Source organism: Homalodisca vitripennis, chromosome 4 (assembly GCF_021130785.1).
Source record: "Homalodisca vitripennis isolate AUS2020 chromosome 4, UT_GWSS_2.1, whole genome shotgun sequence".
Lineage (NCBI taxonomy): Eukaryota > Metazoa > Arthropoda > Insecta > Hemiptera > Cicadellidae > Homalodisca > Homalodisca vitripennis.
Window position 1 is genome coordinate 81,990,075 of NC_060210.1, and position 144,179 is coordinate 82,134,253.

General features: G+C 34.5%; 4 protein-coding genes across 5 annotated transcripts; 2 read left to right on the top strand and 2 right to left on the bottom strand.

Moving 5' to 3' along the window:
* The first annotated feature begins 57 nt into the window (after positions 1-57).
* Positions 58-3,126, top strand: LOC124359638 (protein ALP1-like). The gene is made up of 2 exons (XM_046812544.1): positions 58-480; positions 2,112-3,126. Exons 1-2 carry the CDS (start codon positions 191-193, stop codon positions 2,875-2,877), a joined length of 1,056 nt encoding a protein of 351 aa, XP_046668500.1. The 5' UTR covers positions 58-190; the 3' UTR covers positions 2,878-3,126.
* Positions 3,127-16,156: 13,030 nt separating this feature from the next.
* LOC124359639 (zinc finger protein 43-like) lies at positions 16,157-65,879 on the bottom strand. Its single transcript, XM_046812545.1, has 4 exons — positions 65,726-65,879; positions 50,429-50,496; positions 48,510-48,876; positions 16,157-19,207 (listed from the first exon to the last, which is right to left on the bottom strand). Exon 4 carries the CDS (start codon positions 19,050-19,052, stop codon positions 16,326-16,328), a length of 2,727 nt encoding a protein of 908 aa, XP_046668501.1. The 5' UTR covers positions 19,053-19,207; positions 48,510-48,876; positions 50,429-50,496; positions 65,726-65,879; the 3' UTR covers positions 16,157-16,325.
* Positions 65,880-75,237: 9,358 nt separating this feature from the next.
* On the top strand, positions 75,238-99,654 carry LOC124359640 (3-hydroxyacyl-CoA dehydrogenase type-2-like). The gene is made up of 5 exons (XM_046812546.1): positions 75,238-75,438; positions 86,793-86,957; positions 91,305-91,469; positions 94,300-94,537; positions 97,980-99,654. The coding sequence occupies exons 1-5, from the start codon at positions 75,430-75,432 to the stop codon at positions 98,168-98,170; spliced, it is 768 nt and encodes a 255-aa protein (XP_046668502.1). The 5' UTR covers positions 75,238-75,429; the 3' UTR covers positions 98,171-99,654.
* A 10,998-nt stretch (positions 99,655-110,652) lies between these two features.
* LOC124359641 (ras-related GTP-binding protein A) lies at positions 110,653-140,631 on the bottom strand. 2 transcript variants are annotated; one of them, XM_046812548.1, is made up of 7 exons: positions 140,404-140,631; positions 135,310-135,409; positions 130,369-130,435; positions 115,949-116,171; positions 115,590-115,685; positions 114,316-114,530; positions 110,653-112,472 (listed from the first exon to the last, which is right to left on the bottom strand). In XM_046812548.1, the coding sequence occupies exons 1-7, from the start codon at positions 140,413-140,415 to the stop codon at positions 112,223-112,225; spliced, it is 963 nt and encodes a 320-aa protein (XP_046668504.1). In that variant the 5' UTR covers positions 140,416-140,631; the 3' UTR covers positions 110,653-112,222. The 2 variants fall into 2 exon arrangements, with proteins under 2 accessions (XP_046668504.1, XP_046668503.1); XM_046812547.1 differs by lacking the exons at positions 135,310-135,409; positions 140,404-140,631 and adding an exon at positions 135,006-135,270.
* Between the last annotated feature and the right edge of the window lie 3,548 nt (positions 140,632-144,179).

Consider the following 144,179-nt stretch of genomic DNA (forward strand, 5'->3'; position numbering starts at 1 on the left):
ACCGTTTACTTGATTATTTTGATTGAAGTGCTTCATTTGTTGCTAGCAGTAAGTGTGAACACGCACTACAGCGGCCGCGGCCACGGCCACGACCGCGACCAGCGACCAGTGTCAGCGACCAACACGGCGGCTGGCCGCGCGGCCAGTAGTTCTCCTTGTCTGCTCTGGCCGCTGTGTCCCAGTTGCGTTAATGGACGTCGAAGAGATAGCCGTAACAGTGCATGTGTACAGGCACTACATTAAACGTAGAAGAAGGAGGTATTGGATACACCCTATGCTGCAATCAAGGCCTACAAGAGGACAGTTTTTTACATTCTTTTATGAGTTACGGCTATATGAAGAGAAAATTTTCAACTATACAAGAATGTCTGTTGCTAGTTTTGATCAGCTACTCAACAAGATTGCAGATAGTATAAGGGGAACAGACACATCAATGCGGCCATGCATAGGAGTTGAAGAAAAACTACTGGTTACATTAAGGTATGTTTATTTATATTAATTAATACAAATTAATGATTATGTAATAAAACAAATGACAAAACCAAGAGATAATCATTATACAAAAACTATGTAGTAAATCCAAACTGAAGTGTGATTGTTTATTCAGTTGCGTCGAAACATGTGAATATTGGAGACTCAGCACTGTTTATGTCACCTCCACTGTATTCACTAGGTGCTCCAGATGATAATGGGGTTGAAGTGTGTTGGCGGGAAGGATATCCATATGGGGTTGTGGAGTAGCCTGGAGCGAATTGAGCGTTACTGCCCGAGTGAGACGGGTACTGGTAATTTTGATTTTGTGCGTACCCTGTATATGAAGTTCTTCCTGCTGGAGTTACCTGATTTTGTTCCAGAACTGCCATAAGCTGACGTTTAACAGATAGTTTTAAGTGTTCAGGAACTCTTTTTAAATCTGAAACTAGAGACATGAGGAACAACCTGTCCTCATCAGATGTCAGTTCAATTTCACGGTTACGCCGTTCCTCAGCCGAATCTTTGAGTATTTTTACCAATTGTTGTCCCACTTCGTCTTTAGGTTTACGTTTTTTTGCTAAAACCCGCGTTTCATACGGCCCGGTTGGATCTGGGTTCGCGGCAGGGGCTTCAATGTCTAAATGTAAAAGATCTGTATTATCCGGATCCTGACGATCAACATTTTGAATGTGTGTTTGTGGGGGGATTGTTGGTGTTTAAAAATGTAAGTGTATTATAAAACACGTAAGGTGTTTTCCTCTCAGCAGCCGAACCACTTTTTACTCCACTCAGCCTCCGCTTCTCTCTGGCGTATGAATCTTTGATGTTCTTCCACTTCTTCTGAAGGGTCATACCTGTAATAAAACAATTTGGTTGTTTCTTTTCAATCTTATAAGGGTAATAAGTAAATAACACAAGTGCAGTAGATCCTCGATTAACCGGGGATTACAGGCTTGTAGTAATCTCGGATAATGAGAATCTCGGTTAATAGAAACATTATAGTTGAAACTAATAGACGGAGTAGTAAATGTAATAAACATTTAAATTTCTGGAATTAAGAATTTACTGGGTACTAGAATTGATAAAGTGGTTTGATGTTTTAAATTCACATACAATAAAATAAATCACATTAGTTGAAAGAATTTTCAAAATTGAAACAATAAAACTTTTAAACTATACGGTTCAAAATTGAAAGTAGCAGCCCAACGTTAAGGGAGCTCCCCTCCCCTCTATACTCTGTTGCTACTCAAGGCCAACTGTTGGCGGCTCTCGGTGCAACACAAGTCTCGGTCGAAAGAAGCTCGATTAATCGAAGTTCACTGAATAATGAAAAAAATGTGTTTAATACCTCTTTAAAAAACGCGTTTTACAAAATCAGCAAAAAATATTTTTCTTAGAAAATTGCTTAAAAATAAATTTTTAAATTATAAAAAAACACTTCGATTTTTCCAATTTTGTAAATTAACCATTTAGAAGTGGGGGCCAAAGCAGCTGGTGCTTTCAATTTAATCCATTGCGAAATTTGAAATTAAAAATTACCAAGCAGAGATCAACACGTAGGTGTTCAATATTTTTTATTGCCACATTTTGTAGCATTGATTTTTACATAAAATAACTGTATATGTGTTTTTTTCAAGGTATCTCGCCACTGGAAATTCATTTGTGGACTTGCACCATTCCTATCGACTTGGAGCTACTACCATAAAAGAGATTGTTGCAAGAGTTTGCTCAGCGTTATGGAATGTTCTCAAAAATGAATGCCTACCCGAACCTTCCAAAGATGACTGGTTGAGAATTGCTTCAGAATTTGAAAACCGAGCAAACTTTCCAAATTGTTTAGGCGCGGTTGATGGAAAGCATATAAGGATTGTGAAACCCCCAAATAGTGCATCATTGTATTTCAACTACAAACATTACTTTTCCATCGTCCTTATGGCAGTGACAGATGCTGACTATAAATTTGTTTTTATAGATGTTGGCTCTTATGGAAAGTGTGGAGACTCTACAATATTCCAACAATCTGCATTACACCAAAGAATACTTGCTGATACCATTGATCTCCCAGAGGACAGAGCGATTTCAAGTTCGTCGTCTACACCCATCCCTTTTGTGTTTCTTGCCGACGACGCCTTCTCATTGTCACACAGAGTGTTGTGCCCTTTCATTGGAAAACAGCTCAATGACACTAAAAGGACATTTAATTATCGCCACTGTCGAGCCAGACGATATGTTGAGTGTACGTTTGGCATACTAGCCAATAAATGGCGCATATTTCACAGGCCTTTGAATGTGGATGTTGATTTGGCTATAGACATTGTTAAAGCGTGTTGTATTTTGCACAATTATGTACGAAGTAGGGATGGTTTACAGTTTGTGGGACACATTGTACAAATTCCCAACTGACAACGATGACTCTGAAAGTACACATCGCAATCGTCAGTACAACTCAAACACAAGAAACATCCTAGCTGAATATTTTGTCAATGAAGGAGCAGTGCCGTGGCAAAAGAACTATCTGTGAGAAGGACAGTCTCATCGCAAAACTACTTCTATGTCACTCAAGAGCAGTGGAAATTAACTAATATTATTACATTTGAATAGGCACAATGTTAAGTTGTTTTAGTGATGTGTAATAAATTAAAAATTTACTTACATAGTTTATTTTTTCAGTTGTGTTGGAGCACCCACTGCCCCCAAACAAAAGAGTAACTTCCTCCCACATCTTCTTCTTTATGTTTTTGTCACTATACTCGTCTAATAACATATTCCACAAAGATGGCCTTTCTTTAATAGCTAAAATGAACCTTTCGGTATCAAATTCAACCTCAGCCATTCAAATCTAAAACTTAACCTCAAACAAGACTCACCTCGACTGTATCTGGCCGCGCACTGGTCGCTTGACAGTGCGCGTTGTCTCATCTAACTGCGTGTTTTCATTGGCCGCGTAAAAACATGTGGCCGCGGCGGCCAAGACAGAAAATTCTTGTCGCGGCGGCCAGGTGGCCGCGTCGTGGCCGCAACCGCTTGGTGCGTGTTGTTACATTGTTCTTAATGTTAAACTGGCCGCTGTCGTGGCCGTGGCCGCGGCCGCTGTAGTGCGTGTTAGCCCTAAGCTTGAGGTATTAGCACACCCCCAGATACTATAAATACTTTCCAATCTTGTTAAATTGGGCATAAAAAGACAGTTTTATTGGTTTGCTTTTTTAATTTAATTAGTTAAAGAAAAATAAAATCTAAAATTGGGAGATAGATAATGAAAATTAACGATGCGCTTACAATAACAAGGTAACGATATCAAAAATACTGGGCAATGAACACAATGTATTTCAGACTAAAATATTTGTGGCAAATATCTTGTGTATTTAGGTATGATGATACTTGAAATTAGTAACAGCTTTTCATACTAATTTGCACCCTTAACTGCAACATTCACATTTGGATATACAAAAATAAATTTTTAATGGTTAAAAATATCAAATGAATAAAACAGTACTTTTTATTGATTTCAATGTTATGTACAATTAAACTTTAATTATTAACGAACACAAAACAGTGAATGAATAAATTTGGATGTATAAAAATCATGTTTAATGGTTAGAAATCAAACTACTAAAACAGTATTTTTATTGATTTTAATGTTATTTACAATAAAAACCTAATTAATAACAAAAATAAGATAGAGTAAGAATAAAGGCACAAAATAAATATATACAAGAATTAATTAAAATACTGTATTTATTTAAATAAACTAAACATAAAAAATACTAACTATAATACAAAAAATACAATGTACATGTTATATATGTAAAACTCTTATTTATAAATTACCTCATTCCCTAATCTTGCACAAAATATTTACTATTATCAATGCCAAATGAGTTTCGAGAGTACAAGTCAAACCTCTAAAAGTGGAGTTTGATGATGTTTTAAATGGTAGGCAAAAATATCACATATTTATTGTGATGTGTAAGGCAGAACAACTTTTTTGCATATTGCTTTGAGAGTGTTGTTCTAAACATACTTTAAATTTCAGAATCAGTAGGTTAATTCATTACCTTTCACTCAAGACTTTTTAGTTTTAAACTGTATGTTTTACAGTGAAGTGGTCTTGCCTTTAACTTTCAATTTACTCACTGACCAGTTTCTCAACTCATAGGAAAGTTTGACACACAACTGTTAAGATATTAATGATACCAATGCCAGCCAATGAAATACACACTGAGAGTTGCCATTTTTTACTCACTAAGTCTCGTGCAAGCACTCAACACCTAGTGATGTGATCACCTTGATATTAGTGGTGACTGAAACACACGAGTGGCAACTGTCACTATACATCCACATGTTACCTTCCTCTTGCTGTGCACATTCTTGTTAGAAGCCGTTTGCAACAAATATTACATAATCTCAGCCTGTATTTCCTGTGCAGTGAACAATGATGGTAACACTATTTTCTAAACAGCATCATGCCATTTTATGCTAACATCATCCATTCTATGGTAGCTTTGGCATACAACTACATATACAACAGTCTCCAACATGACAACTGGTGTTGCAGTAAATATTTAAATAAATGCTTTTTTTTTGTCTAATACAATATTCTTGTTATGATGCATTTGGTTTGAACGTTGATAAACGAAACACATGTGTTAGATTCCTTTTAATCTAACCTGACAGAAGCAACCAGCCAAAGCATAGCTCCAAAACTGTGAAGCCCGAAACTTATTTCCCATTATTTTCTCTCTTCCTGATACTTGTTAAAAATGGACAACAAGCAGCCAGCCTATGCAGTGGGAGACCTGGTGTTTGCTAAAATTAAAAACTTCCAACATTGGCCCTCAACAATTACAAAAATCCTAAATGTTGAAAACAAACCACCAAAGTTTGAACTGCTATTTTTTGAAGACAACACTACCTCAAAGGTAAACAGTTCAAACTTATTTCCCTACCTAGACAACCTTCCCACTTTTGGTCAGCCTTTATCTGATAATTTCAGAAACAAATTATTTAATAAAGCTTTGCTAGAGGCTTATACAGCTCACAAAGCCTATCAAACTCCAAACACCACTCCTCCATCTACTGAGGAGAAAATAACACACCAACATGGACAACACCCGATGGAGGACATCTGTTCTAAAGTGGATCAACTACAAAACACGGATGACCTTGAAAGCTCTCTTACTCTAGCAGCTGAAGTTGGACATACGCTTCTTGCAGAAAACCAGAAGCTGAGACAAGATGTGCTTGACTTAACCTTCTAAAACTCTCAACTAGCTCAACTACTCGGAAATTTGAAACAGGCAGAAGAAATTAAATTTGAAATGAGAATAGAAGAGCTTGAAAAAGATAATGAGACTCTAACACAAAGAAACCTTACTTTAGTAGATACATTAAGAAAAGCAGAAGAGCACCTAGCCAAAGAGCGACGCCTAAGGGAAGATCTTGCAGAAACTTTTGAAGAGCAAGATTTAGAAAAGGAAACCTTAATAAACAACCAAGAAAAAGAAATTAATAGGCTACAGGCTGTCGTAAAGAAGCAGAAAATGATGCAAACAGAAGAAAACAAAAAAGATGTAGCCAAGACATTTAAAGATGTAGGAATGCAAACAAGCTCCACACGACAACCAGAGCCCAGTTACTCCACAGACGTCTTAGCTGAACTAGCACAGCTAAAAATCAGCCAAGAAGGAATAGAAAAACATGTGCTAAACTTCCAAACTCAGCTAGACAATAACAAAAAGGTACCTGAGGTTTTGACAAACCTACAAAGCTCTCCTGTCAGGCCTACATCCTACCCAGCTCAGCTCAACCAAAACAAGAAAGGCAAGACTTCAGGAGACGTAGCTAAAATAAGAAAACAGCTAGATCACAAATCTAACACTGAAGATGGTAATCCATTAATTTCAGACAGTTGTCGAAATAATGCACAAAATCAAGAACGAAGCAGTAAAAAAATATGAGGGGGCTAGAATCAAAACTCGTCATGTCCATTATGGGTAAATGTTCAGAAATCCAAAAAAACTGTTTGGGATATTTTCTCTTTTGCAACATAGTTTTTATGGAAATTAATGTGTTAAAGGATGAAAGTAATGTCTAATAAGATCCATTTCAAGTCTAAAAGGTTGAATAAAGGACTTTATAGCATAAAATAGTTTGGACATGGCAAGTTTTGTTACAAACTGTTGGACATAACTAGTTTTGTTTCTTACCTTCAAGGACATGGCTAATTTTGTTGCTGAGAAAGAGAGAAAAAATTGGTTTTATTGCTAGTAATAATAATGAAACGTTTACAGGTTTGAGAAAAAACACACTTTTATTGTTACAAAACTGTACAGTGTTACAAAATCTAAACTAGTTGTTTTGCTAAAAAAGTAATAAAATTTATTTAAAGGCTAAATAAAAGGCTTCATTAGGCTTGAAAATAAAGCTATACCGTAGCTTCCTCAATAAACTCTTGTGGTTCACACCAATCTTCATCATTGCCATTATTATTATTCACAACATGATCAGCTGATGTCAAATCTTGTTTATAGTATAATAGTGAAGGTTCATTTTGCCAATCTTTACCGAAATGTTTTTTCAATCAATTATCCACATCATTGAGTTTTTCGGGTTTTACTTTGACATTGGAAGAAACAAACACTTTAGACATAAAATTAATGGACTTCCCTTTCTTACAAACACGCTTGTATTTACCAAAATCGCTCCTATAATGCTCTTCGCCTCTAACAACGACACCACTATTTCTTGATCTTTTAATAAAAATCATTTTCGATTTATTAAATTGGAAATGCCAATTTGTTGTGCGCTTAAGCATGTCATTCTTGCTAAGCTTCCAATCAAAAATTTCACTGTCCTTACCATGTTCGATTGTGGTTCCATAACTAATATAATGCTCCTAGCAAGGTAATTAAAACAAGAATAACAGTGTATAGGTTAGATTTAGAACCTACTACAAATACATCTCATTCCAAAGAACAACAATAAAATGCTATTGCCAGCTGTTAGTATTTTTTTTTTTTCAATTTCCACCATGTAGTTTCCATAGTAATTAAAAACTAGGAAACTGTTCCAAATTAAAAGGTAAAGAGTTGTAATATTAAAATGGTCAGTTATGATTCTGTCAACTTAATCAGCCATCTGTTTCTAAGGGACATGGCGAGTTTTGTTACCAAGTGGACAAGGCCGGTTTTGATTCCAACAGCGTGTTGGACAAGACCAGTTATGTTTCTAACCCTGATATTTAACTATATATTTAAACAGGTTTTGGCAAGTTTTGATTCAAACTATCTACACATCTGAATAGAGACATGCATAGAGATTAAGATCACACTCCTAACTCAATTTCTCAAAAAATTGGACATGGCGAGTTTTGATTCTAGCCCCCTCATATGTAATGTGCCAACAACACAGAGACCTCATGTCAGCATCTCCCTACAGGTGGCTAAACATAGAGGAAATCTCAATGCAATAACACCAAGCAATAGAGCCAGCACCAATCCAAGTCCAGTAAAGATATCAAATCCGTCTATAAGCAAGGAACCCCCAATGAATGCAAAAAAGAGAATGGCAGGAGAGAGTTATGAAGATTTCTTCAACAAACACATTCAATTTTACAAAGAGTTACTAAGAATTGCCGAGACAAAAACCCACGATAACGATAAAAGACAGGCATCAAATCTAGAACTCGACAATCATCCCTTATTACCACATTGTGAAGAACAACAAAACACAGCACTTGAAGAAGTCACCTCAACCAATAATCAGACTATCTCCAAGACTAATCCAAATTCTCACAATTTTTTAGGAATACTTCAAATGAAAAACACCAAAGAATGACTAGGAAATACACTTACTGTTCTCCACCAAAACACTGACAAAATCTCTAATAAAATCGAGCGCCTTAATACTTTCCTTGCCAGCTTAGAACCGGATCTCGTAATCCTAACAGAACATGGACAACATAAGGAAATAATTGGAAACACAAGGCTAATAGGATATGTGTTAGCTGCAGAATTCAGCAGAGAGCGTTATCGCAAAGGAGGAGTAGCTATTTTCTGCAAAACCCACTTGAAAGATGATGCTGAAATACACAACACGCATGATCTCTGTGAGGAACTGGTCTGTGAAGTAGCGGCAGTTAGAGTGAAACTTGGAAAATGCTGCATTTTTCTTGTTGGAATTTACAGGAATCAGGGAAACATTGAAGCTAGTCTGGAGATAGTCTCAGATGTCTTAGAAAGTATTCCAACAAACAATCCAATAATCATCAATGGGGGATGTTAACATTGACAGTATAACAAAAAATCATTAATACACTCTGATGAGGAATATGTTGAGCGGACATGATATCCAGAGACTAGACCTGCCACCAACAAGAATAACGCCAACTTCAGCAACGTCAATTGATTGTATCTGTACCAATATTACGCTCGAGGACCTCAATGTAGAAATAGTCAACACTGGGATATCAGACCACACAGGTCAACTCTGCACAATCAACTGTAATAGAAAATCACCTTCACCGCCCACTATCGAACAAAGAAATATGTGTGAACGGAATCTACTTCACCTGAAATATTATCTTAGCCAGCAAGACTGGTCAACAGTCTACCACGCAAAGGACATAGAAGAAACATACAACAATTTTCAAAAAATACTCCTAAACTCGATAGACTCTACATGTCCATTAATCAGGTATAAAATTAAAAAACCCAAATACACATTAACTGACCAAATTGCAATACACATGAAAAGACAGTTTCTCGAAGCACAAGAAAGGTACAATATATCAGGAAGTGAAAATGACAAATTGATAATGTCAAGACTCAAAAAAGACTATGACTTGAGGCTGAAACTCCTTAGGAAACAAGACCATGCAGAAACAGTGTTAAGGTCAGGTAACAAATCAAAAACTCTTTGGCAAATTATAAATTCTGAAAGGAAATCAAAAGATGAGAAGTCCCTACCTTTAGCACTGGATATCCACGGAAAACATGTACAGGAACCAAAACTGATTGCTGATCACCTTAACATGTTCTTTACCAATATAGCCCACGAAACCATTCAACTGAATGGACACACTAATTTACAGAAAATAACACCAGCAGAAAATTTTAATGTCCCAACTTTGATACTTCAACCAACAAACAGAGAGGAAATGACTAAACTCATTCAATCATTGAAGGTAAAAACCTCTACCGGTTACGACAATGTCTCTACAAGACTCCTGAAAATCTGCAAAGAGGAGCTTGTCGATCCCTTAACAGAAATTATCAATAGTTCATTTAGCCGAGGAATATTCCGATCTGCATTAAAAATAGCTAAAGTCTACCCCAAATACAAACAAGGACCCACCACACAACCTGCAAACTACCGCCCTATATCATTGATACCAACCTTCTCTAAAGTAATTGAAAAGCTTGTTCTTAATAGGATTTTAGAACGTTTATCAATGACTCCACATCAACACGGTTTCTTACCAGGTAGATCAACTACAGCTGCTTTGATAAGTCTGGTAGAGTTTTTAGCTGATCAACTCGAAGATGGAAACACTTCCACAGCCATATTCCTTGACTAGAGCAAAGCCTTCGACTGCCTTAGCCACGACCACCTGCTATCAAAACTAGCTACGCTTGGAATACGAGGACAATCCCTGGAATGGTTCCGAAGCTTTCTCACAGGACGAAGCCAGATGACAGAAGTGAAATACACCGCCAAAGGAGTTACACGCCAAATATGCTCAGGACTACAAGCCATCACTCGAGGAGTGCCGCAAGGCTCTGTTCTTGGACCAGTCCTCTTTATCCTCTACACAAACGATTTTCCTCAGTACTTGGAGGATTTCAGCAGTACACTGATGTATGCTGATGATACTGTGCTTCTGCTCGGGAAAACGAATCAAGACGAGCTAGAGATAGCTGCTTACACGGCTGTTAATATGGCAGTGCAATATTGCCATGGCAATGACCTTGTTGTAAACGAGACAAAAACAAAACAGCTATTCTTTGGAAGACACAAAGATACTGTAGGAGGACTGCCTGAACTGGAGGAAATCAGCACTTCAAAGTATCTCGGAGTGACAATAGATGACTCTCTGACATGGACACACCACATTGACAACCTCTGTAAAAGGCTTAGCGCAGGACTGTACGTGATCCGCAGGATGAAACATATCAGTGACCTAGGAACAGCTAAAACTACATACTATACTCTCTACGAATCACATCTTCGATACGGTATAGCAGTCTGGGGAGGTACCACACTAGGCAACCTGCAACGGGTCCTAATACACCAAAAGAGAGCAATTCGGATCCTTGCAAGCCTACGCACAAGAGAATCATGCAGGCAAGCCTTTCAAGAATTGAAGATTCTCACTGTGGTTAACCTATACATCCTAGAAGCTGTGACCTATGTACACCTGAAATCATCCGATGAAGTGATGACTGGAGCACAGCAACATGACTACAACACTCGGCATGCTGCAAACTACCATCTTCCAGCTCACCGCCTAGCGTCCACAGAGAAGAAGCCAACGTATGTCGGAGCAAAGCTGTGGAACGCCCTCCCACTAGAACTGAAGAGGAGTGACCGACTGCAGTTTGGACACAAACTAAAACTCTGGTTTCAAGATCATCCATTTTACACAATAAATGAATTTTTAAACAGAACTTACTAACCTGCTGTAACAAAATAAAATCTGACGATTGTACTGTTCTCTAAGAATATGTTCAATAAAGAATAATATCTATTAATATCATGTTTTATGATTAGAAGGGAAGCAGAGACCACCAAGGCTCTTGGTGTTGTAATATTTGAAATCTATAATAGGCTAGAATTATGTGCTTTTAAAAATGTAAACATTTAGCCAAACCATTGGCAACAACACAACAAGCCAAAGTAAATCTAGTTTATGATAATATGAATCGGTTCTGTTAGGGCTCAGGAGTGTTTATAATATCATAGAAAAAGTTTAAGTGAATACAGTTTCCTGTTTTCCAACAGGAATTTGCATGCGGAACTGCAGGTAACTGCTAGTAACACAGTAAAACTCGCAGAAATATACCAATCTGTCCAAATCAATGTCAACTCATTGTTTAAAACTGTTCTGTTTGATTTATCAATTATAGATTGAAATTTAAAAATTTTTAACACTGTGTATTATTTTATTAAACATTATAACACCTCTTTGTTAAAATTTTTAAGAAATAAAATGCTAGGTATAAAAAGCCTACCTTAAAAAGCATAAACCTTATTAAAATTTATAAAAAAGTTAAATAAATAAAAGTGATGGATTACTAAAAGTATTCAAGTGACACTGAAAGAGCAGCATTAAAAAAAATTGGAAATTAGAAAACAAAATTTGAATGGATAAAAATGGTCACACAAATCTTGAAACAGATAATGTTACATCAACTAATAATTTTATACTATTTTTATTTTATAAAATTGAAGTAAGAAAACATAATAAATTGATACAAGAGATTAAAATTGTGGTCTACAGTTAAAGGAATATCTGATTAAAGATGATTCTTTGTTTCAAGTTTCTTATTGACGATGGAAGTTTTGAAAGGATTTCTGACATTTGCCATTGTTATATATTACAAAAGGTATAACACGATGTTTCAAGGATTGGAATCTATCCTCTTCATTAGGCAGGAAAAGTATTAATACATACAAAAATAAAGAACAGAAAGAAGAAAAGAAGGGAAAACAAGAAGGGTTAATCATACCCAAAAGCTGCTTAGAGTTCAGTACATGCATTGTGACTGCACAGGATCCAAGTCCCGAGCACATTACAAGTACGAGAATCACAATCACACATCACACCAGCACAGGCTACAGTATCCCTTCTATTCTTCTTTCTGTTCTTTATTTTTACATTCTTTCTTAAATGTTGTGTTATACCTTTTGTAACATATAAAAATGGCATATGTCCAAAATCCTGTTATTTGATATGCTGGTTCTCAAATTTCAAATGGAATTTAATCAACTAAAATATTGACAATTTGAAACAGTTGGAAACTAAGGAAACTCATTTTGGATTAGGATTTTTTTAATGTAATTTTTTTACCTATAAATGTGAATTTTACATTAGTTTTATAAGAACTGGAAACTAAGTGGCAATATTGACAATGTAAACCGGGAGTGATTTCCCTGTTGATGGAAAAATAATAATTAACAAATTTTTTATTGCAGTTCAAATGGTTGATTATAAAACCACAAGAAAACTGTAATTGATTAATGAAATTAGAACAAATCAAAATATCATGTTTAATTTTCTAGATTTTCAATATATTGAACAAAAAGGAATTTCTGGAACAACTTTTTCAATTGATATCACCAATATTTACAGAAATGTATTCAATTTTAAGTTTATTATGTTGGTTTTTACACCAATAGACAAAATAATCAAGAAAAATTTCTTCCAAATTCAATAGTTTGATTGTAAAAAATACTAGAGTAAAATTGAATGTTTCTTATCATCCAGATGAATAACAAAATTTAAACGCTTTTAGAGGTCTTTTCAAAATTATGAATCAGATGTCTCAAGATTTTACGAAATTTTACTGCAAAAATATGAAAATGTATTGCAATCCTAAAGAATTTATAGAAAATGGACTAATTTATATTATCTATACAACTAAAGGTTTGACAAATATTTCTGGTTCAAAGAATTATATAATTATAAATATTGATTTTCAAAAGGCTGTAAAAATTCAACCTGTTAATTTGTTTTCTCTGAAAAACTTCTTGAATATGATGTAATTAAAAATTATATTAGAGAAAATTGACCATTCATCAATACTTTCTACAGTCAATTCTGTTTTAAAGTAAAAACGATCGGTCACAAAACATCCCAGATAAAAAGTTTAATTTAGATGTTTGATTAGCTTTTTAAACATATACCTTCAAAATTAAAATATTTTTATGTTTTAACTTAAATTTAAAATATCAATTTTTATATTTTTTTCTATTAATTTTATGGATTGATTACAAATTTCCCAAAATAACTTGATTATATCATAAGTTTACAACTGATCTATGGTTGGTATATTTTTATCTTTAGTCTAGATATAATGTTTAGTTGAATTTGTACAAGATTTGTAATATGCTATACCAAATAGTTTTTGCATAGTTTATAAAAGACATTACATACAATTGTTAAAAAGATTGTCTAATTTGTTTTTTAATATGTAATTCAAAGGTTATGTTTACAGGTTACAGGTGTTTATAACACAGCTTAAGACTTAAAAGATTCTGTTTTTTTAATAGGTAATTAATTATTTGTTTTTGAAAAAATCTACGTATTTTGTTTTACTGTGAATTTAAAGTTAAATTGTATTGATGAGGTCAATTTGGAATATAGTCAAATGTCATTTGTTTTTATATAATGCATTTTACCTTTAACAATTAGGGCTATATGATTGGTTTGTAATACTGTCTTGTCATCTGATTGATTTTCAAGTTTTTATAAAGGTTTTAATTATTAAATCATAAAGATAACTGTAAGAAAAATTTGAATTATTACAAGAATAAATTATACATAAACTTATCTGTAATGTTCATTTTAATTCATATCTTGAAGTATATATTTAAAAAAATATTAAGTCTTCTTATTGAGAGATGAAATGGTAAATATTGATTTAAATTTAAACTAGCAGTTCTTCTAATAAAAATAGCAGTGTGGATATATTTGAATGTAGACTAGAAATTGTAGGTGTATTGTAGAAAAGAAGGATGAAAAGTTTGTTGAAAATTGAAGAGGAGTTGATCACTCATAATATAATGAGTTAAAAACTGTTCTATATTCTTGAAGAAATAAGAAAAGATTTTACACAAAATTTTACTTTAAAAAACTATTACTTAAAATAATGTACCAACTTGTTGTGAGTCAATTTTCTTAAAAAAAAGTATCAAACAAAGAGTTGAGATATTTGATATATTCTCTGATTTTAATAACATATCAAGAACAGATTGAATCACTTAACAACTATTTCAAATGTTGAAATGTTCTGTTTAAAAATTTTAGAAAAATTGAGCATTGTATTAAAATTTTCTTATTTATGGTATTTTAGACAGTAATTTGGTAAGTATTTAAAACTATGCTAGGAGCTCCATATTGTTATATACATAAAACATACACACACACGCAATTGAACAAGACTTTTTGAGAACTAGTATATACCCAATACATTAGATATACATTTTTGTGATGCACAGGTTTTCTGTTGACAAATATTACTTTGGCGTATCCATTGCAATGAATTTTTTATAGATTTCACAGAAATTATTTATGATGCACAGGTTTTCTGTTGACAAATATTACTTTGGCGTATCTATTGCAGTGAATTTTTTATAGATTTCACAGAAATTAGTCATATTTATTTCTATGAACATATAAAAGATGCTGCTGTCAAACATATTATAATTAAACTACAAGACTACATTGCATTTCATTTCTGCTAAAGTTTTGTAAACATGCAAAATTGATAACAGTCTTGGAACTAGTTATAACTTGTACTTCCAAAGATTTTACTTATGGAGCCGTTTTTATTTATAGATAAAGACGTTATTACTGGCCATAATTATTTAAGAACTGGACAATTAAGTCAACTGTTATCAGGGCTCTTGTTCTATGAAAAGCCCTGCAGGTAGGTATCAGAATTATTATATTAGTATTCCAGTAGTCAAAGGTCTACAGAACAATAGTAACAACAAAATAAAGTACCCTATTTTGTCTTTTCTGGATCAATGTTCTAATTAACTTGTTTTCACATTTATGAAGATTTTTGGAAAACTGTATACTAAAAATATTTAATAAGTTTCAAAGTCTTACATTTTACAGAAATTCAACCAGGCAAAAAATGTAGTACAATACAAACTCGTTATACTCATTTCTTTAACAAAATTAATAAAATAGTACCAGTATATATATGACTGTGAATGAACTGGAGCTAAACTTCACACTCACATTGAATCAACCCTCCGAACCATGGCTACGTTACAAGTAGTACCAGTATAACATGATTTTAATTGAATAATCTCAAGAAACCTGGAAGGCTTATTTTTTATGATATCAGTAAAATAACAAGTTTAAGAAGAACTATTGCATTTAATGTATATAAACTACTGGGATCTCTTTAACAGAGCGATTTTAAAATTATACACAGTTAAAATTACTTGGAATGTTTGGTATTGAAGTAGTGATAGTAAATATTTTTATGAAGTGACTGAATTAAAACTTAATATGGAACAAAAAACCTTATGTTTTAATAAGAGGGACTTTTATTTTACTTGGGAACAAGTCATATTTAATTCTTGATTTGATTTTTAACTTGAAAGAATCCTTTATATTTTGGTTCATTTTGTGTTTTGAGTTTGGAATTTTCAATGAGATACTCTGAGTCCATTTTGAATTTTACTTTTGTTATTTGAATTAAAATAAAGTGATTTTTGTTATAAGCCTTGTCATGACAATCTTTTAGAGAATGTATGATTTTGTAACCTTTGTTGGACTTACATAAAAACCTGAAATGAATATTTTAATTTTCCATTGTAAAATTGTACCTTATTTTTGAATGTATTATTTAAATTTTAACAAACTGATTGATTAAACACTTTTTTATAAACATTGTGTAACTAAATAAACTGGCATAGCACTTAAAGAAATAAACAAAGCCAATTAATAGTTATCCTTATCCAGAAATACTATATTCAGCTAAAGGCTTTAACACATTTTTACATGAATAATTATAATCCTTATATTATTCAAACTAAATCTAAAATCAGAATTTTATAATTAAAAGACAAAACAGAAATATACACACTAAAGGATCAAATGTAAACTATTATTAGTCATCTGAAATACCTGTGTGAATGAACATATGCGTAGAAAATTTAGTTATATCTGTTGTTTTAAAGTCACATTCACCACAAGTTAAAGGTTCTTCATCTGACATTTTGGCACCTCCACATCTTCTAGATTCTGTTCGTTTTCTACATACTTGAATGTGTTTCCTCCAATAGTCTCGTCTATGTGACTTGAAATTACATGACTTACAAAATAAGTACTCTTTATTCTCATTTTTCATGTGTCTTTTTAAGGCATTTGTAGAAGTAAACCGCATGCCACATTTATTACAAGAATAAGGTTTTGCCCAAAATGTCCTATGTCCATACTTTCTATGCTCTATTTGGGCAAGGCGTGATAGCTTACGTATATCACACATACTGCAATTGTCCATTAATTTTGTCTGTGCTGTATCTGGTTTACATCTTTTATCAATAGTCTGATCTCTGTCTCTAATTATGTTTGGTTTGTCTTCTTTGTTTTTGGACATGCTACCTCTATTTTTCACTATATGATTTTTACTTTCTAACATGCTTCCATTAACTTTCACAATCATATTGTTTCGTATACCTCCTCTAATATCGTGAATACGGAGTAAATGTGCAGAAACAGTTTTTCTATATTTGTTTTTGTAGCTACACTGGGAACAAGAATAATAATAATTGTAACTTTTAGCATCACCAGTAATACTTTTATGATTAGGCTTTATATTATTTCGTTGATGTGGGTCACATTTGACTATGGGTCGGGTCAGAATGTGATTTATTTGCTTTAATCTAGGTATTTTACCACTATTTGATTTGTTACTAAAGTGTCGCATGATATGCCTTTTTAAATCATAAGATCTGTAAGATCTGAAGGGGCAGAATGAACATGTATGATATTTCACAGTTTTTTTTGTTTTAGTCTGCAAGGATTGTGAGAGCAAGGGTAAATTCATTAAAGTATTTTCCTTTGGGTGAAATCTGAGAAAGTGTGAGTTCAATTTGTTTTTATAGCGGGTATTATATGGACATAGACTACACACAAAAGGTTCATTTCCAGGCTTGTGTTGTTTAGCTATATGTTCTTTCAACCTAGAAAACCCTTCAGATTTATAAACACACATGGGACAACATTTGAATCCATGACCAGCAACATGTTTTTTGAACAAAGTCACTTTCTTAGAGCTGAACTTACAAAAGCGACAGTTGTAAATTTTGTTCTCAGTGTGAGATTTTAGATGTTGGGTATAAAGTCTAAGTAAGGCAGATTTAAAACCACACACTGTACATGTAAAGGGCACCTCTTGATCAATATGATTAAGTTTATTATGCTCCTGTAAAGATTTGATTTTGTCGCATTGATAAATACACTTATTACACTTAAACATCCATTTCAAGATTCCTTCTTTAGATGTTTTTCTGTTTGTATTTGTGTGCACAATCTGATCTTTGTGAATCTTATTATGTTTCTTAAAGCTCATTTCATTGTTGAACACAATTTTGCGTTTTTTGTGTTCAAAACTGTGGCTTTTCATAACACTGGACTGTTCACTGCTTGAAAGCTCTAGTGAAGATGCATTATTTCTCAAATATGATATCTTCTCCTTCCTACGTACTATTCTTTCAACAACTTTACGTTTAGGCAAAGCTGACATATTTTTGTTATTACTGTGCTTTGACATATGCCTCTTGGAAATTGCAATACTTGATGTTGTAAAAGAACATTTGTTACAGGAATACCAATTTTCAGTACTCAACACATTGTGTACAGAGTTCATATGGGTCTTGTAGGAATCCGAATCTTCTAAATTGATGCGACAATGACGACAATACAACTGGTCATAAACATGATTTATGGCATGTCTCTTCATATGTTCCCAACTTGAGCATACTACTTCACAGAAATTACATGAAACTTTCTTTGTCTTCATAGTTGGCTTATTCGCGTGATTTCGGCAATGTTGTTTCATGTCTGTTAATGAAAATGATTTATGATTGCAGTAGGTACATACATATGGTTTTGATACATTAAGATGTTCCTTTTTGTGTTTATTTAAATTTTCAAACTTTGCAAATTTATAAGCACACCCATTACAACAATAAGAACCAGAATGTTGACTAGTTTCAGACATAAAATTTGATTTTAAAAGTATCATGTTTTCTGCATCAGCATTCTTCAAGATGTTAATGGGCTCTCCAGCTTTCTTTGTGCTAACAAACCTTTTTACCTTTGATTTCTTTTTTACTGCATTGCTATGAACTGCAATGACATGTTGATTATATATGTCTGAATCATCATAGTTACGCCTACATTTAGAACAATGCAGATGTTTGTCAACATTGTGTTGTATCATATGATCTTTGAGATGTTGGAACACCATGCTTGAATAACTACAAACATTACAAGACAACACTTTGGTGAGGCCCTTGTGCAAATTACTATAATGATCACGAAGTTCATCAACAGTTGGAAGGGTGTCTTTACAAATATGACAGTAAAATCCTCTTCCTGCATGTCTTTTTACATGAGTAATTAGATTGGTCAAATATTCAAACTTGTACGAACAAATTTTACAGAAAAAAAATCCATTTCTCTTAAAAAATTTTAATTCAGATGTTAGAACATCATCTTTAAAACACTTCTCATCGCAGGACGCAATGTGAGACTCGTGAAGAGCTAAATCGGTACAGTTATGATTACACTTAGAGCATCTATATATTTTTACAACTAAATGTTCTTTCATATGACTTCCAACTTCATCTGGCCCACACTCACTCTTACTAATGTTTATTTGATGCAATGATGTTCCTGATGATGTTGATTTAATTTCCTTCTTTATTTGAAAACATTGAGGTAGAGGTAACTTTGGTCCAATATTTATCACCAAATTCTTCAATGCTGCAATAAAAATGTATGATTAAAATTGGTGATATTAACATCTTTTTTACAAGTAATAATGTACATAAATTAAAATACATATATAATACTTTTAATCATATAAATTAAGCAAATCATTTCAGTTGTAAAACCCCTCATTATTGGCTGAGCTTAAGCAAAGCCTATCACTTGAGAGTCTGAAAAAAATTCATTTTTGTCTGTCCGCACAATTTCTAAAAACGGATTTGAAAGTTTTCATGAAGCTTGATTTTTATATGGGCAACACTGAGTTTGATGACAGTGCATGTCACTCCATGGAATTTGGCTGAGCGTTAGTGAATATTTTTACATTTGTTTTATGGGTAACCATGATGGCAACGAGAAAATAGAAGGGTAAAAAAATGTGTAAACAAACAAGTGCATTCACATAACATTTGATCATGTGACAGTTAATTTCAAAAGTAACAAACAAAGATAATGGAGTGGATATGAATACAAATTTGAGTGTATCATGTAGCAAGATATCCCAAGAAAAATTTAAGCCGTAAACTTTAAATTTTGGATGAAACTTAGTTTCTACATACACAAGATGTGCTCTATGATGGAATTTGGCTGAACATAATTTTTTGTCACTTTATTTTCTGTATTACTGCCTGTCTTTCTGTATTACTTTCTTTTCTGTATTGTATGCCTGTCTATCTGCACACAGGACATCTTGACAATGAATCAAGAATCAAGATGTTTTAACAATTCACAATTATACAACTATAAATAATGTTGTGTGAACAGGTTGGTCGCCAATGTATATAATGTCAATGACTGTCTTATGTATTGAGAATGTCTGGTGAAATTCAGAAATAATGCTTCTGACACGCACAAAAAACCAATTTAAAAAAGATTTACTTTGTTGTAATGATGCACGTGCGAAAGCGGCATACTGTAGTGCACGCAATAAACTCAATTACGCCATTAGAAAGGCAAAAAAAGATTATTTTGCGGCAAAGTTAAAGTGAAGTGACTCAAAATCTTTCTGGGCAACCTTGCGCGCAGGAGATCTAAAGGTAGGCACTGCTGGCGGTTCTGTATCAGTGAATATTTCCCCGGATGAAATTAACCGCTACTTTGCTGGCTTGGGCGGCAATAACAGTGTGAACCCGGAAAGGCTCGCTTTTTATAAGCACGCTACTTGCGAAAAGGTGCAAGATAAATTTCAGTTTCTGCAGGTGAGCGAGAGTGAGGTAAAAAACATTATCAACAGTATCTCCACAGCGGCCTTTGGCATTGACGGAATTTCAATCAACATGGTCAGAGCAGTTAGTCCTTTCTGTATCGGGGCTATCACCCATATCATTAATCTCACTCTCTCCTCTGGCCAACTCCCCTCTGGATGGAAAAAAAGCTTGGTCATCCCTCTTCCCAAAAATAGTAATCCTACAAGTGTGTCTGAGCTTAGCCCCATTTCCATTTTACCAGTTCAGTCTAAGGTATTGGAAAGAATTGTGACAAATCAGTTGGTTTCCTTCCTGGAGTACAGCGGTGTTTTGCCCGATAGTCAGTCTGGTTTCAGGAAGGGTTTCAGTACGACATCTGCTCTACTAAGTTTGACAAACCAACTGTTTTCCGCCAGGGATAAGAATTTCTGTAGTAGTTTAGCTGCTCTTGATTTCTCACATGCATTCGATTCAGTGAATTTTGATATGTTTTTGGCTAAGCTGCATTACTACGGTTTTGATCAGGTTTCAACAATGTGGTTTCGCTCTTATCTGATCGACAGAACCCAGGTAACCAGGGTGAATGATCGTTTTTTCAGGGATTGCTCTCAAGGAGTCAGGGGTTCCTCAGGGTAGCTGCTTAGGTCCTATTATGTTTCTATTGTATACTGCGGATCTTAATTTTGAGTTATCATTTGTTCCCTTTACTCCTACGCTGATGACACTCAGCTTGTGTAGTCATATCCTCCATTACATAAAGACATTTATTTATCCTTCGGCAAGTCACATAACAAGCAATAGACATCGTCAATATTAGAAACTATTAGTTGACTAATTTGTCACAATAGTGTTTTAAAAACTTAATCCTATTAAGCAATAGTACTCACTAGCCTATACACAATCTAGACTAAGTGTTAAAATTAAATTTAAAATATTCTTCTAGGTTGTACAGTGGATTATTTACAAGCCATTCATGTAATCTCTCTGAAAATTTACGATGGTTTAAATTTTTCCAAGAAACTGGTAACTTATTAAAAAGCCTTATTCCCATGTTTTTATGGTAATTCATTGATTTTGAAAGTCTTAATCTAGGCGGCTCAATTCTTTCTTGGTTTCGTGTATTATGAGAGTGTATGGCATTTCTTTGTGTATAAAGATGCAGATTTTTCTTTATTACCATTAATACATCAAAAATATACAAATTTATAACAGTTAAAATGTTTAATTGCCTAAAAAGAGGTCGACAGTGATCACGCGGATTAGAGCCAGTTATGATTTGTATAGCTTTTTTTTGTACAATAAGAACCTTTTGAATGCCTATTCCATTACCCCACACAATTAAACAATATCTTATAATACTTTCAAAAAATGAAAAATAGGCCATTCTTAAATATCTTGGAGACACTTTATTTTGAAGGTTTGCAAGTAAATAAATCACTCTAGACAACCTCTTACAAATATAGGCTATATGAGTTTTCCATGACAGATTAGAATCAATATTTACACCTAAAAGCTTCACTGTACTTAATGAATCTAAGAGATCTTCTGTTTTTAAGGTTACCGACAGATGCTGCGTTTTTTCTTTATTCAGGAATAGTCCATTAGTTTCAAACCAATAAGTTGCCTCTAACAATGTGTTTTCTGAAATTATTTTTAGCTGATCCACATCATTATGATAAGATAACAATGTTGTATCATCATTAATTAAAACTAGAAAGAGTATAGGCTCTAAAACAGACCCCTGAGGTACTCCTAACTTAAATTCTAAAACTTCAGACAAACTGCCATTGTGGTCGACCAATTGCTTACGCTCTGAAAGATATGACTTCAAAATTTCCAAATATTTGCCATCGAAACCATAATACTCCAACTTACTCAATAAAATTACATGGTTGACTGTGTCAAATGCTTTACTCAGGCCACATAAGGTGACCTGGGCAGCATTTTTACTCTCTAAGGTCAGTAAAAGTTGATTAATTAAGCCATCAATGGCATGTGTAGTTGATCTACCAGGACGATAACCATACTGACTATCATTAAACAAACCAGAAGACTCAAAATATTTACAAATTTGTATTTTAAGAATTTTTTCTAAGACTTTCCCTATGACTGGGATACAAGAGATCGGACGGTAACTACTGGGTATATCTGGATTACCCTTTTTAAAGATAGGTACCACTCTAGAAAACTTTAAACTATTTGGAAAAACACCATCATTTATACATCTATTAAAACAATAAGTTAATGGTTCAATAATTACTGAAGCAACCTTTTTTATTAAGTCACTGGACAGTCCGTAGACATCTCTGGATGAAGAATTTTTTAACGAGATTATTATGTTAAACACCTCATTCGAGCTAACTGGTGAAAAGACACAACACGAATTGGCTGACACTCAAATCTACACTTCTAAGACACTGCACTGCACTCTCCGGGGAAGCTTTGACTTTTGAACTTATATCTTCTACAGCAGTGATGAAATAGTTGTTGAAGTCATCAGGCTGGATGCTGCTACCAAGATTGTTGACCGGACTGTGTTTAGCTGTTTTATTTATGATATTCCAGGCCGCTTTGCATTTGTTGTAAGAATGTTCAATTATTTCTTCATTTTTCTGTATTTTAGCCGCTCGTAGTGCAAGTCTGTAGTGTCTTTTCAGGTTCTTAAATAATAGCAAGAGCTGATCGTTGCTATATTTATTACACATGTCTTTACAAAGTAGTATTTGGTTCTTCATTGCTGCTAGCTCCGGTGAATACCAACCAGTTGAAACAAAACATTTTTTAAAACTCATATTAGCTGTACTAGCTTTTAATTTTTTAGCCTTCTTGAGTGGAAAACTAGTCTCAAATAAGGTCTAAAATCTTTAAAAAAAATTTTCAAAGCAGTTACTAGCTGTTAAATCAGGTGAAAAAGACTGGCACCACTGTTCCTCTTCGAGGAGTTGCATAAAGTAACTTATGTTCTTGGGAGTAATCAATCTAACGGTTTTTAATTGACTAGGCATGTGTGTAAGAAATAGGCTTACTCACCGAAAACTCAAAATGTAAGGCATCATGATCAGATAAAGATGGTTGTATGACTTCTGTAATATATTCATGTGGTTTCAAATTGGTAATTATGTTATCCAAGCATGAATTTCCACGTGTAGGCTTGTTGTTTGTGCAATATATGTCAAATTGCCTTAATACATTCAGAAATTTTTCTACTGTAGCTTTATTAGTAGTAACGTCAAAATGAGCATTTACATCTCCACACAAGATTAACTTGCACTTTAATCGAAAGAGAAAGATTAAAAGTTTCTCCAATGACTGCAGAAATATTTCAGTATTACCATCTGGTGATCTATAAAGGGACACCACGATCAGATTGAATTCTGTGAGTTCTACACTAGTAACTTCAAAATGGAGTTCACTGCAGAAATTCTTCAGGTCAATTTCCTTAAAAATATGGTTATTAGCAACATATATGCTTACCCCTCCGCGAATATGAACACTGCGACAAAAACTGCTGCCCAGAGAAAAGTCTTCAGGTACCCATAATTCAATTTCATCTGTATTTAGCCAATGTTCTGCAAGGCATGCAACAAAGTATTTGTTTTGATATAACAGGAGTTCCAGTTCTTCGCATTTTTCCCTTAAACCTTGTATATTTATGAAGAAAATTTTAGCTAACTCTTGGTTTATGGTAGGCATAGGAACCAAGCAGTCATACTGATTTTTTTCAGGATAAGCTGTGGGCCTACACTGATATTTATATGGGTCAACTACTTTCCATTGACCTAATTTAAGGTTTGATCTAGGCCAACTTGTTAAGAAACTTTTTGGGCTAGCCCATTCTCCCGGTTTAAAGATTCGATAGATCTAGTCTTTCTTACTTTGTTTATAAATCTTGAGACAAATACATTCTCTGGCCAAAAATCAGGTGAGTATATGTCACTGTATTAATTGGATGGAATGCCAACTTTAAATGATGAATATAACTCAGGATGTTTTGAATTAAGCTTTTCTACCGTGTAATCACCCGCTTTACAGCTATCCAGAAATGTTTTCAGGTCTTCACACCCAGTTCGAGCACTCAGCCTAGAAACAAATAAGAACCTCATTTTATCAGATGTTGTAAGGTTATGTTTCTCTGTAGATTTTCCAGTGATGAATTGGTTCCTTTTCTTTGCACCCACTTCTCGTCCTAGATTAGGCCTAGCTTGAAATTTCAACCAGTTATCATTATGTGTAAGCCTAGGCCTATCACTTTCAATTTTATTTTCTTCTCTTAGCTTTCTTCGTGACTTGTACAGTTGAAATTCTTCATTACTTTCTTGATTAGAGTTTTTAATGTCCTTATTATCCAAGTACACTTACTCATCCCCTGAGACTGAGAGTATAGGCTTGGAGGGGCTGTTAGGCCTATCATTGGGTTTATTACTTCTATTACTATTAGTCAACGTTCTAGTATTAGTAAGTCTATTATCTATATTAGAAAATGTGTTTTTATCATGAACCATCAATCTACCTGCATATGACTGCCTCCTGTCACTGTTATAAGTCAAAATTTCACTGATGGCGTCAGCTTGATTATCTAATGATTGACGTAAATTATCATTGTCTTTCTTCAAGATACTATACTGTTCACTTATTCCTTTTTGATTTTCACTCAGATGGAAAATTTGAACAGTTAATATTTTTATAGTGTCATTACAATAAGTATTGTTCCTTTCAACTGAAATAGTTTCAATTGAAGTGTCTTTCACTTCAGGCACTTTGAGGTTATCATTGCGGCACATATCACACATCCATATAACTTTACGGCCCAGCGTTATTATGCAATCATATTCTTTTTCATCAATTCCAACACATTTACTATGATACCACAACTGACAATTTCCCTCACACAAAATCGCCATACTATTTTTAGGAACATTTTTCGCACAGGTTCCACACTTGATTTTGCTAGTCGGCGCCATCTTGATCTATATGTCTTACAGTCTTCCTTGGCAATGCAGCAGATTAATGCTGATTTGTTGAGGGTCAGGCTCTGGGCTGACAATCACGGGCTTCAGTTAAATCCAAGAAAGTGTTCACTTGTTAATTTTTACCCCTCTTCAAATGCAGTCTTTCTTAGTAATGGACCCTTGGGAGTTTACTTGGGAGGTGTTCCTTTGCATGTTTCGGACACAGTAAAAATCCTTGGCGTTACTTTTAACAAGCAGTTAACCTTCTTGAACCATGTTCAAAATATCAATCGTGGTGTAATGAATAGGTTAAGAATATTGTTTAGGTTTAAGGGGTTACTCCAGGAGGAAGTAAAACTTAAGATTGTCAAAGCTGTGGTTTTCCCAGTTATTGCTTATGCTCTTCCTGTATTTGGGGGAAGATTGACCCTTGAGGGTACGGTCCTGATTGATGGGTTACAGAACTCTGCTGTAAGATGTGTATACAGCCTGAGAAAATTTGATCACGTTAGCCAGTATCGCCGTACAGCAAGGATTCTTCCGATAAAGTGCATTTTCAAACTTCAGGTGGCTTGCCTTGTTCACATGGTGTTGCTGACGGGAAAACCCTCTTACCTCAGGGGGATGCTACAGACCCGGGCTGAGATTAGGGACTGTCACACTTGGCAGGACACCATGCTGGAGGTGCCCAGGGTCAGGCTGGAGATGGGGAGGAATGGATTTAGATACTTTGGCCCTCAGATATACAACAGCGTCTCTCACAATCTAAAGGCTTATGGATATTCCTTGTTTAAAAACAATCTCAGACTGGCTTTGGAGGAGGAGTGTTTCACCCCTAAATAGCTGTTTAATGTAATGTACGAGTATTATTGGTTTGATTAGTTTAATTTTGTATTTCTCAGATGATGATAGATAGATTTGTATGTGCCTTGATTGAAAATGTATGACTTGAGTTATTTTGAAAAACAACAATGTAATGTTGAAAATCACTTCAAATAAAGACGTTATTTATTTATTTATTTTTTATTTATTCTAGCACAATGCCAAGTCCAAATATCTGTCTATTTGCTGCTATATTTTAAAAGCAATAAGTATATGTTAAAATTCATCTACACATTGAATTATAATAAGTTTTACTTTAAAACAAACATGGGCAGTTATTTAAAACAAACAATTAAAATTGCATAACTTATTTAAAACATAATTTATCAAACATAACAAAATAACAATGCAATAGTTATTTATAAATGAAATAACATCAACAAAATAATATAATATAATAACAACCAAATTCAATAAACAACTTTAAAAACATAAGATGAAAGACAACAATTAATCTACAACAATGACAGGCTACTAAAATATCTTCAATGCTAAACCAAATTAATTTAGTCAAAACTGCATTATAAAGTAACACATATACTACAGATTGTCCTGTAAAAATTCAAACTCGCTGTAGTAAGTCTTACTTATCACTAAACTTTATACTGAATTTTAAAGCCCAGATATTGTAAGTTTCTTTAAATGATCAGGTAACTTATTCTAATATTTATTTCCTTTATAATTTGGTGAATTTCCAAATAATGTTAATTTGTAAACAGGAAAGAGCAGTCTGACTTTGAAATTTAAGTGTTATACCAATGTTCATGTTGAATAATAAGTTCTGAATTTGGATGACCATGAATAAGAATTACACAATAAAAAATGTACAATAATAGGTCTCCGTTTTCACACGAAGCCCCTCTGTTCAAAAACAACATAGTTCTTACAAATCTCTTTTGCATTTTAAAAATAGAAAAATAACTGAACTACTTTCCCATATCTGTATTCCATATTGTGCTAGTAAATAAAAGCAAGCATAATAAACTGCAATTTTAATTTTAATATCAACTAACTCCTTCAGAGTCATATTTGGTAGCTAGCATAGCTCAGTTTTTATTTACCACTTATATGTATGGTCTCCAAGATAAGGTTTTATCAATAATTAATCCTAAAAATTTTGTTGTGCCAACTGTATTCAGCAATAAGTTACTGAAATTTTTCTGAAAATTTGACAATGCCTTATTTTGTAATATCTGGAATTTTACAATTAGTTTGTTATTACTATTTAAAGCAAGCCAACACTAACAGCAGGGGTAAGTCACTTCTGGAATATATAATGTCCCGTGGTCTAGTGATTGCAAATGTGCCTTCGTTTCGCACGAGGACGCATAGGGAAGTGATAAATGTGACCATGAGGACACATAGGGAGGTGATAAATGTGACCATGATGACGGAGGGTATGGTTAATCGGATATGCGGCTGGCAAGTGTCTGACAAGAACTAGTGCTTGAAAAAGTTTGGTACAGGAATCCGAGAAACACAAAAACTAACTGGGTATCATACAAGGAAAACCTCAGGGTACAAATAGAATCTGACTGTACTAATGGGAAACGGATTCATAACACGATGCAGCTGGACAAATCTGCCGGCAGTTTGACCTCTGCAATTGTGGGCTCTTTTGATCTTAGCTGTCCTGTTATCAACAGGAGTAGATCCAAAGTAGCTATCGTTCTATGTAGGCACATTTCACCTAACTACTTGTTGTTTCTGAGTAGTCTTTTACCATAGGCTTGAAGAATATCTCTATGGAGGCTGTCAACCTATTGATCAAGACCGTCTATATCCCCCAACCACTTCTTGATGTTCCAAGACTGCCTCAAGAAGTTCACGATATAATCCAAAATCAGTCAATCTTGGAACTCCGTTCAGTATTACGAAAGTCCCTGGTTCATGACAAATAATGCTTGATATGACTTAAATCAATATCTTACATGCACACTGCATTGAGGAAAGGAAATTTATTATAACTTGGACATGCTCATCAATAAAAACTGTGTAGCTTATTAGTTGAAATAGAATATTTTATCCATATATTATGAATAAGCTATTAATTTACAGAGGAAAGTCCATTTTCATAACCTGTTAAAACATAACAATATTGTAATGCTCACCAATATTTGAGATGTTAGTGTTGGATTCTAATTTAATTTTCTTCAATACTTCATTACATTCAGAATTAAAATCCAATTTCCTTTTTCTTGTTACTTCCTCAAGCTAGAAAAAAATGAGCAAAATTACAATATAAAGTAAATAATATTCTAAGATGACAATTACGTATTTTTATTCGACTTATATTGTGTGCTTGATTGAATACATTTATATTATTGAATATATTTATACCATTATTCCTCATATATAACTATGACTATATAATATACATACTTAATACACTTATTTCTGAGAAACTAAAATCGGACTTTTCAGATCGCCCTCCTACCTTGTAACAGACTTGTAATTGTAACACTAACCCCCTCAAAAATAACGTAACCCTGCCACCAATACCCTCTCCTCATTTCACATTTTTCTAAAATTGTAACATAATGGAGACAATTTCAAACTCCAAAGTAAAACATGATTTATTAAAATAAAACTAGCATTTCACAAATGTACTTAATTATGTGTTTTAACAGTTTCTTCTTAAAATGTGTATTTTTGTAATTTAAGTCAGTTGTACCTTGTTAACTTGTTTGAATCTAAATGCAATCACAACATAACAAGACAAATCACTACACCATCGCGCTCACTGTTTTTTTTTTTTTTTTTTTTTTTTATAACTTTCATATTTGGTTTTAGGATAGAGGCAAGTTTGTGATCTTAGCTGTTTCAAGGCTTCCTATCCAATTCATCCAATTTTTCACATAAATGATGGATGAAAGCTTTTTGGTCAGATTATATATGTGATCATTCCAAGAAAGGTCAGAACCAATTATAAGAATTGTCATTAATAGTTTTTTTTGCACTTCCTCCACTGTAATTTCGGAGACTTCAGGAATTTGCTGAAATTTATCTGTGATGTTTTTGACGGATTAATGACCAAATCATTTTGAAAACAGTATTGGAGTGCTTTATTTGTTGTTGATAAAATATCTAAGTATAATTCTTGTGGCATATCATGTGTAAACAGAAGAGCTGTATCATATGCTTGCATTATGGTTTCGATACTGTATCCCTGTTGAAGCTGGAAAATCTTTAAAAATAGAATGAAAAAGAAGGGGTCCAGAATAGAGCACTGAGGCACTCCTCTGCTGACTAAGAATTGTGTGGACTTGTATATACGTGTTTTTCATTTGTGTTTTGTTGAATTTGTGTTGTGTCCTTTTACAAAGCTGGCTACCCAATCTTTAGCAAGCCCCTCTATTCCCAGAGTTGAAAGTTTTTCAAACTAAGGTTATGGCCCAAGCAGTCAAATGCCTTGCTATAATCTAGTAAGATTGCTGACACGGACCTGTGTACTTCCAGATGGTCAAGCTAGTAAGCAGTTGTGGTGGACCTTCCTTTGAGGAAACCGTGCTGTTTTTCTACAATGAGGTCATGTCTTTCCAGATGGTTTAGCATTCTTAACAGTGCAACCTTCTCAATTATTTTTGAAAAGGTCGATGTTAATGAGATATGACCATAATTTTCTTGTATTGTGCGAGAGCCTTTTTCGTGTTTTGGGTACATTTTTGCTATTTTTAAAGGTGAGGAAAACTGACCTAATCTGAATGATTTGTTTATTCTACTGACCAGTACAACAGTCAGTTCTTGCAGTGTTTTACAACAGATGGAATTTCATCCATTCCACATGATAACTTGGATTTTAGTGAGGTTATCACTAATAGAACTTCATTAATAGTCGTCTTGTGGGTGATAAACTTAAAGGCTGGTTATTGCTGGTTGGTGAGAGAATTGGATGGGTTATTGTTGTGCTCTTGAACTGAATTCTGTTTTCCTCCAAAGTGGAGTCTGCTATGTTCACAAAGTATTGGTTACGGTGCTCAACAATGTCAGCAGACTTATTTACTACGTTTCCAACTATTCTTAGCTGTAATTTTGGATCTTTCTTCTGTGACGGCCCATTAAGAAAGCCCCTTGACCATTTGACACTGTGAGGTCAATATTATTATTGACCAGTGAAGTACTACAGTATTTATATTGTAATATTACCAACCAACGATTCTTCATTATTCCTAACAGTAAAATGTAAGTACTATTACTTACAAAATATCTACCGTCACCTAAATTATTAAAAGGAAATAAGGAACAGTGATTATTATATATTTATTTAGTAAGATATAAGTCCAAGTAATAGTTGCTCGGAATATTCTAGTTGATCTCAACTGAGTTGTTAAGCGGAAGTAGCCCGATACCCGTGGCAGCTTTAGCTGCAGCTGGCTGAGGAATTTGCTGACTCCAGCCTGTGTCTGGCCAAGTTGTGTCGTTTCTAGACTCTGTTACGCCCAAGTAAATCGTTGGGAGCAGCACCGTACAGAGTCTAGTCCGCCATTTGAACAAAAATTTGTAGCGAAAAAGTATGTGCGTGGAGTGAGTTGATCGCCGGTACTCGAACGTAACGCTTCGCTCTGTGTTTGCCCTTCCCTCTAAAATTTTTAATTTTTAACCTACTGTTTCGCTGATGAATGATTAATATATTTTAAAACTACAGTTTAGGGAATGTGAATAGTATTGTAATAATTATTAATGTGAAAGATTAAATTAAAATCAGATTTTTGCGGCCAACTACTCTTCTGATTATTAGTTCCAAAGTCCCGTCCCGTCCGTTACAAGTGGTGTCAGATGTGGGGTGCGGTTCAAAAGTCCGTGATTAAATTGTTTCCACGTTTCTGCGAGTCCTATGGAGCTGAGAAACCCTGTGGAGATGGGACTACGGATCATCAGCGATTCCAGTAAGCATAATCTATTACGCTTAACCTAAGCTAGCAGATTAATTAATAGTTTTTCTCTTCAAAATTAATTTTGTATATTTTTAGAGGAAGGGCACAGATATTAATCAATTAGTTGAAATTTGAACATAATCTGGTAATATATTATCAATTTAAATTAAAGCATATTTGGAAAACGTATTTAAATTTGATAGTGATGCATTGATTTAGGCATCAGCTCAGACTATCATAAAGGCAGTGAAGCCTGACAGTCCACGTTAACTCCTACTTATTCTTAGTTAACAGTATTTTAACTATAACCCTAACTTGTTTAACATACAATAGAAGCTTTTAAACTAACCTAGTATTAGTATAAACTAATATTAGAATAACCATACCTAGTGTGTTAAAGTGCGTTGGAAGCCGTCTGGGCGTCATTGAAAATGGCTGATAATTAATTATAATTGATTGATTGAATTTAATGTCAAATTAAAATAAATAGAATAATAATAACTTGAGACATCGACTCTGAAAAATATAGAGTCGCATTGTGGCTAATTTTCCATGTCAGGTCAAAAGACGCCAGCGCATTTGACATACTATAGAAATTAATTAATTATTGATTGTTTATTATTTATTATTGATTGCGATAGTATGAACTTACAACATAAGTAGTAGAATCACAAGGAAAATTAGAATTGAACGGTTACCGATTCAATAAGTGATAACTAGCTATTCTATGATAATTTCGGAATTTAATTAGATATTTTGATCTAAGGACTTAGTCAAAATTTTTGGACTTTACTGATTACTGTAGGGTGCCTATGGCAGTGTGAGGAATAGCTTAGTGACTAATTCAATATTAAAACTTGTTATTGACTTAAAAGTTTATTCAAAAATCGGAAACTAAATTTATCGAATTTTAAATTAAAAATATTAAACGCTACGTGGACTTAGGCGTATAACTGTGATGATTAGTTAGACATTTGAAGAGATATTGCGTGAGGGTATGATTTAATGACGAGTAATTAAAAAAATTAATTGATTAATTGAACGTGACCATTTTTAAAATTATTTGAAGAGTTGAGTTAGTGTATGGAATTTTCATTTCCCCTTTGGAATTTAGTATTGGCATACACTATGAACGCGTATCTCTTGAAGAAGGAAGAGAATCAATATGAATTGAAAATCCGCGGACAGCCTACTTCCGGTACGGCTGAAGATTTAAGAAAACGGCTGACGAAGTGTGTTAAGGCAGGTACGCCTATTGATCAGGCTGTCTTAGCTTCCTTAAATGTAGATGAGGAACTGGAGGCCTGTGAAGATAAATTTAAGTCATTGGCTGCCTCCGCGAATGAATATGAGGGGGACTATACAGACACTGAAGGTCAGCGTCTTCAAGCCAGGATGTGGCATAACTATTAAAGGGCGGGACGTACACCAATAGGCGCATTAGGTGACAAAATTATCGCAAAACGTCATGAGGTATTAATGGATAAGACCAAAGAACTGTGTGACGCGGCCGAAGCCAAGAAAGACGCGGCAAACGCCGAAGCTGAAAATTCAACAGCCGAGCAGACCCCGCGGCCCAAAAATGCGGATGTGCACTCGCCTCCAGAGGCAACAAGCCACATCACTGTCGGTGCACTTGCTCGACAAATAGATTCAACCATCGCGATCACACCGCAACAAAATTTTAACTTAACGTCATCCGCACATAGTAGAGGAGTGCCTGTGTATAAATGGGGCTTACAATTTGACGGCCAATCACAGAGCGTAGGGGCGTTTCTGCAGAGAGCAGAAGAACTGCGCAGAGCTCGAGGGGTCACCACAACCGAACTGTTTGATTCGGCAGTAGATTTGTTCACGGGACCTGCCCTAACGTGGTATCGATCCACGATAGGCCGTCTCAGGAACTGGGAACAGCTGTGTAGGGATATGGAACTGGTTTTCCAACATCCTGACCATGACATATACCTACAGCAAGAGATATTCAATCGAGTTCAAGCCGAAACGGAACCCATTGACTTATTTATCGCTGCGATGGAGGGGTTGTACGTCTAACGTGGGTGTACTCAAACCAGACTTAGCATATCCTCCTCCTGCTCGCGGGCCGACTCGGGGCAATGCCCGTCCCACGCCTGAACGCAAGGTGTTCCAGGCAGCCGATACCTCAGATATTACATGTTTTAATTGCCATATGAAAGGCCCCATCTCTCGGGACTGCAGGAATAAAAGAGAGGAGCGCTCTAGTCGAATAACGTGCTGGCGTTGCAACAAGGCAGGCCACATACAGAAAGATTGTAGAGTTCGACTAGACCCTAAAAGACCTCATTCGGGAAACGGGAGCGGGGTAAGTGGATCCACCGACACGAAGCCCCGGAATTAAAGGAAGCTGTTTCGCAGCTACCTACTAAGGTGAACCTAAAGATGTGTACGACTCGTAAGAACTGCACTACTTAGAAGCAGGTCAGGACTGTCCCCGAGATTCGAGATGTGGTAGATGAACTTGTAGCCATCGGTAAGATAGAAGATGCAGAGGGAAAGGTCCTAATTGACACTGGAGCGCAGGTTTCCCTCGTAAAAAGAGGAGCCTCATCCGCTGAGCTCACCAAACCAGACGTAATTTTGAAAGGTATTTCTGGTAGGACATTGAAAACTTACGGGCGACAAGAGTTGACTTTAAAAATGAAACCGGGCGTTGAAGTGGTAGGAAATTTTGTGGTTGGGAACCTCCCTAAGGGATACCTAGCCATACTTGGTTGTGATATTTTGGGCAAAGGAAACAGAGAAATAAATGTTGAACATGGTCTACTTCGGTTGTATGATGGAGGACATTTGGTTAAATCAGATAAAGAAAGGGGAGGCCGTGCCGGATCCTAACCGTCCCTCAGCTAGCTGTGCACCTCAAAAACAGCAACGCTATGTGTACTGCTGTAGCGATGTGAAAATTCCGCCCCGGTGTGAAAAGATTATCCAAGTGAAGACTAACCGATGTGCCACCAGTTCCGACGACTTAGAGAGAAAGGACGTGGTGATTGAACCCCCTGACTTTATCATGCACAGTGTTTATCTTGCTCGAACCCTGACAAAGGTAAAAGGAAACCGCTGTTGGGTCAAGACAGTAAACGCAAGTGTTGAGGAGTTAATTCTACCCAAGAACTTGAAGTTAGGAACGCTCGACAGAGATTTCGACCCAGTGGAGGGAGGAAATCCTGTGTGACAAAAACTACTAGTTTTAGCAGACAGTCATGGTCGTGGACTCCAGGAAATACTATCCGAAAGACTACCTAGAAATTTTGATGTAGAAGTCTTTTTCATGCCCAACGGAAAACTAAAACAAGTAACCTCAAAATTTGGTAGTACTAGTGATACATTGACCGAGAACGACACAGTGATCTTGATAGGAGGAACAAACGATGTTGACAAGTGTGCGCCTTACCCGTTAACCCTGAAAAAAGCATTTGAAAATTTTCCGGTGAAGTGGAAAGCGAGAGTAACTGTTCTGTCGATATTTGACCGCTATGATCAAGACCTCAAATCCGAACTTGGAGATGCCAACGGAATTCTTAAATCCATCATTCAAAATTTAGCTAAAAATAGAGATAAAATTCAACAGGGTAGGATTGAATTTCTAGACCTTAAAGGAAAATTACGCCATAACATGTACACCAAGCACGGGTTGCATCTGAACCAACAGGGAAAAGTGAAATTGGCCACTGTTGTGCGCGACATAGCACTTCATAGCTACAAAAGGCCACAGGCAAGAGTAGGCATGGTGAGTCGTTCTGACGAGTCCGACTTAGAGGCATGCTTGGACGAGAAGCTTAGGCATCTGCCAAGTCACGAGCGAGACCTTGTGAAGTCCACTCTCATGGAATTCAAAAATGTTCTTGCTCACAGTGAAGACCAACCTCTGGGTTGTACTTCGGCAGTGACACATGTCATACGAACCGGGAATGCAGCCCCTATTTACAAAAAAGCGTATCGCGTACCATACTATCAGAAGGCCACACTTGACGAATTAGTTAAAGACCAACTAAACAAAGGTATCATTGTTCCTAGTCAGAGCGAGTGGGCATCGCCTGTATTACTAGTGCCTAAGAAATCTCCCGACGGTACCCCTAAATTAAGGTTTTGTGTCGACTACAGAGGACTTAATGCGGTGACCACCCCTGACGTATACCCCCTCCCGAACATCACAGAAATACTTGACTCACTTGGCGGGTGCCAGATGTTCACGACGTTAGATCTCCGGCCTGGGTATCACCAGATTCGAGTTGACGAAGATAGCCGACCAAAAACGGCATTCAATGTCCCCGGCGGACATTATGAGTATCAGCGTATGCCATTTGGACTAAACAGGGCTCCGGCTACTTTCCAAAGACTAATGGACTCAGTATTAATGGGCTTGAAAGGTGAGAAATGCCTTGTCTACTTGGATGACATAATTTTGTTTTCCAGGGACTTGCCTTCACACCTGGAAGCCCTTCGTGAAGTGCTTTCGAAATTACAAAATGTGAACCTGACAGTACAACTTAGTAAATGTAATTTTATGGTCAATGAAGTCAGCTATCTTGGTCATGTAATCACTAAGAAAGGTGTTGAACCAGATCCTGGAAAGGTATCGGCTGTAAGGGACTTCCCTGTGCCCACTACGGTGAAGGACGTGCGCTCTTTCCTAGGCTTGGCTGGCTATTATTGGTGTTTCATTGACGGTTTTGCCACCATTGGACGTCCACTATTCGAGTTGACTAAACAGGATAGCGAATTTGTGTGGACACCAGAATGTCAGGAGGCTTTTGAGCTCTTAAAGACAAAACTAACATCTGCCCCTGTGTTGATATACCCTGACTTTACCAAGCCGTTCATATTAGCGACAGACTCGAGTACTGTTGCCTTAGGAGCAGTCCTCTCACAGGAGATAGATGGCCGGGAACACCCCGGAGATAGATAGCGTACTGTTCTAGAACATTATTCCCAGCCGAGAAGAACTACTCGACAACCAAGCGCGAATTACTTAGTCTAGTCTGGAGTACAAAATATTTCAGATGCTACTTGTTGGGGCGTCCTTTCAAAGTAATCACCGATCACTCCGCTCTTAAGTGGATGATGTCGCTTAAGGACCCTAGCAGTAGGCTGATGAGATGGTCGTTGCGACTAGCTGAGTTTGATTTCACGGTAGAACATAAAGCCGGAAAAAAAACACACTAACGCGGATGGGCTGTCGCGCAGTGCGAGTGGTTAAACAGGAAGTGCTCCCAGTCGTTGACCTTGAGTTAATTAGAACACGTCAACGCGAAGATCCCGTAGTTCAGGGTTTGAGACAAGCCAAGAACTTCCGGATGAGCCCGGAGAAGGTCCTGTACCGTTTGAGCTCGGGTGAAAAGAAAATTGTAGTACTAACTTCCTTAGTCCAGGAGATAATTAGGATCAATCATGATTTGCCCACAGCCGGACACGCCGGAGTGGCAAAAACACTAGACCGGGTGAAACAGAAGTTCTGGTGGAGAGGTATGGAAAGAGACGTTATGAATTACGTCAGGATATGTCGTAGCTGTAGCCAACGAACGAATTACGGTAAAGCGAAAGCGCCCCTGGGTGACGTCTTCAACGAACCCCAGGAGCCCTTCGAAGTGATAGCGGCAGATATAGTTGGTCCTCTGCCCATTAGCGAATCCCGCAACGTTTATATTCTCAGTGTTATGGATCACTTCTCCAGATACTGTGAGTTTGTTCCACTGCCAGATCAGACCACCGAAAGTGTTGCTCGAGCACTAGTGCAGAGGGTGATAACCAAGTTTGGCGTGCCAAAGGCCTTAGTTACCGATCAAGGAGCTAACTTTACATCCGGCTTAATTAAAGACTTATGCAAATTTCTGCACGTTCGAAAAATCCAAACTACTGGTTTTCACCCTCAGAGTAATGGCAGACTGGAGCGGGTCCATTCCACTGTGATGAGAATGTTGAGTCATTTTGTTAACTGGAACCAGACCAATTGGGATGAATACTTGCCTTATGTCACCATGACCTATAACTCCCAATCTCATGAGAGTACTGGGTATTCTCCGTATGAGTTAATCTTTGGTCGGAAAATGGAGGTTCCTATGGAAGCGGATCTGAAGATTACGGATGAGACAGATATATATGACAATCATATTGAAGCCCTCCGGGAGAAACTACAGGAAGCCTACAAGGAAACTGCAGTGCTTAAAACCAGAGCCCGAGGCCGTAATGAAAGTCAGTATAATAAGAAAGCTAAATCAACCGAATTCCGTGAAGGGCAGTTTGTATTATTGCATGTACCCAGTATAGGACGTCGTCATGTAAAGAAATTATCAAAACTATGGAAAGGACCATATCCCATAGTTAGAGTGGTATCACCTCTAAATGTTGTTCTTCGAATACGAAAGCGAGAGGTCGTCGTGCACGTGAACCGTATCAAACCTTATAAGGAACGTCCGCATCCTTCAACCGCGCAGAAAGAAAAGCAAAACGAGAATAGTTCCAGTGACGAAGAGGTAGATGATAGTGGTCTGCAGAACTTAAACAGAGGTGTAAAGGGTGACGATGAAACCCAAGCCCCGGTAGCAATAGCTGGGCCTGCAAGTATCGGATGCCCAAAACGGAGTAAGAAAGAACCCGCGAGATGGGGAGACTTTGTTAGACTTTTGAAGAGCTTTGGAATAGTTGGGGAATAGTGCTCGCTACATAGCCTGGGAAAAGGTGGATATCAAATTTGATCGTGTCACATGAAATCATAGATGTTCTGTTGTAGGCCTTTTAGGCGTTTTGTTGATCCTGGAAGGTGTCCTCTGCTTCCACCAGGGTGTCATATTCGAGAAAGAAGGGGACGTTTTACTTACAGACAGCTACTGGACTGTGGTGCTCCAGTACAATCTGACAGGAGTGGAAGAGGAAAACAGAAATCTAAGTATAATCTTGGTAAAGGTAAGAGGTCAGTATGATGAGTTTTTCCAAAATCTTCTCTCGCAAAACAACAGCTTGCATACCATAGTGCATGACCTTGAAACCAGTTTCAGATACGAATATTATGGACTACAAAAGATGGTGACCGACTACATTGGCAAAACGAGTGACTTGGTCACTCTGCTGCCGCGTACCCAAAAGAAGCGCGGTCTGTTTGATGCCGGTGGTCATGTACTAAAATTCTTGTTTGGAACTGTAATCGATAGCGATTTGGAAGTTATGAATATTAAGATAGATGATGCCAATATAAGGAATGATGAAATATATCATGACACAAAAGATCAATTAACTGTCTTAGATAACATGCACTCAGAAATTTTAAACCATTCGAGGGTAATAAATAAAATGATTTACATCTTGAAAGCGTATCACCAAGTGAGGCATGATAACATGGCTCAAAACTCCAGAAGAGAATCCGTTTTCTCAAGTTTGTTTAATACTCTTTTCCAATACTTAAAATTAAGTTGTGCCTTGTCAGAAATTAAAGATGCCATTAACCTTGCTGTACAAAGAATGAATCAACTTCACCAAGCTGTAGAGGACTTGGCTGCTAATAGGATGACTAGCAACCTATTACCCCCTCATCAGTTCCTAGAGGTCCTGAAATCTGTAAAACAGGTTATACCACCACCTGCAAAATTATTCTTAGACGTTAAGTTAGAAAACCTCCATAGCTTCTATAAATTTGCAATAATCAAATCGTATGCTACGGAAACACAGCTTAGAGTACTCATTAAGCTCCCCTTGAAAAATGATAACCAAGTGTATGAAGTTTTCAATGTAATAACTCATCCTATTTTTGACCCTTCTCTAAAAAGATGGGTGAAGTGGGAAGTAGACGACCAAAAATTAATAGTTAGCAAAGACAGACAAACCTATACCGTTTATTCATCTGACCATTACCGAAGTGAGTGTAGTTTCGGCCCTTTAACAGTGTGTCCTCTGTCGGAAGTATTATTTAATGTACACCAACGACCAAATTGTCCAATTGAACTTTTGCTGAAAGAGAAAATTACGTTGTGCACTAGAAAGTTGATATCCGGCCTGAAATCCCCAGTCCTAATTAGAACTCCAACCCGATGGATCTATACTACCTCGGGTGAAGCCAAAGTAGTATTGAATTGCTTTAGACGCGATGCTGGTCTAAACGTTAGTACAACCATTCTGAAAAGGGTGGGTGAAATTCCGAATCGGGATCGATGTGACCTGATTGCAGACGGGTACAGGATACCTGCCCGATTCTTCGGCAGCTCCTGGCACTCGAGCGATTTTGGAAAGATAACTTTTCCTAAAGTAGATGGGATATATAGTAAAGAAGAAACCGAACTGTTGAATCAGGACGTGAATGATACTTTGAAGGTCCTCCAAGCATTGGATGACCAATTTGGCACTCTAAGCGTAAAGGAGTATTCTTTAGAGAGTACTTTCCAGCACCTCAGAGTCAATCGTTTTAAGCATCGTATAGTTAAGCAGGTCATATTGAGTGGATCTACGATTACTTTGTTATTAATTGTTGTTTTTATCTGTTTGAGATATCGAGTACGAGTTGTCAATCTGCTCCGTGCCAGCCTGAGAGGTAGCCGACGGCACCCCGAAGCTACCCGGACCGATGCAGAACTCAAAGACCTTGGGAAGTCGATTATCCCAGATGAGCAGACCGTTAGAGAGAGTAACCAACCAGAACGAGAGTGCGTACCAGGAGGATCTGGTATTATCGCATAAGCGAAATCCAAGCTTGGTGTGTACTAGCCGTTACGTATGTGCCAGACGTATGAGGATCCTACGAACGTAAGTGAATTCTAATATTGTGTTGAGCTCAACCTGAATGAGGAACTTTCGACAGTGTTTCGAGATTGATGTGTCTCCGTGTGAACTTACAAGGGTTGACCCATGGTGCACTTATCATAGGCCTTGAACAGGAAAATCGAATTTTTCTAATATTGGGACCATTTACAGGGGTTTAGTTAGTAAGTAACAAGATTTTGCCATGTTTCGTCATAGTATAACTTTTGTAACATTGTAAAAATTTAACGTTGTATTATTAATTTGTAACGAGTAGTCGTAGGGTTTCATTGGAGGCTGGTAAGGGAGAATTTTTCATAAATTAATATTATGATCAATATCCAATGAGTGATATCTGGTGTCCACAGAAAGGTAAAGCCGGCATCCCCTCCCCTTTATACCCATTCCTATCGCTTCCCAATACTGGACTGTGGATGCCTAAAGAAAACAAATCATTAAATTATTAATACATGGTGAGCACACAGCAATTAAGACTGTGGTGAATGCCTTGCTGTGGGATCTCCCGGGCCCCATCAGCAGGACAACTGCTGTACCGTTGCCAGCCCTACCAAAATGTTACGCAAGCACTTTTAATATTATTTCAAACTAGCTCACGAATAATACTCAAACTCCAACAGTATATAGATGATTGTTTAAGGAAATTATAGGTTGTAATTCGTGAATTGTTGCTGTTTGTGGTGTACATATCTGAATCTAATATAAATAGTCAGCTATCTAAAATATATTTGTTAAGATAGGAATGTTGATTATCGATCTGGCCGTTGGCGGTTATATGTATGTGACGTAATATGAGACCATACTGTTTAAATAAATCCTATTGGCTACTGAGGTCACGCCACTTCTCCCCGCCAACGTTCCTTACCGTTCCAGCAGCGAGTGTTCGCCCCAGTCCAGTTTTACCCACGGTCCGTGAAACCCGCGTCCTCCCGACCAAGATGTAGTACAATAGTTTTCCTGAATTGGTGTAATTTTATTACCCAGTATTATTACCACCGGCCACGAACATCACAAATGGCGACGAGGATTTGTGGAAATTAGTATTAGTGCGAAATTCCGAGTGTACATCGCCGCTGGACATCAACAGTGAACACCACGTGCGCGAACAACACGAGGACAGTTTTGATCGAGTGAACATCACAAAATAGCGAGTGAACATCACGGAGATTAACAGTACGAATTTTCTTTAGTTTCAAACCAATTAGTGTGGGAGGAAGTGTAGTGTGCAACAAAATTATTTTAGCTACTAGTTGATGTGGCAAGTACAATTAGACGAACTACCGTTTCCTGTAACTAATATAATGGCGCAAATAGGCGTTATCGGGGAATATGACGGGTCAGTTGAAACCTGGGCGTCATACATCGAACGTTTTGAGCTGTTTGTGGACTGTAATAGCATTGACGCGGGTAAAAAGGTCAGTACGCTTTTAACTGTGATAGGAGTAAAAACGTATAGTTTGTTGAGAGACCTGTGCACTCCTAATAAACCATCGGAAAAGACATTTAATGAACTGGTGCAACTTGTGCAAAAACATTTATTCCCGACTCCTAGCTTCATCGCGGAGCGATATCGTTTTAGTAAGCGAGTACAGTTGGAAGGCGAGTCGGTTGCCGAGTATATTGCAAATTTGAAAAAAATGACAACCCATTGTGACTTTGGCGCGTCGCTAAATGATTACTTGAGAGACAGACTGGTGAGTGGCATCAGAAGTGAAAGTGCCAAACAAAAACTGTTATCGGAAGCCTCGTTAACGTTCGAGCAAGCGACCAAAATAGTGCTTTCAATGGAGCAAGCAGAAAAATCGGCGGCAGCTCTATCAGTCGGAAGACCCGAGCGGATCCATCAGTTAAGCAGCGTGGTGGCCAGGAGGGGGAGATTCGGAAATGGCGCACCGCATTCCCAGACGCATTCCCAGACAGCACGGAGCGACAACGCTGGAGCGGCCTGGAAGGGAGCAGGGGGAACAGCCAAGGTCAGCGGCGGCACGTCACCAGGGCCTTCTGGATGGCAGCGGCGATCCTCGCCAGGTGGCAGTGGCAGTGCGCAATGTTTATGTTGTGGCCTCACAGGGCATTTCCGTTCACAGTGCAGGTTATTAGGTGTGAAGTGTCATTTCTGTGGTAAACAAAACCACATAGCAAAAGTGTGTCGTTCTAAGTTAGCTGGTCGGCAAGGTACAAATGTAAATAGAGATAAGACTAATTTTAGAGATAGTAAAAGCACTGGGAATTTCAAAAATTATCGCAAACATAACTACCTAGAAGGTGTTGATGACAGTAATCAGGTGTCAGGGGACACTGAGCAATTTGTGGAGGATGTAGCCAATTTATTTAGAATGAATGAAAAGGTGACTGACAGGGTCAAGGTAGACCCAATTCAGCTTGATTTAATTGTTAATGGTAAAAGCTTAACGTTTGAGGTTGATACAGGGGCTTCTGTGAGTGTTTGCAGTGAGGAATATTACAATTCTCATTTCCAGATGTGTAAATTAGAACCTAGTAAGTTGACACTCAGCTCTTATACTGATCAACCTATCACACCTGTAGGCAAGATCAAAGTTGAAGTTAATTATAACAAAGTAAACAAAGTAATGGACTTGTATGTCATCAAGTCCGGTGCTCATCCACTTATAGGTAGGGAATGGTTAAGTGCTCTAGGGGTTGAAATTTCGTTTAAAAATAATGACAGGTTATTTGAGATGAGTAAAACCGATGCCGATAGTTGTCTTGAACTTAAGAACAAGTTGTTCAAAGAATTTCCTAAGGTATTCAGTGACGAGATAGGTTGTTTTAAAGGCGAGCCTGTAAAGTTAACAATAAAAGAAAACACGGTTCCTAAATATTTCAAACCTAGGCCAATACCTTTTTCCCTGAAAGCCAAGGTTGAAAACGAACTAGCTAGGCTAGTAGATGAGAAAGTGTTAATACCTGTAAGTAGCTCAGATTGGGGTACGCCCATAGTTCCTGTATTAAAGAAATGTGGTTCAGTCAGGATTTGCGGTGACTTTAAAGTAACCTTGAACCCTTGTTTAGAAGTAGAAAAATTTCCGTTACCAAGAATAGATGAGTTGTTCGCGAACCTGCAAAAAGGCGAGAAGTTTAGTAAGATCGATTTGTGTCAAGCATATACCCAATTAGAGTTAGATCCAGAGTCTCAGAAACTGTGTACCATAAGTACACACAAAGGTTTATTTTGTTATTCCCGTGTTCCTTTTGGCATAACTTCAGCAAGTGCTATTTTTCAAAAGAAAATAGAGCAGACTCTCCAGGGTATAGATCAAATTGCAGTATTTTTAGATGATATTCTAATAACCGCTGAAAATGATAAGGCTCATTATGAGAAGTTAAGAGAAGTGTGTAAGAGGTTGAATGAGAAAGGCTTAACTGTCAAAAAGAGTAAATGTACTTTCTTTGCTAACCAAGTAGAGTATTTGGGGTTTGTCATTGACAAACACGGTTTGCACACCGATCCCAAGAAAGTAGAAGCAATCAAGAACGCACCTATCCCAAAGAATGTCACAGAAATTAAATCGCTAATTGGGCTAATTAACTATTATTCTAAATTTCTTCCAAATTTATCAAGCATTTTAAGCCCATTGTACAATTTATTAAAGAAAGACGTTTCATTTGATTTCAACAGGCAATGTGTTCAGGCATTTGATAGAGTAAAAGAACTACTAAGTAGTGAGACTATTTTAGCGTACTATGACGGCAAACTTCCGTTGAAGCTGGCGATAGACGCGAGTTCTTTTGGACTAGGTGCGGTCCTGAGTGTTGTCACACCAGAAGGTATTGAAAAACCATTAGCATACCAGTCTAGAACGCTAACTAATGCTGAAAAGAACTACTCCCAGATCGATCGAGAGGCTCTAGCAATTGTCTGGGGCGTGAAGAAATTTAACCAATATCTGTATGGTAGGGAATTTACTTTATGTACGGACCACAAACCGCTTCTATCAATATTTGGTCCTCATAAGGGTTTGTCAGTGTTTAGCGCCAGCAGATTGCAGCGCTACAGTTTATTTTTGTCAGGGTACAAGTTTAATATAGAATATATAAAATCAGCTGATCACGGTAATGCCGACGCGTTCAGCAGGCTACCACTGACAATGAAAGAGCCGGAAGTGAGCGACGATGACCACTGGAAGGGCAGTTATTTGCATTGTCTTTTGGAAAGCTCTGTGCCTTTAACTTTTGAAAATGTACAAACAGAAACGCTAAAAGATCCAATTTTATGCAAAGTTATTGGTTATGTAAGGCACGGGTGGCCCAATAGCATCCCTGGGGATGACAAGGAGTTGTTACCGTATTTTGCAAGGAGGGAGGAGTTGTCTATAGTAAATAATATATTGGTTTGGGGTTACAAAGTAGTAGTGCCTAGCAAAATGAGAAAATATGTGCTGGACGAGCTTCACTCATCCCACATGGGTATAGTCAAAATGAAATCGATAGCTCGTAGTTATGTTTGGTGGCCTAATATTGATGATCAAATTGTGTCCTTGGCAAATAATTGTTTTTCCTGTTTAATGGAGAGAAATAACCCTAGCAAGTGTCAGCTGCATACGTGGCATTATCCCTCAAGTCCATGGCAAAGGCTTCACATGGATTATTTAGGTCCGATTAATGGAAAAATGTATCTACTAATTGTTGATGCGCACAGCAAGTGGCTGGAAGTGTTTCCTGTAGCTTCCACTTCAGCCAATGTAGCCATAAATCATTTAAGAGATTTGTTCAGTAGGTTTGGTCTGCCAGAGACTGTCCACAGTGACAATGGTCCACCATTTTCCTCATTTGAATTTCATAATTTTATGTCAAACAATGGTATCAGACATACTTTGAGTCCTCCATACCATCCCATGAGTAACGGTTTGGCAGAGAACTCTGTCAAATATGCTAAGAATAAGATCAAATGTGCTTTACGTGATAACAAAGATGTAAATATAGCTTTAAGTAGAATATTGTTTGATTATCGAAATGCTGTTCATGCTACCACCAATGAGACCCCAGCAAAGTTGATGTTTAATAGGCAATTAAGGACTAGGTTAGATTTATTAAGGCCTAACCTGTCAATGACAGTTAGTAAAAGACAAGACAAGCAAAAGGAGTATTTCTCTGGAACTAAAGTTAGACTACTTTATCCTGGTCAAAATGTAATTGTTAGGGACTATCGCACCCGTGACAAATGGGTTAGTGCTACGGTAATTAAGCAGATCAGCAATGTTATATACGAAGTTGAATTGACGTCTGGCATTGTGTTCAGACGGCATATTGATCAGATTGTAGCCGTGCAGGGAGAGCCAGCTGATGTAAACAAACAGGTAGAATCAGCTGACGCTTTCGATGACAGTTCCTCTTCCTCCCCGGTCATGACACCGGTGGTGGGGCGAGAGCCAATAGCAGTGAGTCCCCACTCTCCGCCGAGCGGCCGTGTGGCTCGCTCCCCTCCCCTCTCAGTGTCGTGCCGCGCCAGCTGTTCCCAAACAACAACAATGATAGACGCTATCCTGTGCGGATTAGAAATCCCGTGGATAGGCTGAACTTGTAAATTATATTGTTTTGTTCTATTTTAGTTTGTTTCATTATATTGTTTTATTTGTCTTAGTTGTGATAATCAAAGCGTTCATACCATTTTGCTTTATTGTAGTTTAAGGAAAATTTATTGATGTTACTGTATTAATGTGTTAATTGAATTTCAACAATGTTTTTTTTTGTTAAACTATGTAGTGTGTTATTTTGCAGTGTTTTTCAACTTTGGAAGGGAGGAAATGTGGTGTACATATCTGAATCTAATATAAATAGTCAGCTATCTAAAATATATTTGTTAAGATAGGAATGTTGATTATCGATCTGGCCGTTGGCGGTTATATGTATGTGACGTAATATGAGACCATACTGTTTAAATAAATCCTATTGGCTACTGAGGTCACGCCACTTCTCCCCGCCAACGTTCCTTACCGTTCCAGCAGCGAGTGTTCGCCCCAGTCCAGTTTTACCCACGGTCCGTGAAACCCGCGTCCTCCCGACCAAGATGTAGTACAATAGTTTTCCTGAATTGGTGTAATTTTATTACCCAGTATTATTACCACCGGCCACGAACATCACACTGTTCAAGTGAGCTAAATAGTACTTGCTGTTTTAATGTGTTGCTATGTTAATCGTATGCATGCCTTTAAATTTAGCTTCCAAAATGTTAGATTAAGAAAATATCAAGCGAACAATGTTTGGCACTACTAGGTGTATGGCAATGCCAACGACTTAAGGTAATGGTTAAGCGACTTAAGGTTCTGTTATACGGGTTTTAGTTGCCTCGTTTTCGGCTATGAATGGCAGTGTATATGCCAAATTTTATATTGGTATTTTTCACTTAAAATGTGTATTCTCGTGTTAGTAGTAAGACCTTGTGACTTAACAACTGTTCCAATTTTAAAGGGGTGACTGACCTACGGTGGCCCCGAGTGAAAGCCCATGCGGCCTCACCTATACTGGGCAAGTAGCGGTTAAAATTTCCTAATCGACACACTTAAATACCTTTTTGTAATAATTGGACCTAAACAATCCACTGCGGTGTGCTCGACAAAAAAAAAAAAGAAAAAAAAGGAGTAGGAAACTAAAATTAACGATCTCCTCCTTCTCCATAATCCCGCAAATAGTTGTTGGGTCACTAAGGGTTGTTTAAAACATGTTTGGTTGCCTAGTGTTAGGGTGTCTTTCTTGTTGTGAGCGTATTAATTATAGATGTCACTATTCAACAACCATGTTACTTTAATTATTTATGTTAAATTTTATTTCATTTTCTAAAACGAAATTTGTTATTGCTGAGTAAGTTAGTCAACCTTGAATTTTGAAGTTTATTTTTGAATTAATGAAGCTTTTGTTTTATTGACTTTCTGTGAAGGGAGAGGCACACCCGAGCGACGTATGTTTGCAAGTTTCCATCGATTTTTAGCAAGATATATTAGTACAAATTTAACTTCGAAAGAGAGTCCAGATAAGGACATCCAACATTTTTTTCTTTTTTCTATTCCAATACCTAAATACCAGTTGAGATTAGCTAAAAACAATTGCTGAATCAATTAAAAAAAAAAAAAAAACCAAGGGAAACCTGTTGGACATTGGACTTACCGTTTTATGTTACCTCATGCTGAGGACAGCATGGTCTAAGGGTGAGGGGTGTGTGACGGCCCATTAAGAAAGCCCCTGACCATTTGACACTGTGAGGTCAATATTATTATTGACCAGTGAAGTACTACAGTATTTATATTGTAGTATTACCAACCAACGATTCTTCATTGTTAATAACAGTAAAATGTAAATACTATTACTTACAAAATATCTACCGTCACCTAAATTATTAAAAGGAAATAAGGAACAGTGATTATTATATATTTATTTAGTAAGATATAAGTCCAAGTAATAGTTGCTCGGAATATTCTAGTTGATCTCAACTGAGTTGTTAAGCGGAAGTAGCCCGATACCCGTGGCAGCTTTTTAGCTGCAGCTGGCTGAGGAATTTGCTGATTCTGCTGACTCCAGCCTGTGTCTGGCCAAGTTGTGTCGTTTCTAGACTCTGTTACGCCCAAGTAAATCGTTTGGGAGCAGCACCATACGGAGTCTAGTCCGCCATTTGAACAAAAATTTGTAGCGAAAAAGTATGTGCGTGGAGTGAGTTGATCGCCGGTACTCGAACGTAACGCGTCGCTCCGTGTTTGCCCTTCCCTCTAAAATTTTAAATTTTTAACCTACTGTTTCGCTGATAAATGATTAATATATTTTAAAACTACAGTTTAGGGAATGTGAATAGTATTGTAATAATTATTAATGTGAAAGATTAAATTAAAATCAGATTTTTGCGGCCAACTACTCTTCTGATTATTAGTTCCAAAGTCCCATCCCGTCCGTTACACTTCTGCTTACATTGTTTTTCTGTGTTTGATTATCTTCCAAATAGCTTTAAACTTGTTACCAGCATTTGTAATATAATCTGTTACAGTATTTTGTTTTAGATGCCCAAGCTTTAAATCACAGGTTTTCTACTTTTAAATATATAATCAATAAAAAAACATCTGTTATACCAAATACAATGAAATTTATCATACAAATTTGAACTCTCTCATTTGTGCAAAAATAAACTGTTTGTCTCTCTGATGTCAAGGCTCCAACACTTTGCCTTTTTAACTTACGTATTCAATTATAAAGCGGATTCAGAGATAAGAATATAGGTATTTTTACGATCCATATTCAACACCACATGACAAATGACTTTTACTATTGTAAATAATAACTAGTATTTCATGTATTTAACTGATTTTATCCATTTCTGTTTAATTGGATTTTCTATATGAACAGTATTTTTCAATTGTTGTGATTTTAAAAATTTTGACTTGTCTTCAAAAAACAAGTAAACAGATTTAATTAATATATAATACAAAATCAGCCAAGAGATAAAAACAAGGAAACCTATAACTGTTCAAACTGCACACAGACTGTAGTGTGCCAAGTCTTCATCATGACACACAATACTTTATTAACAATAGAGGCTATTATAACATTGATAACTTGTGTTTTATCAACACACAAAAGGTAGCTGGCACAAGTGAAATATGGGTCTGATATCTTATATGGTATTTACCTGTTCTGATTGAGGCTTGATGTCTGGTCTCTCAATTTCAGGTTCTATTTTAATTTTATAATTGTTTGGTCCAACAATATTTATTGGATCAATTATAGAAAATGATGTTTTAGCAGTTGCTGGTAGGTTTTCCAAAGCGAGCAGCTCATCATCCACAGTGATGTGCTCTGTTTGGCAGTCGGAGATGGGATAATCTGATGATGCCAGTGGGTCCTGCAGATCTCCCTCTCTCTCCAGACTATCAATCCCATCTTCATTTGATGGGAAAAAGAAATGACAAACCACTGGTGCAGGCTTAGTGGCTTGAACTTCAAATGTAGGAATATGTGCTTTTGCAATTACATCTTCTGGGACTTGAGTTTTAAATCTGAAAAGGTAATGAAATTATGAACAAGATTCTATAAACATAACATTATACAATTGAGTAATACTTGTAATTGAGTATACTTGTGAGCTTTAAGTAAACTCAAGTTGGAACAGACTTGTGCTTAGTCAGCTGAAGTAACAGCTTCAGAGAATACTTAGGAAAGGACATACATTACTATGGTATGGAACACTTACTCAAAGGAAAGGAAAAACAAAGGAAAGGTCCGAAAAAAACTTTAATTTCAAGATTTAAAGAGGTTATATGTAATATTAAGATTAGTTTTAACAGAGATGTTTTAATACCATTAAACGAACAACAATCTGTATAAGGACATAACTAAATATTCACTAAACACTTTTATTGTACTTACATTATACTTTCCAGTAAATACATCAACACAACAATCAATACATTTTCAAATAAATACTTTATGCTTATAACATTAACTATAACAGTGACTAACTATATAACTTGCACAAGGCATATTTCCAGAAAAATGCAAATATACTGAAATGAAACTATTATTTGAAAAAGGAAATGTGAACTACCATGCTACCGTGGTGTTATGTGTGCTATGTGGAATCATGCTACCGTCTGATTGCATTACTACCAAGTTTTTCTAAAATCTATCATCTAAAGGTAGTGGAAATTCAACTGAATAAATACTTACAGTATAATTTGTCTTTTAAATTCATCATAATACAGCTTTCATAAAAATTTCAGCACTGGCAGGGCATTCTCAGATGACTGTGTTGGGACTGTGTATTTGGGATGGGTCACAGAGGGCTGTTCTCTGTGACCTGTCTAAGGCCTTTGACTGTGTCAATCATGAAATTCTACAATGCAAGTTATCAAGCATCGGAATAAAAAATACAAGAATTGGGTTGGTTAGTAGGTTTATTACTTGTTTAAAATCCAGAAAACAAAGAATAATTTTTTTTATTTGGCCAAAATTATTAATCAAACTGGAGTAGCCCCGAATATGGTGTCCCACAGGGTTACATTCTTGCACTCTCTTTTCATGATATATGCAATAATTTGGTTTATGGAACACAAATGGAAGTTTACCAGTGTGCTGATGACACAAAAAATAGAGGTTTACCAATATGATGATGACACAACACTGATTTGCAAGACCCAAGTAGTTCAATTTAAAACAGTGAATGATAATCCTAACAATATTTTAAAATCTATGACTCTAATAGAATTGAAATATCAGTCTAGATTCAAGCAACCTAATTACACTGGTGATACATTCCAGTTACCATCGGAGGTGGACAGCAAGACACCAATCCATATTTATCTAATAAACTACAAAAACTAATTGTTTGAAATGTATGTAGGGTTTAAATTTAGAATTCGTATAATACCTTTCAATTTTGAGACCTATCACAGTATTTATTTGGCAAGTTGTTTTGAGGTTTCATGGGTTTTACAGTGATAACAAATACCTAACCATGAAAATACATTTTAGAAACAGTAGATCTACATAGGTCTATTAACCTAGCTAGCTAGAGACATCATGTAGGATTTTAGAAAAATCCAATCTTACCTAGAAGAACTGCAATATTCATCTACATTTATTACTTCATCTTCATTGAAAGTCAGGCCTTCCATACCCTGTAAAAATATACAAATATTTTTATACTAATATTGATTATTCATTATTATTATTATTACAAGAATATGTTTGGTTTATTTATCAGCACCAGTGTTTGTTAAAAATCTATCAATATAAAAGTAAAATGCAATATTACAGAGACATAACTTTTATACTAACACAATTATAAGTAAAATGTTAATTTTATACTATTACTAAAATATACCTGCAGCATTACACACAGTTTAATACGCTTTGCACTTGTATAAGCACTTCTGGTTCAAGCGTATTATATTTGTGACGCCAATGCTGAGTTTGCCTTGTTGTCACAATTAAGAAAACAAGTAAAAAAATGTCTATTTGTGGTCATTTTAGTTTATTTCCGTCTTATTATTTTTGTTCAATAATTGATATTGCCTTATTTTATGATCAAGAATATAAATATATATATATATATATTTTTCATTTTTGAACCGATATGAGTATTATGAATATTATTGTTCAATAAATGAAGTACCGTTTGTTTTAGAATAAAATTTTGAAAATTTTGTTAGCACATTTTTTATACAGGAAGTAGTTTTAAGAAATTCATCCTCAAAGGTTTTAACAAGACTCATTTTGAATTTTGTTGACTAAAAATTTTCATTTTATTTTATTTTTAATGGGGATCTTTACTAGATTAGCATATGTTAAATATTTTAACTTTCTACCTTTAATTGTAACGGACAAACAGAAAACAATGTGTTTTAGAACATACATTTATAAGAATTCTTTGGTTTGTTTTGACCCCAGGAACAACCTTCTGAAATTTGTCGGTGTATTTCAGTTACACCCTGTAATATATATATATATATATATATATGTATATATATATATGTGTATATATATGTGTATATATATATATATGTGTGTGTATATATATATATATATATATATATATATATATACATAGGTCTGAGAAGCATACTGACAAAATACAACTAAAATGGGAATTATAATAGTCTTTAGATTTTTACTATAAGTAATATAGTAACTTTATCTTTTATATATAATTTCACTATCATACTTCACAAAGAAGTGTTGTGTGATGTCTGCTCGAGCAACAGAGCACACGCGCCATTCTATGGTCATAAGTCGTGCGACCAAAACATGCCAGCTTTTAAACATGACAGCTATCTACCAAAACATGTAAAATGTACAAGTCTGTAGTACATTATTTTGGAATAAGTCGTAAGGTTTAGTCAGTATTAACTACAAATGCACTCAGAAACATCAATTTCCGCATTATACAAACTTTTCTCTATTTTCTATGATTAAAATATTGATGTATCATACCTAGGAACCTGCCCTAGTTCATAATGAAGCCGACAGTGAAAACTGTATCAAAATCCATTGAGAAGTTTAGAAAATATCGATGCTCAAACAGACCAAAGAGACTTATTTACACTGTGTATTAATTATTATGCAATTGAGAATTTTGTCAGCGTGTTAAAATCAGTTAGTTAAAATTTAAATTTAAGTAGCTACTTACACTTAAACCATATAATATTTACAAATATCTCAAGTAAATGTAAATAAATAAATTGATCTTAACACAATAATGTGTTATATACTGATAGTGTTATTAGAATTATCAAGACAGCTGTTCAAAACTTGATTGCAATGGTTCGTGTGTGTCCCCTTTTACAGACCATACACCCAAAAGCTTGCTCATATTATTATAACCAACATTACTTGAATTAGAGCCATGTTTAAGAATCCGCAATTAGCCCACAATTGTTTTGTTTACTTACAAAGTAGGTAAAGTTAGCTGTGATTGTAATAAACACATTGTAATGAGTACATTTGAACTAATGCTTTAAACAGAAATTTTACTTATCTGTATTATTATATATTCTGTATATTAATCCATATTGTAGAATAAAGACAGTTTAAATTGAATTTAACGTACCTTACTACTATTTCGGCTATGCTTAACTCGGTACAGGAGTTGTGTCGCAGTGTTAGGGTGTTATTACAAAAACTATTCTTTCAGACTGGAGAAAATTGGTTCAATCAATATTGGCCTGATATAGGAATTTGGATCATGATTTATTTTTACTCTTTTTGAGTATTGGAATAGTTATTGGAATCTTGAGGTCTGTGGCAAATATAATCAATATCACTACATAGTATAAAACAAAGTCGCTTTCTCTGTCCCTATGTCCCTTTGTATGCTTAAATCTTTAAAACTACGCAACAGATTTTGATGCGGTTTTTTTTAATAGAGTGATTCAAGAGGAAGGTTTATATGTATGATAACATCCATTAAATAGTGAAGAAATACTGTTATTTTTGAGGTTTCTAATGTGATGTCGTTTCATAATTCAAATTAAACTGGCACTAAACAGCTGTTGATAGCTATAATTCGACAAACTTTCTGAAACATCTGTTTACATTAAAATTTTATCAATAATAAGTAAACAGTGCTTGATCGGTAGTGTAATGCAGATAGTAAATAAATTATTAATACATAAATTTTACTCCAGATTGCTCCAGTGACGAATTAAAATCATCTAATGCATTAAATACTGTTATAAAACTAACCTTAATGAACAAAGTTATGAATATTTTCACATAAGTTATTAAAAAAAAAAAGATTTAAAAGATTTCAGTTTGCAAAAAAGCATTTATTTCTATATATGGCATATCCAAAAAATGTGTTGTTCGGCTGTGTAAGCTATTGGTACAAAATATAACACCAATAGACAAACGTGGAAAAAACAGAAGTGGAGATGCCATTCCTGGAGATATATGTCAAAAGATTCATGGTCACATACAGGCCTATCCTACAAAAATGACCAATTACGGTAGTCATGAAAAGCATTATTTAGATGCACGTCTGAATTTAAAAATCATGTTTGATATATTTTTATGCAAGCACCCAGAATGTAAGGGTAAAGTGTCATATTACTTTTTTAGAGAATACTTTCATAAAAATTTTGGTTTAAAATTTGGTCGTCCTCAAGTAGATGTTTGTAACATGTGAAAGTTTAAAATCGAAATTGAGAGACCAAACTCTCAACGACACAGCTAAAAGGGTTATGGCAGCAGAGCTTATTGTGCACAAAAGGCGTGCCAACAAATTTTACAAGAAAATGGAAGAGTATTCCAAAAATGATGACAGTTCTACACTAGTACTTTCATTTGATAGACAATAGACAATAGACAAACTTCTTTATTAGCATATTCATCAAGAACAGTAATAGAGTCAGAAATTAGATAAACTTGTTTTGGAAAAATAATTTTTGAGTCCGATGATGCATCACATTTGAGAGCGATTGTTGAGTTCCAGTTGAGGCCTCCAGTCTTGGTTCAAGAATTCGTCAATGGTGTAGAAAGGCTGTCCAACAAGCAAGTCATGGAGTGCTTTTTTAAAAGCGTTACCCTGAAGCTCTCTTAATGGTTGTGGTAGATGGTTCCATAGCTTTCGCCCAATGTAGGTTGGTTTCTCCTCGAAAAGTGCTGTGCGGTGTATGGGTAGAGTGTAGCTTGTTGCATAACGTGTGTTGTAGTGATGAAGGTCCTTTCCAGTTTTGAGATTCTTCTGGTGTGCATACATGATAACTTCTTGGATGTATAGCGCAGTAACAGTCATTATCTGGAGTATCTGGAAAGCATGTCTGCAGCTCTGCCTTGGTTCTAAGTCAGCCAAAACTCGGATGGCTTTTTTCTGTAGGGTAAGAACTCTATTAAGGTTTCCAACTGAGGAGCCACCCCAAACCGCAAGTCCATACCTCATGTGAGTTTCTACTAATGAGTAGTAAGCTGTTTTGGCTGATTCCAAGTTGCTGATCCATTTAATGCGTCAAACAACATATATTCCAGATGCTAATTTTTTGCAGACATTGTTCACTTGCTCAGTCCAGGTTAGGTTTCTGTCCAGAATGACTCCAAGAAATTTCACATGATTTTCAACTGTTACATTGGCGATGCTGGGAGTCGTGTCTCTTTTCTTACTGAAATTAACTTGTATTGTTTTTTGTGGGTATATAGCCAGGTCATTTGTTTTACAATAATTCAGAGCCTTGTTTAGAGAGGCTGTAGCAGCTGCACAAACACCTTCTGCAGTGAGATTCTTTATACGGAGTGTTGTGTCGTCTGCGTACATTACGCATGATGTATTATTATCTTGGGTATGTGTTGGGAAATCATTTACAAATAGAATAAAGAGGACTGGGCCCAGTACAGACCCTTGTGGAACTCCTCAGAGAATAGGAAGTGGTTTTGACTGGTGTGTTTTTATAATTCCAAGTGTGGTTGTCTGTTCCTCAACTACTTGGGTTCGTCTTGACAGGTAGCTTGCAAACCATTTGTTTGCTGTGTCTGTGATTCCCAGTAATGTTAGTTTCCTTAAGATGAGGTCATGTCCCAAACAGTCGAATGCCTTACTATAATCGAGAAGAAGTGCGGAGATGTATTGTCCTTTGTCTATTTGGTCAATAATGTCTTCAATTAGGCTGATTATGGCAGAACTTGTAGATTTTCCTTTTGAGAATCCCTGTTGGCAGTCGTTGATTTAGCTTCTTGAGGTGTGTCATAAGTCTGAAGAAATCAGGGAGATAGGACGATAATTTTGCACATCATTTGTAGATACTCTTTTGTGCTTCTGGTATACTTTCGACAACTCTAGTGCAGAGGGAAACTGGCGTAGGCTGAATGATTTGTTTATTATACTTACAAGAGGTGGAGTCAGTTCTTTTCTGCAGTATTTGACAAGCTTAGATGAGTATTCATCCATTCCACTTGACTGTTTTGATTTAAGGGAGTTTATAATATCCCTGACCTCGTCATTGTTTGTTGGTGTAAGAATTAAGGACTCTTGGCAGATTATTTCTGTTAGAAGGTCAGGTGCATTTATGTTATGGTTCCCTATGACCTGTCTATTCTTTTTCAGCGTCAGCTCGGCTACATTAGTAAAATAAGTATTAAAATGTTCAGCTATTTCCTGAGGGCTATCAGTCTCTCTGTTATTAATTTTAATATGCATTTGTGGATATTTTACTTGGGTTTTCCCTCTTTTTTCATTGTTTATAAGGCTCCATAGGGCTTTACTCTTGTTATCAGCTGATTTGATGTAGTTTGCATTTGCGTTTTGGTTTAATTGTCTGAGTTTCTTGTCATAATGTTTCTTCTTTTCTACCATGATCTCTTTGTCTTGCACATTTCCTGTTGTTTCATATTTATGTAGAGCCTTTAGAAAGTCAAATTTAAAATTTTCTGCCTCATTGTCATAGGGGAAAGTTCTCTTTTTTCTTTTCTTAATACATTTCTTTTTGGGACAGGCAATGTCAAAAGACGCTTGTAGGATCCCTTGAAAGATATTGTATGCTGCATCTGAGTCACTAGCGAGATGATTTTGGTCCCAATTTTTATCGTAAAGGATAGATGTAAGAGTATCAAGGTTCCATTTACTGAAACATCTTTTGTAAGCATACTCTGACGAAGTTTTCAATTCATAGCTGTGAATCCAGCAAATTTGAGCAGTGTGGTCAGAGAGTCCGGACTGAATTATGGCCGTGTCGATGTTGTCTTCTGGTAAATTTGTGCATATACAGTCAATTGAGGTCGCAGTATTATGGGTGATGCGGGTGGCTGGTAAAGGCAGTCTTTTGATTTGGTGAGAAGTAAGTTCATCTTCTAAAGTGGTATTATCCACTGTATTCTTCAGTCTGTCTATATTGATGTCACCAATCAGTACAAGCTGTTTGTTGTGTGCTTGTATATGCTCGAGGATGTTTGCTAGAGTGTTTACACTTCCCCTTACATTTTCACTTGGTGATCTGTATATTCCGAGAATATGTACAATGTTTTTTCCAGACTCAATAGATACCATTGCTGTTTCACAGCTGAACTGAAGACAGAGGTGGGATATGTCAATTGATTTACAGCTGGGGGCTAACACATCTCCCAGCTGATTATATGCAAAATCTGCTGCTGCCCAACATCCCGGTCCAAGATATTTTTTATCTCCGCCAACTATGGATTTATGTTTTCTGTATTCATGATTTAAAAACCGACATGTACTTTATACATATCACGAGGGGCATGCCAAAAAATCTCCTGATGAAGTGTGTAGTTTGCTAAATGATTATTTAACCACAGAAATTCCTAAAGACATAAAAAATTTAGTGGTTTTATGATTCTTGTGGTGGCCAAAATCGAAACCATGCCATTTGTCGGTATCTGTGCAATTTAACAAACAGGGGAATATTTAATAAAATTACTCAATATTTCCCAATCCGTGGCCACTCATTCCTACCGTGTGACCGAGACTTTGGTCTGGTGAAGCAGAGTGTAAAAGTCGATCGAGTGTACACTATGAAGGAATACAATGAACTGATTTTAAAAAGTACTAAAAAAAAACAAGTTTGTTTGTAAAACTATAAGTGCCAGGAACATTTTTTCTTACAAAAACTGGTGGACTGAACATTATAAAAAAACATGTGCATCTGTGGAAACCGCTGGAAGAGGAGTTCCAAAGGACAAAGTAGTGATGTTCAAAATTTCTTTTTATAGAGAGTTTCAGTATGACAATGCTAGCCCGGGTATGGTGACTGTGAGAGAACTCATCGACAGTGATTTAACCAGCATACTTTCAATTTGAAAAAGTGGGGACTCCAACCACCTGAACCTCCAGCAACCCTTTCATATCCAGGTGGTAAGATAGCCATTAATATCAAGAAAATCAATGACCTGAAAAAGCTAGAACCATACTTAGTTGGTTACGAGTTTTTCTACAAAGACATTTTTGATTGGCCAACTTGCCAAGAAGAAGCAAGAGATGACTCATAAAGTTTATATCTATTGAATTGAACAAAATTTATTTGTTTTAATAGTCATGTTTTAACAGTAATACTGTTTTAATTTTAATATTTTAAAATTATTTTAATGGATTTTCTTAGTTTATTTCCAATTTTTATCCTAATAAATTATACACGGGCCTATATAATATGTTAACCAGGTTATTTCAAGTATTTTCGCAATTTGTAAAGTGATATTAAATTGAATTTAATAAAATGAAACAATGTTTTAATGGGTTTCCTTGTTTATTTATATTATTGTCAACAACAACAAAAAACACATTTTATGTATTGACAATATTGTTTTATGCAGAAAGGACATAAGTGCAATAAAAAATATAATAAATAGTAAATGACGGAAATAAATAATAATAAAAAAATTGGTATTGTCCTACTCTACAGTAATAAACATAATTAATAATGCTTAATATATGATCAAACACTCCAATAAATGACTTCATACTGGACACTGCTTTTCGCAAGTAAAATTATTAAAAGAAATCAAAAACAACAAATTCCTCGATGCTTACGAAACTATTTTTATGCAGAAGAACCAAAATTATGTAGTAAATAATGAGCCTGGACCTCTACAAAATTCACTGTTACTGCCTTTAATCTAATTAAATATTAATTTTTACATATACAGTAAACATACTTCCTGGCCTTTAAAATCTTATCTCTTTGTATTTTTCAAGACATATGTTTTTATTTAAGTCTAAATTGTCTAAAATAAGTTTACTAAAGAGGCAGAGAAATTTATTTTCAATTACATTTACTATAGTTGACTTTTATTTATAATAAAAACTTTCAAATGCTTTAACTCAAGCTTCAGTTTTATTACTGAAAAATAGCAACTAACACGTAGACGCAATTGGAGAGGGTGCTTGCTACTTTTATAAAAAAGGGCTAATAATAATAATTTAAATAGTGTGATAAACAAGATTTTTCAGTTCTCTGTTTTTATAATATAGAGTAGCTGAAGTTTTTGAATCTTTCTCTAAATAATCAAAATGCATGATTTTCCATACTGGATTGATATAAACCAGGGCACTTGACATCCCTAGTACCTGCACCTGGATAGATTATCATGTAGCACTGCCATTATAAAAGGGAGAGGTCCTCAGACTGACCTGAAAGAAATCTGACATCAGGTCAGTCTTTTGAGGACCTTTCCCTTTTATAATGGCAGTGCAAGGACGATCAAGGTGTTTACATTACTGAACCGGAAGGAGTTCTAAAAGTTATGATGGGAACACATTTCCCAGACTGTATTGTTCATGAGGGTGAACAACCACCCGACAGTGAGGGGAGACATGCGGGTCACGCCACCCATTTGCAGTGGAGTCTGGCGCACTGTATTGTTACCTTCAGTAGGATTGAATGGGCTATTAACTCATTCAGTCCTTACAAAGCTCCTGGGGGTGACGGGGTGAGACCGGTTTGCTTGCAGCGGGGGTTGGACATTCTCCTTCCCCAGCTGTGCAGACTGTTCAGAGCCTCCGTGGCTCTCAGGTACATCCCACTATCCTGGAGAGTGTCCAGAGTGGTGTTCATACCGAAGCAGGGAAGGGCGGGCATGGATCGGCCGAAGTCTTTCAGGCCGATATGCCTGTCCTCCTTCCTTCTCAAAACTATGGAGAAAATGGTTACCAGGTTTGTTTGGGAGGGAGCTCTTTTGGAGCGACCTTTGCATCCTAACCAGCATGCCTACACTCCAGGAAGGTCATGCGACTCGGCCCTGCATCAATTGGTATGCAGGATTGAGAAGACGCTGGCGGCAAAAGAGGTAGCCATAGGAGTCTTTTTAGACATTGAAGGTGCCTTTGACAATACAGCCACTCAGGCGATTATCAATGCGGTCTCAAGACGTGGTGTTGATGGTCAGGTGTGTGACTGGATAGGGGCCTTGCTCACGGACAGGGTTGTTGTTACAACCCTCATGGGAGCAAGTGTTAGTGCGAAGGCTACAAGGGGCTGTCCGCAAGGCGGCGTCCTCTCTCCTCTTCTGTGGAACCCGGTTGTGGATGACCTGCTAAATTCTTTGAATAGCAGCGGTGTCTTTGCACAAGGGTACGCAGATGATATTGTGATTCTTGTGAGTGGCAAGTTCAACACAACAATCACGGAACTGACCAATGCTGCTCTGAACATGGTGGGAAACTGGTGTGATAAGGTTGGCCTCACCGTCAACCCCACCAAGGCTGCCTGGTTGCCTTTACCAGGAGGCGACAGATGGAGGGCATTGGTCCCTTTCTATTTAAAGGCTCACGCATTGAGCTGAAGTCTGAGGTCAAGTACCTGGGCGTGATCCTAGATAGGGTTCTAAACTGGGGACCTCATCTAGAAAGGGTCATTGCCAGGGGTAAGTGGTCTCTAATGCAATGCAGACGTGTGATAGGTGGGCCCTAGGGACTGAAGCCGAGGCTCTTGTACTGGCTTTATGTTTCCGTGGTCAGACCTACACTAATGTACGGAGCTGTCGTATGGTGGCCAAAAACGGAGGCCAAGACGGTGGTAGCTCGTCTGGCGGGTATCCAAAGGATGGCCTGCCTTGCTATCACTGGGGCTTTTCCTAGTGCGCCAGGCGCGGCTCTGGACTGTTGTCTTAATCTCGCCCCCATGGACATTGTCATTCGAGCTATGGCCAGGAGGAGCGCCTACTGTCTTCAGCAGATGGGACTCTGGTCGGGCTGCAGCAGTGGGCACTGCAGAATTAGCACTCTGATACAGGAGGATGTTTTGCACATGATCTCTGATCAGATGCCACAAAAATTTTCCTTTGACAAACCCTTTAGGATTATTTTACCCTCAAGGGATGATTGTCAGAGGGGAAGAAACCTCTTCCACCAGCGGAGCTCGAATGGTACACAGACGGCTCCAAAACAAAAAGCGGCACAGGCGCTGGAATTCTGGGAGTGGGACCATGTAGGGAGCTGGTGGTTCCTATGGGTCCGTATCCGACAGTCTTTCAAGCGGAGGTCGCAGCCATTATGGAATGTGCTCGTGAGAATCTTCGTCTGCGATATAGGGGCAAGACGATTAACATTTTCACGGACAATCAGGCAGCGCTGATGGCGCTGGATTCTTGCGTGATCAAATCCAAACTGGTTTGGGATTGCTATCAGACCGTTTCCTCCCTTGCAAGAATCAACAATGTAACCATTTGTTAGGTTCCTGGTCATGAGGGAATTCTTGGGAACGAAAGAGCTGATGCTCTGGCCAACCAGGGCTCAGCGACAATTATGACGGGCCCTCAACCGTTCTGCGGTGTTCCAAGGTGTGAATCCTCTAGGGTTGTCTCGAAATGGATTCGCACGAAGCATGGGAGAAGGTGGAGGTTGCATCCGGGTTTGAGAGTGAGTAGAATGGTATTACAGTCACCTTCCTCCAAGGTGGCTTCGGACCTTCTCTCATTAAACAGATCAATGTCTTCTAAGGTCATTGGTCTCATTACGGGGCATGGTCACCTGAGGAAGCATCTTCACAGAGTTGGCATCCTTCAGGAGGATCCGCTCTGTGGAAGGTGTAATGAGCAGGAGGAGACTGCTGAGCACCTGCTCTTTGATTGCCCTGCAATAGCAAGAGAGCGGTATGCCATTTTTGGTAGCTTGGACAGGGGTGGTGAATTTTCCCAGGAGGACTTGATAGGTTGTTTTTGGCGGTTTGTTGAACTGCTGAAGTTGTAGACTGGTGGGCCTCATGGTGTGTTTCCGGGGTGCGCAAAAAGCCCTTGAGGTTTAAGTGCATGACAGTAGGCCGCCCCAAGGGGGAAAAAAACTGACATCAACATCATCTGCAGGATGGTGCATTTTCTGTTGGATTTTATTTATTCAGATCAAACAAATGGTCAGTTTTACTACTGATGTTTGTGTAAATAAAGAGTGTGTTCAACATTGTACGTTGTGTAACATTTAAAACAATATATATATTTAATAAGAGTACAATTTTTACATTCACTACCACCTCACGAAAACGTGATAGCTCCAACAAGACAAGATATCCTTGTGGGGCTAGGCACAAATTAAAAAAGGAAAAGCATAGTTTTGTGATGCACTGCAGGGTGTGCTCAGTTGAACTGCAGTTGTTCATAGCCTTGAGCCTCGAGCTGCCACTGAATCATGTGACATTGATTGTTGCACTGAAGCCAAGGATGTTAAAGTAGCCATTGAGAAGGAGTTTGGCGCAAACACAGGATAAGTCAAGGTAATTTTCTCTAGACCGAACTCACGGGACCACGGCTTGCAATAGTTGAGCTTGGTGAGCGTTCTGCCACCCGTCTTGTGGACACTGGGCAATCCCGAGTGACAGTTGTTTGCTATTTAAGGTTTTTTGGAGTCGGTCAATATCAAACTACTTGTAAAGGCCATAACTAAAGGAAAGGTGTATGTCTGCAGTAAAGAAAGAATGCAAGGCTGATCCACATTGTTTTCTCTGCAAGAGAATAATGCGAGGTCTACTGATCTCAAGCATCTCCCCGGGACTGAAGCTTCTTGTTTACATTAAAATTACTAGGAATATAACTAATAAATTTAAATCACATGACAAGTTAAATAAATTGTAATATTGAATTATCCTTTGGATAAAAACAATCGATAATAGCATTGAATGACAAGTGTAAGCCACTTATTAACCCGGGACCAGTCAACCTGTTAGATTTTTTCTAACATTACTAATTGTTGTATTGAAAATTTTTTTATCTGCAGTCGTAGGCGATTGAGGGCCTAGGTATGTGTCCTTTACTATATAAGACGCATGTTGCACGTGTTTTTCCAATTACTCATGCAGCCGGAGGGGTGGAGGTAGTATTGGAAGTGGGGCGCGCACGGACCCGTAGTCGGAATCTAACACTCGACCGGATACATACTGCCGTTAAATTTTATTATTGTTACATTTTTACTAACGGTGCGATCTTTTATGTCAGTGTGTATTTCGTATTGTGTTGTTGTTTTGAGTGCTGTTTTTTGTAATTTGTTTAATTTAGTTCGGTGCAATGGCTAATAAATCGCATGAAGCCCTTATTTTGGAATGGATTGATGAAGTTGAGGAGAGTGAGCTTGACAACTGCGGTTCTATAAATGAAAGTGATGCCCAGACTGAATACTCGGACCATAACACAAATATAGACCAATCAGATTGTGAAAGTGTTACGAGAAGAAGACACTGTGCAAATGGAAATAGAACATTCACAAGCTGCAACTGCACCTTTAGCTTCGACATCAAATTTTCATATGTACATCAGCCTATGAATTACGTAGGGAAAGATCCATACACAAAATGGTTGGTTCACAAGCCTACAAACATTCGCAATACCAAAACCACAAAGGAAAACAATCTTATTTCATTACCTGGAGTCAAATCAGTGGCAAAAAAAAGTGACTCAATTAGATTGCTGGAAAGTATTTTTTCCTGACGAAATGATTCATCGAATACTAATTTGGACCAACAAAGAACTTCTATCAATGAGTGAGTCTTATTCGCGTGGCCAAAAAGACTGCCCACAAACTGATTTTGAAGAACTTTCAGCTTTTTTTGGTATTTTATACATGTTAGGGGTAAAAAAAAGGCAGACCATGCTCATACTTCTGCGATGTGGGCTACTGATGGAACGTCACTGGAGTAATTCCGAGCAGTAATGAGTGAGACGTTTTCATACCCTTGTCAGAGGGATAAGATTTGACGACAAAGATACACGTGATGAGAGACAAAACCTAGACAATTTAGCAGCATTTAGTGAAGTTTTTGAGGAGTTTGTCAGACTATCTATTTCAAGTTACTCTCCAGAGGAATACATCGTAATAGATGAAATGCTGGAAGCTTTTAGGGGCAAGTGCAAGTTTAGACAGTATATTGGAAATAAACCTGATAAATATTGGATGAAAATTTATGCATTGGTTGACTCTAGGAAATTTTATACTTTAAATATGGAAGTATACTGTGGAAAACAACCTGTAGGGCCATATGAGTTAGATAACGATGCAGCTATTGTTGTAAAAAGGTTGATCAAACCAATTAATGGTAGTGGACGGAATCTTACTACTGACAACTACTACACGTCGGTTCCACTTGCTAACGACTTATTTGTGAATCAAAAAATTACCACTGTTGGTACAATAAGAAAAAATAAGCCGCAACTTCCTGTGGCCTTCAAATATGTAAATACAAGACCTGTTTGCAGTATTGTTTTCGGATTTAAGACTCCACCAAATCATACTCTTCTTGTCTCAAGAGTACCTAAGAGGAGAAGAAATGTTCTTTTGATCTCTACATTTCATACTGATGATTCAATTGATATAAGCAGCAGTGACCTTTAAAAACCAGAGGTCATAACGTTTTATAATCTAACAAAGGGAGATGTCGATGTTGATCGTATGAAAAAAGAATATTCTGTCAAGAGAATTAGCAACCAATGGCCTATGATGACCTTGTTCAATGGATTGCTAAACTTGGGAACAATCAACAGCCAAAAATATTTAAAGCCAATACTGGTAATCTCATTCCCAGAAGGATGTACATAGCAGAGTTGGCAAAACAACTGGCAACACCTCACCTTCTCAAAAGGTCATATATTGCAAGCCTTCCATCTTCATTGAAACAGTCAATCAAAACTGTCACCGGCCATGATCCTCCAAGACGAGAGGTACCTCAAGGTATATTTTCTAGCATTTCCAAATATTTAAAAAAATATTATTTTCGGTACTTTGGGATTATACCGACCACACCCAGACATGAATCGTTATTTGACATTTTGCTTCTACTGATTACTAGATTAGCGTAGAACAATATTTCGTCAATATAAAACAGGAATTGTCTTATCGCAAACCCCTCCCCACCCTCAGACAGAGGTCAAAGTCGAGCGGTCTAGTAGATAACGTGATTGCAGAGTCTCGCCGCCCGTTCAGCTGGTGCGTCGCTTTGTTATACTTCCGTGTTTTACCTCTACATTTCTCCAAACACAAAATTCAACAAAAACAAACATTACCAAACTAAAACTAAACTCTTTATTGAAAAAAACTCACGGGCTTTGGCAGCACCTTCTGCCCCGCGCTGATGTCGGCGAAAGAAAAACATCCCTCGAGATAGTACCTATCAGTAAAATATCAAATTCTAGAGGGCTGATCAGAAATATAAATTGAATTGTAATGGAAAGGCAATTATGTACCGTGCAAATCATGTGATGCCGCGCCCTGCCCTAATCGGGATTCTCGAGAAAGATAAGATAACAGCGACAACAATACCGATCACATTACCTGGAAATGTTTGTAATTAAACAGTTGTTTTTTCGTTCTATCATGTTTGTTTCTATAAATTTATATTTTTGTGTTCTTCATACTGGTGTGGTCGGTATAATCCCAAAGTACCTTATTTTCATTTATATTGCTATATTTTGTACTATAGTACTTAATAGAAATATAGAAATGTATTATAAAAAATAATGTTTCCAGGAACTAGCAAGTGGTTAAAAATATTTTATATAATAATACTAAATTAATAGGTAAACAATTTTAATATAGTTTGTTCTTAACAGGAAACCAAATGAAGAAAATACGATGGCTATTGTCCGAAGAGGAAAAATAGATTAACACAGCACTATGTGAGGGCTGTCAAACACCACTTTGTAAAGAGCACACAGCCTTCACCGAACTAACTTGTACAAATTGTAATGATGAAAACTTTGCCTAAAACTTGTCTCAATGCAAAAGTAAAAATTCTGTTTGTATTGATATTGTACACTAAAAATGTATAATGTTTGATCTTTTATTTTTTACTTTTCAATATTTTTAGTTAGAATTACACACTTAACTTAAATTAATTAATATTACTTTGCCGTTTGGATAAAATACATATTTTTAAAAATATTAGGACTTTCAGAGAATATTCCAATAATTAATTAATTGAAACCTGGTATAAGAATACGTTTGACAAGCTGTAAAACAAAAGGTGTCAGATGTTAGATTTTTACTATACGCGCGACCATTTTCGTGAAATATATCTACGGTGACTTCTCCCAGGTTAAAGTCTATCCATATAGCCTAAATGTTGAAGCAACCACATAGTCTAACTTATTTTTGGATAATTTCTTAGAATTGACTTTTCTTACATTCATTCCATTTAAAAATCTCAAAAAATCATGTGAAGTGGGACTTGTACTTTTTTTCTATACTACCATAAGCTATTTGCCTTAACTCTGAAATATGTGACACATGAAGTAAAACTCAGTAATTTGCTCTTGATAAATACATTTTCATTCCATGCATATTAGTTACACTCAGCCCTACTTTTAGTAAAGTGCTAGCTAGCTTAAAACAAAAATATTAAATAATAGACAGCCTATTGAGGTTATTATAAATGTATAGGCTAGCTTATTGTTACCTGGACCTAAGTTCATAATACTAATTCAAGTACTTACAGCTCAGTTAAAAATTTGAATTTGATTTACATTCATCTCTTCCCAACTCTAAAACTTATCTACATTATGGAAACATGATTAATTGAAAGCTACAACAGCACCTAATCAACACGATACAGATAGGCGTTATTTTGTATAACGTAACAGGATAAACAACGGAGGGATGTTGTTGCGCAGCAACAGTTGCCCCCGCAACGCGTTGAGAGAAACTCCCTGTTATTTTGGCAACGTGATGACAACGAACTATGAATACGAATACAACCTTTTTGGTTGCCGGTAGCGGTAAGCATGACGTGGAAACAGTCAGAAGCTGTAGACTCGAATCTCTCCAGCTGTTATTTGAGCAACGGGGTTATAAAAAACAACATGTTGTAGTTGTGGTGTGACATTATTATTTAATTGCGGGAAATCTATCTACAGCTCGATAATTTCAACTTGTACATCAGTTTTATAAAGCCTCAGTGTAATATTTATTTAGTAGAAAAAATTTAATTTTCAAATGTGTGTAGTATAGTTGTGTAAAGTTATTGTGTGTGTATTATTTAAACTTCCTCATGAAAAATGAATTTTTTTCTATTCCTTATTAATGAATTATTCTAATACGTCATGCAAATCCCTATTAATAGTGTTATTAATTGTATAGTTAATTATCAACGATAATATATGTGAATGATTAATCAGTCACATAAAGTCGTAATTACGAGTTTTGTTAAACTATGAAATGCATCATTGGTCCAATAACATTGTGTGTTAAAGATTTAGTTTATTCTAATTTATTGTAATTTCTATGAATAATGTGAGACGAATTTTAAAAGTTTGTTCATCCCAGTGAATCACCTTCAACAGAGTAAAATAGGTACCATTTACACCAAAATATGTTTGAAATAAGATTAGAATTGTTTGGTACCATTTAGATGTGTATTCCAATTAGAAAACATTATACAGGGTGAATTTAAGTTAGTGTCGAAAAATTTTTTGGGTGATACTACTCAGTATTATAGACCAAAATATGAAAATAAAAAATCCCTATCCCATCTATCTTTTAACTACGACCAATTTCGCTATTTTGTTAAAAAATCATGTTTTGTTGCAATAAAACTCAATTTCCTCCATTATTTTTAATGTTTTTTTAATTCTGAATCCATTTTTGAAATCTACACAAAATTTTTCATGGGAATAATGGAGAAAAACTGTCTTGAAAATAAGTTTGATACAAACAAATTGCTAATAAATCAAATTCTTAAGTTTTCGGCAAAAACATTAAAAAGATATTAGACCCGAGGAATTAAATGAAGTTAATTCTGAAGAGAGGCCAATACCACAAAAAACTTGCCCATTTTGTGGGCTTTAAAATGACATAATGCAGCGTTACTTTTATTTTCATCTTATACTGGTTATTAAAGAATCAGTATTGGAAAACAAGGTCTACTTAAAATATCACGGTGCCAAATAACCAGTCAAAATCGTGTTTAATTCAATAATAATCAAATATAGGATAAACATATAAAGAACAGTTACAAAAAAGAATAATCATAAAAAGTAAGTAATCTACAAATTGCTTTCAAATTGCCTGCCTCCGGATTGTCATATCTTATCAGTTTTTACTCCTGACTATCTTATCTCTACAATCACAAGTATGAAGGAATACCCCATGTTTCAGGTTTTATTTTGTCTTTCAGCTGACTTTACCTCTATCCACTTAAAAATAGTTATTTGAGCCGTAGCTATCATGGATTTCACATCGAGAGAGTATGCAGAGATGCATTTTGTATATGGTTTTTGTGGCGGGAATGCTCTGGCTGCTCAGAGAGAATACCACGCTCGGTACCCAGATCGTAGAGTTCCTAGTGATAAAGTTTTTACGAGGCTACATCAGCGTTTGTTGGAGAGAGGAACAGTTCACAGGCAGCGTAATGAGGTAGGTCCTGTTCTTCGAGATGTTGGCTTAGATGAACGAGTTCTAGATTTAGTTCAAGAAAATCCTGAGGTCAGCAGCCGACAACTTGCCAGAGAAGTTGAAATGAAATGAAATGAAATGAAATGAAAAATGAAATGAAATGAAATGAAATGAAAAATGAAATGAAATGAAATGAAATATGCCTTTATTCAAGAGGCGGAGTTAGGGCTATTTAGCCCTCTCTACCACTCAACCTCACAAAATATACAGATATATATATATATATATATATATATATATATATATATATATATATATATATATATATACATATTTACATTTAATGACCTTAAAACTATAACAAATTCCATTTTAAATTTAAATTTAACCAAAATATATACTACTATGTAATAATTAAAAATCAAATTTATCAGCTGAATATGTAGACAATTTTCAAACAAAGATAAATTAAAACTTAAATTAACAATTTACTTTTTAAATAATTTCTTGTTATTGCTACATTCATTCTCTCAAACACACAGCCTGACCACAAGCACGCCACGAGCACCGCCATCCGCCACCCCTACAGACCGCCCAGCAACAAGTCCCTGTCCCTGAAGTTGGTGTTTCTCAGAGTAAAGTGTCAGGAATCTTACACGAAAATAACTTCCACCCCTATCACTTTACAAAGGTTCAAGCGTTAGAACCAAATGACTTTGGTCCAAGAGTAGAGTTCTGTCGCTGGCTGCTCAATAGTGATATTGAACAATATAATTTTTTGAGAAACATTTTGTACACCGATGAGTCTACCTTCACTAGGGCTGGTGTTTTTAACACGCATAACATGCACCATTGGGCCGAACAAAATCCCAGGGCTTCAAGAGAAAGTTCCTTTCAAAGACGTTTTCATCTCAACGTATGGGCAGGAGTCATCGGAAACCAACTTGTGGGTCCCCACATTTTTCAAGGAACCTTAAATAGTGAAGTTTACTTGGACTTTTTACAGCATACCTTGCCCACACTTCTGGATGGACTTGATATGGACCACAATCAGAGGGACAACATAGTTTTCCAACAGGACGGTGCTCCTCCTCATTTCAGCAATGAAGTGCGTCAGTGGTTAACGGACAATTACCCGACATGGATAGGTCGCGCTGGAACTGTAGCTTGGCCGGCCAGATCTCCTGACCTATCTCCTATGGACTTCTTTGTTTGGGGGACTATGAAACAGGAAGTTTACTCGACCACTGTAAACTCTGAGGAAGACTTAAGAAACCGGATTGAGTTAGCTGCCCAAATAGTGCGTAACAAGTTATCTTTGAACGTGACGGTTAGGGCAATGAGGAAGCGTGCGAGAGCCTGCATTAGAAACGGAGGCAGGCAATTTGAAAGCAATTTGTAGATTACTTTCTTTTATGATTATTCTTTTGTGTAACTGTTCTTTATGTGTTTATCCTATGTTTGATTTATTATTGAATCAAACACAATTTTGACTGGTTATTTGGCACTGTGATATTTTAAGTAGACCTTGTTTTCCAATACTGATTCTTTAATAACCAGTATAAGATGAAAATAAAAGTAACGTTGCATTATGTCATTTTAAAGCCCACAAAATGGGCAAGTTTTTTGTGGTATTGGCCTCTCTTCAGAATTAACTTCATTTAATTCCTCGGGTCTAATATATTTTTAATGTTTTTGCCGAAAACTTAAGAATTTGATTTATTAGCAATTTGTTTGTATCAAACTTATTTTCAAGACAGTTTTTTTCCATTATTCCCATGTAAAATTTTGTGTAGATTTCAAAAATGGATTCAGAATTAAAAAAAACATTAAAATTAATGGAGGAAATTGAGTTTTATTGCAACAAAACATGATTTTTTAACAAAATAGCGAAATTGGTCGTAGTTAAAAGGTAGATGAGATAGGGATTTTTTATTTTCATATTTTGGTCTATAATACTGAGTAGTATCACCCAAAAAATGTTTCGACACTAACTTAAATTCACCCTGTATATTAGTCTCGCGCCAAATTGAGAAGGCGAGTGTTGTGTTGAAACGCCGTCGTTCTATGCGTGATATTCATTTCTAATTCTGTCCCTACCTCCATCTTCTCGTATTGGTGGACGTCCCTACCTTGTGCCAACTTGCACTTGAATCGACAGTAAAGTGGACCTCGAGAATATAGAGACAGAGCAAAGTTAATACTTCAAATTCAAAGAAAGTATCTTTACACGAGTCTCTGGAGCTTTGAAAGGATTCTGACAGTTTTATTTTGTGCTCTAAATTAAATATTATTTGAAGTTTATACTAAGGACAGTTGTCCTATAATCTCAAGCCGTAATGTAAAAAGGCCAAAGTAGGCAGTTTTCAATACATCAATAACACATAACTTTATAAATATCCCCGACGACGAATGTTGAGCAGATGCTTTCGATATAATAGTCGAATATAGCCCTCTATTAAGGTAAGCTACAATCCAAGGAATTTCGTGAATTAAGTTTCTTTCAAAAGAGCGTATACCTCGATGCGGGTTGATACTTTTGCTTCTGTAATAATACAAAAATTCATCACGTTTTATTTCGATTTGTTTATTTTCAAATAAGTTCTGGAAATATTCTCAATACATGAATAATTTAACGCAAATAATTAACTTCAAGACTGTATTTTTCTGTTCTAACAAATACAGAGTTATATATAAAGTTATATTAAGTAAACTGATCAATCACTGTGTACTTAATATTTCATCAAATCTAAATGTGAACAGATGTTTCAGCCAATTGTCGAAATAAAACTGAAGGTTTGAACAGCTGTTTATTGCCAGTTTAATTTGGATCATAAAACGTAAAAACCACATTTTTTGAATTTCAAAATATTCAAGGTAACTTTTCTTATATTTTGCTTCATAAAAACCTTCAATGGGTTTCAATGAACATTAAAAAAAAAAGAATTGGCCAAATTGGTCCAGGCGTTTTTGTGTTATGCGCTTACCAACACATTTTCCGATTCATTTTTATATTATACGAGTAGATAACGAAATAATGGGTTTAGTTTATTCCTCCACAAAAATACGGGGTTTCTACAATCTACATTCTAAGAATATACACTGTCACTTCATCCAGTAGTGTGGTAGCGCAATAATAGAAAAATGTTTATTAGTTAGAGTCCAAACGGCAAACAGTATAAAAAGGAGGAAGTTGAGACTCGGATCCTCTCCTATCTCAACATAACTAAATAAGTCTTCCGAGTAAATACAACATAAAGGGAGTTTTGCGGCAATATAGGTTGTAAGTAAACGTGAATCACGATGGGAGCGAGGGGACAAAAGTCACACCTCAATAAAGAGATCGAACAATGTAGCCGTTACGAAGTTCAGTATAAAAGAGAACCCCAAGCAACAATGCCTCTTTTAACGAAGGCATCTTCCAGAGTAGTCTGAAAACCGCGAAAGTCTACCAAAAATTCAATAGCGGTCAACACATAGAAGCAGAAAATTATCGCCCAATATCTCTCACTTCAAATTTCTCAAAAATTCTGGAAAAATAGGCTACTTGAACACCTCAAACAACACAACCTTCTTACCTCCAAACAGCATGGCTTCATTAGGAAAAGATCAACGGCAACAGCAGTAATACAACTACTTGAAAGTAAAATAGATAAACTGGAACAAGGCTATATAGCAGCAACGATACTGCTGGATTTCAGCAAAGCATTCGACTGCCTTGATCACAAAATGATCATCGAAAAGCTACAAAATCTTGGTATTAATGGAAAAGAACTTCGGTGGTTTGACAGCTACCTCAGCAACAGAAAACAACTGGTAGATATCACATATAAAGACAACCAAATAGTAAAGAAAGCAAAATCAGACGTTCTACCAATCAGTAGAGGAGTGCCCCAGGGATCGGTCCTTGGCCCTGTCCTATACATTCTTTTGGCAAACGACTTTCCAAGTTACCTACAGAACCTCTGTGAAGCAGTGATGTTTGCTGATGATACAGCATTGATTGTTGCAAATAAAAATAAAGAACAATTGGAAGTAGATACTTTTATAGCCTTCAACATGGCCAGACAATACTGCTATCAAAATGATCTAGTCCTAAACGAAAGCAAAAGTTACCAATTCATTTTTACACCAAATCCAAACCACCACCAAGGGCTCCCAGAAATTACTACAGTCAAATCTAGTAAATATTTAGGCATAATCATTGATAATAACCTTGCATGGGAACCTCATCTAGAACAGCTCCACAAGAAACTTAACTCGGGCATTTTTGTTATACGAAGAATTAAACAAACAAGCAACATAAAAAAGCCATGACAGCATACTATTCACTTTTCGAATCACACCTGAGGTATAGGCTGATAGTCTGGGGAGGAACTAGTGCCACACTCCTTCAAAGAGTCTTGATAATACAGAAAAGGGATGTAAGGACACTTAAGAGCTTGAGTGTACGGGATACTTGCAGAGACGCCTTCAAGGAACTCAAAATACTGACTGTAGCATCACTCTATATCCTTGAAACTATCCTCTACACCGTGAATTCCGACCAAACCAGATTGGGAGACCAGCATAACTACAACATAAGACACAAGCACAACTTCACACTTAATATACACCACCTCAGCCTCTTCGAAAAAAGCCGTTCTACCGAGGCGCTGTCTTCTACAACTGTCTGCCTGAAGAATTGAAGAAGCTACCAGTGAAAAACCTGAAGGCATCACTGACGCAGTGGCTGCTGGACATACCCTTCTACACCCTGCAAGAATTTCTAAACTGGAGGACTTAGAAGGAATAACAACCTATGTCATTTGCTAAATGCTTTTTATTGTTTATATTAATTTACTTTATTTTATCTTGACGCAATACTGCACTCTATGTACGTGTAAATAAAGATGATTTGACTTGACTTGACTTGTCTGTAAGCAGCCAGGGTCGTTATCCGCCACAATACAGCCGAGAGGGGTCCGGGCAACTGCCCGTTCAAAACATAGCTTCATCTCCAACAACTCAAAGACAAGGGTAGAAATTAGGTGATCTCTGCAATCAGCTGACTGCGTAACCAATTAGTGTAGCTCATTTGTGTTACACAAAAATAAGTGTTAACTTGGGTGCACAAATTAATTTTATAGTAATTACATTAGGACAATTTTATAAATATTATACAACTGTCCCTTTGAACTCACTTAGCTGTTAAACACATTTGAAGTACATTTAACAAATACCTTAAGAGACTAAGAGAATGTGGGTTCTTAATGCACATCTAGTCAATGGCAAGAGGGAAAATCTTTCACGTGCACCACACTGTCACTGCCAGATTATTTAGGTGACTCGAGGTAAAGGCCATGATAAGAGGTGTCTTGCTGCTCTGCACAGAGTTATTTAGAAAGCACAGCATATGCCCCATAACGCGCTGAAGTTTTGTCAAAAATAGAACTTATTTAAGAGGTCTAACTTAGGGGATGGCTGGAATATAAGACTACAAGAGGATTCTACTTGAGTTCATCCAGGAACGAGAGACTAATGAAAGTGAAGCTGAAGTGGATCCAATCCGATGAAGGCAGTTGTAGCCACTCGTATCTAGTTCAACAGTCAGAATGGTTCACATGATGAGAGGGAAAGATGCCACGAGATACTCAGTCATCATCAGGGTTAGGCGTACTAGCATTATAACGCCAACACTGCACAGGAATTATTTCTTATATTTGAACTACACGGTTCGACATAGGCCTTGAAGTGGTTGGGGGGTTTGTAACCTAGAAAATGTTACAGAGAGCAACACCAAAGGGATATAGAGTTAATGTAAAGTATTCACCTAATTGATGTGTGCAATAACTAACCAGCTAGGCTAAGAAGTGAACAGCACATAGTTACAGTCTAGGTCGTGTAAGACGCTTGAGAGGGGCAATACGAGTTTTTGCTTTAATCTAACTCTCGCACAATTCACTGCCTCTGTTTGTGCACAGCAAGTAAAACGTGGCCGCGTAATCACTTTTAGACGCGCCAGAAGACCGTCTAGTTGATATGTAATCGTTATTTTATATTATTTTACCAACGAATAAATGTATTTACAAAAGCTTTCAATTCACTTATAAATTTCGCAAAATTTACCTAGAATATATTTCCAATGTGAGAGCGTGATAGATCTTATCTTTGGTTTGGTTCCAATAACTTTGCATCTGACTTCAAGAATAAGTACTTTTAATCTAGTTATGTTTTGTATTTTTATATTCAGGTTTGTATATTTTAATATGGACGGATGTAACAATATATACAGGCTAAGGACAATTAAAATATCTTATTTTCTGAAAACAGACCAATGTGTGATTCACTGTAAATCAAACATGCAGTGATCTATTTCGTAGAACGAGAATTTGCTAGATATTTTGTTGAAGACTCCTTATAGAATTACTGAGCAGGAGATATGAGACTCGATTGGACACTGGGAGATTGTTTTTAACAAATTTTGTCATTGCGGTTTTTGAGATTTCAGAAAACAAAAATTAATTTGGTCAATTTTCCCTCAATCTTTCCCAACTAACTGTTCACTCCAGGCGAACTATCCCCCCAATTTCATCCCCAGAAGTCGGTCACTTTGGTTGTGACTATTTTTGTTTTCCACTTAAAAACGTCTTGTTCGCGGAAATAATTTGAATTCTTTTTCAAAACTTTGTAACTAGACTAATTAATTAGGTTTTTTTTTGGTTCAAATTAAGTCCCTCAACAATTTTGGACTGCATTGTTCACTTTTACATTGGAGTATATTACAGTTTTTGTGTTTTGTAATAACAGTCGTGTTATCTGCAGACATATTTCTTTTTTGGACTACCTGTGTGATATCATTAATTTAGCCTGCACTAGAAAGAGTAGGAGGCCCAAAATAAATCCTTGATAAGAAACTCTACATCTGATTAATGTTTTATTTGATCCGGCTTTCTTGATTTTGAATATTCTCATGTTCGACCTCATTTACATGATATCGGTTATTCATATGAACTAAGCAAGACAAAGTAAATTAATTAATGTCTTTGACACCAAGCACTAAAAGTGTTCTGGCATTTTTAGTTCTGAGTTCCTCTGGGAAAATGTCATTTTGGATTGGGACATTAATAATGAGTAACATTGGCTCCAGTAGTTCTTTCTGACTGATTTCAGGACTTTAGTGTTCAATGTTTTTTCAGTTTAGATTGTATAACTACTTTTGAAGATGTAAAACGATTTCTTATACATTTTAAAATATTGTCTTTAATAACATATAGCGTTGGACCAGATTGATCATCCAAATTAACGCAGGATCTTTCTTCCGGTATTTTTATCGTAATTCTTCCCTATTTAGACGTTGTAAACTGGCCAGTAAAACAATAATACACTACTTATGCCAAAAGACATCCCACAAAACAAAAGCTTATCCATTTTTTACATTGAGGAAATAATGTTAGAATTCGAAATGACCGTAGACATTTTCAATAGTTATAAGTTCATAGCGTACTTGTAAATGCAAAACGAAAGATGAAATTGGGTAAACTCCTCTACAGTATATTTCAATTTGGTTGCTAGACGACACATTGTCACACACCCGTACCGGGCGGAGAGCGAGAGACTTGTTTTGATTGTGACTCGTGTGTCAGCCGGGGAGAGGTTGTGGGTTAAGTTCAAAGTTGATTAAGCAGGGTTACTTTAAGTTTTTTATACCTACACTGATTACAAGTTAGAAAATATCTGCAATGTTATCAGTTTAGTTATTAATCCGCCTATGTTGACTGTTATACTGAATAATTCAATTAATTAATTGTTTAAAATTATATAAAAGATGTTAAAGGTAAGTATGGCTAAGATATTTTTATATAAACAAGCCTATGAATTTGTATTTGCTTCATAACCTCAAACTGCCTAACCCATTAATTTATAAAATTAGTTTTGTATCTATAACTTTGTATCTAGAAAACTGGCAGTAGTGAACCACTTATCTTGCAAGAGATTTTTGCAGCCTGCAAGCTAAAACAAAACAAAACTAGAGATCTTACCTAACCTAGTATGCTACATATTGTTATATTCACAAGATACCCTTTTTCATATTATATTATAATTTATTGTAATCTCTCTAGTCCACTTCGGGTGTGTCAAACTAAAAATGTTGTCATTCCACTTAAATTTCAGGATTAGCCCTTTGGAAAAATAGCAAAATATTTATGTACAATTTATTATAGACTACACAAATAATAGCAAAAGCATATATTTATGAGAATCGTAAATGCAATAATAATAAAAAAAACAAATAATGAAGCCAGATAATAGTATACTGTATAAAATCCTCTATGCCACTACCTCTTATTGTGATTTTGACCATGGTTTATAATTTTGGTATTTATTTACAATAGCGTGACCATGGAAAATAGACTTTTTTTTCATGGGTTGGGCATTTATAGCCAAGTATTATTATCACAGGTGCATATAAACTGGGGGGAAAGTATATTATTGTATTATATTGATGCCTTTCGGGCATTACCTTCTGTAAAAAGTTGTATAAATGGCTGATAAATAATCCCTTTTATTCCATTGACGAATTTTTTAATTTGAATATCATAGACTTTTGAATTAATATTAACTTATTCAAGTTTTGAATTGTTATGTATAGTGATAATTTTAATTAGACTTAGTTGTACTTGACATGCTTGTATGTATACATGTGAATTATGACTTTGTCAATGCTTCACTGCTTAACGGCAAATAAATTATTATTATTATTGCATTAACCCATTGCGGATCGTATTGTTTTGGCGCGCGGGCACCAGCGGGCGCGAATTAATTCACGGGCAGCGGCCGCACGAACAGCAATGGTGCGCCACATCGTTTCGCTCGCTATTGTATACTAGATAATTCAGCTGCGAAGGTATTCGTTCAGATGGAACATGGGCCTGCTGGTGTATCCGTGATGTAGGAACGATAACACGCGAGCAAGGTTACGGCGTGGCACGGATGATGTCTGAATCATAGTCTAAATAAAGCGGCTCGGGTGAATCGATTGCAACATCCGGGCCATTGTCTAGACTAAACCCACCAACATGAACGTCTGCGTCGTTTAGTTGTGTCACTATCCTCAAAAGTATTATAATAACAACTGAGGAAAACACCCAATCAGAAGCGCTATAAAGCAGAGAGTAAACTCATATGAACTTCGACATACAACTGCGATCTGTAGGATATTTATAAAACTTTTGAAAACTCTAAACGTAGATCGTTGTTAAACACTCTTAGTAGACAAGTGAAGACGGTCGCCCGATCTATCAGACATTAACAGAACTATTTGGAGGGAAATTTAAAAGCAGACCGCTTTTGCGACCTGAGCTCGTCACCGTGCCGTTAGGCCCGGCCGCTGCGTGACGAGCCCAGCTCGTCAGTGATCCGCAATGGGTTAAGGACCAGGGGCATCACGTGATCTGGGATTCGACTTTTGCAAGCTCGAGTTAATTTTTTTTCTAAAAGAGCAAGCACTGCGCAGCTGGCAGGCATTGTTGACAGGATTAACGTACTAGTCAGCATCATTTCAGTAACTTATCACTTACCTTAACGAATTGCTTCCACGTAAGATAACGAACATCCAACACAAAGGTGTGTCATTACCACTACTGAAGTAGGAGGTTAAGAATAGACACGGAGGAACAAAATAGTTAAAAATGGCGTCCCTTCTTTATTTGAGAGAGCCGCGGAGTAATACCAAACTGTCAAATATGGATAGTGTTGCCAGAGGTACTGTCAAAAACAGAGTTTTCAGAGGATTTAAAAAAATCGTAACTCCTCTGATTTTCATTGCCGACGAATTTTTTTCTTCACTATTGTTTTCAGGAAAAAAAATGAACATACCTTTCCATGGTCACGTTATTGTAAATTGATACCATAATTTTTTATAAAGTTTTTTGGGTAGACTTTAATAAGCGGCCTACACTCAATCGGTTGTTTTTATTGAATGGTTCGATGTTTTTATCCGAAGGAGTAATTCAATATTACGATTTATTTAACTTAGCATATGATTTTAACTTAATAGTTATAGTAATTTTAATGTAGGCAATAAACAGCAAGAAATAACTAATTTTGTTGTTTATGAAATAAAGAAAATGAAATTTCACTTATTTTCTAACCTACATGGATAGTTGCAGCTTGCTGAGTATTTCCCAGGGGCCTATTGAACTGTACCGTGTTGGCTCAGGAAATGAGCAGATCTTAAAAGATCTGTTAACGTGGTTATAGCCACGGTTTCATCATTCCCAACACCTTAAGGGACAAATCACCAAGTTAAGTTTTTAAAATCGTATCCCTTGAACGTAAACAAGGTATCCAATTGACGGACTCACATTTTATTGGTATACCTATATGGTGGGATGAGTGTAAGCAACGAAGCAGCTATCTCTAAGACTCGGTAATGTTGAATTATCAATCACTTGACAAAAGTATTGCAAAGGGAAGTTTATTAAGCCATTAAATAAACTAGAGATTACTCGTTATGACTTATGTCAGCAGATTTCAGTCACAGAAAAAAATTTAATTTAGTCGCTATTTATTGTTATGACCCGCTTTTGTGAGCATATCGGGAGTTTTGGGAAGTCTAAATTTAATATTGGAAAGAACCGATTTTCACAGCAATCCAAGAGCCTAATAATAAAATAAAGGCTTATTTAATCGAAAAACAATTTAAATTACTCGCGAATTATGGTTATGGTAAAACTAATTTTTAAATATTATGCAACTCGTCACTAATGATAAAGATGTTTAAATTTTAAACAAAAATGCTTAATATTATATGCATGCCAATTTAAACAAAATTTGCTTGTAAAATACTACACATGCAGTATGAGAAACAAGCTAATTAAAATTTACTGAAAATTTAGCAAGCCAAGAAAAGTAAACAAACAAAATGTATTACCTATCACTAAGTTCACTAAGCAGTTGATTGTATTTAATTGTCATAGCGTCCACCTCGATGTTGTTTGTATCACCCTTTGACAGGTCCTCGCCGGTTCATATGAGGTGGTGAGAGTCAAAGTGGTATATCTCACTTTACTACAACTTTTCAGGACAGAGTGTTTTATCCCATCAGGTCCAAAAAAATTAGGTTTCATGTGAGAATTTTTTTAATTGCTAGATGATGTTAACAAAAGTCTATTTTAACTAATGGAACAGTTAAAATTGTTAACTCTTTAACAGATAACCGTAATGATAGTGTTCAAATGAGTTACACCACTTTTACTCTAAATAAAACTCACAAAAAGTAACAGGTAAAAATAAGTTTTAACTACTAAACCTGTTTAATTTGTATTTAGCTGATTGTATTTACATGAAAAATTGAAACAAAAATTACAGAAAATATTTTACAATAGAAGAAAACTTATTGGCTTCACTGCAAATTTTCTTCCTCCTCTGGAGTGTCCTCTTCGACATTCATAAAATTGGTGTCTTCCGCTGTGTTCGAACTTTTTATGTTCCTGAAGTAGGCATGGTGGTTTGGAGGAATATACTTTAGGAGGAAGATCATGCCTCTTTTTATTCACAGCATTAATTATTCTGGGTTCCTTGTAAAGTTGGTCTTCATCGGGCAAGAGAGACCTAGGACGACCCCTAGCTGATGTATTAGGGCGTACGTTCAAAGTACTAAAAGGTTCGTCATCATCTAGTCTTGTCTTGTACAAGATCTGAAAAGGTTTACTTTTGTCATACCGAATCCACTGAAACGATAGCCAATTAAATTTATCTCCAGCTGTGTTTTTAGTCCTCCTAACAATGGCCTTTTATAAATTTTCTACTATGAACTACTATAAAACTATTTTTTTTCTTGCTGACGCCATTGCGCTGTACCAATCATCAGGAACGTAGATGGATTTCATTTTTGCACATTGTTCAATGAGACCAAAGTTAGAATCATTGGGCAAATAGGAGTGTCCTGATACAAGAGATTTTTGTTCTACTATATTAACAGAGGGGCTGTCTTGAACAAACTTCATCAGAGCTAGGGCAACCTTTATGTTCCGATTCTGTCCAGTGCAAGTGTCACTGTAAATTATTATATGATTTTGGTTGCTAACATGCAACGATAAGTGTTTTAAAATTGCAGAAGCGATTTCTTGAGATCCTCAAGAAGCTGTACATGCATCCCAAACATACATTGCAGCATTATTGTTGGCAAGGTCATGCACACCTAAGTTATAACAATACACGATTCGCCTGTAGTATGCATCAGACACTGTCAGCTTAGGAAAGGGAAGAACTTTCTGGAGATCTATACTTAATGCTAACAGTTCATTTTTTTTCTTTGGCCGTGTCTCCTTCATTCTTCATTGCAGATCTAGCCTTTTCAGCTTTACGCAAATGGATTTCATGCTGAATAAGATAAATGGATTTCATTTACCTGCAGAATAAGAGCTGCTATCACTGTAGTTTGGTTGATATTCTTCATCCTTATCACTATCATATTTTTCTTCACTTGTATCTTCCATTACCAGAATATCTTTCAAACTTTTATCAAGATAGAAAGACATTAAAGCTGATGGGATTTGCCATATAACCGCCCAAAAGTTACAGTCAGAGTGGGATAAGTCTGAGTTATACCACTTTGTTTCTAACTAAAACTAGGTTTTGTAAGTGTAAACAAACAGTGCTGCTGTCTTTAGGAGAAATCATGAACGAGAATTTATCCCACTTTTACACTAAACAGAAAACATGTTTTGGGGTTGAAAACAGCTGTTAAGTGAAATTTAGAAAAAATGGAGTTATACCACTTTGACTCTCACCACCTCATATATTAGTCGATTACTGTGGTGTATGTGGCGGCAGCTACAATCCTTGTTAGCGCCCCATTCATGTGGAGACCACAGCATTCTAGCTTGCGATGGTAGTGCGCTGTGCGAATTTTATTATAACCATAACATTAAACCACCTTCTTTCTTCTAGTTTGTATGATTAAAACGTAAAATAATATTGTATTTTGCTGTTATACAAAAATAAAACATTTCTAAATTTGAGGCCTTACAAACTTTTTAATAAAAATTCTGTCTTAACACATTAACTGCTGACTAATTTTACCTATGAGTTGGGCTGTGCTGAAAAGAAAAATTTTACTTTTTGATGTGTAGACACTCAAAAATATTTGTCTTGGGTACAAAAATAAACTTTATTACGAATTTTACCTTATTAGAAAAAAATTAATAATGGACTCGTAAACGCGTTGGCAGCATATAGCATCACATATTGACGCTATGTGCTGAAGACGCGTTAACGAGTCCAGGAGCTTTAAGTGACAAATAGCACTTGATTTAATAATAATAATAGAATGGAATTTCTTTTACTTACATCTCTGGATCGAAACACAATAATAAATTCATCACTACAAATATTTACACTATATACAGAATGTTTCTTCTAGGCGTGATAACTAGCAAAACAGTCTTGAAGACACAAAGCTGGTGTTTCTGGACAAGCTTTGCACTGGTATGTTGTATCCTTTCTTCGTCCGTTACGAGTACACACTTTACACTTTTTTCTTGCTCTGATTCCTTTGTCATTCAAAGGCAGCTTTGTAGGTAGGTGCTTCACTTCCCCCTCGTTGTCTTCCTCTTCTTCATGTTGATGTTCCCTGTCAGGCCCTAGAAGGTTTTTCACGATATCCAATCTAAAGTCCAGCACTGTCATTTTCTTGCCAATAACAAACTTGTTACATAAGAGTCTCAAAACTTGATAACCTCAACTTTGTCATTGTTCCAAATACTAAATATACCTTGCATGATCATACCAAACATGGCTTGCACTTTAATGCAAGCGGTAAAATTAAACTCTCAAACCAAATTTGTCTTGGAATTAAGAATCATATATCAAAAAATATACGAGGTTACGTCATTCCACAAGCTACTGAGAGTGAACTAATTACACTTCCCCATGAGACATACGTGGATGCTGTCAAAGGGATCACTGATATACCTGGAGGAGAAGCAGAGTTCACCACCTCAACTACATCAGAAGTGCTGCAGTCACATGAGGAAAGAGACAGTCCAGTGCCAGTGCTTACCACAACTATAACAAAACTTGACAACAAAACTTGTACAGATGATTTTTTAGGGACACAGGTTCCACCCCCAGAGTTGCAACACAGAACTTAAACCTCTTCCAAAAAGTAAAACACAGACATAAAACTTTGTTAACAAATTCTACGTTCAGCATAGTCCACCAAAATGCTCAAACTGCAACAAATAAGTTAGATGAACTTTCTCTTCTATGTGAGGAACTTAAACAAGACATCTTTATAGTTTCGGAACACGGATTTACAAACGAAACAATAAATTTTTTCAAAATTATTAACTTTGATCTGGCCCAATCCTTTCAGCGTCAATTTTATAAGGGAGGTGGAGTAGCAATTTTAGTTCGAGATCGAATCAAGTCTGAGCCACTGAGGTTTAATGTAGGAATTGAATTAGATTTTGAGATGGCTGGAGTTGAGGTTTGCTTGAGTTCTCTCGGGAGAATTGCTGTAGTTGGTTTGTACAGATCACCAAATGGCCAATTTGGTGTTTTTTTCGAGAGACTTGAGCGGCTTCTAAACTATCTCCTCAATAATTTTAAATATTTTGTTATAATGGGGGATATCAATATTAATGTTTTATATATGAATGATAAGCAAACTCAACAGCTTAGAGACTTGCTCAAATCTTTTAGTCTTAGCTGGTCTGTGAACTCGCCAACTCGTGTGACAGCGACATCGAGCACTGCCATTGATAATGTCATAACAAACGTACTCAATAGTTCTGTGTCAGTGCTGAACACTGCTATATCCGACCATTACGCACAGGAGGTGGTGATCCGTGGATGTTCAGTGAGCCAAGAATCCCACAACATTATTTTAAGGAGAAATTTCCATCCACATAATATAAATCTTTTAAATAAATGTCTGGCAGATGAAAATTGGATTTTTTTAGATTCTTTTACTTCTGCAGACACAATATTCGACTCCTTCAACAGTTGTTTCATGTTCCACTTAAATGTTTGCTGTCCCCTTAGGAAAATAAAAACAAAAGGTAAAGTTCAGAAGAATTCTTGGATAACACCTGGAATTCTGATTTCTAGAAATAAATTAAAATTCTATAATGAAATATTCAGGAACACTAATGATTATAGATTCAAATCCTTCTATAGAAATTACAAAAGAATTTATAAAAAAGTAATAACTGCTGCAAAATCATACGAAATAAACAATAAACTAAAACAGTCATCTAACTTTTCTAAGACAGCTTGGAACATTATAAAAAACTCAACAAATAAAGCATCTTCAAAATCCATTCAGCTTGATGCTGATGGGATAAAATTAACCGATCCAAATGCAATAGCTTTGGAATTTAATAAATTTTTCTCCTCAGTGGCTGGTTCTCTTGATGCTGACCGTGAATTGGAACTGGATACAGTCACCACACATACCCCTGCTTCATCTATGGTTCTGGCCCCTGTGTGTGAGGACGAAGTGGGACGTATTGTAAGAAGTTTTTCAGCTAAAACTTCCAATGACATAAATGGCATATCAATGTGGCTTATAAAACAATGTTATCAGCACATATTAAGCCCATTGACAAAAATCATAAATGTTTCTTTCGAAACTGGCACATTCCCATCCGCACTCCAATTGGCAAAAGTCGTACCTGTTTTCAAAAAAGGCGATCCAAAGTTAGCGGATAACTATCGACCAATTTCAATTTTACCTGTTTTTAGCAAAATTTTTGAAAAACTGTTCCTGGACCGACTTCTTAATTTTCTTGACAAACACAAAATTTTGTCTGATCTACAATTTGGTTTCAGACCAGGAAGATCAACTTTTGGAGCAATCACACAACTTGTAGACTTTATTGTGGAAGGCTTTGAGACACACCAAAGAACGCTCAGTGTCTTTCTTGATCTCTCAAAAGCGTTTGATACTGTTAATCATGGTATATTGCTACACAAGCTGGAAGGCTGTGGTGTACGAGGGACAGCACACCAGTGGCTCCACTCATACTTGAGCAGTAGAAGTCAATGTGTTCAGGTCCAGAATGCAGTATCAAGTACTATTAGAATATACCAAGGAGTCCCACAGGGATCAATCTTGGGTCCTGTCCTTTTCTTGATTTATGTGAATAATATCCATGCGTCAGCCTTATATGGGAAAATCATTCAATACGCAGATGACACGACTCTCTGTTTCCGGGCTGATTCTCTAACTACATTGGAGATTCAAACCTTCATTGATCTTAACTCCTGCATTCAAAATTTTCTGGTAAATAATCTCAAAACTAATCATGAAAAGACAAATTACATCAACTTCTGTTTACGTGGGTTGAATACTTATGAAACCCCAACAGTAATGATGGATAACATTGTTCTGGAAGAAACTGATTCTGCTAAATTTCTAGGAATACACCTAGATAAAGGGTTAACCTGGAAAGTTCACATTGAAAGTGTATGTGCTAAATTGGCAACTGAAATTTTTGTCCTTCGCAATTTATCAAAGTTTTGTACGTCTGATGTCTTAATGATGGCTTACTATGGATTAATATTTCCATACCTGTCGTACGGAATTTCTCTGTGGGGCAGTTGTGCCATATCAAACTTGGAAAGAGTATTCAGACTGCAGAAAAAAGCTGTTCGAATCATCGCAAAATTGAACAACAGAGAGTCATGTCGAAGTGCCTTCAGGGAGCTCAACTTGCTAACTCTACCCAGCTTGTATATTTTAGAGACTTCATTTTACTGTCGATTTCAGTGTATATTGACGCAGGGCAGTGATATACACAAATACGAGACAAGAGCTCGGGGGCGCTTTCGAGCCCGACAGCATAGAACAGCAGCATTTGAACGCCTCCCTTCGCAAGCTGGGATCAAATTCATTAACAATCTCCCTGAAACACTAAATTTAGAAACAAATCCAAAAAAATTTAAAACCCAATTAAAACACTACCTGGTGTCTTGTGCTTTTTACTCAGTTGGCGAGTTTATGGAGCACACTTGGGATTGATATTCGCGGCAGTGTTGCAATCCTGGGGGTTGATCCCACGAATTATGAATTTTGTATGTGTATGAATGTGTGCCTGCGTGCAACTGTATGGAAAGTTGAGTGAATGGATTTAGTTTTTAAGATAAATACCGTAAAAAATTGGTATTATTGACTATTGCAATACAATGTAATATATATTGTCAACGCAATAAAATATATTCTATTCTATATTCTATTCTTATACAAAATAAAAGCATTGAGCATTTGTAAAATGTGGATCAGCAGCTTTTTGTGCCATCGCATGGTCTTCCGCTCACATGCATAGTAGCTCATGAGCTGATCCTTCCTATCCACTCCACTCATATAATTATTATATTCTATTATAGGTAAGGGCTTAATTTTTTCCTTACCCCATCGGTTCACGGACAGATTCATGTCATTTTCATACTGGTTACTAATATAAACCACCTCTCTTATATCCTTCCACTTCCCTACCATTATACCTTCATGGTATTTTGCCACCGTTTCGTCTTTCTTAAGTTTTTTAGTTATCACATCTTTTGATACACCTACTCTGTCTGATCGTAGGGTTCCTGTAATGTAGGTTCTTTTCTCTATAAGAGATTTTGTCAGAGAAATACTGTTGTAGAAGTTGTCAGCAAAAATTGAATACCCTTTTCCAAGCCATGGTTCCATCAAGTGTAACACTACTTTCTCGGCATGTCCTTCTCCAGACAAAATGTCCATAGCACCTGCGTACACGGCAAACTTCATTACTAGTCCATTTGGTTCAGCAAGAATGTATAGCTTTACTCCATATTTATGTCTTTTATTCTTAATGTATTGTTTAAACTTAAGTCTGCCTCTAAATAGAACCATAGACTCATCTAACGACAACTCTTTACTGGGTGAGTATATACACAACATTTTGTTGTTGAAATAGTCAACAGCAGGTTTTATTTTATGTAATCGATCATTATTTTCATCACAGTAAACAACATGTAAACATCTTAAAATTAACAAAAATCGGTCTCGTGACATGTACTCACCAAAAAATGTTTTGAATAACTTGTCTGTACTCCAATAATGTTGTAAATGTGGCAAACGGACAATTCCAGTATGAAACAAAAGACCAAGGAATATGTTAAATTCCTGCAAAGTCAGATCTTTCCATTGACATATTCGTGAATTTTCTTTAGTTTGTTCAGATAAGAACACCTTTTCTGCGTAACTATTGGTTTCTTTGACAATACTTTGAAGAAACACATCATCAATAATAAGTCTAAACCAATCTATTGGTTTATTACCTGGTGGAGGAATTCTTAAACCCGTTGGTTCATTAAATAAAAATGTTTTTAATTGGGGCGATTCACTCCATTGCAAAACAGGACGAGAAGCTTTTTTCCCTCGACGAGAAGTTGGTTTAGCTGAGGGTAGACTGTTTATATGGCTAGGACCAGGTATAGCAAGATCGTTATCACTGGCAGCAGGTGATGCATTATTGGACTCGGCTGAAGTAATGTCAAGGACAGAACTGTTCTCGAGCGTGGTGTTATCAAACTCATCTTCATCACTTGATTCATTTCCACTCGGCCTAAAACTATCGCCACTACTATACTCATCAGATTGAGAGTCGTAAAGAGCATATCTGTCGATTTCACTGATAGTTAAATTATCAGGATTACGAAAATAAGTTGGATCTTTGTCACTCATGTTAAAACACTTCAAAATCACATAAATCAAAAACGAAACTAACTTTCGAGTAAGGTAACCTTTAATCTTCACTGTCGTAACGTCTGATTTACAATAAACCAATCAGCTAAGCTACCAATTAGGAGGAAGCAGGTGCGCGCGCAAGAACGCGTTTACGCGTCCCGCACATGACTCGGTTACCTGCAGACGCGTTTACGCGTCGTCAGCACTGAATGTGTTAATCATTTGTGATGGTGCTCTTGAATCATGTTTATACTTTAATGCACAAACAGTATGGGTTACTGCGGCTCGGAGAGCATTTTTTATGATTAGACATTGTAACTTGTATATATTACACGTTAGGTAGGCCTACTGCTATCTCCAGTTGTTTGTGGAGAAGCGTAATTTTGTGTGATTGTTAAGAGAAAATGGATTTCTATTGTTTTGATTATTGTCAAAATCCTATTGTAATCTGTGTGTTTCAGAATATTGTTGGATTAGTGACTGGCGGTGCCTCGGGCTTGGGAAGGGCCACAGTCGAACATCTTGTCAAGCAAGGAGGAAAAGTAGTTATTTGTGATCTTCCAACATCACAAGGACAAGAACTGTCGTCAAAGTTAGGACCAAATGCTGTCTTTGTTCCTGTAGATGTTTGTATCTGCATTTTTCTACTCTACTTTTAATGTATTTTCGTAGTTTGAATAAAAAAGTATACAAAAATAAATGTAATTTTCTAAGGGTACATAAATTGTACACTTATAAATGACATGCAATTCAGTATTCTTGGATTGATTTGTTATTTTAAATGAATTACTATTGGATTACGGCAAATTGAAACTGTGAATTTGTAAAAGCCCTCTCAGTTTATGGATCTGCCCTTTTTTGGTATTGATAATTGTGTTATGAATCATTGATTGAAGTTTCAGATTCAAAGTTCTTTTAAATAGAGCGTATGATCATTGTTATATTCATACATATTCAAAAGAATGTAGGACTTCTGATCTGTATCTTGATAAAATTTGTATTTAATTTAGACATTCAACAAGATATGGTATGATTGACGGTTTTATTTTTCTATATAATCATAGGTATATTAATTAGTTCTAGTGTAGCCTAAGACTAATATTAAATAATGTCTAAAAAGGCAATATGCAACAATAGGTTGATTAAATTCCTTTATTACTTATTATGATAAATACAACTGAGTATTATGTTGTAACTGGTAAAAATATAATGTGCAAATTTCTGAAATTCTTGCCAGTTCATAGAAATAGTGACTTTGCACTATTCAAAGCCTGGGCAAAGGCTGTATCTTCTTCCTAATTTATATTTGGTCTTACACAGGGTAAGGATGTATAGCGGCTAAACCAAAAAAAACATACTTTTTTTGTTTAAATGAAACCTCCATATTTCAACCCCAAAGAATTCGGAAAAAATAATTTTTAACAACTAAAAGTACCCAAAAATGGCACTTTTGGGTGAGGGGGTGGGTCATTTTTATAAAATTTTCAAATGTAAAGGTAGGTTGAGCCGTACTTACACTTCATTTCAAACGTCATTGACTGGTTATTTTGGAAAAATTATAATTAGAAACAGGGTGGTCCAACATGAAAGTCCTATGGTTTCACCGTTTTTGCCAATACCTTGTTAGAGATTTTAGCAAGTCCAAGTTTTGACCAAGGTACTAAACATGTACTCTTTCTAAAAATATGTTACAGTTGTCATTTGTTCAGCAAATATTTCAAACTTGTAAAGTCTACAAAATGCAAATAGCAAGGTATGACTTTTTAGCTGAAATAGCAAAGCATTATAGTTATCAATAGCTCATTTAGACACTAAAAACTTTTGTATTTATAGTTTGGCTTTATCTTGGATGGTTTAGAAATGGCATTAAAAATACACATTTTCATGACGTTTTGTTACATTGCAGCATTTTGAACTCTGCATTATTACCTTTTTTAAACTTGTTTTCCATTAAATGCTGTAATTTAAGTAATTAATTATTATTCCTACAGTTATCTAGGTTCTATTTTGGTCTAACAATTATGCTATTCAATTTTATTTTCAGATAGTCGAACAGTGATCCGTTGTTTTCCAGAGTTCTATCCTGGAACTGAAATTTTTTAGAGCCTTTATGACCTCTTCTACGTTTATTGATTGAATAGCAATCCTGATTTGTTGCATCATGTGTTTTTAATTTGTGGGCCTTGATGTATAAACCAAGTACTAGTATTTTAACTTTCCCCACAAGTAGTAGTCCCTGCACGTTAAATCCGGGAATCTGTGAGGTTTGTTGTCTGGTCCCAAACCTCGATCCATTTGTCCCAATCCATTTTCGAGGATATTCCTCATCCAGAGTTTGTCATACCGCTTCAGGGTAGTGGACTGGTGCTCTATCGTGTATAAACCACATTTCTTGAATAGTTTGTTCAGGAATATTCAATGAGGCAAGTAATCAATGAGGAAGTTGTATATATTTCCTTCCAAGTGTCCTTGAAAAAAGAAAACGGGCCAACAATTTGGTTACCATTAGTACTGCACCAAGTATTAATGACCTACAGTAGTACTTTTGTTTGTCAACCTTTCGCTTCCAGTGGGGATTCTCTTAAGCCCAGAACCTCAAGTTGTGACGTTCACTTCACTATTGCTCTGGAACCATAACAAAGTAACCTTGCAAAAAATATTCATCTTCTTGCATTTTATCATAGACCTACACATAAAAGTTCATTCATTTTCATGCAGTTCTTGATATAGTGAAATGTGGTATGAGTGCATTTTATTGTAATTAAGGATCCTAAGTACTGTTTGTTAGCTAATTTCTGCATCATTAACTACTCTCCTAGATGAGCTGAACAGCAGCCCAAACATCTGATGCCTTATCATGCCTTACAGGCCTAGTAAGCTGTTTCCCTTTGTTGTGATCTGGTTGTACATTTCCAGTGTCACGGACATGACTAGCAATTGTTTGGAAAACACTCACTTAACACCATCAACATTGAGAAAGTTTCCTCATTGGTAGATGGCATAATTGACAGACAGCAATACGCGTCTTCACGGACATGGGACAAGACTGACTGACTAAATAAAAGTAATAAAATCTGAAGTAGTAAAAGTAGTAAATTCAATTAGTGACTATCATCTATAATCATATCTCCCAAACTTATTCAAAAAGGTTCAGTAGTTGTTGAAGATAATCTTGTCCTTACCAGTTGAAAGTAACTGAACATCAAATCAGTTGTTTAAATGATTTAAAAACAGGTTAGAATATAGCTGTCATTGTTGTTGTTCGTTATCAAGCAAATCCAACACAGATCACTAATAGATTAATTGTAATCAATGTTTAAATTTAATAGGAATTCACACTTAGTTTATGGTAGGTACTCTTGTTATACCGAAAAGGTTTTGAAAACAAGTGGTCGACACTTCTGAATACCCTAAGGTAAAAGTAGGAGAACACAATGGCATACTAAATACAACAACAAATCAGTGAAGACTAGTATTTTTGGAGCCATTTCTGAACCAGCCAAGATAAAGACAAACTTAAAATACAAAAATCTGATTTTTTAAAAGAGCTATTAATAAGTGTAATGACTTGCTATTTGAGCTAAAAAGTCATACCTCACTTTTTAAATTATTTAGGTTTTACAAGTTTTGAAATATTTGCTGATAAGTGACAATTGTAATATATTTTTAGAACAAGTACTTTTTTTGTAACCTTGGAAAACATTTGGATTTGCTAGAGTTTTTAACAAGGTAATAGCAAAAATCTGAAATCATACAACTTTTGATATTTTGGATCACCCTATTTCCAAGAAGCAAAATAAATTACAATTTGTTTTCGAAATAACCAGGCTTTAAAATAAGGTACAGATCGATCAATCTACTTTTAAATTTGAAAATTTTTTTAAAAACAACCCATACGCCTTTTCCCCCCCAAAGTGTCATTTTAGGTGTTAAAAATTATTTCCCCAAATTCTTTGGGGCCGAAATATGAAGATTTTTGTTAAAACGAAGAAGGTACATTTCTTGGTTTAGGCCTATACATCACATATGTGTGGTCGCCTTATCCTATATATTTAATCCATGTTTGAAGATCACATTTTAATAATAGTTCAGTATAGGTAATATATGTGTTGAATGTATGAAATGATAACTTATAATAAATTAATATACATTTTTAGTAACAAAAAATTCAAAATATTACAGTTACAGCTTATCTGAAAAGAAGATTGCATAACTGGCTGATTGAAGAACCAGTTTACAGCTTGAACCAATGACTTATCTAATGGACTGCACAATCACAAGACTATCGTCTAAAGTTAACTTAATACTTTGCAACATTGTAATTTGTTTTTTATTGTGTACTATAAGAATCCATTTTTGTTTTAAAATCCAACACGATTGCATTTCTTGATGATATTGGAATAAAGAAATGGTCTATTTTTAAAAGTAAAAACAATATTAACAAATTAGTAGATACCCAATTATCAAAACTATCCTGGTGTGCTGCTTCTTGACATATTTACTTATTGTAACATTTGTTTATGTTAATAAATGAAAGTTGGAAGTTTCGTATTGAATTACATAATAAATAAGTTCAAGATACACGGTTCTTATAAATTATGTGAGTAGAGCAAACCGGAATTTGTTTATGTATTGCATAATACATTTTTTTGTATTTGAAAACCTTATGGAGTAGAAAGAAAATGTACTTCTCTTCTTAAAATAGCGAGTTGGAGGATTTTGCATTTAGTTTAAATTGAGGTTTTGTATTTTTTCCATGATAGTATATGAAATTACATCAACAAGAAATTTGTAACTGATATATCCTAACCTAGTTCCAGTTGCCTCTGCCTCAATACTTGTAGTGCCAAAAGTCAATGAATGAGGTTATTAATCCTCCTCCATTTCATAAGTGGTTCTCAGAACAGTCTTTAAATTATATAATCATTGTGTTGCATTTTAAATTCATATACTTCAAGGTTTTTGTGTCATAGGTAACCTCTGAGACTGATGTTCAAACTGCTTTACAAGTGGCCAAAGAGAAGTTCAACCGCTTGGATGTAGCTGTAAATTGTGCTGGCATTGGAGTAGCTTTTAAGACTTACAACTTCAACAAAAAACAACCTCACCAGTTACAAGACTTTATCAAAGTTTTAACGGTTAGTCTATAAGTGCTTAAGTAAAGTAATATAGGCTTATTTGACCAGATGGAAGATAGGGTTTAGAAACGTTTTGTAACATTCAACGTCCTAATGGCTGAGTGTATAATTGCAAAGATAGTATTGCTCAATGGTACATTAGTGGGACATAGTACATCGCTGGCAAATTCTGTCTACTGACGCCACCAGAGTCATTTTCTAAGAGCTAAAGAAATTAAGTTGGGCTTATGTTTAGTTATTTACAAAAAGTACATAATTTTGTCCTAAGTAGTGATTTATAAATGTTTGTACCATTTCGGCTGAGATCATAAAGTTTTCCTCTCACAAGAGATATAGTTTGTGAATTTTGTTTTGTATACAACAAGAAAATGAATAGCAATTCCTGACCTGCTATCACGCAGAACAAAGATTTTTTAAATCAAAGCATTTGTGTTTGCAGTATTTGTAATGTTTGAATTCTAGCCTGTCTTTCCACAGAATCAGACTTATATAACAAAGAATCAGTGCTCCAGTAGAATTTGATTGAATTTTTTCTACAATGACGCATGAGCATCATAACTCCTCCCTCCCCCCAAAAAAATTAAACAATACATTCATCATGTTTGTATTGAATTTTTGTTTGCATCGATCTTTTATGCCCTCAGTTTTCTGTTGATCAAGGGCATACTTATTTGTTTCCTGTACAATGTGATTGACTAAATAAATCATAATCAAAGAGGCCAACAAATTAATCTCACTTCCTTCAAATTCTGGTGACTTATTTTGTTTGAGTCCTGATTTTCAAAATTAAAATTCTTGGAACTGAAAATATTGCGGTTAATTCAAGAGAAATTACGATATATATTATGCTTTTTTTCTGTGTTGAATTATTTGGAACATCGATATCACTTTTATTAGCCTATGATCAGTGTCCTGGGTTTTTGTCAATATCGCCAGACGAAAAGTTTTGTTATCAGAAGGCCTACCTGCATTGATAAAAGTGCCGTTTTCTCATCCATGAATGTTTCTCAAAAATGTCATTTGCATTGAAAAAAATTTAATCACTCACTAATGTCATAGATTAAATGTCTGATCTCTTCACTGCGAAGTATATTGTCATATTACCAGCACTCGCTTTAAAAAAGCTATCATATAAATAGCAAAGGTTACTGGATATGAACCGTTGAACTGCAATTTCTGTAAACTGAGTGATTTTACATGGCAGTTCCAATGGTTTATGTAGCGGGAATATAAACTACTTGTCTATGTTTGGTTCTTGTTTTATTTTGATAGCTGGTACGAAACTGTTTTGTCCAGTCAAAAAATAAGAGGGTTGACAATGATTTATTCTGCTGATTATTTTGACCACCCGTTATCCGACCAATTACATTGTTTTATTAATTGTTATCATAATGTTATTATGTGGTAAATGTGTTGGAAAATAACAAAAACAAAAAGTGTTATGTCATAACTAATGAATGTGTGTTCTGGAATGTCTTCTACTCTTGTATGCTTCTTTTTGTTTTGATGTTCTGAAACATCATTACACATGTAAACGTACATGAGTTAAGCACTTTTCACACTTAAAAACGTGCAGAAAACTACACCACACAAATAATAAATACTTCTTTTTATACGTTAAATAATATTTTATTTCTCCAGTCATTTTATTTTATATATACAAAACTCCTTATCCTTATCATGAACTCGTTTTTTAAGCCTGATAACAAGATGCTTCAAATTTTGCTCCACATGCCATAAACACTCATTGTTGAATGATAAAAAAAATTAGTTTTTATCGTTCCTGTTTTCAAAAAGATATCTTAAAGAGATGTGGTCACAATTTTATTTAAAATTCATCTCTCAACATCCAGGTTTTGTGTATAGTTCGTGAGATATGTTTGTGATGTCCAATCTGGTTTAACCATACTATATTTTATATTAAAAGAGGAGTAACCTGAGTGATAAAAGTGAAAATCTTACCTGAGTGAAAATCCTAGCTCAATTCTTCGACGTGACAAAAAATCGTTCTTTCACTTGTTTCATCAGCCATTTAGAGTATTTTCAGAAATTTACAATGATTTAAAAAAAAGACTTTCAGTTTAAAACAATCAAAAACTCTTGCCTGATAGACACAACTTATAAGGTTAACCACACAATTGTACTGGAGAAGCTGGAACTTATAGAACCAATTTATCGCTGGTTCACATATTACATCATGGATAGAAGACTAGGAGTTAGATACAGATAAGCAGGTCCCACAAGTTTCCATATCAGCCCTTTCTTGTTTAACATTTTTATGTACATGTAGATGGTGTGAAATATTTATAATGTATGAGTAAATAACTATTAAAAGTTCTCTTTTTCATGTGCATTAAGATGTTTTGCTATGTCCAATATATTTTTTTTTTTCGTATTTATATCAGTGATAATCCTCTTTAGAAACAAATAGATCTAGTGTCATGTTTAATAAAAACTCTTAACTTAAACACATTTAATACACACACACACACACACACACACACACACACACACACACACACACACACACACACACACACACACACACACACACAAATCTTGCAAATTAATTGAACAAACTATGTAACTAAACTAAAGTTAGTAAGCATATGAAATTCATTGGATCTTTATTATTCTCAAACGATATATGAGGCGGGGAGCTTAATCTTTCTCTTGTATACACTGCTGCTCAATAATTTTAATTGCTAAATAACAAAATTCATTTCTCGTTCTTCTAAAACAGTATTCTGTCAAATTTAAACATTTGTTCCAAAAAATTGTATGTTTTGTAATGAGAGTTCTGTCTGATATTGAAATGAAATGTTTGTAGGTAAACACAGTCGGTAGTTTTAATGTGGCTCGGCTGTCTGTGGGATTGATAGGAGAAAACAATGCCGACGAGAATGGACAACGAGGGCTGGTTGTGAATACGGCAAGTGTGGCAGCTTTTGAGGGGCAAGTTGGCCAAGTGGCGTATGCTGCTAGCAAGGGGGCCATCGTAGGAATGACTCTTCCCATGGCTCGAGATTTGGCTTCGCAAGGCATCCGGGTGTGCACCATTGCACCAGGTACATCTTATCTTACAAACAGTGAACACAGAAACTTACATTACCTCACATACAAGAACTTTCATATTTCGTCATACATCAGATTCAGAAATGAGAACCTGCCATAAGTGATCGGTTTAGATGTGTGATCAAATAAGCAGCTAATTGCACTTAAGGTTTTGAACAATTTCAATAAAAACACTTTTTTACTAAATTGTTTAGATATGTAAATCTTTACAAGTGACTATCCTTTTTTTATTAACACTTTTTTAATTTGATTAAAAAATACTTTCTCAATTTCATTTAAAATAAATAATTTTGCAGAATACTACAAACTTGTATAATGTAGTGTTATGACATAATTTCTGTAAATTAATAATAATTAAAAATTCTATAAGTAAAAAATGTACATGAACTTTTAACAAAATGACATAGTAATAAATGTTTTACCTACTGAACTTTTTGATGATATTACATAACTGTGTGAAGTAAACATTCAGCCCCTGCACTTCAAAATCCTGTATATTACTGTAGATATTTTAAGAAAATATATGTAATATACCTTGAGGCATAGAATAGAAGAGGAATAACCAAACTGTATGACTTAAATCTGAATTGTTTGAAGCCAAACCCACTGCAAAGACTACTGGGTGATTTAGTTTGTGTTACCGGCACTTTCTAAGCTTATTGTACTATAAACAATAATACAAATAATTCATATAATAATAAGATACATAATTTGCTAGGAGTTTGGGAAGAGGGATTTAGACACAAATGCAGTTTTTTCTAATGGTTTTGTACATGATAAATTGAATAAAGTTTGTTCTATAACTGTATCTCTCTTATTGTTTATGTTTTTCGTACATTTAATTTGTTAAAAAGTTAATAAAAACTTGTAGAAAATCGGATATTGAAGAAAATTATGTACAATAAGGCAATTACAATGAAATAATAGTTTTAAAATCAAATCAAATTTTACTGAATATGCGACATGGTATTTATTTTAGGTGTGTGTGACGGAAATGCAACTCCTGTTACTGCAGAATACCAAAGACGTTTTCCTAACCACAGAGTTCTAATCCTGAAAACTATCAGTGGAACATTTCGTACATTAAGAGAAACTAGTAACCTTCCAAGCATTAATACTCACCACGATCGTCCTGCGCAGAACAATATAAATATTGAAGAAGAAACATAAATAAAATATAAAGCTACACAAGTATACATTCCAATAGATCATTTAAAGAAACAGTTTTACCAAAATGTCTCAAAATTTCAAAAAAAAATATCATAAATTAAGAAAGGATAGTATCTTGACCCAAAATAGTACCACCCACTCTCATACCAAATTCTCAAACAGTTTTGAAAAATAGTTCTTAACAACAAACCCAAAATCAACACCAGAATCAGTCCCGCTTGGCCGCAAGGAGTGACGCTCAGGCAAGTTCCCCAATGGGTTAACATCAGAGACTGCTGAAGATGTTAACATGTTCTTCTTTATCTTTGAAGTAAAGCCTTCCCACAAAGGAATCAAACTCCTGAACCTGCTACTTGATAAAGCCAAAGGAGAAGATGCCTAAAAATGAAAAATAAACTTTGCTGCATAGCTACTAGAAAGATCTTTTTACTCCATTGATGATTTCCTTAACTGGATAATTTTTCCTGTGGACTAGTAACAATTGATATAAAATAATAATTTACTTTTAATGGTACCTTTTAACTAGTCTTAGTGTTGTTTTTATTCTTATTTACTATTGTAAACTATTATTTACACCAACTAAATGTGTTCTTCCAAAAAACACATTCAAACGAATAGAGAGGATTAAAAATTGTAGGACACAAGTATATCAAAGTTCTATGTTTTCAGAATTTTACTTTTAAGCCTAAAAAGGTATGATTACAAGTGTGTATGTGACAATGCTCAAGTTTGCATGAGTGTAACTTAACAGACTTTCAGTTTAACCCTTTAACTGCAGTAAGGTCAGTTGTGCAGTGCTGTCCAAGCGCCAAGCGTAGTTGTGTAGTGATTCTACCCAGCACAGAGTATTTTTCCTGTTTTCAGTAGGTTTTAATAAATTTTAAATACTTCTTAAATATATGCACTTAAAGTTTATCGTTTGAAACAAACATTTTTACATATTAAACATTGCTGTGGTGGGGAAAGGGGGAGGATAAATAAATAAAATATAAAAACATTTTTCGTATGTTTATTGGATGTTTTCTATAAATTAAAATTACAATTTTTATCGATTGAAAAGTGAAAATAAGACTAAATTTATACTCTGTAAAACACATTAGGAAATCCTTGAAGTATGAAATTCCCTTAAACATGGTACCACACATACGGCAATGCCACTTCCTCGCACATAATATCACGATTCTTGCCTGGCCCATTCCCATCTGGTGTTACACATGTGATACTGTTGTGTTGGACACATGAAATGACGTTGAGTCAGCCTCAATGGAAGATCAGCATGGAAGGGCAGTCCCCTTTTTTCCGCTAAATCTGCATCTCCATATTTCCTTACAGGAGATGACATATAACCTCAAGAAGGAATTCAGACAGTGATGGTTTTTTTCAGTTTTACACGTAAAAAACACATGTGCATTGAGCACTACCGGATCTAAAATATGAAGGAACGTTTTTTGTACCAATTTTGTATACGCTTTATACAAGCTACATAGGTGAGCATCATGTACATTCTGTCAACAATGCCCATTTTGTTATTGTATTCATTGGCACACTTAGGTTTTTTCACCTTTTCCTTGGTTAAGTAATTTGCTTTCCTTGTCTCGACAATGGAATCAAGTTCGGTTGTAAGCATATGCATTTGGCGCTTGTCAATCCACCTTACAACCATACTTTTTACATAATTTTAAACCTTTCGTTCTCCAACCTGTAACTATTTTTGGAACTCAGGCATGCCTAGTCAGTTACTTATAACAATACCACAACCATTGGTCTTATGCAGATGTAAAAAACTGGAACAAGTTTGGATTGCTATACCAATTTCCTACAAACAAATGATGTTCCTTGTTCCCCGAAATCACAAATTTGAAAGCATGTGGTATCCAAGTTGTACTAAAGTGGAGGTTCAACTTTAGTACAACAAGATAGCAGCACTAACTAGACAACAGTCTTCAAGTATAAGTTTTCAATAAGAAATTACTCAGATTAACAGAATATAACAGCTTTTACCATGTAAAAACACAGGTGAAAACTTATAACTCGGACGTGGGTTCTGCATGATATATCTTGTGCGTTGCGGTTAAAGGGTTAAGGATGTCTGAATTATTTGTCTGTTGAACGAGTTAATAGATGATCTAAAAAATTCATGTAAATCGATACATTGTTTCCAGAATGCTTAAAATGAGAGAAGATATTTGAGAAGTCATAAAGAGTATTTAGCTTTTATAAAATGTCAGTTTTGTATAAATAGCATACATTGAATTCTGTGTTTAGGTCTGTTCGACACACCTTTGCTGTCATCATTACCAGAAAAGGTGAGAAACTTTTTAGCAAGAACTATTCCAAACCCATCTCGTCTTGGTAAGCCTGAAGAGTTTGCTTTATTGGTTGAAGCAATAATTAGAAACCCTGTCCTCAATGGAGAGGTTATACGATTAGATGGAGCACTGAGAATGCAGCCTTAGAGTAGTTTACCATCTAGTACGCTAATTAAATGAAAATAGTTTTAGTTTAAGATTGTCTATTGTTCCATTCAGAACTTTAAAGAGTGTTGGGATTAAGAATTTGTATTTCCTCTTCAGCACAGTTAGTGCAATGAGCAAATTTAATCTGTGGGCTAGGTACAGTCAACAATCATTGATCAGATTTCATTGATATAAATAGAATCCATATAATAATGTAGTAAAGTATTGAGACTGCAGTAGTAGCCTTAACGTCAATTAGAATACAAAACAAATATTTATAGAGATAAAGGGTTGTAATATCTCATAGACGAACTAAGGCAAGCTTTATCCTATGTATTGCATAAAAAGTAAGTTTTATATGGAAATCAGGTACAGTTGAATGTTAATGTTTTAAAACATCAACATGATTTTTGATCTTTGAAGTCTGCTATATCTATAATTTTACAAATCTAGCCAAGAATGTCTATGTCAATGTATGTTTTGTGTAGTGTGGATAATAACACATATTAAAACTATTATACTGGACAAACAAATGAATTTCCATACTCAATAATTAAATTATTCTCGATAATTTATTTTATTTTCCGGCTTCGAACCATGTGTTATTTACTTAGTTTATTGAATATCTAAAAATTTCAAAAATAATAACTGAATTCTAGTATTTTGTTCTATGAAGCAGATTGTATAAATTTTACTAACATATTTTCATTGATGCATATGACCATTTGAATAATTACATATAGTCAATTTGGAAAATGTATCTAAATGTGTCAATGGTTAATAACTTGGATTTTAGCTTTGGGGTGAAAAAGAAGTTAGATTATTATTAGAGATCATGTAATCAGATGGATGAAATTGTTTATTATTTTAAGTTTAGGTGTTGAAAGGATGATTTTTTCCCATAAATATTAAACATTAATTCAGTGCCAATGTATTATACAAAGTTACAAAACTAAGCTAAAAACTAATGAAAACTAACATATTTATTATGATTTTTATTATGACATATATTTTTATAGTCTCCAGCTGGAAACAAGTTTAATATTTTATTTAAAACATATTATTTAAATCAACTGAAAAATCACTTTTTACACATCCCTATTACTGTCAACAGGTTGTTAGAACAAACAATGGCAAGATAAAATTATCTCAAATTAATATTTTTAAACAGCAGATTTGGTTGAAAATAAACTTTTAGTTTATGTTTAAATTATTTATTTCCATCAACTTTAGTGAGGAAATTTTTCTCTACTCAAGTTAACCCAGTTTAGGGTCAGGGTTTTACTAGAGTAAACCCTGACCCTAGCCAATACTAGTCCTGAGTTTTAGGTTGTATACACTTGCCATATATCAGACTTATCCATGTGACTTCATGCCTACATTGTTAGAAATAAATTTAATAAATCTTATACAATTTTTAATATTATAGTGTGGTAGTTTTTGTACTATGTACGTTTTGTACTGAATAAATTCTGTTAATTATGTGTTTGCATTTCTATTAACCTATTATACTGCTGGCAAAAAATAAAATAGTCTACTTCCTTCTGAATGTGATTGAAGATATCCTACAATACTGTTCTGATCTTATTTCAGAGTGTAACTTAAGATAGATTTCAATAAATCAAAACATAGAATGTAAAGATTCCGGGAGCTGTTAATTGCTGTACTCTGCATTTATTTCAGAGTGTAACTTGAGATAGATTTCAATAAATCAAAACAGGAAGCTGTTAATTGCTGTACTCTGCTCTTATTTCAGAGTGTAACTTAAGATAGATTTCAATAAATCAAAACATAGAATGTAAAGATTCCGAAAGCTGTTAATTGCTGTGTTCTGGTCTTATTTCAGAGTGTAACTTAAGATAGATTTCAATAAATAAAAACATAGAATGTAAAGATTCCGGAAGCTGTTAATTGCTGTGCTCTGCTCTTATTTCAGAGTGTAACTTAAGATAGATTTCAATAAATCAAAACATAGAATGTAAAGATTCCGGAAGCTGTTAATTGCTGTGCTCTGCTCTTATTTCAGAGTGTAACTTAAGATAGATTTCAATAAATCAAAACATAGAATGTAAAGATTCCGGAAGCTGTTAATTGCTGTGCTCTGCTCTTATTTCAGAGTGTAACTTACGATAGATTTCAATTTAAAAAAAACATAGAATGTAAAGATTCCGGAAGCTGTTAATTGCTGTGTTCTGCTTTTATTTCAGAGTGTAACTTAAGAGGTCACACTAGTTAACTGACGGCCACACCTCAGATGCTCCGTAGTTAACATAGGAATACAGTAAAATTGTGTACTAAATAGGAATTTGTTTCATATCCATAGATGTTTCATTTCAGAAACTAAGATTTTAGTGTCTCAATGAATTGATAAAGTTCGATTATCTATTATTACTAATAGCTTATATTCAAATTCAAATTTCTTATGGAATAATCAAATCTAAATATAAATTGTAAACAATTACTGAAGTTTTATAGTTAAATATGTCCTAGAAGCAAAGATGACATAGCGAGTTTTTACGAGTTGCTGGACACTCTAGCTAGGACTTGGAGGCACTCAAAATTAGTCTGTCTGAATAGTAACAGTAGATAAAAAAACTAGAAATAACAATCTAGTCAAGAATCAAGAAGCTTTATTGTCATTAAATACAAAGTTGTATAATAAACATAGTCATAAACATAGTAAGCATGTACTATAATACTAATATAAACTAGATTACACTAAAATGTTTTCCTTTAAATTATTAACAAATTTGTGGTGTGAAGAAAAACATTAATCTAATGGTAGAAATTAAAAGTTTATCAAATAAAATACATAATTAATTAAATAAAAATGCACAAAAGAGGAAGATAAAACAACTTAGTACTATCAGTATGACTAGAAAGCTTCAACGTTAACACTTAAAATTTACTTAAAATGATCACTTAAACAATACTAATAAATAACAAAACAAAATTACAGACAGATAATAAAAGAAATTTAAAAACAAGGTTTACAGTTAAAATATTAAGGTACTTGTATCACAGGCAAAGAATTCATCAACAGTGTATAAGGGAGTTATCTTAAACCAATTCTTAAGAACAATTTTAAATTTATTGATAGTTGTTGTCCGTGCACTATCAGGTAACTTATTGAAAAGCTGAACCTCCATAAAGCATTGACTTTTTTTAAATTTCTCAAGTCTTACAGGAATTAAATTCAACATATGTTTGGCCCTTGTGTTGTAGTTATGAATGTCATGACACATCTCATACTCATTCAGATTTTCTTTAACTTTAACTAAACAATAATATATACATACATAGATGGTACAGTCATTATTAAAAACTCTTTAAAAATTGGTCTACAAGATTCTCTACCCTTAACATTCTTGATCAACCGCAAAGCTTGCTTCTGCCACAGGAAAACTCTTTGGGCTCCACTACTGTTGCCCCACAGAATTATTCCATATGACAGAAGTGAGTGAAAAAAGGCAAAATATGATGTTAATAACATATATATATATATATATATATATATATATATATATATATATATATTTACACATAAACTTAACCTACACAATAAATAAGTAACCCTAGATAACTTTGTACATAAACTACTTGTGTGAATATCCCAACTAAGCCTGTCATCCAAATGAACCTCCAACAACTTAACTGATCTATTTATATTTGTTACAGCAGAGCTTAAACTAAAATAAATATTTTCAGTTTTATTAGTGTTTATATTTAGATAATTTGCCCTAAACCACTCAAAAGCAACCCTCATAGCATTACTCTGTACAATGTCTAGGTTAGTTAAATCTTTTCCAAAATTGAGTAACGTTGTATCATCTGCATATAAGACAGACATACAGGGTACATTAAATGCAAAATCATTTACAGCTACAATAAACAAAAAAGGCCCAAGGACAGAGCCTTGAGGGACACCTATTTTAACAGTTTTAAACTCAGATACATGAGATTCTTGAGCTACCATTTGCCTTCTATTATTTAGATAGGACATCATTAATTGTAACTCTCTACCTTGTATACCATAACATTGGAGTTTTCTTAAAAGCAAATCATGAGATATACTGTCAAATGCTTTAGACAGGTCAATTAAAGTAGCAGATAATGTTTCCTTATTTTCGAAGCTTCTCAAGATTTTTTGTTGGAGAAACCATAAATATCTTTACTTTGTGATGAGCTCAATCTAGAGACACACTCAAACACATCATTTGAATATATCTGTCTCCAGTGGAAAATATTATTTCTAATATTTAAATTAGAAATGTATGTACTCAAAAATTGTATAGCAGAGTTATTACAATTACTCACATTAGTTACTCCTTGAGTAATTGCGGAATTAATAAAATAGTCATTAAAAATGTCAGAATCAACTCTTATTTCTTTATTTACTGAATTTAAATTACCTTCTACCTTAATTACATTCCAAGCAGCTTTATACTTGTTTCTTGAACTAAGAATGTAATTTTCATGAGATTTTATCTTTGCCTGTTTTATTTTTGCCCTATAATGTCTTTTAGCTTTTAAATATACATCTTTGTGTACATTTTCTTCAACAAGACCTTTATACCTCTAATATATTTATTTTAATTTTTAAACAATATTTGATTTCTAATTTGTATTTTCTATGTTTATGTTATGCATCGGAGCATGTATATTCATGTTTGACAGCTGATTGGCAATACACAAATTACCTATCACTAAAATGCGTTTTTGTTTCATTTTTTCGATCAAAACTCAGATAGATTTAGTATAAGCAATTAGGAATTGCGGCTGATGAGCCAGGTAGTCACCTGGCGTGCACACACACACCACTACATTCACGAGTGCAGAGGGTTGGTGTCAGCTCGGCATCTGTCGTTTCCGTCCCAGTTTATTCACTAACGTCTTTATCATGATTAAGCTATACTCTGTGATTATTTCAGTGTATTATACATTGTTTGGTATCATTTTTCTGGTTATGATATTTACAGTGTCTATATACAAATCGCTTGGACAAAATTACAACAAAAATTTGAGTGTGATAAAGCAAGTGTTAATAGGGTGGAAATGTAACAGGTCCTAGTCCCCTGTACTTGTGTGTTTGCTGGTGTAAAACTACCAAGGCCCCAACTGCAGATACTGTTTGCTACTTCTATAATTAAATTAACAAATTATTTTTTTTATAAATATTTTGGTTGCAGTTCATATTTTCTATATATTTATGTTTGTGCATTTGCGACGAATCTTCAGCGTCTGTGCACAGACGAAAGCTACTCTGCAGTAACGAATGATTGCTAAAACGTGTTTTTGTTGTTACTATTGTTTGAAAAATTGAATAAACATGCTCTTGTTAAGTAATATTTAGCTTGCATTTTGTATTCCCTATGTCTTTGTCTATATCAGTGCATGTTTACTGCCTTTATGCATGGATACCAACTACTCAGCGATATAAATTGCAAATTATTGTTTACCTTTTAATTTGTGTAGTTGTATAAATATTTCCTCTTCAAGAATATATGTATGATTCGATTTTATTTTTTTCTAACATGGGTATAGGGAAGTTCGAAGCTATTACAATTTTTAATTTAAGGCACAAAATTATATAGATATATGCCAAAGTCTTCTAAGACAAATGGAATTATTATTTCTATTCTGGTAGTTCATTTTATAATCTATTAAACGAAATAAGATAACTTGGTTATTAAAGTATAGCTATTTGCCAGAACCTCTGCAAATCCATTTAAAATAAGAGTGGTATTCAGTTCTCAATTCAATGCAAACTGAACATTAATTGAAGGCACCAAATATACTATGTCTATTTTAAATTTTGCAAATAATAAAAATGATCATTTGTTGTCAGTTGAAAAAATCAAGTAATTAATGGGGAATAGTGGAATATCGATCCAGTATTTTCTTTTAAGAAATAATTTATCTGATTTTCCCAACTTTTAATTTATCTTCCACAAATTTATTTATTTTATGTAAGTTACATTACTTGCACTTCAAACTGACTAAATATTATAAAAACTATTGTATTAACCCTCGAACTGGTGGAGTCTGCTCCTGTACTGGCACCCTGTTTTTGCTGTTTGTAAGAATTACATTAAACTATTATATACCTATCAAAATTCATCAAATATACATCTTATTATATATTATTGTTTTCAGAATATTCCAAATAATAATAATAAATTATATTTATTAATATTTTATTATTTTTAAAAAAGGTTTCTGTGTTTGAATGAGCTTAATATGAATTTTTTAAATATTTTATTACTGTACTATCGTACCATATAATATGTATGAAAGATTTATAAAATACTCGAAAATATCCAAAAGAAGAACAATTTTATCCTTACCCAAAATTGATATAGATTTAGTGGCTTTACATAAAAAATGTTTACTTTTTTAGCAAGTTTTGAACTTAAGTGCAAAATCCACTAAGAATGTATTTTCAGCCATTCGTACAATGGCTTTACAACACTGGAAATTCAATGTATATGTGGCTTATTATATATCATAGTTTTCAGAATATTCCAAATAATAATAATAAATTATCTTCATTAACATTTTCTTACTTTTAAAAAACTTTGGTTGTTTGAATATTCTTAGTAAGAATTTTTTTCACTATTTAATCATATACGTGTGAAATTCCAAATCAAACAAACACAATTTTATAGTCTTTTTTATACAAAAAACCACTAACATAGTATTTTCACCATTTTTGTAAAATTGTTTTACAACACTGGAATTCAACTGATATATAACTTATTATATATAATTGTTTTCAGGAAAACTACAGAAATAATAATACTCGCTTATTATTGTTGCTATAGTTTTTTATTCACAAAAAATTTAACCTTGAACAAGTCTGTTAAGGATGTTGGTTCCAATTCAGCTAATATTACTCTCAAATCACTCGATTTGTTCCTAAAATTAGTACCAATAACCAAAACAAAATATAAACTAAAAATAAATCATTTAGATCGACACCAAAACACAATGACAGCAGTCGTAACTAATAAGACAGCTCGGTCAGTTGGTCATAGTCAAAACAGTTGCTCGCACATGATGTTTCTTCTAACCATACAAAGAGGAATAAAGTTTTATTTATTGAGTAATAATATGCCTCCATAGATAGCTTAATTATTCTGTCATCGATTGATATTCGATTTTAAACCGAAACATGAAAAATACACAAATAATAAGATTCCCAAAACAACTGCTTACAGTCACATATAAAACAGTGCCAGTACACGAGCGGCCTAACTGCTGTATATACAGCAGTAGCCAGTTAGAGGGTTAAATTACAAGAGCACTAGAAATGTAGGGAGTCAAATGGGTGATTTGGTAACACCGTACTTCAGCAGCCAACATAGCATGTATTGAATTCTTTTTTTGGGCTAAATTAGTGAACAATTTCTTATGTAATGTCATTTATCCATTGTAACGATAATTGATACTGGCTATTTATAGATATTTTCAATATGAAGGAAATTATAAGATTAACCCTAGAACTGGCAATGATGTCACTCTGTACTGGCGGCTCTATTTGAACAGCCTCGCAGACGTTTCTTATAATGTATCACATTTCATAACTGTTTGTCCAAATATAAACTATTATATGTCAATGTATTCACAACTATATGGAGAGCATTATAATAACAATATCTTATTGTTTCTATGGAAACATATTTATGTTTTTTTTACAAAATGTAAGAAAAGATTTTTTTGGACATTATTTTTGTAAATATTCCATTGTGTAACTGCTTAGCAATAATCTTTATATCAAAACTGTAAATGTATAACTTATTCAAAATTTTGTCCTGATTCCAAAAATATATAATTATTGTAACTTTTACCTCAAAACATATGTGTTACAGGGCTTTGTATGAAAAATCACGCATATTTACTTATTTTCAAAAATGCGTAGATTTCTAAATAAATATTATTTTTCGTGGGTAAACATAATCTCATGACTGCATTTTTACTTATATTATAAGTATGACAAATAAAACAAAATAATAAATTTTAATCTTACCTTATTTACATATGTACAATATATACAAAGTTTCATTTTTCACTCAGCGTCACTAGGTTTATTGGTCTCTAAAGTTTTCACCCATACTAAAACTATAACCTAAGACAGCTAAAAAAAACAATAATAACAACACTAAAACACTATAAAATACAATTTCCACAAATACTATTGGATTCTTAACCTCAAACACAAAACCCGGCACTTGTTTACAGTTTCACAACAATGTGGTTGATCCGTACAACGTTCACGCCAGCTGTCCATAGAGAACGATGTTTTACGGTAAACAAAGAAGACAATAATCGAAGTAAGAACAGTAAATCGGTACTATAGTTAATGCTGTTCCAGAATATATATAATAAAAATCATTTATATGACCTTAATTGCCTAAAATTTCAATAACTGTACATATCTACTTTCGCAACGAATATTCGTCGTTGCCAAATCGGACGGGCCTTTGGCGACGAAAATTCGTTTCATACCAGCTGGAGGGTTAAAGGTCGAGGTGGCAAATCACGAATTTGACGTTATCAACGTATTCTGCTCATCCTCCTGAACAAAATATATACATAGTATTAGGGGGTGCAAATGACAAATAACATGATTTTAGAGGGTATATACATAAATAGTTGTTCTTAATGTTTTTTGTTTGTGTGCTGTCTGGATATCTGTATATAAGTAATAAAATAGTCAATATTATCTGCGGCTGGGACTGATAGCGTATCTGTTATCTGAACGCTCCAGGGCAGAAGTCAGTGCTTCACTAGATATCGTGTACTGTAGTTTGGATCGAGTGAGTGCGTGACGATCATGGATAAACCATCCACTAGTTCGACCAATCGTAGTGAATTGGTGTGTCGGAGTGTTTTGTCGGGCATGTTAAGAGTTTACGTTTCAACCGAAACGAGATTATTTAGTTTCTGTAAATTCTGTGGAACAACACTAATGGTAAGTGTTCACTATTAATGTCCATTTATATACGTATTCATGATTTATTAAGTTTTTTACATGGTACATAACTGTCATTCCATTACAATTCAATTTATATTTCTGATCAGCCCGTCTAGAATTTGATATTTGACTGATACGTACTATCTCGAGGGATGTTTTTCTTTCGTTGACATCAGCGTGGGGCTGCACCAAAGGTGCTGCTGAAGCCCGTGGCCAGAGGCACTTGTCTCAACTCGATAACAACTAGTTAATTTGTAGCTCGAAATTTAAGAAAAACATTGTTCATTTGGATTAAAATTCTGCTCATTTCAGTATTATTTTTCATTTACGTTTGCAAAGATGGCGCTGCATCAGATGACGTCATCACGAGGTTGAATCATGGTCACAAAAGATTACGTGATGCCCGATGTGGATGTAGAACATGGAAATATTGCTCAGCGCTTGAACAGTTATTCCATGTGTGGAGGAGTTAGCCCGTGTCGTACAGGGGTTGAATTCAAAGAAATCGTGTGACGCTAACGGGATGTCAGTTTGGTTACTCAAACGTTGCTTTAGGTACATTTTGAGGCCACTCACAAAATTGATAAATTTTTCATTTGAATCTGCAACTTTTCCATGTCTACTGAAAACAGCTAAAGTTATACCGATTTTTAAAAAAGACGATCCTTGCAAAACCAGCAATTAGCCAATTTCAAGTCTTCGTTTTCAGCAAAATTTTTGAAAAGGTTTTCTGTGAAAGACTTGAAAGCTTTCTAGAAAGCAATGAAATTCTAAATCCTGAACAATTTGGCTTCAGGAAAAAAAGATCAACAATTGACGCTGTAAACAGTCTTTTAAACAATGTTGTTGATGGCTTGGAAAGGCGAGAACAAGTGCTCAGCATATTTCTTGACCTATCCAAAGCATTTGACTGTGTGCATCATGAAACACTGTTGCACCAGTTACAAAAATGTGGCGTTCGGGGTCTGCCAAACGCGTGGCTTGCTTCTTATCTTAAGAATCGAGATCAATGCGTGCAGATTTTGAATGTCACCTCTAGTAAAATTAAAATAGCCCACGGTGTCCCTCAGGGTTCTATTCTTGGGCCTATTCTTTTTTTAGTTTACGTCTGTAGACTTAACTCAGTGATCCAGCATGGTGATCTGATTCAGTATGCCGACGACACGACTCTTTGCTTCAAAGGAAAAACTACACAAGATTTGGAAATCACATCATTTGTGGAACTGACTTCATGCATTCAGTATTTTACTGACAGGAATTTGAAAACGAACCAATCAAAAGTCATCATTTTCTGCCTAAGACCAAGGGAATTTGCAAGGCAACCTGCTGTATTTGTGGACGATGTCCTTTTAGAGGAAACTGGATCCACGAAATTCCTGGGGATGTACATTGATCAAGGTCTGACCTGGGACGACCACGTTAACAATGTATGTGCTAGAATTACTTCTGGCATATTTGCCTTGCGAAGCCTAGCTAAATACTGTTCCCCTGAAGTCTTAATGACGGTATATGTCGGTCTCATATATCCGCACTTTGCGTATGGCTTGAGACTGTGGGGGGACTGTGCCAAACACAAGATGGAACGCGTTTTCAGGCTTCAAAAAAAGGCAATTAGAATTATTACAAAGTTTAATTACAGAGAGTCGTGTAGGGACTCTTTTAGGGAGCTAGGTTTGCTGACAATGCCCTGTCTCTATATGTTTCATGTGATCCTGTACTCTCAATCGAAGTGCACTTTAGTCCGGGGTAGGGACTTTCATCAGTATGAGACTAGAGCCAGGGACAACTTTAGAGTCCATAGTCATAGACTGGCGGTATCTCAGCATTTACCGCATCAGGTTGGCGTCGGCTTAATCAACAAGCTCCCTGAAAGTGTAAAAAATGCAACTAATCAAAACCAATTCAAAACTCGTCTCAAATGCCTGTTGGTGTCAAAAGCATTTTATTCGCTAGAGGAGTTTATGATGAGTCGCTGGGATATCTAAAAATATCTTAAATTACCAAAATTTAAAATCTGAATCCAAAGATAGTGTGAATGAGTGAAATGTAAGTCTGACTGTGTGTGAGTGTGTAGAGTATTTACTGTTTGAATATATGACAACTGCTATCCAATGTTATATATTGTCTAAAAGCAATAAAGAAATGTTCTAGAACTTTGTTATTTCTCATTTCCACCCCATCCAACCTTATATTGTTTTGTTCTGTAGGACGATTCCAATAAGTTAAAAACGCGAAACTCGTATTTTGCCGCTCCGGCTGTTAATGTGACAATTACCAATATGAATGTTGGAGCTATGTCTAACTGCTGTATTTAAGGCAAGTTCTTGTGCCACTTTTTTTTATTTTTATTTTTTTAATAAAAAGGAGAGGCCGATACCCGATCTAGAGTTGTTTGAAGACTTAACAAACATAAGAACATCATCATAAGTCAAAGAGTAGCTCATTGGCTCTTTTTCTCAAGGCAAAACCCTAAAAATAACATCTACAAGGTGACAAAACTTACATCAATTGCAGGAATATAAGAGTGAATTTGGGGAGAAACTGTCAGTAGAGGTAGCCAAATAGAATTTAGAAGAATAGAGTAGAAAATAGATGATTGTGACTGTTAATAACTTATCAAATAAAAGATACGTTTAAAGCGGAACTAAACAAGTTAATTTCAATGTGGTACACAGCAGCTAGGTCATCATGTGATGTTCCAGCTTCGTTATTGATTTTATGAAATTCTTTTGTCTCTCCTGAAAATGATCGACTGGTACAAGAACGTAAAATATGTTCTTTTGTCCAAGACTCAGCACGACAATCACAGGCTTCTTCATCAGACTGCCTCCACTTAACCTTCCAGAAGTTACACCAAACCACACCAGTAAGAAAACAGTTTAGTAAAGACCAGTCTTTACAAGGTGGATCAATTTTATCTAGTTGTGTATGCTTAGACGCAAGGTTTTTGTTTTCTCCCTCAAAGATAAACCACTTGGATGTCTAGTTAGCATTGAAAAAGGATGAGGAGTCGCATGTTTTCACAATAATAATAAAATGCCTGAATATTTTTTATATATATATATATATATATATGTGTGTGTGTGTGTGTGTGTGTGTGTATGCACACACACACACACATTTAGTTTTTATTCAGCCATTTTATCAATGTGAAAACATGCAACTCAGTATTATGAAGATTAGTCTTTTATCTTCAAAGTATTAAAGTAATTTCTGAGGGTATAAATATTGGAAGTAGGTGCGCTTTGTGTTGTCTTCAGTAACTAGATTAATGTCTGCATTAACCCTTTTAGCACCAAGCATATTGCGCAGGTTGCGTCACAACGCCAGATTTACTGGTGCGGGTTGTCCCGTTGAGTGCCGCAGAATAGCCGCTGGGTATGTCACAGTAGTGCCAGAGCAATTTATGAATTGTGACACACATAGATATATAAAATCATTCTCATTTCACTAAATTTTATGATAAACTAATGATTTTGACGGAAAAAATTAATCAGAATACAAAAACGTTTTTACACAAAATATATTTTTCTATTCTCAATAATACAAACAGTATAAACAATTCAATATAATTGAACTTTAATATACAAAATATAACAGTGGCCGTAATATTTACTAACTTCATAAGACACCCAGTTATAGACATAACTTAGTAGAGTGGTAATCACAATTGCTAAATTATATTCAGTACAGTTTCAGTAATATACATTTTTTTATTCAAGAGAAACTCTATTAAATCATTACGTTTAAACACTTTTTACAGCAAAACAATAATAGTTAATAACTTAAAACAATAAAAAAGTCGGTATTATTATTTATATATTTTTTGTTATGGAAATGATATGTGCGTGAATAAGACAGAATAAACAATAGTGAACGATTAAGATAAAATATTTACCACATTGTTGTGACAAATGCTATCTAAATAAATCTATATATCATTTCCTTTCTAAAAATAAGGTTTCTCCTTTATAAGCGTTATTATGTTCGTTTTGATAAAACAAACAACTTTCTTATAATTAGGAGACCTGATTTGAAATTGGAACCATCACAACTAATTCTAGGGGGAAAATCTAGTAAGAAAAAATAATAACAAATATTGTAAAGTTAAAGACTAGAACAACTTATAATTTTATTTTACCATTTATACAAAATATCACAAAACCAAATATCTCCTTCTACACCTTGTATTCTATTAATATATGTATTAAGGCTCCAGATTTATTTGGTTGTTATTGAAACAGTACATAAATCTAAATATTGACAAGTGGTGTATAGAACAAAAAAAATATATATAAATTTGGATTGATTGTATCCATGATAAGATCATATATAATTTTTAGCGGTTTTAAATATTTTAAAGAATTACCTAGTACGAAAAAAATTAAATGAAATAATTGTCGGCTGGTTTTAAACGGAATAAGTAAAATTATTTTAACAAAAAATCTTTATTTTTCATTTCATCTAAAAAAAGTATGAAAAAGATTTTTTAAGCAGGCATTCCCGTGACACCAGAGGAAGCTCTGCAGGATTCAAAGGGCTAATATATTTTTAATACTCCAAATCCTTGAGCATCAAAATAGATAAAGGTTATGAAGCCTTTGAAGCCAACGGCCAAGTTCTTCCACGAGTTATCACAAGTCACCAATAGAGACGCTGCCACTACTTTTTTATGTAATAATTTATTTTAATTATAGTAAAATGTTATGAATATAATATATTGACAGGAATGCAGAGATTTTAAATTATACCTTTATGGATTACAGGTGTTAGTTTTTAAATTACTTAAATAAATTGCATATCTTTTAGGAAATATTATTTATGCCTCATGGATCATTTTAACTGCTTCTAAAAAATTAAACTTGTATATAACTGGATAGTATAACACCAACAGACAGGCAGCAACTGAATAAAATTATTCGTTTACTACTCATACTGGAAGTGTTAAAAATAAAATCATCTACAATACATATAAAAAAATCTTTACAATCTTATCATACATTTATAATAAAATTACAAAGAAATAGTATAAAGATATAGAAAGATCCATGACTTTGTGAAAGCTTTAGTCAGGGTTATGACATTCTTGCAGTGTTCCATGCGTCTACATCATAAGTTCTTGTGAGAGCACTTTGGTTTTGACTCTCACGTTCAAGTTTTTCAAAATGTTTTCGAGCATTCCGAATGTTAATCAGTGTTGCGGCTGATGGAATGTTAGGATCTGACATAACTACCATCACATATGTGTTGGATGTGAAAATGTCGATGAAAGCAGCAAAATTGGTGTTGCGGACTTCCATGCTCTGAAACTGAGCAGCCACTTTACTGCAACACAAACATGAATTAGTTCATTTTTTACATCTCAGCTTTTGTATAGTCCCTGCTTAGAGTATTTACACCGTTTTAAACATGTAACAAATTTATAATATAAATAATTTCACACATTAACCCTTTGAGTGCCACGGATATTTTCCAAAGGTATATCCATAAAGTGTTTTTCGCATATTTGTAAGCTTTTGGGAAAAAAGCTGGTGTAAAATAACTACCAAATAGATTTCCATCATTTTGTTGTTGTTTTTTTTCTTATTAAATTCAGAATATGATACATATAGTTACAAATAAAATTTGATTTATAAAAATACAAAAATTTCAGTATTTATAAAAAAAGTTTTTTACTTTTGTATAAAAAGTTAAGTTTTGACCTAATTTGAGTGTACACGGTATTTTTTAGATTTTTTTTCTTTATACCTGATAAAGGCCATATAATTCTAAATAAAACCCATGTGTATAATCTTATTATAGAATTTTAAAAACATGGCATTATATGTATTAACAAAATGTTGCCTGGTTCTGACATTTTATAAACTGTAAACTTCATTTGTCAGAGTTTAGAAATTACTTAGTAATGATGTAGTTTTCCCAATAAATCTAATAAAACATCAATATAACACAAATAAATATGATTAGTAAATGTAGAAATAAATACTTGCTAACTTATTTACATGAAAGTTTACATTTACTAAATAATAACCCTAATAATATTTACACTGAAAATTCACGTTTTTCGCTTGGACACAACTCAAATCACTACATTACTTTTGTAAAGAAATACAGTAAAATACTGTATAAATTACTATTTTATTTTTTATTTACTCAAATGCTTGGTTATTGGCACTTAAACAACAAGAAAGGCTGTTATGCAACACGGTACTCGTCCGCTACGTCGCGTGACTGGAAGACAGAATTATCGCACAGGTACTTCGGTATTATCACAGCCCACTATTTTTGGACGAGTTTTCCTTATCAGAGATCAAAATAAACTTAAACTTCATTACACGTTCCTTCTTCCATAATGAATTGAAAAATACTCTCGATGAGTCATACTTCCTATCTCCAAATCGACACACGAATGACCTGACATTTTCGAATAATGAAACGTTGTTCTTATAGTTTTTCATTTCATTGATTGCCGTAATAACTTGTAAATTCCAAAATAAGTTAAATAAAGTCAGTTTTTTTAACACTGTCATTTATTTTGTCGCCGTTAAGGAAAACTCGTCCAAAAATAGTGGCTTCTTGATAAGTACCCAAACAACATAAGTTTCGCAGATAAAATAGTACAGAAACAACATAAAACTTGTATTTATTAATAGTTTGGAACCTATTGAATACAGCTGTCTGGTTACTTGGCCAAAATAATCTTGTACTATATAAAATATTATCGAAATACGAAACGTCAAAATTGGCGACGCTGGCACTTTATGCACTTTCGTACCGTCAAAATTAGCGACGCTGTGGCACTTAAAGGGTTAATGACATATCCCAGTTATCAGTTTGTCTTCAATATTTCTTAACATTGTTCATATTAGTTACAGAAGTGATTTACATTACAAATTGCCTATGAGAAGCATAAAATATTCAAAATCAATACAATTTTTAATGTTTTGTAAATCTGTAAAATGACTATAAAAGCAAAAGTAATTTTGAAGAAATCGTATGTTACATTGAACATAATTAAAGGAATAAAAATTTAAATTGTTAGGGGTATAAAAACCTTATAGGTTATTTCTGTTAATGTTTCATTTTACAAGCAATCCATTGATGAAGTCTGATTTGAAGAGAACTAATTCAAATGCTCTAGATACAGTAAATATGGATGTCCACAAACCTGCAACTAAGCTTGAATTGTTTAATGATGTTGGAGACCTTCTCAAAGCGGTGCATATCACGATGTGGTCGTCGCTCACTGTGCGAGATGACAAGGAATGTTGCTCTCTCAAACAGCAGCACCTCATCTGCATCAATGATGTTGGCAAACTGCCTCAAACTCATTTCCAGGTCTTTTACATTAGGAATCAGCATGTACACTATGGATGACCATGCCTGAAAGTTTAAAAATTGTTATTCCTCTTCCACTTAACTGACAAAAGTAGTGTTACTAATTACCATCTCATATTTTGGAAATAATTGATGATATCGCTTAATAAAAATGTTATTTATATGCACAGCAAATAGACAAAATATCTTTATTAAAATAAACAATGTACTTTTAGCACAATTATTGGTGTCATTTAGTGGTGTATATGTTAACATTCTAGTCAATTGTGATAAACAAACTTAAAATTCTCACAAACGTGTATTGAATTTATCAAAATATTTTTAGTTATATCTCACTGCCTTGAATGTTTCAGGACTTAACAATCAAGCAATGAATTCATATTCACAATGTGAATTAACTTTAATGGACTTCGTCCTCCCAGTAATAAACATTTCCAGTGTTTTTTTTAACAATATCAACAACCTAATTAAATTAAATGATCCTCTTCAATTTGCATTAAACAAGTATTGGACAAGTTTAGCTAAATTTGTGAATAAAAACTAAATTTATATTATTTATTTATTTACAATAAATATTAATTTACTAAAAAATATTTTTAACTTAAATTAAGGCAACACTTTCCTGACTAGTCTGCCGGGTTGAGCGTCAAATGTGGAAGTGTCACCTGTTACAAATGAACAAAACCTGCTCAATTAAATCAGAATTTAAAATAAAAGGTGTTAATGGTTTATAAAACTCAACACCCAAGATAATGAGATCCATAACGAGACCAATGCTGAACAATAACAACTAAGATGGTAATATAATAACTGCATTTTTCACATAATTCTAAAATTTGAATTTTTTAAATTGCAGTTTGGTTGAAAGGTGTAAAAAACCAATTTCCTTTTTCATTGTTATCAACATTAAAACAAACAAGCTAATTTTTAATGCAACTCATGTTATTATAGCTTGACTAGTTGGTTTGTGATTAACTTAACAAACTCGGGTATCTAAACATTTTTATTTATGAAAGAGCTGAAAATCATACACTTGAGTTATAGAAATATTTGTATTATTTATTAAACTGAACCTTACAAATATTTATAAGACAGTTAACTCACTCTATAGAGAGTTTCATCCCAAATTGATGTTTTGAAGCATGTGCATTCCAGAGGCTTAGAGAGCCTCCTTAAATCTTCTTCTCGTTCTCGAAATATCTAAAACATATTCATGTTTCAATTTACAAGCTTATGTAACCATTAATACCAGTTTTGAATTGACCTACAATTCTAGCAAATGTACTACTGACGAGTGAAATAAACTTTATAACATCAAAATTTTAATTTTAATTTATGTGATACACTAATACAATACACCAAATATGTACCAATTGTTTATACATCAATAGGATTCAAACAAATTTGTTTAATAAAAGTATTTATTTAATAAAAGAATATATTCAAAATTAGCTCAAAAGTACCGCATCTCTTTGGTCTTCCTGGACCAAGTCCATCTTATGTATGAGACAGAAGACTTTCGCTTCTGGAGAATTCTGCAGAATTGCCTCGAGGCAGCTCTGGTAGTAGTGCATGTCCTTGTCCAGTTCCCGGCTCTCCACATCAAACACATATATCAGGACCTCCACATTGCGAAAAATATTATCTCGTTGACTGGCAAAGTAATTCTCCATAAAAGCCTCTTGTCTGAAACAATTAATTTTGTTAGACATGACAAACAAAATAATTCTTTTGTACTTCCCATTAAACACAAAACTGATGTACACTGAAAACTTGGTAGTGCTGATTCTGAAAATTAATAAAAAATGTTATAAAAAACCATGATTTAAAACATCAAAACAAAAATTACTTAACAAAAGGTGTAAAATTGCAGTAATATTAAAGTGTTAATGGCAGAGATTAAACATATGTTAGACATATTTTTCTATAGTGAGTTCATTTTTAAAAGACATTATCAACACTGAATACTTCAACTAAACCACCATATTATGACCTAGAATCTAATTGTTGTATCTAAATAAGTTATGAAATGATCCATGATTTCTATCAAGTAGCAGTGCTTAATGACAAGCAGAACAATGGGTTTAACACTTTTTTTTTGTAAATAATTTTGTGGTGTGTCTATTTAAATTAACCCTCTTACTGGTAACTAACTCATATCTAGTTACTATGTCGTCTTTGCTTCTATGATATATTTAACCGTCAATAAGGACTTCAACCCAAAAACAAAATGTGTGTGTGTGAGAGAGAGGGAGTGCGTGCACTTATGTTTTTGTGTTCCCAATGAAAAAATTTTATATAGGTATTTAAATTTCTGATAAACATTACTTGACTTTAGCAACTTATAAGGTATCATACTAAACAAAGTTTTCATTTTGCAAGAATGAAAAGAGTAGCTCTTTTTCTAAATAATTGTTCTTTTTACTAGTCTAGAGATTCCTTAAGACATACTTAAATGCAAATTATTTGTTCAAGACATTCAGTTATAATAAAATGTAATGCAAATGCATATAACTACATACAAAACCGAGCAATCAAAACTCACTGACTAGGCAGAGAGCATATCTGGTGGCAATGTCAGAGGGCTTCCCTTCCATCCCTAGAACCGGTCTGAGATGTACAAATCGACCAGTAGAGGTACTTTTAGAACACACCTTCAACTATATTAGCAGTAAGAAGTAACCCTTATACAACCAAATATCTCAGATTCAACCTAGAGTGAAGAAAGAAAAGGACCAGCCAGCTATATATAGTCTTATTGATATCCATATGAAAAAGACCAGCCAGGTTATACATAGTCAACATGATGACATAGTTTAAAATGAAGCATAAATGGTTGTTTTTATGTTTGAGGCCGTGAAGTTCGCCTGTGATCCTTCACTGATTAAAATTTTATTCTTTGTGCAAAAAAGGCCTTATTGTAACTCAATTTGTTTAAACTTTGTGTACTCGTGCTCTACAATACATAGATTTCAAATAAATGTGCCCATGATAACAATATTAGTTTTTTGAAATAAAACATTGGTAAAAACAAAAATATACATTTGTTATTTATCAGTATATGTTACTCACTAAATTTATGTAAGGATATTCTTATAAAGGAATCTATTCCAAACATTTTGATACCAAAAACATTATATTTTTCATGGAACTTAAGTTACAGATTTCTTTTAACCTGAGAAAATTAACATTTGTACCCCTAGAGTTTTCAGACAAATTTGGCTCATAAATGAACATTTTCCCCCAGCATGATTATAATTGGTCTGGTCTTCAAAGGGTAAACTATTATGAAACTAATCCTGTTAAGAATGTTTTGATGTAGTAAATTAATAATATCTATTAGCCACCATTAAATAAATGTATGCCACCAATCATTGATAATTTATTATAAGTTACACAAATGTATTACAGTTAAAATGTTCTATAACATCTAAGGAACTGGCACTTTACAGAATGCAAAGATCACATCACAACTTTTGAAGTGTGAGATTTAAAACTCCTAAAGGTGCTCTATGGATAATGTTAAGTGTTGCCACAAGAACATACAATGTATAGCAGTTAATAAACCTGATTTATCCTTCTCTGATAAATGTACAATCTGATAAACTAAACACAATGAGTTATCTTTCATGAATCAAGTGAAAATTTACTTTATCCCAATTTTATTTTAAAACTGACATGAGCTTGCAATCACACCAGACAAGTAGAACTCTCATACAGTAAAGTAAAACCCCAAGCATGCAAAAACATGAAAAAATCCAATCTTTAAAACAAACCGAGTCTATATGTCTTGTTTATGCAATTATTATATCTCACATGCTACTTTCAAATTACTTATGAACATGCCAAGACCGTTGTTGAATAAATTCAGATTAATAAAAGGAATTACAACAGGAGTGACGATTCATCATCTATTCCAAAGTGAGAAAACTAACGAATCTTAAATATGAAAGGTCTCTTCTTAAAAACACTAAGAACATGCAGCACTCTACATGAAAAGTAAATTCCTGATGTACATCTACTACAGCAACTTTGAAAACTTAAGGAATAAATGAGAGAAATTTCCTCGGTGTATCCTCTTCAACTGCTTTAACAACATGATAAGACATTGTACCCAATTTGTATTTGTTCTGTATCCAACTTGAACAAAGAGCTGATGATATAAATGCAAATTCCTGTCTTCCTGGAAGGTGCAGCAATTTCTAGTAAGAAATTTTTGGCCAGTAAACTGATACAACGGAATATCAAATGATCCCACAAACCGTAGAGAAAAGTTATTGCACAGACATACAAGCAATCAGACAAACTGTTACAATCACGATAACTTTTAACTTTTGATCCTTAAATCAATAGAGATCTCTTCCTCTGATCAACAGAAACATATACACCAAGTTTAAAGTGTGCATAACCTTTCTATCAAGAGTTACTAAACAGACATACAGGCCTGACCAACAGAAACTTATTAACCAAGTTTAAAGTGTCCATAACCTTTCTATCAAGAGTTACTAAACAGACATACAGGCCTGACCAACAGAAACTTATTAACCAAGTTTAAAGTGTACATAACCTTTCTATCAAGAGTTACTACACAGACATACAGGCCTGACCAACAGAAACTTATTAACCAAGTTTAAAGTGTGCATAACCTTTCTATCAAGAGTTACTACACAGACATACAGGCCTGACCAACAGAAACTTATTAACCAAGTTTAAAGTGTGCATAACCTTTCTATCAAGAGTTACTAAACAGACATACAGGACTGACCAACAGAAACTTATTAACCAAGTTTAAAGTGTGCATAACCTTTCTATCAAGAGTTACTACACAGACATACAGGCCTGACCAACAGAAACGTATTAACCAAGTTTAAAGTGTGCATAACCTTTCTATCAAGAGTTACTAAACAGACATACAGGCCTGACCAACAGAAACTTATTAACCAAGTTTAAAGTGTGCATAACCTTTCTATCAAGAGTTACTACACAGACATACAGGCCTGACCAACAGAAACTTATTAACCAAGTTTAAAGTGTGCATAACCTTTCTATCAAGAGTTACTAAACAGACATACAGGACTGACCAACAGAAACTTATTAACCAAGTTTAAAGTATCTATAACTTTTTTTATCAAGAGTTATCGCACAATTGGACGGATGACACGATTTTAAGAAGGTCCTGTCCAGGTTCTTAATATGGATGTCCTGACCAGCACAGTATATAAGGAATGAACTCATTAAAAATATTAAATTTGATAAACACAACGCAATGCATTTGAATTATACAAAAATTGTTGGGTTTATAAATAAAAACAGACGTATAACTGCCAGTTTGCAAGTTTTGTGCAGTATGTTGTTTATTACTGTCCGATGTAGTTTTATTTGTTTCCTTATAATCTAAATGAAATTAAATTGCAAATAATAGACATTATCTATATTTTTCAGAACACTGAAAACAAAATTACTTGACTGCAAAATAATGTATGCAAGTTAATCTAGAGTTTTTTTGTTGAATATATAGCAATTTTACAACTTACTACGAGGTGTATTTTTTAAGTAAGTACCATTCTGAAATTCTGCCGCTGCAACATTGTGGTTGATGTCACATGCTTGTACAATACCTATCTTCATCTGTTAGCGTCACTGATAAAATTACATAGCATTTAGATTTGTTTATGTGTATTTAAAATGCCTTTATCAATTGAGATCCCTGACTGTGAAATATGCTTTGTTATCTTCGTTTTCTTAGTGGTAAAGGCTAGAAAGCAGTTGAAATTCACTGTCAGAATAAGAAAAGGTTGGGTTGATTCCTATTAAATAATAAAACTTGTATAAACAGGTTAATGAAATGTGTGTTAATTCAATACAATAAAGGACTGTTCAAAATATTACAAAATAAATAAACAAACTCGTACTAATAACAATCCTCGTTGCTAGGCACCGAACCATATAAACGACGGTGTATTGTTTGTACGTTTGTTGTGGTGGTTGACACAAACGTACAAACAAAACATTATAAATGATGAAAAAGCATGAAAATTTGCAAGGGCTTTGCTAGAAGGCCAAAGGAATGTTTATGACGAGAAACTGAGTGTACAACTCTCAGTGATAACTGACGATTAGGTCCAGAAAGTGAAAATCAATAATTTTATGATTTATTTGTTATCAGAGAAGTTTCCTCGAGTTTTAAGAAGTGTTCTTTATAAAGTTTGTATTGAACATTTCAAATATCGAAAATAGCAATTTTCTGCATGACAATGACTGTCCAAATGCAGCAAAACAAACTCAAGACCCTCTAGGTAAATGGGTTAAGCTTGGAGGAATATTCTTGTATGTCTATGCGCATCCAATTAAGCATCCACAATATACCATTCGGATCGGTTCTTTGTTCCATCTAACATGATCGAATGGTAGATTAGGTTGCTCTGGGATTTTGGTCTGTGGTGAACCTCACTGTACAGAGTTCGCCAAACCTCTGGCTTAACATCTCGGTCTAAACATATGTAAACTGTGTACATACTATGATGAGGCCTTGTACATCTGAACAGGTTTGATACCATACAAAGATTTGCTGACAACATTAACATATCCCAACATCAAGCAAATTTGGTACGGTCTGTTCTGTCAGAACGAGTTGGATAGTGATAGGAAATTTTAGAAGTAGATCTAAAGGTTGAACACTTAATGATAACATAGTACATTTGAAGTTCTGTCATTTCAGATTCTGCGAATATAAAATTACATATTTATCAATATTAATTTTCATTTCAATCTCCTAATAGCCAAGACTCAACAAACATTGATGTAGGTTCTATCAAGCAAAGAGTCAACCTGGTAGAAATATCAAACAAGTTTATAGTTAAACACATGAATTAAATCACCTTCAAAAGTTGCCCAGATAAAAAGAAAACAAATTTTTTTCTCTGTACTGCAAATAAAATCTCAAAAGCACGTTAAATAATGATAATGACACTTGAAATATTGTAGAGCAAAAAGCCATGTTAACCAGTACACATTCAGGTGTCATGGTAAACCATTCACCTGAACCTGGGTTTTTATGTGGTTCTTTCCAAAATTAGGAGAGAATGCCATTCAATTGGAGCCTCTTAGATATAGTTAATTCTTTTCTTTGCAGTTACTTGTTTCTTTGTCTTAGCAGAATTGATTCATGGACTCACCCTGCCACACCATGCATGACCATTCCATTGAACCTCATTTAGACGCAATAATATGTTACGATAAGTAACTGCGAAGGTGACATGACTGAGATAATACTACTATACCTCCTCGTGATGGTTTTACCTAGGCATCTCGCACGCTTAAATTTGGCGAGAAATATATTTTCTTGTTTTTATAAACTCCCAACAATTTGTATTTATGTTTTAGTATGCAAATTGAGTCTTCTTATCTATGAGTAACAGTAAAAAAACAAAATTCTTTAAGAAAACTTAAAACACATTTGCTTTGCCATTGGACAAGATTAAGTTAGAAAATGTGCTAGCCTGGTTACAATAAACAATACAAAATGTATACTATATATTGGGCAACAGGGACACATCATCTAGTGACAACTAAAAGTTACAAAGACAATAAGCTGCTATTGGTCTGCGAGGGATTCCCACAATAGTATTAATCACTTACACAAAATGTTAACATTCACAGTTTTTCAAATGTAGAATGGCCTGTGGAAAGATAAATAAGTACATCAAATGTATATTAAATTTTATGTTTCTGTGCTTATTTTAATTCTGAGTTTACCTAAAGTACAGATTCTAATAAATCCTCTTATCCCACATTACTTATCATGCATCTACTTATGAACACCTCAAGTACCATTAGATTCTTCTGTATCTTTGAACTGCTCAAATAGTCATGCTATATTTCACAAAATCTATTTTAATATATCACAGTAATTGGAAATTTTTTTGGTACAATGTGTCTTTGTGATTGCAGTAATGGATTCCAATACTATAGGAAGCCTACAATCAGCACATGTCCAAATAGAAATGAAAAAAAGAAGGATGAAACAAAACTTTTACAGACAAAATAAGAGTTTTGGACTACCAGTACCGACCATTTTATGACATAGTAGCTATGAAAATAGAGAAAGAGAAGTGGGAAATATAGAAGAGGATAAAGAAAAAAAATCACGTTCCATCTGCTTTATCGAGATGGAGCATTCTCACACCTGGTTGTTGCTTGGTACATGATTGGAGAAGTTAGTTTAGTGGGTTGGTTGACATTTATCCCTGTAGAAGCTGCGCTGGATGCTGGACCCTGCACTGAAGTGGTGGGAACGGCGTCCTCAGCACTCATCGAGGCAGCAACTCTGGTGGATTTGGTGACGTTTGTTGATATCATGTTTATGAAGGGTGGATATGACCTGGACGTATTTGGGTCGAAGATATAACATATAGAATACAAGTTTTTGAACAATGAAGGACCAACTAAGGTACCTCATGTCATGCATGCCTCACCTACAATCTATAAAGTCCTATTTACTCTAAACTAATTTATTAGAAATATTAGGACGTATAAAATGATTACATGTATAATTTACATAAAAATTGGCAATTGAACTGCCATATAATAAATAATTATTTTTAAAAATCATTAGAAGTTGGACTAACAATACTCCATAATGAAAATCCGTATTAACAGATCTAGAAGTTGTACAACAAAGATGTGTCATATTACAAGAGTCTCTTAGCTTCATGACTGACATAAGACATCCTCAACATAGTGACCCATTGATATGGCTATTGAAGAAATGAGAGATCTTATAAGTTCATAAAAATACAGGGATTTTATTTGCAATCAGAAATGAGTTAGCTTATGATCTTTGGCTTAACTTTATAAAACTGTTTAATAAAATAGATATATCCTGTATCTTCAATTCTCAAGGCAAAACAATAATTTCTGTTAATGTCTCATCTCTGTTACTGCTGGGCCAATTTTCCACTTATTTTGATGAACAGCATTCATTTCCAAACTTTTGCAATATTTCACTGCAATAGTTTTTCCATCCAATAAATGTATTCAATGCTTCTTAGTTTAAATCTTAAATATTTCCATTCTCTGAAAATTGTCGTTTTTGATCATGATTGTTTAAACAAACCAAAACAAATTGGAATATTTCCTAATTTACTTTATCTTTAGAGTGAACAAACATTACATAAAACTCTATCTCTCTTAGATTAGAGACTAATCGGTATAGTGTAGAGACTTCACACATAATATAAAACATAGCAATTCTCTCAATTTCTATTCTTCTTCTTGTTAATTCTGAATAATTTTGTTCTCAAAACCCCATCTAGAACACAACTTAAATATAGCCAGAATATTACAGTAGTGTCCTTATGGTTCTAAATTAGGAACACTAATATTTAAATTTACATTAGTGTGGATCTTCAATACTCTAGTTTTCATTTCAATGGTTTATGAATAAAAAAATGCGGCACATGATGAAACAGATGAGAATTAATTAACAATGGATGCCACCACAAAGCCTCAGTTTGCTTCTAGTATTCAAGAGCTGAGGTTCTTCTATTGTGGGCACTTGGAGCATATCTCCCTGCACTTTTGAGTGTTCATTTCCTTTAAAACTTTGTATAAGAGTTACCAACCGTTTAGCAAATCCCAAATTGTATTACAGGTTTTACCATAAAGCACTTGACAAAATGATCATTATAGCTCAATTAATCATTACGTAACTTGAGTCAATGATTAGTATTTAAACAAACTCTATTTATTTTTATTGACTTTGTACTAAAAAAATGAAAGTTCATGGAACATTACTGTGAACATATGAAACCATAAGACTATTCTTAACCATTGCGGTTTCATCCAATCGAACAGACATGCACAAAAAATGCTTGCTTAAAATGATTCACAAAAGAATTTATCTAGATTCTATGGTTTCATCAAATGCAGTACTATACTAAATAATAGGTTTTCCACATATTAACTACTGTGATAGCCTACGTTTTATGATGATAAGATCTTTTAATGATAATCATTACATCCAAAAGTATTCTGTATAAAAAATATTAAAGTAAAAAAAAGTTAAAATATTAAAAATATAAGTTACAACAAGCTTGTCTTATCATTTATATACACTAGACATTCTCTTGAGGCTAGTACATGTTTGACAAATCTGAATGAGGGTCAAGTTAATTGAGTGAGTGAAGTGTGACCTTTTAGTTAGCTATCGTTGACTATTTTTTAGTAAGTGTTATTAATAGCCCAATTACCAGTGACACTTAAAGGAATCATAAATGTTTACATACAGTCCGAACCATGTAGATTCAGTCTGAAGCTGTATTGCTAGGCTCTTGATGTCCAGTTTCCCATGCTAACCAAATACCATCCATTAAAAAGGCACAAGCACAGTTAATATAACTGGGAAGAAAATGTAAGACCAAGCTAAAAGCTCATTACAAATTAATTTGCAATACAGTACAGAACAACAGTCCATAATACCGAATGTCAAAGGATTTATCGCATGAATCATTACAAGGAGAAACCAAGACCACTTGGTAACAAATATAAAAAGTTGATTATTTAAATCCAAACAAATTATTTTGCTAGTGTTTCGGATATCTAGTAAAACATTCCAAGATGTGATCAAAACAAATTTAACTACACTACTTTTAAGTTACATTTTATTTGTGAATAATGACATTAGTTGTACCTCACTGATCATTAGGCACTACAGACTGTTTACAATAAGTAATTGTTGTTATATTCACTGCTGCATGGGAGAATTAAATACAGCTTCTGATTGCTCTTTACATTCGCTGCAGTATGGAAGCTAAACACCCAGGAGGATTGTACAGGTGCATTTAAGACTGAATAATAGTTTCAGATTGTCTAGCTCTATACATTCGCTGTGGTATAGAAGCTAAATATTCCGGAGCCCTGTTCAGGTGCACCTAAGATTGAATTGTAGTTTCAGATTGTCTAGCTCTATACATTCACTGTAGTATGGAAGCTAAACACCCTGGAGCCCTGTTTAGGTGCACTGAGACTGAATTGTAGTTTCAGATTGTCTAGCTCTATACATTCGCTGTGATATGGAAGCTAAACACCCTGGAGCCCTGTTCAGGTGCACTGAGACTGAATTGTAGTTTCAGATTGTCTAACTCTATACATTCGCTGTGGTATAGAAGCTCAATATTCCGGAGCCCTGTTCAGGTGCACCTAAAATTGAATTGTAGTTTCAGATTGTCTAGCTCTATACATTCGCTGTAGTATGGAAGCTAAACACCCTGGAGCCGTGTTCAGGTGCACCTAATATTGAATTGTAGTTTCAAATTGTCTAGCTCTATACATTCGCTGTAGTATGGAAGCTAATCACCCTGGAGCCCTGTTCAGGTGCACCTGAGACTGAATTGTAGTTTCAGATTGTCTAACTCTATACATTCGCTGTGGTATGGAAGCTAAACACCTTGGAGCCCTGTTCAGGTGCACTGAGACTGAATTGTAGTTTCAGATTGTCTAGCTCTATACATTTGCTGTAGTATGGATGCTAAACACCCTGGAGCCGTGTTCAGGTGCACCTAATATTGAATTGTAGTTTCAAATTGTCTAGCTCTATACATTCGCTGTAGTATGGAAGCTAAACACCCTGGAGCCCTGTTCAGGTGCACCTGACACTGAATTGTAGTTTCAGATTGTCTAGCTCTATACATTCACTGTAGTATGGAAGCTAAACACCCTGGAGCCCTGTTTAGGTGCACTGAGACTGAATTGTAGTTTCAGATTGTCTAGCTCTATACATTCGCTGTAGTATGGAAGCTAAACACCCTGGAGTCCTGTTTAGGTGCACCTGAGACTGAATTGTAGTTTCAGATTGTCTAACTCTATACATTCGCTGTGGTATGGAAGCTAAACACCCAGGAGCCCTGTTCAGGTGCACCTGACACTGAATTGTAGTTTCAGATTGTCTAGCTCTATACATTCACTGTAGTATGGAAGCTAAACACCCTGGAGCCCTGTTTAGGTGCACTGAGACTGAATTGTAGTTTCAGATTGTCTAACTCTATACATTCGCTGTGGTATGGAAGCTAAATATTCCGGAGCCCTGTTCAGGTGCACCTAAAATTGAATTGTAGTTTCAGATTGTCTAGCTCTATACATTCACTGTAGTATGGAAGCTAAACACCCTGGAGCCCTGTTCAGGTGCACTGAGACTGAATTGTACTTTCAGATTGTCTAACTCTATACATTCGCTGTGGTATAGAAGCTCAATATTCCGGAGCCCTGTTCAGGTGCACCTAAGATTGAATTGTAGTTTCAGATTGTCTAGCTCTATACATTCGCTGTAGTATGGAAGCTAAACACCCTGGAGCCGTGTTCAGGTGCACCTAATATTGAATTGTAGTTTCAAATTGTCTAGCTCTATACATTCGCTGTAGTATGGAAGCTAAACACCCTGGAGCCCTGTTCAGGTGCTCCTGACACTGAATTGTAGTTTCAGATTGTCTAACTCTATACATTCGCTGTGGTATGGAAGCTAAACACCCTGGAGCCCTGTTCAGGTGCACTGAGACTGAATTGTAGTTTCAGATTGTCTAGCTCTATACATTTGCTGTAGTATGGATGCTAAACACCCTGGAGCCGTGTTCAGGTGCACCTAATATTGAATTGAAGTTTCAAATTGTCTAGCTCTATACATTCGCTGTAGTATGGAAGCTAAACACCCTGGAGCCCTGTTCAGGTGCACCTGACACTGAATTGTAGTTTCAGATTGTCTAGCTCTATACATTCACTGTAGTATGGAAGCTAAACACCCTGGAGCCCTGTTTAGGTGCACTGAGACTGAATTGTAGTTTCAGATTGTCTAACTCTATACATTTGCTGTGGTATGGAAGCTAAACACCCTGGGGCCCTGTTCAGGTGCACTGAGACTGAATTGTAGTTTCAGATTGTCTAACTCTATACATTCGCTGTGGTATAGAAGCTAAATATTCCGGAGCCCTGTTCAGGTGCACCTAAGATTGAATTGTAGTTTCAGATTGTCTAGCTCTATACATTCACTGTAGTATGGAAGCTAAACACCCTGGAACCCTGTTTAGGTGCACTGAGACTGAATTGTAGTTTCAGATTGTCTAGCTCTATACATTCACTGTAGTATGGAAGCTAAACACCCTGGAGCCCTGTTTAGGTGCACTGAGACTGAATTGTAGTTTCAGATTGTCTAACTCTATACATTCGCTGTGGTATGGAAGCTAAACACCCTTGGAGTCCTGTTTAGGTGCACTGAGACTGAATTGTAGTTTCAGATTGTCTAACTCTATACATTCGCTGTGGTATGGAAGCTAAACACCCTGGAGCCCTGTTCAGGTGCACCTAATATTGAATTGTAGTTTCAAATTGTCTAGCTCTATACATTCGCTGTAGTATGGAAGCTAAACACCCAGGAGCCCTGTTCAGGTGCACCTGACACTGAATTGTAGTTTCAGATTGTCTAGCTCTATACATTCACTGTAGTATGGAAGCTAAACACCCTGGAGCCCTGTTTAGGTGCACTGAGACTGAATTGTAGTTTCAGATTGTCTAACTCTATACATTCGCTGTGGTATGGAAGCTAAATATTCCGGAGCCCTGTTCAGGTGCACCTAAAATTGAATTGTAGTTTCAGATTGTCTAGCTCTATACATTCACTGTAGTATGGAAGCTAAACACCCTGGAGCCCTGTTCAGGTGCACTGAGACTGAATTGTACTTTCAGATTGTCTAACTCTATACATTCGCTGTGGTATAGAAGCTCAATATTCCGGAGCCCTGTTCAGGTGCACCTAAGATTGAATTGTAGTTTCAGATTGTCTAGCTCTATACATTCGCTGTAGTATGGAAGCTAAACACCCTGGAGCCGTGTTCAGGTGCACCTAATATTGAATTGTAGTTTCAAATTGTCTAGCTCTATACATTCGCTGTAGTATGGAAGCTAAACACCCTGGAGCCCTGTTCAGGTGCTCCTGACACTGAATTGTAGTTTCAGATTGTCTAACTCTATACATTCGCTGTGGTATGGAAGCTAAACACCCTGGAGCCCTGTTCAGGTGCACTGAGACTGAATTGTAGTTTCAGATTGTCTAACTCTATACATTCGCTGTGGTACAGAAGCTAAATATTCTGGAGCCCTGTTCAGGTGCACCTAAGATTGAATTGTAGTTTCAGATTGCCTAGCTCTATACATTCGCTGTAGTATGGAAGCTAAACACCCTGGAGCCGTGTTCAGGTGCACCTGAAACTGAATTGTAGTTTCAGATTGTCTAGCTCTATACATTCGCTGTAGTATGGAAGCTAAACACCCTGGAGCCGTGTTCAGGTGCACCTGAGACTGAATTGTAGTTTTAGATTGTCTAGCTCTATACATTCGCTGTGGTATGGAAGCTAAACACCCTGGAGCCCTGTTCAGGTGCACCTGAGACTGAATTGTAGTTTCAGAAGGTCTAGCTCTATACATTAGCTGTGGTATGGAAGCTAAACATGCCAGAGCCCTGTCCATGTGCACCTGAGACTGAATTGTAGTTTCAGATTGTCTAGCTCTATACATTCGCTGTTATAAAGAAGCTAAACACCCCGGAGCTCTGTTCAGGTTATATTCAATTATCATTCAATTATTATATTCAATTTTCATATTCAAACACTTCATTGGTGAAAAAAAGTCATTGGGTTATTTTACAAAATGTCAACAGTTTGATTTATCGGGATGAGAACTGTGTTAAAATTGTAAAATAATATTAAACTTTTTTATTTATACTAATGAAGAAACATTTTAGAATGCAATTATTTGGCCTAAAGTTTATTAATTCTATTATTTATTCCCAAAATGTTGCCGACACTATGTGGTAGTCACTGGAGTGTATATAATAAAATTTAAATTCTGATGTTTATTTTCTCTCGAATAATAGATACAAGAAACAGCTAGTTCTTATGTTTTAACAAAGCTGGATACACATTAAGAATTTAAAATAAACATCAGATGTGTTACAGACAAGAAATTAAAAATATGTTTGATTTCTTAAAACCTTGTATATTGTACAAAACCATAAATTAGGATATACGTTTACAGGTTAGAAATGCATAGGTCCATTTTTAACTTTCACATTGTACGCAGTTTTATTTTTTAATTGAGAATGGAAAAATGGCGACTGACATTCATTTACTGTTTAGAAAGCCAACAACGTCTACTCATGCACATTGTTTGTCAGTGTTGGTCACAATCAACAATAGTTTCTTCCATACTCACTAGCTGCAATATATAGTCTTTATAAATTTATATATATAGTTATGACTACATAGCATTTTATTACTGAGCTTCTGTGTTTGCTATTCTCCATTTCTTTTACTAGTTGTAAATTCCTTTTCTTAAAAATACATTTTTTTAAATGTTGACTTGTATGTGAATAAAAGGCATTATGGTTTCACATTTTTACAATTCTTTGTACAATAACGATTATTTTAAATATTGGCTCTACAGGTCTGAAATTTTACATGTTCTTCTGGAGGAAATTATACCCATTTTAATGTGACTCATTGAAGCTACAACATTTCAATTATTCGTACGAGGAATGTAGTGTGACTTGCACACCTCAACGCCTACTATACCTGAGTTTTAGCATTAAAAACCACACAGCAGCGAATGTGTTAAATAAAAGATTACTTTAATATTTACAAACAACACATGTTTATCTATTGTAGGGATTACATACAAATCCTAACTAAAAAGTAAATTTCTGAGAAAACAATATTACCACACTAATATAAGCTCATGAAATATGATAAGTTGTCTACATTAACTACAACTCTGAGGCAAGTGCACTGAGCCACACTAGATCTCTAGTTACTGTTATACAGCATAAGGCATTTCTACTCACCCTCCACAATCCCACAGGTTGAGAACGAGATTGCCCAAAAATCGGACATGGGAATGTTCTACATCAACTGTAAAAATTACAAAATAAAACATTAAACACTTTTTCATAAGAATAAATTACTTGTTTCTTGCAATAAGTAAGTCAGTGTTAAACTTTCTATTTAGGTCATCTCAATTATAAAAACCTAAACAAGGCAAATATATAAAAACATTCTAAAATAAATTTACTATCTAAAGATAATTTAAAATACAAAAAGTACAAAATATGGATGAATTGTCAAAAGTAATAATACCTGTTGTCATGTCTCATAATATTTAATACATAAATATTCCAGTTTAATTTGTAAAATTAATTTGTTTTAATTGCAACAATCTATTCCGTAAGTAATTTACTATTCATTTTATGATAATTTACAATATTAATATTCACATAAGCTAAAGTTCTGATTTGTATTTTCGAACTATACACGAGATAAATTAATTATAAAACAATTCTGATGATGTCAATTTCAACACTAAGAGCTACTTCATACATTCATGAATGAAAAATTCTAAATTGAGTGATAATACTGAAATACCAGGCATACATCAAGTAAGAGTATCAGAGTTTAACCTAACTCTTATATCATGTTTTCTACATGTAGGAGCATTTCTGGTTTGAATTAATTATATTTCCAACACCACAGCTGAGTCTATCTTGTTGCTCCAATTAAAAAAAAAATACATATACTTCGGTCAAAAAGAGTTTATTTTAATCTTTGTCATGTATTTCCGGTCTAAGATACTTCCAGTGCCATAGTAGAGTTTGCCTTGTTGTTGCAATGAAGAAAAATACTTGTAAATGTACATATGTAGTTCTGAGAAGCCTACTTCGGTGAAAAGGTGACTACTTCCAACCGTATCAAATCACTTACGGTGTCACAGTTGAGTTTGCCTTATTACCTTGATAAAAAAATACTACAAGTATATACTTCGTGTGTACTCTTGAAAATATACTTCGGTCTAAAAGAGACTCTTTTAATCTACTTTAGATCTAAGAATTTCCAGGTTCATAGTTGAGTTTGCCTTGTTCTCAAAATGAAGAAAATATGCATACATATGTAGACTAAGAAGCCTATTACAGTATATGGGGAGATCCTACCTACTTCCTGCTACTTCCGGTATAAGGGAGAAATTACTATTAAGTTCATGCAACGAGTTCTAAAATAATTGTCTGTTGTTTTTCGGACTTAGTCTGAGAAATAATGGATTATTGAGCCATGTTAGTATTCATTTATCAGTTTTTCTTTCAGCTACTGTTAAAATGCCATATCACAATGTCAAGTAAGCCAACCAGCTTGGAGTACCATACGTGAAAACATTCACAGCTTTGTTCATTAAGGTTAGTTTTATAGCAGTGTTTAAATAATATTTGGAATGCATTTGATGTTTTAAATTCATCATTGGCTGCAATATGTGGTAAAAGTAAGATATTAACTTTATATTTGCAATCTGCATTCCACTATTGAATAAGCTTTGTACAATTAATATTTAATACAACTTAAATGGATACAGATGTTTCAGCCTTTTTGACGAACTTCAGATGAAAGTGTCGACAGCTGTTTAGTGTCACTTAAATTGAATTATAAAACATAAAACTTCATTTTCTTAGAATTCTAAAATATTCTAGGTAACTTTTTAATTTTTCTCTTCAAATCAAACAAAGAATTCTTTATTGTTAATTTCTTCAAGAAATAACATGGCGTCAAACATTCCAAGGATTTCAAAAAATATGTTATAAAAAGAATTAGCCAAATTGGTCCAGCTGTTCTTAAGATTAGAGACTGACAACTCATTTTGGCTTTTAATTATTATTATTATTGTAAGAAATTGTTTTTGAAGTGCATTTTATGATTTTAAACATAGCATGTTAGTTAAGTGAGAATCACGTATCTTTGATTCAATTAATATCTCTACACTATTTTATAATTCTCATGATTCTAAGATTATTTCTACTAGTTTATAGTTGTTAATATTGATATTTGTAATTTTTTCGTAATAATGCAGACTACACTAATTGAGAGAATTAAGTCTCTGTCTGTGCCAAAAATATGCTGGCTTTTAAGCAATTAAGCTGCAGTAGACAAGCCTCAGTGTCTAATTATAATTGAACACTGGTTTGATTCAAAGCATTATTTTACTGTTTAGAATCGATGTGATTACAAAATGCATTGGCTAACCACAAATATTACCATTCACTACAATACAAGTAAAAATGTGGACTGTGTAAATACCCAGTGGGAAGGTAAAATATAAATTGGGTATTTACACAAAAGCCATTTAAATACCCAAAATAAGGACATTTTTAGTTTGTGACCTTTAAACAACACTTTTTTATAAATTTATAAAGTATTCAGTAACCAAGGATTGAAACAGTCATGTTGCCATAGCACCAAATTTCATAACACTTTTTTAATGTAAAGCCAGTTTTTTAATTTGTTTTAGTAGTTGATTTAATTATAATTAATTAAAAAACTGTTCAATATTTTTGGGGGAATTGTTAACTATTTATTATCTTTTTTACATTAAAGAATCAGTGTGTATAAGATCAATGAACGTTAATTTGATAAAACTTTTTCTGTAAAATTGTACATGAACAGAAAAATATTACGTGAATAGTAAAGATATAAATATGTTAAAAAATGGTACAAATACAGTTTTTTTCTAGTTGTTTACAAAAAAAACTTCCCTAGTATAGTAAACCTCAGATAAAACTCTGCACATAAAATAAATAACATGAACATAAACAGAACTTGAACATGTCTTATCAGCTTATTCAAGTTTTGTTTTTTTACAATAGACAGGGATTTACAATTCCTACCTCCAACAACTAAAAAAAGGTATGACCCCCAAACGTGGTTGTGGTGCATTTCCAAAAAAAGTTTAGAAACTTGTGTTTTGAAATTTTTGGAAAATACATCACTAAAGAACTATGTGTATACCCAATTTTCAATAAAGTATTCTTCAATGATGGTCATTGTAATCAAACTCACATTTATGATTAGACCAAGGAAAGCTTTGAAACCACCTGACAAAGCTAGAGCGCAAAATAAACTTCCAAGTAATGACAGTGAGTATTCTTGCCCCAGACACTTCAAGAAGCACAGTAAAAAACAAAGGAACAGCTGCTGGCAGTCACTACTCATGTGATGTTCAGTCTGTACATTAGCAGATGGCGGTAAACAGCAAAATTGACTTGGCCTGCCATATCACGGCAAATTCTACAAGTAATATGACCCTTAATATTTTAAAACGTTTGCTTACAAACAAACTTGCTTATTGGATTCAAATGGTTCATGCCTTAGATTGAAATTAGCATAAATATTTATTCTTTAAAACAAAAAGTACTCCAAGTATTTTTGGGTATTTATACCACTTTGTATTGCTTTTTCAGTTCTTCAATACTTTTTTTCTAAAACTAAGATAAAACACTGGAAAACATTTTTATTGTTTCAGTAAATTCTGAAATATTGTATGAACATTATGTGTACAATATTTCATTAGTTTATTGAATGTAAATAATTCAAATTACAACTTCAATTTTGAAAAAAGGAATCTGGAAACAAGAATTTTGGTTCACACTATATATATATTTATCTCTTTTCAGTACTCTTTCAGTGTTTGGTTCCATTTACAATAATTTTAAAGATCTACTTAGACAATCTGAAAAAATATTGCTGCTAAATGCACACCTTTGCAATAACTTTTAACATAAAAATAGGAAATAAAATCTTAAAACTATAATTTATCAAAATTAATTGATTGTTCTAAATGTGTTGTAAGGTTTAGATGAAAATGTACAATTTTTTCTATTTTTCATCGGAGATGAGTGTATTGCATATATACCACTATAAAAAGTCGGCTTTTGTGGAAAAAAAAATTACCTAATAATTTTGTAAAAATTAAAAAAAGTAAATAGCTGGAATAAAACATTTGGTTTAGTTTGATCTATTATAATAAATATTACAAAATTATACTTTACAGCTTTTTTAAATACATAATCACAATAAATTTACACTTTAGCGAAATGGAACAAATTTAAAGCTACTACTTCTCATAGGAGTGAAGTAATGACAGTTAATGTGAAAATTACATACTAGTAGGTTAAATAATTCCTAAAAGCTGAAATACGTTAAAATTCACATATAAATAGCAACAAAACCGTGCACTTTAGACACATTTATTGGCATGTTTTTACTAATTTTGGTGCAAGTATTGTTTTCTTAAGTTTGCTACACTGTCATAATAACACATTTAATTTGTAACAATTAGTGATTTTGAGAGATCCAGAGGTTGTGTTTGGTGAAAATGTATAAAAATTACAACAATTCCATCATAACACTGATTGTAACAGACATACTTTTCTGAAATTTATCTAAAAGTACCTATAGTGTATATACTTTAATAATAAAATTTCCCAGTATTATACAATTTTTCTTGTGGCCACAAAAATGTTTTGTCTTAAAACAAGTGAATAGATCAATTACAATAACTGATTCAAACTAAACATTTCCGCAATACATTTAATGAAATTGTGGACTTTGATCATACTCAGGTAATTTACTAACGTTGCTTATTGATAGTAACTGTAAAACATACTTGTGGCTCCCAGACGACGTGTATCACGTGCAATATAATTTGCAAATATGATAGACCTCATGCTTGTTTTACCCGAGCCACTTTTCCCCATCAATAGAACCTGTAACATAAATATTAACATTGCTTATTGATAGTTAAACTGAACAACATACTTGTGGCTCCCAGACGACGTGTATCACGTGCAATATAATTTGCAAATATGATAGACCTCATGCTTGTTTTACCCGAGCCACTTTTCCCCATCAATAGAACCTGTAACATAAATATTAACATTGCTTATTGATAGTTAAACTGAACAACATACTTGTGGCTCCCAGACGACGTGTATCACGTGCAATATAATTTGCAAATATGATAGACCTCATGCTTGTTTTACCCGAGCCACTTTTCCCCATCAATAGAACCTGTAACATAAAAATTAACATTGATCTGCAGGTCTAGTTAGTCAAAGTTAAAAAATAATGACAAAAAATCTTTGAAGGTAGTTTTTTTAACAGTATTGAAATATTTTCATCACTTCATTTGGAAATAAGTTTTCTAAATTAATTTTAATAATGTATCTATTAATAATATAGTTCATAAGTAAACAACCAATGCTATAATATATTTTTGTTTTAACTCCCCTACTTGCCAGCGACTTATTTTGAGTTCTTTTAAGTTTACTCTACAATTGCAAGTAACTCATTTTTAGTTTTTGTGCCACCTCATTTTCTATGACGTATTTAACCATCAAGTGGAACTCTGACCTCAACAAATATGATATTTATGTGTTCCCAATGTACTAAACAATCCCAAATTGGCATTGAAATTTCTGTCAAACCTTTATCATTTGATTTACCAACTTATAAAGTAGTTGCATACTTAGTGCCAGCCGCAAAGTTGTGAGAAGGAAACAACTACCTATATTTACAAGAATTATACCAATTTAGACATTCTAAGAATAAAAGTTCATATCAGCCTGACAATTGCCTCCGGCCGTCAGCAACCTCAGGTTGCAGCATTCGAAAAACATCCCTCGAGATAGTACCTATCACTAAGAAATCAAATTCTAAATGGTCTGATCACTAATGTCCCGGTTATTATTGATATATAGGAATCGCAACTTGAAAAAATAACAATTATTATAAATTCACCTATCCATAACTTCCTACTATGTTGCAAGATAAGTAGTTCCACTATTAATGTTCTAAAATTCATATTTTGTAATCTTCATATCCTAAAACCTTATGTTGTTTTATTCAGTAAGACGATAGCAATGGGCTAATAACGTGATTCTTTATTCCAGAGTGGATAAAAATAATTTGAAAATAATGCATACAAACTGAACCAAAACTTTCAACAAACAAATAAATAGTGTAAAAAACAAACAAGTTATTAAATAAGCAAAACTAATGTAACCATTTATTGTTATGACTGTATGTACTATCTATTTATATACCACACACATACAAGTACACAACAAACTCATACTCTCACTCTAACAAAACACGATTAGCAAATAAAAAGGAATAAATCTACTGTCTCATATTTTTAACTGTTTATGCTAAATCTACAACCAAAACGTAAATAACTTTTGATGGTATTAAAGCATCACGAGTAATGGACGCTATTGTAATCTAAGAGGTAAGTGAAGTCTACTGCACAGGATGCTTGTTAATATTCTACTGAGCTATTCTGACACTGAGCACTCAGATTAGCTATCTGGAGCAGATAACACTTAAAATCGAAGCTAACAAGAAGCAGAGTACACAACATCTGTTAATAATTTTAATTAATTAATTTATTTATTTAATAATTTAAATTAACATTTGTTTTTAAATTATTAAAAAACAAAGTTATTTGTGATTTTCACCTCCTAAAACCGTATATATTTTTGTTCAGGAAGACGAGCAGAATACATAAATGACGTTGAAATTTTGATTGGTTACTCCAGCTTTCAACTTCACTGATACACAAACAGTACACAATTTTTGTAGCGATACATGTCAACAAAAGCCCCGTTACATATTACAATACATTTAATTTAATACACATAGTATTTTGATTTTCGACTTATTTTCCAGGTGTTAAACACTTAAGTGATCGATAATATCAAATCATCCATAATTATAAGTAAAGAATCCTCACCACAACTACTTAAACCAAATTACATCATATTTTATATTTGTTGTAGGCTATTTCAAATTACTTTACAGTGCAAAAAGTAATAAAAAAACAATCTAAGATATGTGTATTTATAAAATACAACATACAAAACAGTAAAAAATGTACTTACTTTTTACTATTTTGAGGGATACACCGTGTGACACAAATAAAACATGTACATAACCACTGCACTTGCTAACATTACAGATCTGCAGTATTAGTGTTAGTAACAGGTAATTCAGTGGCAACATATTACAGTACCGGGATACTGTTGTTTCAGTAACACTGTGCTGAATGATTTCCTCTCAATTTTTCGAGGTTGGAGGAGTTCGGAAAAATACTGATCACAAATGTTGCTGACCATCAGTGCAGGCTTTGGTGGCCCCTTCAGTGCTAATCCGCACTTTTAGCAAAATAAGAATAACATCCCTCGAAACAGTACCCAAATTCAAGCTTAGATCACATGAGCGCTTGTTAAGGTTATCTTTAACTTTTTATATTTATAGTATGTACGTATGTATAGCATAATAACAAATAGTAGATAGGGACTTCCTAGTACCCAATAATCGTGTTTTACAGTCAAATTTGAATTAACCCATTTATAAATTTATTAGTCTATTTTACATTGTAGTGAGTTAGTTAAATTTTTGTATACAAACATGCTACCATAATAACAGGTTACAGGAATATAATAAGTTAACAAGTTGTTTTGTAATAGGTATTGACACACAGTATTTTCCATCTCTAGCGGCCTTCACTCAAACACCATACACAATTTAACTTTGTTTTAATTACTTTGGAACAATAATGTTGAACTGAATTACATTAACCCTCTAAGTGGCAAGCGACGTCTGAGACGTTCTATTTACGCCGCCGTGACCTGGCAAGCGACGTCTTAGAAGTCGCTTCACATTGCCGCTTATTGCTAGGCAACCGATAATAATTTTTACGCCTAGTTTGCACAGTTGCATTTACCACTAAATTTCAAATACATTTCATATAGTATCATCAACATCACGATGAAATAATCAATGGTACTAACTGAAATAATCCTAAGTTTTCTCCCGCGTTAGGTCCTAAGTTAGGTCTGTGGCAAAACTAGCTGAGTAGGCTTACGTGACTGTTTCGTTTCTCTTGGCTTGTACATATAGCTATATATTTTCTTTATTATTATAACATCGTCTATCTTTTTGGTTTGTAATAAATTTGGCATTGTTTTTATGATCTTGTGTTAGTTTGTTTATTCACTGTTTCCTGGTACCAAATTTCATTTTCAAGTTTGATCACAAACAAAAAACTAAAAATAATAATTTACTGTAATAAACTGATCTGGTAGATCTGTAGAAAAACTCTTTCTCTTCAAAGTAAAATATAGTATGCAAAGATTCTACAGCATTTAGGTTGTTTTTTACCAGTTTCAACAAAATAACTTTTTTTGCTATTTTGCAAAATTTTTTAATTTTTTTAAATTTATTATTTTATAATTTTCAAACTTTTTCCTTTGTTATTTGTAGGTAATTATTGTTTCTACCTTTTGTATATAATGGATTTTCTGTAACTATGTGTTTGTTATTTTTTACAAAGTGTCAAAGTTACAATTTTAGTTTCAAGGTCAATCAAAATTTTTTTGTTTTTCACATGATAAGTCCAATTCAGGTTTCAAGAAATCATTTTATTTTGTCATAATATGAAAATTCAACTCTTTCCGAAGAATTCAGTATGCAACATTTTTTACTAGGTTAGAGTAAAAAACATATTTTTGGTGAATTTTTAAAAAATAGTCTGGAAAGTGGCCAAAAAGAGCTTGCCACTGTGGAAGTTTAGCATTGCCACTTCTAGGGTTAAGGCTTTTAAGTTTGTATTATAGTGAACCTATATTGTTATAGGTTTGTCGGAAAAAATAAAATTAAAAAAACCTGACTGATATCGCATTTATTCGTTTTTTTTGTATTATTAGTTCGTAGGGCAGTAGTCCAGGTACTACTTCTAGTATAAACTCGTCTTATCTTATCAGTGATAAACGCACGCCGGTTACCTTTTGCTTGTAATGAAACCTGCGTTAGTTCTGTCTGAGTTTGTGTGTGTAAGCAGTCATGGCATGATCTGGGCTTGGACTTTGCAAGCTCGAGTTAATTTTTTTTCTAAAAGAGCAAGCATCGCGTGATCTGAGTTTTGAATACGCAAGCTAGGGTCTTTTTAGCGTGTGACAATTGAACCATCGCACGCCATGTCAATAACTTCACTAATTATTCCTTGTCCATGTGGGTTTGTTTGTTTACGTCTGGCGGTCAATCGAAGCCGTCCTATAGGTCACGTGACCCGCCCGGCCAATCGGAAACTTTCCTGTTTGTCACGTGACTACTGTAAACTCATCAAAACTACCATGGTCGGCCATTGTTTTTAGTTTGATAGTCGAAAATCTCGTTATTTATGTGTTTTGTATTGCCAACATTTTACTGCCGAAAAACTGGTTTTTATATGTTAGCGATAATCGGGACTATTTTTTTCGGTGAAATTACGTTAACCTGTGTTAGTATGCAAAAAATTACGGCGATTGGAGCAGTAGTCGCTGAGCTTAAGATTTACCCATAAATTTAACAATAATTTTACAAAATAATTTAACTAGGCCCTGTGGCCTAGATCTACACATAAGAAATATGTAACATTATTATTAGACTGTGTGGATAACAGTGAGCAACTGCTTTTGTGAAGGCAGTAGCCAAACCCACATTTAGGTATATACTATATCTAGAAATATATCACATAATTATATATTCATAGTCATTTTCGAATTCTCAAAAAATTAGTTACTTCTTGCTTTTTATTGTTTACATGACAAATGACTGTAACTAAAGGGTAGGAATCAAACGTTTTGAAATTGGAATATCAAATTATTATTTGGGATAGAAAAATCAAGCCATTTGATAAAAAAAACCGAATAAGGAGTGTAGGGCCTACCCAAAGAAAACATTCAATAAAAACAAATAAATAAAGTGTATATGCCGCTTATTAAAGTCTACTCCTTGTATTTTTGACGATTGTTTTAAGACATACACAAAATCAGTCCACCTGAGATTTAGCATGGCTACTAACAGTACTAGGGTTGACAATAATAGGTGCCTAGTTTTACTCCTTCTAATCAATTTATTTGTAGACAATGTACAATACAAGAGAACGCTGAATAAAATTAGCCAAGAAATAATAAGAGAATTGTATTCAATGAATAATAGAATTATAAACCAGGGTAGCTCACCTTCTTTTTCATAGCTGCGAATAATTTGTATTGTATTTACTTTGATAACTTCAGGTAGGCCTCAGCCAATACTTTATATTTCAATCTGTTTCACACGATAAAAAGTACATCAATTAAACCGTCTACAAAGTTTTCAAGCAATCAACTCAATTGAACAAAAGATGAGAGAACCCTTCATAACTAAACTTCTCGTTAAACAAAAAAATACAAATTCCTCATAATATATTGTCCATCCTACCGCTAGAAAGCGTTAGTGGGTGTAACATGAAACAAGACGAATTACTAGGCAGGCTACATAAAGATATCCATACAGCCCCCGTTGTGCACTGGTTTGTGATTGCTTCACAAGTTCATAATATTAATAGTAACATTATATAGATTATTTTACAGTTTTTCTATACATAGAAGATATATTTAAACACATAATGTTACATTCTTGAAGCTCTTTTCTTATTAGAAATTATATATTAATTTAAACAAACTCTCCAATAATTTAAAGTTTTTATTTTTGTGAAGCCTTTCGTACTCAATGAGAACATCTTCGGACACACAACTGAATAAAAGTAATAATAACAATAGTAACATAAACAATTTTGTACTAAATAAAAACATATGTCATAAAAAATACAAAGAGATAATATTCTATGACAGCACAGTATGTATAATAATGCAAAATTATTAAAAGAAGTACAAAATAAAAAATTCCTTGATGCATATGAAACAATTTTTATAAAAAAGAACCAAAATAATCTGGTAAACAATGAACCTGGGCCTTCTCAAAATTCACCGTTACTTTATTTTATTTAACTAAATATCAACTTTATTTTTTTATATATACATATAACATACTGTGCTATCATAGAATATTATCACTTTGTATTTTTAATGACATATGTTTTTATTTAGTACAAAAATGTTTATGTTACTATTCTTATTATTACTTTTATTCAGTTGTGTGAGTCCGAAGATGTTCTCATTGAGTACGAAAGGCCTCACAAAAATAAAAATTTTATATTATTGGAGAGTTTGTTTAAATTAACACATAATGTTAGTTTAAAATTTATCTTTTAACAACTTATATATTATGTGTGAATATATGTAGACTACTTATTTCCTCTACTAGCTTTACATTTCTTTGTTTTTGAGGGTCACTAAAAGACGTGTAAATCTTCTCGCCAGGATCCCATCAGACTCGTTTATCCAAAAAGGAGGGGGCCACGATTGAAGAATCCTCTGCCTAATGATTTAAGGCCTGTATTAAACTGTTTTCATACTTTGTCCTGCTATTTGATACTGAAATATTCATATTTATTACATGTAAATATAGCTAATATTGTATTTCTTTGACAGTCTAAAGTGCACAGCTGACCGCATTTGCAATATTGGCTTCTTTATCGTAGATTAAAGGACAAAATGAATAGTAAAGGTTTATTCTTAGTGTACATTTACAAGAAATCCACTTTGTGGGCTTTATCGGTATTCTTTAACCACTCCTTTCTAATTATAACTAACCCCATGACAGATGCGTATCAACCCAATTCAACAGTAATATAAATGCATGTAAAAGATGCTGTTGTCACATTTTATGTTTTAAATGTTTTGTGTAGCATTTGAATATTTTCTTTTTAAAGAACTACGGTGGTATAGCACGCTGGCACTCTTTGAGTTATTTATTCTTAAATATAAAAAATATTTTCAGTTTTTTTATGAATTAACAATGTCCGATAATAATGCATATATGATCAATACACTTTCATTGAATGTTACTGTTCATTTTTTGATACTGTTTAGTAGTCATTTCCCAATTGCGATGCCTTTGAGTTTATGCTGTATTTTTACTTTTGGAGAAAATATAAAAATTATGTTTGCCGCTATTTTTAAATGTTCTAACATTGGGAAAATGTTAACTGAAAATACATGCTGTTATATACGCATATAAGTGCAGTTACAGTATATACGAGATACATACAGGCAAAGCTTGTTATTTTGCGGTTTGTTTGATTAAGATGTATATTGTTGTCTAAGAAACCACTTTATGACTTCCAAAAATCGATGCTCAATGCTTTAAAAATCAATACTAGGGCCTATATAAAAATGATAAAAACAGTGAAATTTCAAGGCCGCCCGAGATTATATGTAAGCTAGTAGCTTTATCACAATAGCTTCAAAGCTTTATACCATAACTAATGAGGCATATGAAATTTTTAATCATACATATTAACGTAAAAAAAGAGCACATAATTGAATGAATGGCTTTATAAAATTATAGTAGTTTCACATTCTGCCATGTTTTTCTAGAGGTTTGCAGGGGGAGGGGTCGTTTGTCCCGAGCAGCAAAAATTATAGTAGCGACAAAAATATAAAAGACTGAGTTGTTGCATTACAACTGCATCGTAGTTTTGTCAGTCTCCACGCGAATCGCTTTACTCGAGGATAAAAAGTATAAATACCTAAGTTTGAACTTTAACCACAGCTATAGTAGAGCTATAATTACATGAATTAAATTTATATTAAAAATTAGCTCGTTTATTCATGCGTTTATACATATAAAGCAAATTATAAATTACAACCAAACTACAACTTTGAAAATACGGAAACTTAAGATCCGATTAAGGTAATTGTTTGTACCAGATAAGTGAAAGTGTACTGTTTTTAGTACTATCTAATTATAGAATTATTGTGTATTAAAACATTTATTACCATCTAAACTTCTATTCTTGATCGGGTAATTAAAAAACATGGTATTGATCACGTTAAATGAAGTTCTTAAAACCACTATCTTAGGCGTATAATTTCCTAAACCACTATTTAAAACGATTAATTTGTAACAATAATTTACCTGGACAAAGGTTTGTTAACTTACAGCGGCCGGTGCTTGCTCGATTAAACTCACAAAGCGCCAAGCTAGATACTAAAATGTTGTAAAATTGACATTTTAACATTAACTCAGTAAAATAAGGCAAAATAAGGATGCTATCTCGGAATGAAAGATAATAAGCTAAAAATTTTAATACGTCTTTATTTTGATGGTATAAAACGAAAAGCAGTTTTTTGCAAATATTTCGTTTCCCTTACGCTAAATGACTTTGAAGGTGGTTAGAGAAATTGTAGAACGGAAAATTCTCTTCAACTTTTGTCTTTTCAACCCTTTTTGAGATACAGCGCAAAGAGTAGGGGACCGCTTACCTGTATAATGCGAGGTCAGCCAGTAGAATACAATAAATAAATGAGTTATATTGTTAATTATTCACTTACTATTATTATTATTACCTAATACTATTATTATTGTTAGCATTATTATCATTATTATTAAATTTTTATTATTATTTATGATTTAATATACCATATTTATAGATATTAATTATAAATTATATATTCTCTAAATAATACTTATTTTATTTTACCAAACATACAATATTAAAAGAAATATTTCTAGTAAAGTTTAACTATATATTTATTTATTGATCCAATAATCAAGTTATTAAAATTACAAATATAAAATATTTGTTTTAATTATTAATGATTAATTTTTTTGTTTTAAGATATTTGCAAAAAACTGATTTTCGTGAACTTTGACCTTAAATATCGAAAGACGCGTACACGTGATAATATGAGACTTTTGAGGTAAGTTTTATACCATCAAAATAAAGACGTATGCAAATTTTTAGCTTATTATTTTTCATTCCGAGGTTGCATCCTTATTTTACCGGACTACATGTTCTTTTCGCTTAGTACAAGAAGTTGAGAAACTTTTCATTGCACAGTACAATAAGAAT

Bases quoted from the DNA above. Each gene is read 5' to 3' on its own strand.
- LOC124359638 (XM_046812544.1), top strand. From the start codon at position 191: ATGGACGTCGAAGAGATAGCCGTAACAGTGCATGTGTACAGGCACTAC. The intron at 481-2,111 runs GTATGTTTATTT...GTTTTTTTCAAG, and splicing joins AAACTACTGGTTACATTAAG to GTATCTCGCCACTGGAAATT.
- LOC124359639 (XM_046812545.1), bottom strand. From the start codon at position 19,052: ATGAAAGAACATTTAGTTGTAAAAATATATAGATGCTCTAAGTGTAAT.
- LOC124359640 (XM_046812546.1), top strand. The intron at 86,958-91,304 runs GTTTGTATCTGC...TTTGTGTCATAG, and splicing joins CTGTCTTTGTTCCTGTAGAT to GTAACCTCTGAGACTGATGT. The intron at 91,470-94,299 runs GTTAGTCTATAA...AAATGTTTGTAG, and splicing joins ACTTTATCAAAGTTTTAACG to GTAAACACAGTCGGTAGTTT.
- LOC124359641 (XM_046812547.1), bottom strand. From the start codon at position 135,126: ATGTTAATATTTATGTTACAGGTTCTATTGATGGGGAAAAGTGGCTCG. The intron at 116,172-130,368 runs GTGAGTAGAAAT...TAATTGTTTCAG, and splicing joins AACCTGTGGGATTGTGGAGG to ACAAGAGGCTTTTATGGAGA. The intron at 115,686-115,948 runs GTACTTTTGAGC...AATATGTTTTAG, and splicing joins AGGAAGACCAAAGAGATGCG to ATATTTCGAGAACGAGAAGA.